General features: G+C 42.6%; 1 protein-coding gene across 2 annotated transcripts; it reads left to right on the top strand.

Moving 5' to 3' along the window:
- Positions 1-12,060: 12,060 nt before the first annotated feature.
- Positions 12,061-99,670, top strand: PLPP3 (phospholipid phosphatase 3). 2 transcript variants are annotated; one of them, XM_003921512.4, is made up of 6 exons: positions 12,062-12,810; positions 54,620-54,777; positions 68,148-68,425; positions 68,819-68,876; positions 81,708-81,884; positions 97,743-99,670. In XM_003921512.4, the coding sequence occupies exons 1-6, from the start codon at positions 12,672-12,674 to the stop codon at positions 97,866-97,868; spliced, it is 936 nt and encodes a 311-aa protein (XP_003921561.1). In that variant the 5' UTR covers positions 12,062-12,671; the 3' UTR covers positions 97,869-99,670. The 2 variants fall into 2 exon arrangements, with proteins under 2 accessions (XP_074236977.1, XP_003921561.1); XM_074380876.1 differs by lacking the exon at positions 81,708-81,884 and having other exon boundaries at positions 12,061-12,810.
- Positions 99,671-131,666: the final 31,996 nt, after the last annotated feature.

Here is a 131,666-nt window from a genome sequence, read left to right as displayed (position 1 = left end):
TGAGGAAGATAATGTTCTTCGTATTAGTTTCTAGGGCTGCTGTACCAAATTACCACAAATTAGGTAACTTACAACAACAGAAATATGTTCACTTACAGTTCTCAAGGCCAGCAGTCCAAAATCCAGCGGGGCTACATTCCTTCAGGGAGCTGCTGGAAAGGGCCCATTCCTTGCCTCTTTCAGCTTCCGGGGGTTGTATCAGCACTTCTTGATGCATTTCCTCAATCTCTGCCTCTGTCTTCACATGGTCTTCTCTGGGTGTCCATGTCTTCTCTTCAGTCTCTTACAAGGACATTTATCCTTGGATTTAGGGCCCATCTGAGTAATTCAGGATGATCTAAAGATCCTTAATGTAATTACATCTGCCAGGACTCCTTTTCAAACAAGGTCATAGTCACAGATTCTGGCCATTAGCATATAAACACATCATTTTGGGGGCTACCATTCAATCCACTACACTCAATAAAGGTGTTTTAGTTCTTGTTTGTCCATGTTATGAGCTTTCTCACGTTCTGCATCTTTTTTCTCCAAGTTGAAAAGTTGTCTTTTAGAAGTGTTTTTCCTTTTCTTTCTCTTTCTTTTTTCTCTCTACCTTCCTTCCTCCCTCTCTCTCTTTCTCTTTCTTGGAGTGTCTATACAAACATAAGTGAAGTAGATGACTGAGAATTATCTGAGATAGAGACATTCATACGGCCATAGCCATTAATGCAGGTCAAGAGCAAAATCATTTTGGCATGTTTGGGAACTGCAATGAGTAAGTAGGTTAAAATTTCAGAATAATTAGTTTTTTCTCTGTTGGCCAAACAGCAAATGGATAAATATAACCGATGTTCACAATTTGGAAAATTGAAAAAATTCTTCTATTTATCTCTTTTCCCATTCATATTATACGTAGTTAAGTTGCCATTCTTCTGCATACCTTCATGTATACTTTTTCTACTTTTTTACAGCTTAAGTCTTTGCTGCAGTATAACATATGTGCAATAGGTGCAAAAGCTTTTTGTTCAAATATTAATTTCAAACTGTTAATTTTTACATATCTGTATACCTATGTAACCATCACACAAATCAGACATTCAGAAGGCTTCTTCCCACTTAACAATCCCCTCCTCAAAGGTGACCACTGTTCTATCTAGTTCTATCACCATAGACAAGTTACCTGTGTTTGAACTTCTAAAGTGATATAGCATGCATTCTTGTGTGAATTTTTTTTTTTTGACATATGTCTGAAAGATGCATCCAAGCTCTTCTGTGTGGCTGTGGTTTATTTTTTCAGTACTGCATACTATTTCACTGTGTTTGACATATATTTATTCTAATTTGTGCTGTTTCCATTTGTGTGTTATCATGAATAAAGCTGCTATGGACCTTATTGTACAAGTCTTTTGGTAGACACGTGTCCTCATTTTTGCTAGGCATACCTCTAGGAGTGGAATTGTTGGGCCATCAAATAGACATCAAATAGACATAGTAGGATTTATCCAAGAGTTTTCCAAAGGAGCTATGGTTATTATCTCTCTGGTTGGCTCATATCCTCACTATTTGATATTGTCAAGCTTCTAACTTTCAGCCATTCTGATGAGTATATAGTGGTATGGAGTGGTATTTCATTGTGGTTTTAATTTGCATTTCCCTAATGACTAATGATGTTGAACATTTTGTCATTGTGTATTGGTCATTTGTATATCCTCTATTGTTAACTGCCTATTCAAGAATTTCGCCCCCCCTTTTTTAAAAAAAAGCAACAACAACACATTTTTGATTGTCTGTCTTTTTCTTATTGATTTGTAAGAGGTTTTTTTATATGCTTTGGATACATGTTCGTTTAGTGAATATATGTATTGTTCCAATTTGTGGCTTACCTTTTCATTTTCTTAATTTTATGTTTTAGGAATCAGCAAATTTTTTTTGTAAAGGGCCAAATAATAAATATTTTAGGTTTTTCAGGTCACGTGGTCTCTATTGCAACTCCTCAGCTATGCCATTGTAGTGCAAGAGCAGCTATAGACAATATGTTACTGAATAAACATGGCTGTATTCCACTCAAGCTTTATTTATGAACACTAAAATATGAATTTTATATACATTTCACATATCATGAAATATCATTCTTCTTTTGATTGTTTTTCAACCATGTAAAAATTTAATAATTATTCTTAGTGTACAGACTGTGCAAAGAGACTTGACAGGCTGGATTAAATTTATAGTCTGATATGGTTGGGCTGTGTCCTTACCCAAATCTCATCATGAATTGTAATTCCCATAACCCCCATGTGTCATGGGTTGGACCAGGTGGAAATAATTGAATCATGGAGGCAGTTTCCTCCAACCTGTTCTCATTATAGTGAGGTAGTTCTCACAAGGTCTGGTGGTTTTATAAGGAGTTTCACCAGGCCCCCACTTGATCTGTACTTCTCCTTACTGCCACCACGTGAAGAAGGATGTGTCTGCTTCCCCTTCAGCCATAATTGTAACTCTCCCGAGGCCTTCCCATCACTGTGGAACTGTGAGTCAATTAAACCTCTTTCCTTTATAAATTACTCAGTCTTGGGTATGTCCTTATAGCAGTGGGAGAACAGACTAATACAAAGTCCAGTTTGGCAGCTCTGGTTATAAACACAAATTTATGTAAACACAATTATTTATTATAAACACAAATTATGAATTTTAATGCATTTCAGTGTGTCAATCTCTTCTTTGTCATCAATTCTTTTTCATTCCTATTTAAGAAATGTTTGATAATATAATCATGAATATATTATCCTTCATCTTATTCTAGAAGTTTCATTTTATTATTCATGCTTATGTCTATGATCCATCTGGGATTAAGTTTTATGAATCATGTAAAATAGAGGTTTCACACATCTGTTTCCATGTACTTCAGTTATTATGCATCTTTTTCAACTTCGTTATGCAACTATGACTTATCAGTTCATTGAAGCTTTCCCTGATACCCTTACCTTGAGCTTGCAACTTTCCTCTAGTCATTCTTCCAACAACTACTGTTTGAAGTCTTATTATGTACCATGTTAGGCACATGGTGTGGTTTGTGCCTGAAGAAAATTACAGTTTTTTAAAGAAAACAATTAAACTTTACAATGAAATATGATAATATTGCAAGTATTTGTTCACATGTTTTTCTAAAAATTAGTTATTTGAAGAAAGAGGTCATAGCATTAATTTATATCTAGTACCTAGCATAAATCCTAGCATACAGAAAAGGTGATTATGAAATTTGATGAATGATTAAATGAGCAAATAGATACACATACATATACACTGAATAAATATACACATATGTATAGAGTTAATGTGTACACACACACACACACATATATATATATATATATATATATATATATACACGCATATCACACACACAAACAACCTTCCACTCTTTCCTCCCAGATGCACACGATTAAAGTACCACTTCAGAAACCACTAATCTTTCTCCTGTGCGCCTTAGAACAGGTGTTCCCAACCCCCAGGCCACAGATCAGTAATGGTGTGTAGCCTGTTAGGAACTGGGCTGCATAGCAGGGGGTGAGACACCAGCCAGCAAACAAAGCTTCATCTGTCTTTACGGCTGCTCCCGAGGGCTTGTATTACTCTCCGAGCTCTGCCTCCTGTCAGATCATCCATGGCATCAGATCCTTATAAGAGCACAAACCCTACAGTTTGAACTACGCTTGCAAGGAGGAGAATCTAATGCCTGATGATGGGACCATCTACTCACAGGAAAACAAGCTCAGGGTTCCCAATGCATAATAATAGAAATAAAGTACACAATTAATGTAATGTGTTTGAGTTATCCTGAAACCATCCCCCGGCCCCTTCCCTGGTCCATGAAAAAATTGACTTCCAGAAAACCAGTCCCTGGTGCCAAAAAGGTTGGGGACTGCTGCCTTAGACAAAGTTTATTCAGTATAGATTAAGGACTAACATCTTAGCCTTTTCACAAGATGGCACCGAAGATGAAGGAAGCTCTTGCCCTTCCTGAAGGTGATGCCAAAGCAAAGGCTTTGGCCACAAAAAAAAGAAGATCCATACGTCACCCTCTTTCTGGTAGCCCAAGGCGCTGTGGTTCTAGAAACAGCCCAAATGTCCTTGAATGAGTGGTCCCAGGGGAAACAAGCTTACTCAGTCTGCCTCATCAGTTCCACTGACCACTGAGTCAAGAAGATAGAAAACAATATCACAATCAAGATGGATTGATGCACAACATGATATGTATGCGCTCAAACAAGTATAATAGGGCCAGGCACAGTGGCTCATGCCTGTAATCCAGCACTCTTGGAGGCCGAGGAGGGCAGATCATGAGATCAGGAGATAGAGACCATCCTGGTTAACAGGACGGTGAAATACTGTCTCTACTAAAAATACAAAAAATTAGCCAGGTGTTGTGGCACGCACCTGTCATCCCAGCTACTCAGGAGAATCAGGTGGACGTTGCAGTGAACTGAGATTGTTCCACTGCACTCCAGCCTGGGCAACAGAGTGAGACTCTGTCTCAAAAAAAAAAAAAAAAAAAAAAGTATAATAAGATATTAATAGTGGATTCTAGAGAGTGGGCGTATGAATGCTCATGGTAAATTATTTTCAACTTTTCTGTATACTTGAAAGTCTTTGTAATAAATTATAAAGGGAGTAATGCGTAAACAGAAAAAAAGAAAACAATGACACACTTGGGTTAATTGTGGATGCAGAAGCCAAAACCAAGCACCACATCAAACTGGCTGTGAAGGAGGCTCTGTGACAATCACGTGGCCAAGGTCCTCACCCTGATCAGGCTGGTGGAGAGAAGAAGGCATATATTCAATTGCCTCCTGATTTACAACGCTTCGGATGTTACCAACAGAACTGGGATCATCTAAGCCGAGTCTGGCTAGCTAATTCTAAATATTCACCAGAAAAAAAATAATTTTAAAATAATAATAATAATAATAGTAATAATAGGCTGGGCACAGTGGCTTATGGCTGTAATCCCAGCACTTTGGGAGGCCAAGGCCGGCAGATCACCTGAGGTGGGGAGTTTGAGACCAGCCTCACCAATATGGAGAACCCCCATCTCTACTAAAAATACAATATTAGCCAGGCATGGTGGTGCCTGCCTGTAATCCCAGCTACTCGGGAGGCTGAGGCAGGAGAATAGCTTGAACCGGGGAGGTGGAGGTTACAGTGAGCTGAGTTCACGCCATTGCACTCCAGCCTGGGCAACAAGAGCAAAGCTCCATCTCAAAATAATAATAATAATGCTAATAATAATGATGATAAAGACTTGATGACTCTATCTCAGAATGCCTGGGTTCAAATCACCTGCCTAGGCTCTGTCACCTAGCAGTTAAACAGTTACTTAACTTTCCTGTGCCCCAGTAACCCCATCTGTAAAATGGAAAAAATCTTCCTCACAGGGTTGTTTGGAATTCCAAAGGAGTTAACACTTATAAAATAATTAACATGTAAAGGTTCATTGAGTACACGAATTTTTGTGTTTTATTCACTGCCTTATCCCTAGCATATAGAAGAGTGGTACATAGCAGATGCTCAATAAATTTCTATTGAATAAATAACCAATATGTGTGTAGTCAAAATCTACTAACGGTTGGCTATTATTTTATGTATGCTATAAAAGTTCTTTTCTTTCTTTCTTTCTTTCTTTTTTTTTTTTTTTGAGACAGAGTCTTGCTCTGTCGCCAGGCACCAGGCTTGAGTGCGGTGGCACAATCGAGGCTCACTGCAATCTCTCCTCCTGGGTTCGAGTAATTCTCCTGCCTCAGCCTCTCAAGTAGCTGGGACTACAGGTGCACACCACCACGCCCAGCTAATTTTTGTATTTTTTGGTAGAGATGAGGTTTCACCATGTTGCCCAGGATGGTCTCGATCTCTTCACCTTGTGATCCGCCCGCCTCGGCCTCCCAAAGTGCTGGGATTACAGGCGTGAGCTACCAAGCCTGGCCTATAAAAATTCTTAATTCTCGTTTCAGTCATTCCCCATCCCCCAATTACTGCTATTTTTCACTTTGGGAGCCATGGCATTTTCCTGTGTTGACACAAGGTGGCAGCATGAGTCTCCTTTTAAGTTATCAGCCAAGCTCCAGTTTGACAAGTTTTGGAGATTCTCTGAATCATCTTTATTTGCAAGTTCCTCCATCCATTCTAGATTCTTTTTTTTTTTTTTTTTTTTTTTTTTAAATGAACAACATTCTCTGTTTGAATTGCCATAAGATTAGCTCTTAACTGCTCTAATTTCTAGCTAAAAGAAGATTACTACTTGTAAAAAGATAAAAAATGTTGACATGACTCCAAGACTGCTTTTTCAGTACCGCTACAATTGTGTGTTCTTAAAGCTCCCTTTTTGTAACAAAAAACTGCTTGACAGATTATGAAACTAAATGTGTTTCAATAACACAAGGTGCAACAATATTGTTCCCTTCCAAGCCTGTAAGAAATTAAAAACAAAATACAACTTCCTCTCTGTCTCTTTACTAAAGATATGAAGCTAATTCTTCAGTCCCTCTTTACTCTGTGAATTCACTGTTGAACAGCAGAAATTTCTGAGCACCTTGAGTGCGAGACCTTGTGGGATAAGGAAAAGAATCGTAGTTTAGAAATTAAGAGACCTGGATTCTATTGGTTCTTGAGAAATCTCCTCACTTCCAACTTTAATCAAATCTCCTATCTTTCCAAGATTCAGTTTCCTTATTTCTAAAACAAGGATAATAATCTCCACCTTACCTATTCGAAAATGAGATCAGTGAATGTAAATAGCATTATAAACTATAAGAAGTATAACTGTATCATAAAATTATAAACTGTAAAGCATTATACACTTAACCCTGCATGACCTAATGGCAGAATCATTTTCATTTTACCTATGGGGAAAACCAGTTCTATCCAGTTAAATGAGCTTGCCTCAGTTTTCTCATCTGTAAAATGGGACTAATGATAGCAACTCCACCTACTTCAGTGAGTTGTAAGGATAAAATAAGATAATAGATGTTAAAGTGCTTTTAAAATGCAAATACTCTCACTTGTACTCTCACAAAATTATTAGCTTAAGCAGATGGCTTTTCTTGGATTTCACAAACAATTCTGAAGAAAACAATGTATAAGTAAATCATTTAAGAAAATAAATATTTTGAGTTATTACTTTCTGAAACCTCAAGAAATTGCATATTTTTGGCCGGGCGCGATGGCTCAAGCCTGTAATCCCAGCACTTTGGGAGGCCGAGGCGGTTGGATCACGAGGTCAAGAGATCGAGACCATCCTGGTCAACATGGTGAAACCCTGTCTCTACTAAAAATACAAAAAATTAGCTGGGCATGGCGGCGCGTGCCTGTAATCCCAGCTGCTCAGGAGGCTGAGGCAGGAGAATTGCCTGAACCCAGGAGGCGGAGGTTGCGGTGAGCCGAGATGGCGCCATTGCACTCCAGCCTGGGTAACAAGAGCGAAACTCCGTCTCAAAAACAAACAAACAAACAAACAAAAAGAAATTGCATATTTTTAAAAGATAGGAGTCGAGAGGCTGAAGATGTTATTTTATTTAGGGAAGGGTGACTACAATTAAATGGTATATTCAAGGTGATACTTACAGCTGTATTTAAATGAGATATTTTGTGGAAATAAAGTGTTCATTGAAAATACTACCATTCAACTTGGCCAGATATAGTGGTTCACGCCTGTAATCCCAGCTCTTCGGGAGGTCAAGGTGGGCAAACTGCTTGAGGCCAGGAGTTCAAGATCAGCCTGTGCAACATAGTGAAACCCCATCTTTACTAAAAATACAAAAATTAGCCAGGTGTGCTGGCCATGCTTGTAATTCCGGCTACTCAGGTGGCTGAGGCACAAGTATCGCTTGAACCCAGGAGGGTTGCCTTGAGCCCAGACTGCACCACTGCATTCCAGCCTAGATGACAGAACAAGACTCTGTCTCAAAGAAAAAACAAAATTAACATTCAAATAATATTTATTGATTGCCTATTGTGTACCAGGCATTTTCAAATGTATTATTTCATTTCATAATTTTTAATCTGCCTCAGAACTAGAGAAAAATGTCAGCCCCATTTAAAAGTTTCGGAAACTGAGGTTCAGGGAGGTTACGCAGCTTGCCTCCGGCCAAACAGCAGAACCAAGATTTTCCGACCTCCAAACCCCTGCCCCTTCCTGCCTTTTCTCAGGAGTATTACTGTAGATATCTCTATTCAGTCCTCTGGAAGCACTCGTGATATCAAATCCAACACTTGCAGCAGAAAGCTAGTAATTTTTGTTTGGTAAAAACCAGAGGTGGAATGTATGTATAACAGTTCGGAAGAATCTGGATAAAGAGACGCTTCTTAGCCAAAACATCTATGTCTTCTTAAGTTAATTTTAATGGCTTAAGAAACGTGGACTGTTATGTTTTGACTATACAATTTTATATAAAGGGACTCAGCAACTTTTCTTTCTTTCTTTTTTTTTTCTTAAGATGGTGTTTCACCATGTTGGTCAGGCTGATCTTGAACTCCCGACCTCAGGTGATCGCCCGCCTTGGCATCCCAAAGTGCTGAGATTACAGGCCTGAGCCACAACACCCAGCCTTCAGCTACTTTTCTCTTAAATATTTTCAGAACCAATTCATACCTTTTCAAAAATAAAAATTATTAATTATTAAATGTTAGGAGTCAAAAGGAGAGAGGAAGAAAATTATGAGGGAACGAGAGATCTTAGAAATGAAGATCATTTAAATCTGTTGGGAGATATCAGTTATTTAAGAATGATGTGCTGTAGTTGCCACACATAATAAGTTATCTTAAAAAGGCATTTATCCCTGCTGATGTTATAGTGTTTATACAGACCAGTTTAATCACTGGATGTCTATTTTAATGTGTGAATTTTGGTAAGTTTGTTTGCCAGAAATTCTAATTACTTAATTACCTTGAAATGACACCATTCTAAATTATCAAGTCTGTTCTGCTGCATTTTATTTGGTGGCAAGATTATGCAAGTTTAGGGTTTAAGGCAGAGGCCTTCAAATTTATACGTCTGGTTAGGCTGCTTTATTTCCCATTATCTAAAGAATGATATTGACACATATTTTATTACTTGCTCAAATCAGTTTTATAATAACAAGTATTTGTAGCAGTCTCTTGAAGAGTTGTTGAAATATAATACCTGTTTGCATAGAACTACATAAATCAATTAACACTATGATCTTTCGGTTTAAATCAATTAACACTATGATCTTTTTAGCCCACAGAGCCTTATAAATGGAAATATAAACTCTTACTTAAACATTCATTTATTTTCTCTTTTATCTGCCTTTAAAATAACAGACATTTTGAGACAGTCTCCCTCTGTTGCTCAGACTGGAGTGCAGTGTTGTGATTTGGGCTCACTGCAATATCTGTCTTCCCAGTTCAAGTGATTCTCGTATCTCAGCCTCTGGGAGTAGCTGGGACTATGGGTCTGCGCCACCACACCCATATTTTTAGTAGAGGTGAGGTTTCACCATGTTGGCCAGGCTGGTCTCAGAGTCCTGGCCTGTCTCAGCCTCCCAAAGAGCTGGGATTACAGGCATGAGCCACCTCGCCCAGCCAGTCGGACCTTTAAAAATATGTTTATTCTTAAACTAATAAAAGTCATTTCACAGATAAGGAAAAGCAGACAGGAAAGATACAGGGAGGTACCTATACAATTCATATAGTCACTATGTCTTTCTTTGGCTTAGGATTTCACCACTATTTCTTGCAGTATCAGGGTCAAGGCTGTCCCCTCAAGGAGTTAACAATCTTCGAGGGATAAATTATGACTACTTGCAAGTAAGAAGAGCCACTATATTCCACTGCACATGACCCTGTCTTATTATTTCACTTTGCAAGCAGTTTCATTATTTGCAAAGCGAATTAATAAAATAGGGTTGTGTCCAGTATGGAACATAGTAGCCATCGGAATGGCACAGATGCTCAAGGTCTTTTAGTGTCAAAAGAGGGAAAGATCAGTGAGGCCTGAAGTTTCAGGAAAGCTTGTTTTTACGTTGGGATTCCGAAAGCATGGTTTGGTGACTAAGAATTTCGAGGTTGATTATAATTACAAAGAGGGTTGAACAGGCAAAGACCCTGGAATCCTGAATTCTTAGAATGTCAATAATTATGACATGGGCCTTGCTTTGTTTCTGCTCTTTTAACATTTCAAGAGAAAGTGTTTCTCAATAAAAAGCTATCTCAAGAATCGGTCTTCTGAACTACCCTGGCTTTTACCTGTGCTATTTGAATTCAGAGTGCTGTGTCTGATTTGGGATGCTTCAGCTCCAAAGTTGATTGGGAGAGCCCGATCTTCCTGCTTCCAGAAGATAGTGATGTTGACTTTCTTCATAAGCCCCACTTACTAAGCCATCCCAACTTGACTTAATTCAGTACACAGCAAATCCTGCGCTATATACTAAAGAGATGCCATGGTGCTGGTAACCTACACAGCTTGCTGGTTTTTACCATCTAACACCAAACCAGACTGAGATAAGTGTTACAAAAGAGTTACAAGCAAAGTGTTGACAGTGAAGTTAATTCTGTGCAGGAGTCAAGAAAGGACTCAGAGAGGAGGTGACATTTCAGAGGATATTAAAGCAAAGTAAGCATTTCTCTAACTAGAGGAGGAAAGGGTATGCATTACAGGCGGAGTGTGTAGGAGAGGAGGGGTGTGGGGTGTGGCGTGTGAAAGGATTCTACCAAAAAGGGCAAGTGGTTGATGGTGGCTGTATATAGTTATCAAGACCCAAACAAGTCAGTGTAAGAAAGAACATGATTCATGTGATGTATCAAAAACCTACAACTATTTGCATTTCTGGATGCACATAAAGAGGTATCTGGAAAAAAAAATCCATTTATTGTCCACTGTGCCCAGCTCCATTCCAGGCACTATAGAAGATACAAGGGAAGGCCCTTGCCCTGGAAATGTTTATTCTCTATCTGGAAGAAAGATTAACTCACATACAATAATTAAAAATAAGATGCCAGCCTCTAAGGAAAAGTGTTAGATTGTCTGAAACTCAAGCAGGGAGCATTTTGGCTGCCCTGGAATTCTCCATAGTAGTCAAGTACTCTTGGGGCCAGCAGGGGGGTTGGATGGCCTGGGACTTCTTCACCCAGAAAAAAGGTGATGGCTAACCCTCACGGTGCACTTTCTATGTACTGGGCACTGTTCCAGGAGCTTACACAGATTAACGAATTAAGTTTTCACAGCCACCCTATATGGGAAGGAGCAGTGATTATCTCTATTTGTATATGGGGAAACTGAGGCACAGAGTCACAGGACTCCAATCCAGGAGAAGTGGTCCCACAATTGTGCAGTCTTTTTCATTTTAGTATTCTCAAAATCTAGTACAGTACTGGGTGTTAAGATCTTAAACAAACATACAAACAAAAAACCAGTTTCCCTTGAAAATTATATTTTCAGAGGTCGGGAGCCGTGGCTCACTCCTGTAATCCCAGAACTTTGGGAGGCCGAGGCGGGCGGATCACGAGGTCAAGAGATCAAGACCATCCTGGCCAACATGGTGAAACCTCGTCTCTACTAAAATACAAAAACTAGCTGGGCGTGGTGGCACGCCTGTAGTCCCAGCGACTCAGGAGGCTGAGGCAGGAGAATCGCTTGAACCCGGGAGGCGGAGGTTGTAGTGAGCCGAGATCGCACCACAGCACTCCAGCCTGGAGGCGGAGTGAGACTCTGCAAAAAAAAAAAAAAAAAAAAAAAAAAAAAAAAAAAAAAAAAATTCAGGATAATATAATTCAAATCACAATAAAGACCTGAAAGGCTCAGTTTGTAAGGGAGAAAAAATGCATTTTAGCTGTACAGACTTAACTTTTGCTTGACCCAAGGCCAGCAAGAAAATGTTTCTTTTTATTTATATAGTTTTTTCCTTTTGTGACAATTTGGTGTTTCTGAACGCTAGGGGCTCCCGGATTCTCTGGTTTGAGAGTAACTTTTCCTTTTAGGACTTTTTTTTTTTTTTTTTTTTTTGAAGGGGGTGGGGGAAAATGTGGCCTTATTTATCCTACGTCTTAGGCAGCTTAAGGAAGGGGCTGTGCTTTCTGAATCCCATCCGAGCCAAGTAAGGAGGTCCCTCTCTCTCTCTCCCCACCCCACGTCTTCTCTTTTTAAAGGACCTCGTGAAATAAAAGTGCAGAAAACAAACCCAGGCGATCACAGCAGCAGCCGCCGCGGCAGCAGCACCAACAGCAGGAGGAGCAGGAGGATCGGGAGGAGGAGAAGGAGGAGAAGGAGGAGGAGGAGGAGGAAAAGTTGGAGTTAGGGCAGGCGCTCCGGAGTTGCTGGACTCAGCGCAGCTCCCATTCATTAAGGAACCAGCTGCGGAGGAAGGTGGCCGAGCGCCCGCGCTGCCCACTCGCTCGCTCGCGCACTCAGACGCGCGCCCCAAGCAGCGCAGCTCTGCAGAACTTTCTGCTCGGGATCTGGTCTTCCCCTTGGACTTTCGAACAATTTAGGGTTGAGAGGAAAGCAGAGGCGCGCGGGAGGAGCAGAAAACACCACCTTCTGCAGTTGGAGGCAGGCAGCCAGGGCTGCACTCTCGCCGCCGCGCCCGGAGCCGGGGCCGACCCGCCACTCTCCGCAGCAGCCTCGGGCGCCTGGGTGTGTGGCTGCTGTTGCGGGACGCGAGGCTCGCGCCGCAGCCAGCGCCATGCAAAACTACAAGTACGACAAGGCGATCGTCCCGGAGAGCAAGAACGGCGGCAGCCCGGCGCTCAACAACAACCCGAGGAGGAGCGGCAGCAAGAGGGTGCTGCTCATCTGCCTCGACCTCTTCTGCCTCTTCATGGGTGAGCCCAGCTTCGCTGTCCCTCGGCCCCTCGGCCCTCGGCCCTCGGCCCTCGGCGCGCGTCCCAGCCCAGCCCGGGGCCGCGCCGCGCTGTCAGCTCCGCTGGGCCCCCGCAGCCTTCCTGGGGAGCCTTCGCGCCGCCTGTGCCCGAGGCCCCCGCCCTCCCCGATCCCACCGACTTCCAGGCCTGTACTTGAGTGGGTCTGGGCGAGCTTATGCGTTCGCGGGCAACTGTAAACCAGCTCCATAAAAGTCATCTCCAGGCTGGAAGCCCGGGCGGAAACCCGAGGAAGGTGTGGGTTCGTCCTTCTAGCGTAGGGGAAGTTGGTTGCGCCGTGCTCTGGAGCCAGCTTATAGCTTGTCGCCCTCCATCCGAGTGAAATGGATCGCCCGGAGAGCCCGGCTCCTGCCGGGAGCCGAGCTGCCTTCCAGCGGCTCTATGTAAACATCCAACTCTTCCGCCTTTGCTGCCCAGGCTCGCCAGACGGGCAAGCTGGCCTTGTCACTTGCTTCCCTCGTGGAGGTGCTCTCCCTGGGCTTGGTGCTAGGCACGGCTTCAGCAATCACTTGAGTGCCTACTGTGTGCCAGGTGGTAGGCTGTTTCACGGGCATCAATTTTAGCTCGCCCACCCCCTGACTCGGTGCAGCCGGGGTGAGGAACCCCATTTCCCTGATGGGCACACCGAGACACTGGGAAAGCCAGTGCGATCTTGTTTGGGGACCACACATTTAATTGCACTCCCACAAAGTTGAGGCGATGGTCCACTTCTGTTTTCCAGAGTCGTTGAAGCCACAGCTGAAACAGCGGTGGGAGTTAAAGAAGCTGGAGTGGGAGGGCGAGGAGGATTTACGAACTCGGTAGGGGAGGGAGAAAGCGCTTCGCCCGAATGAACAGGACTTCCAAGGTTGGAGTCAGCTTAGGATTTTTTTTTTAAGCGAATCATGGTGTAATGGAAAGCGCACAGTACTTGTCATCAGAACACTGCCACTCTGGCCACTTGCTGGGTGTGCCACCTAATTGCCTCAGGGGCCTCAGTTTCCTCAGCAGTTGAATGAGTGGGTTGAAGTAGATGCTCTCCAAGGCCCCTTCCTGCATTAAGAACTCGGATTTGGTCCAGGAGCTGTTCTGCCAGCTCCGCTAACTGAAGAAACATCTGTGTTCCCAATTCAGTTCCCTTAAAAATAGAACTCCTGCACGGAGACTTAAGTCCCCTTTGAACTGGATTTGCCCACGCAGATTTTGCAGACCAGAGACTTCTTAGACTGGAGTTATACCTCCCTGGTGTTCATGACTCTTTCTGTAGCACTGTCTCTACTGTGCAGTGTCCTCTTGACGGTCCATAGCAAAGAAAGATAGGATTCTTAGAGATTAAAAATCAATAAGAATTGCTCCTTTCAGATAAGGAGAGACAACTGAAGGTCTAATTGTGCTCTGTGGAAGGGAAGAAAGGTCACTACAGGTGGCACATCCCATTTGCACGTCTCTCAGTATTAATTCCACAGTAAGATGCTATGTAAAGGAATTGTCACTGGGGGGCCTACCTTCCTGAAAGCAGTTGGCTTATTATCATGCTCAGTGGGACAGATTCGTACTTAAAAGTCTTGTAACCAAGCTATTGAATTTTTAAAAGACCTTCCCTGGTCCTAGGGAAGTACAAGGAAGCACTAAACACATGGAAGCTGTTTGCTGTAAACTTGCCTGGAAGTCCCAGTGTTTACTCTGTGTTTTGTTGGTGGCAGGGTCTTTCTAGACTTTCTAGACTGCCTGTGCAGGGTACCCTCCTACCTCCTACTTTGTGATTAAGAAAGCAGAGCCAGAACATGCTTGACAGCCTTTGTACAATTTCCTTTCCACCCTTGTGATTTCAGAAGGCAGTCCCAAGAGATGGTGTCTTATGAAAGTGTAAAGGAAAGAGATGTAAAGGAATTTGCAAGAAGACACACCCATCAGCTATAGTTTAGCCAGGGATGTAAAAACCCAGGATACTCTGTTGTACATTGAAGGTGTAAATAAGGGGTGTGTGTGTATGTGTGTGTGTATGCATGTGTGTGCACATGCATGTTTCAGTTCTTCATTTGCGCCAACTATCCTGTCTCCCCAAAGCTATTATTCTAAGCTGTTTATTATATTTATTCGCTGCCAGTCTTATGGTTGAACAAAATGGTTTTGTTTATCTCAGAAAAGCAATATGCTGTCAGGACCATGTATTTTATTATAGAGGCACATAGCTACTTGTTTTAAGGGGTACCTTGACATTAAAACCATGGCAACAGTCATTTTCAAAGTGACTTATTGATCAGTGTCTCCCCTGAGCATAGGCCAGATTACAATATCACTAATTAAATGTCTCTCAAACACCTTTATTAGAAAAATTTTTTTGTAGGAGAAATATTTAGGTGAGGTATTTATGCACGAGAACTCTATTTGGCTTCCAAAAGAAAAATTAATAGCATGACATGTGATTTTAATATTCCATGCACCACAGTCCTAAAAAAATATTTTCTACTTTTTGCCTAAGACCGTCAGTATGATTTAATTTTTGTATAGTTTATTGATCATATGGTCTGGATTACAGGGCACTAATATATTTAGAAGAGAGAGTTTTCTGTTTATTCTCCCAGAGGAATATATACCAAGCTTCATCTAGTATCTGGAAAAAATAAAAGCTGACGTGCTGTCAGTGTTATATAAGTGGAAATATGCAAGTAGTCGAACTTGTTTCACATACCTTTTTAGGATGTTACATTCTTGGTAAAAGAAAAACAAAGGTCCACTCTTGTTTGAAACCAAGAGTCTGGTGTTAAATAACACCAGTGGGAGTTTACCTTTCACTGGACAGCTGTTTTTGCCAATTAATTGCTTTTAAATACAGTTAAGATCTTTGGTGATAGTTTTTCTCAAATTGATTTTGTTTTCCTTTCAATTAAATAATGTTTATCACGTCCTGGTTTTTGTGCATTGATTGTGGTATGTGGGGTTATGGGAGAGGGACAGACGATTCCCAGGTAAGAAGGGAGAAATAACTATTGTCTTTCTAAGCTCTGTTAGTCCCTTTTTAATATAAATTCATGCAGGCGCTCTTTAATGCAACCCTCATGAATAGATTATCTCCATTTTATAAACCAGAAAACCATGTCTCAGAACAGGGAAGAATAGATTAACACTGAAGTCGATTTGAGTTGATCCCCAGTTCTCAGTTTAGCATGAGTGGGGTCCTTTCCCCACCTGAAAAATCTTGAAATTCAAGTTCTCATCAGAAAATTCTGAAGCTCAGTTTGCAGACAGTTCTGCCTCTCTGGATTTCCCAGTTACCCATTTGCACCAAAGCAGATAAATAAAGTTGGTCCCAGTGTTCTGGTCAGTGATACAGAATGTAGGTGGTTAGCAACCATGCTATTTAATTTGGTTGCTCCACCACGTTTTGGGATGTTTTTTGACTTCCAATTAAATGGTTGAGGTATAATTCTAGAACTGGTTCTACATATGGGATACATAGAGTCATCATTTATTATTATTTACTTTTTTTTTTTTTTTTTGAGACGGAGTTTCGCTCTTGTTACCCAGGCTGGAGTGCAATGGCGCGATCTCGGCTCACCGCAACCCCCGCCTCCTGGGTTCAGGCAATTCTCCTGCCTCAGCCTCCTAAGTAGCTGGGATTACAGGCACGCGCCACCACGCCCAGCTAGTTTTTTTGTATTTTTAGTAGAGACGGGGTTTCACATGTTGACCAGGATGGTCTCGATCTCTTGACCTCATGATCCACCCGCCTCGGCCTCCCAAAGTGCTGGGATTACAGGCTTGAGCCACCGCGCCCGGCCCCTTATTATTTACTTTTAATAGTGAGAGAGGGGCAGCATGATATAGTGAAAAGAGACACTTTCAGAAGTCAGAAGCTTCAGGTTCCAGGTTGGCCAGTGCCACTATCTAGTTGCAGTGTATGGATGAATTGGTTTTCTGTTGGCCTCAGTTTTTTTCCATCTGCAAAATGACTGATTGTGTGGGATTGTGTCTAATGTTGCCATTAAACATGCAGTGACCAATTTCTAGTAGAGGCTTGACACTGGAGACTTGACATATGCTGAATGTCTACCTTATGCATCTGCTCTTCCAAGCTCTTCATTACATATTGGCTCTGTGAATCATCACAACTAGAGATGGGAATTATAGTCTTGTACTGCCACAGCACTGTACAGCTTTGGAGAAATTAATTTGAGTTTGTTGAGTCTCAGTTTCTTTACTATTGCAAAAAAGGGAAGGAACTAGATCATCTTTCAGAGTCCTTCTAGCGCTAACAATTTTATAAGTCTGGGCTAGCAGATATTGTGATGTGGAAACCTACTCACTGCCTCTCTTGGACTATTTATCATTAATTGAATTGTGATATATTTATGACCAAACAATTAATGTTCAGATTTAGCTTGATTTGGTGTTAATTCTTCAGACAAGGTAAGCACTGCCTTTACTAAGGTTAAGGCAATAGATTGAGAAACCGACTAGATTTTCCTTGGCTGGATGTGTCCTCTCACCTGCATCTTGAAATTTACGTATTTTCATTAATAACTGGTGAACTGCCTAGCCAACCATCCTAAAGAAGAGGGCCTTGATTGGGTGCAGTGACTCACTCCTATAATCCCAGCACTTTGGGAGGCAGAGGCTGGAGGATTGCTTGAGCTCAGGAGTTCGAGATCAGCTTGGGCAGTATACTGAGACCTTGTCTCTACAAAAAAATAAAACATTAACTGGGTGTGGTGTTGCAACCCTGTAGCTGTAGCCTAGCTTCTTGGGAGGCTGAGGAAGGAGGATACCTTGAGACTAGGAATTGGAGGCTGCGGCGAGCCATGATTGTGTCACTGCACTCCAGCCTGGGATCATTTAGTAGGTAAGCCCTGTTAACTTTTCTAGTATGGTTAAAAACTTCTATTTCTTCACTGTCCAAAATGGCTAGGGTTTTTTCCTGTTTTTTCTTTCTTCTTCTTCTTAGCTCTTTTCTCTATCTTCCTGAACTTTCTTTTATACTTAAGAGATATACCATGTGGGTAGCTAGCTGTCTTTGTGGGAGACTGCTAAGTCAGAATTGATGGCTTTTTCTGCTCTTTATTCTTGATTACCTGTCAGTTTCAGATTCCTCCTTTACCTTTCCTGTGCAGTTGTTTGGGCTAAGAAGCCCAGTTGGTCACAGCATGGTGTTAATGAGACCATAGTCAAGGGCTTCTTCCCTGGGTAGGCAGTTATATTTATGGGGAACCCTGTGCTGTGTGTCAGTTCAATCCAGTACACATTATTTGAGGTGTAATACTTTTTTGGGGGTGTTGCCTACTTTGCCAGTATTTCATAAACTCGCCTAACATGGGGCCTATCTGGTATGAAATACACGTTCTCGAACTCTTCTCCAGGATATTCAGATTCAGCTGGCTTTGAGCCAGGACCTGGGATTCCGTATTTCATAAAGACTGCTAGTGATTCTTATCATGCCAGTTTTAGAATCACTATGTTGGTTAACAGCTGATGTCTTAAGGGCAATTTAATTATGTAATGGGCTTTCGTCCCTGCACTGAATGTTCTGGCAGTTTCTGCGTTGTGAGATTGTGAGGTTGTCTGTATTTTTGTTTGTTTGTGACTGGTGCACCTGTCTTTTTCAGTTAAGATAATCAAGTTTGCTAGAATTCTTTCAAACGGAAAATTACTTCTGAGCGCAGACCTGAAAGTGTCCTGTGACTTTCAGTGCGAAGACTTAGTGTTATTTCTAATGCCGTATTTATGTATTTTCTTTTTTAAACTGAATTCTATGTAGTTGAAGTTGCCAACCATGTGACCCCCTTTGGATAAATAAGGTGTTAATTCTAAATACTTCCTTTTGAGATACTGAAGTTTGTGCATGAGTACAAGGTAAAGCAGGAATAAATTAGATTCCTAAAGAGAGAATTTAAAAGATAAAATAAGCTTGGCAAAGTAGTGTGGAAACAATACAAACTTTGGATTTCCCCAAATTTGTGTTTCAATCCTGACCTAAAGCTAACAGCCACCTTTTGCCACGGTGTGATTTGGGCAAAAATTATTTAACTTCCTCCAGGCTTCAGTTTCCTTATCTGTCAAATAAGCAAACCTGGTAACACCTGTCTGTTGTGAATCTCAGGTGAGATAATTAATCTGAAAGCACTCTGAAAAGTTCAAAAGCACATATATTGTTGATATTGTTCTTCATGTAAAAGTAGAATTTTCACTTTCTTTCCAGTTTTCTTACTCCTCAGTGGTTCTATAAAATCATCTTTTTATTTATTGGCAGCAAAGTTGCCTGAACTATATCAAGGAAAAGATCCTGAGAAGAATCCCAACACAAAAAACCTAGCAGAATGGACACAAATGTTTTCCATTAGCTAAAGACAAGCAGTGGCAGGTTTCCTGACCCTCTCTGGGAATGTCAAAGTGCAGGAACCTCAGTAGGCTTTGGTGGTTGCATTCTCCGCCTTTGAAAGGGAGAAGGCCATATCATCTTGAGCGAAAGACAATATGCCTTAGGAAGGGTGGGAGAGAATTTAGAAAAATGGCCTGTTTTAAGGTCAACTCTTACTTCGTGTCATTCAACAGCCCAGAGGAAAACCTAGCTAAAAAGAACAGCAAGGCCAGGCACTGGGGCTCAGCCTGTAATCCTAGCACTCTGAGAGGCTGAGGTGGGTGGATCACCTGAGGTTAGGAGTTTGAGACCAGCCTGGCCAATGTGGTAAAACCCTGTCTGTACTAAAAATACAAAAATTAGCTGGGCATGGTGGCATGTGCCTGTGATCTCAGCTACTCCAGAGGCTGAGACAGGAGAATTGCTGGAACCCAGTTAGCAAAGGCTGCAGTGAGCCAAGATCCTGCCATTGTACTCTAGGCCTGGATGACAGAGCGAGACTCTGTCTCAAAAAAGAACAGCAATGATTGGGAATTATCAAAACTCTCGCCATCTAGGGGACCCTAATTTATGTGCTAAGGAAGGAAGGTACTATGCTAGGCTACCATATTTATTATACAGGCCAATCATGTGGTATTGAGACTGGATGCATTTTATAGATGAGGGACCTGTAGCTCAGAGATGTTAAGTAACTTGCACAAGGGTACCTAACTAGAAAGCGGTAACCAGCTTTTCCAGAACACGTGCCAGTTTACCTTGCTGCCCCACTTTTCAATGCAATTAATTCAGTCAAGTCACTCTTTTTCATTTCTTTCCATTTCATTAATTTCAGAGTCTTAACTCCAGGATATTATTGGGCAGTAGACAGAGTAATACATAAATAATTGCAAAACAGCTTAAAGCATGATGAATAAGCTTCTCTGTAGAAATAATAAAGAAAATACCATTGGAGCAATTCCTCATTGCCTAGATTCATGGAATCTTTAGAATTTGGAAGTACCTTGGAAAAAATATCAAGGTAATTTTTTAATTTCAGGTAGAAAAATAGGCCATTTTGAGCTGGTGGAAGGGTAAGAGGTATGAGGGGAATAGCACAGGCTTTGGAGTCAGAATGGAGTCTGCTCACTATTATTAGCCATAGAACCTTAGGCAAGTTTACTTAATCTCTGTGAGGCCTCAGTTTCCTCATTTGTGACATGAGGTTCTGTATGCACTGTGATGTGGTGGGGACATGCCTGGTACAATGTCTGGCTCATAGAGACACTCAAGAGGTGGTCGCTTCTGTCATTATTGTCACCACGTCCTGGTCAGTGCCCTTGGCTCACAAATGGGAACTGGAGGCCTTGGCTGGCTAGTAATTGTCTAGTGATAGTGAAAGAGCAGGACCTAGAACCAAGGTCTTGCCTTTCTACCATTCTGCTTTTCGGATGCGTAATTGTTGGTTTGAAATTTGATATTATTCGTGAAATAGGGTTCTCCGGAGAGCTCTATTCTCTCTCTCCTGCCTGCGTCGGTAGAAAAAGGAACAAGCCAAACAGGTTTAACTTTTAATCCAAATCAGTGGATGTTAGCTGAGTGAGGCCAAAAATACATAGGGCAAATGTGAAGGACTAGGCAGTGTTTTGATACAATACTTTTCTTCAAACCGGTATTTATTTGTGAAAGTGCTTATTACCAAGATCACTGCTGAATGATTTGAGCTGGGACAGGTGCCTTTTTCAAATGATGATGTATCTCAGGGGAGAAGAAAGAGAATCCATGTTTTTGAAGTTTTTGCTTTTTATTCTATTTGTATATTTTTGCTTTTTAAAACCCTTGCAACAAACTCACATGTGACTGAGGATGAAACAGTCTCAGATTAAACAGGTTTGTCAATGTCATACATTAATTGTCAGTGCCAATGTTCAAAAGAAGGCTAGGTCAGGTTCTTGAACAGCCTTGTGAAACTATTCTTCCCTTAAGTCTGGCTTAAATGATAAATTATGATCTGCACTAAAATTCCCAAATTTAAAACAAACCGAACAAAACAACACACATAAGACTCTTTTGGAAACCTTTGAAAGGAACTTGATTTCTGTGTGCTTTGAAAGTACGTATTGCAATTAGGGTATTGGTGGTACGTGTGTTTTTGAGGTTTGTCACAAATTAACAAAATTATATGCCTAAAGAGTTTTTCAGAGAAATGCAAATCAGTGTAAGCGCCTTGTCGTAATAAGCAGTGTGCTTTGGTTCCTGTTTATGTATCCCTAAAACACGTAATACACATGATTACACTGACACGAAGGAGGCCATTCTCATTGATGGTTTCTTTATATCTGGCCCCCAAATTAGTGTGTGGTATCAGTCAGTATAATTTCTAGAGAGCCTATTTAATTAAGTCTGTTTGTACCTGTCTTTCACATATAAGGCTTGTCTTCTGCAGATGAGCACCTACTATGTGCCAGGCTGCAGAGTTTCCATGGCCTTAAGGCATTCCCAGGTTGGTGGAAGGGAAACAAACTTTTGCCTAATGACAAATACTGTGTAAGTGATGACTTTGGAGCCGTAAGGGAGGGCCTACTCTAGCGGCACAATGAAGGGTAGTGAAGCTTGCCTGAAGATGTGGAGCTGGGTCTTGCAAAATAAGTAATAGCTTACAGGCCAGGAAGGGGGAGAAGGGATAGCAGCAGCAGAGTGAAGCACAGGTGCTGAGACTTGGAAGCAGGGACCCATTTGGGAAGGGTGAGTAGCTGGAGGCTGAAATGTAAATATTACGTGTTTGTGTTGTAGGGCGTGGAGAAGGGAGGCTGTTGGAGATGAGGCTGGAGAGATAGGTTAGAGCTAGATTATGAAAGGGGACGGGGTATGGCAGGCAGCTAAGGAATTTGAGCTTTATCTTGGCAAACCAGGAGAACAAATGGAGTTTTCTTTTTCTTTTTCTTTTGGAAGATTTCATAGAGAAACCTACCACCTAGGAGTAAAATTGCTGGGTCCTATGGTAACTCCACGTTTACCTTTTTGAGGGGGTGCCAAACTGTTTTTTATAGCGGCTGCACCATTTTAGAAATATCTAAAGGCAGCCAGGCGCCTGTAATCCCAGCACTTTGGGAGGCGGAGGCAGGAGGGTCATAAGGTTAGGAGTTTGAGACCAGCCCGACCAACATAGTGAAACCCCATCTCTACTAAAAATACCAAAAATTATCCAAGTGTGGTGTCAGGTGCCTGTAGTCCCAGCTACTCAGGAGGCTGAAGCAGGATAATCACTTGAACCTGGGAGGCAGAGGTTGCAGTGAGCAGAGATTGCGCCATTGCACTGAGTGACAGACAGTGCAAGACTCCACCTCAAAAAAAAAAAAAAAAAAAAAATCTAAAGCTAGTTAAAATATGTAAGAAAAATACAAGAGTTTTATAAAAGATCTTTGGAGGGAACATATTCATGAAAAGATTGGAGGGGGGAATTAATCTATTCTTATTCAGGTTTGGGACAGATGACTGCATCTGAGAGTAGGGAAACTGGAGGCAGAGGAGAAAAAGACAAGTGGGGTGGGAAGTCCAAAATGAGCCAAGGGTACTGCGGAGGGAGCAGAGAGGGCTGGGGAAGAAGGCCATGACAGGTACTTCCTGAACTCCAGTTCTGAACTGTGGTGAGGCCAGTCCTTCCAGAAACACTTTAAATGCAGGATTTATGGGAGATTGACAAAATCCAGATAAGATTAGTAAATGCTTCTTTATGTGCATAGCCTAATTGTGAAGATGAGGCTGTGAGTTATATTCTTTTGCTGTTGTTCTGGAATTTTTTTTTTTTTTTTTTTGATCTAAGACGACGTTTCACCATGTTGGTCAGGCTGGTCTCAAACTCCCGACCTCAGGTGATCCACCTGCCTTGGCCTCCAAAGTGCTTGGATTACAGACATGAGCCACCACATCTGGCCTGTTCTGGAATTTTTAAATTTTTCTAATGCCCTTTAAAATAAGTGGGCTATAAATCCTCTAGGTTTAGAGAAAGGATTTTTCCTGGGTTGCGATGGTATTTTTTTTTAAAGATCTTTGAGATATTCACATACCATGTAATTCATATATTTAAAGCACATGATTCATTGGCTTTTAGTATCTTCACAGTTAGGTAACCATCATCACAACCAATTTTAGAACATTCGTTACTGCAAAAAGAAACAATACCCACTAGCGATCACTCCCCATTTTTCCTCCACCTTCCCACATCTTATAGCAATCACAAATTAAATTTCTTTCTCCATAGATTTGCCTGTTCTGAATATTTCATATAAATATAATCACATAATATGTGGTCTTTTGTGACTGTCTTCTTCTGCCTGGCTTACTGTTTTTAAGGTTCATTCATATTGTAGCATGTATCCTTACTTCATTTCTTTTTATTGTCAAATAATATTCCGTTATATAGATGTACCACATTTCATTTATGCCTTCATCACTTGATAAACATTTGGGTGATTGCCACTTTTTAGCCATTATGAATAGTGCTGCTGTGAATATCCATGTAAATGTTTTCAGTTCTCTTGGGACTGTATACTTAGGAGTGGAATTCCTGGATCATATAGTAACTGTATGTTTACCTTTTCCAGGAACTGCCAATCTATTTTCCATAGTGGCTGCACTGTTTTAGAAATATCTTAAAATTAATACAAATATGTAAGGGAAACAACACCAACATTTTCCTGAAGATTTGGAATTCACATATTCATAAAACCACTATAGCGTCACTTTGTTTTAAGAGGGATTTTTCACAAAGAAACACATTTTTAATCAGGTTAGTGGTGCCACTGGGTTTAGGACAAGTGAGCAGAGAACAGTAAGCTGACTGGGAAATAGATGCTGGGTGATCAGCTAGACCTGCTCATCCAATGAGCAGCACTTCCACAAAGCAGGCTGTGACATACAGACTCTTGTCTCAGCAGAACGAAGAAGGGATCTTCAGAGTACCTCAAAAACGGTTAAAAGTGCAAACAGTAAAACCTATATATCCCTAGGATCTGCTTTACAATTTTTTTTTTTTTTTTTGAGATGGAGTCTAGCTCTGTCACCCAGGCTAGAATGCACTGGCGTGATCTCAGCTCATTGCAACCTCTGACTTCCGGATTCAAGTGATTCTTCTGCCTCAGCCTCCTGAGTAGCTGGGATTACAGGCACTGTACAGGCCCAGCTAATTTTTGTATTTTTAGTAGAGATGGGGTTTCACTGTGTTGACCAGGCCGATCTTGAAGTCCTGACCTCATGATCTGCCTGCCTCGGCCTACCAAAGTGCTGGAATTACAAGCGTGAGCCGCTGCGCCTGGCTGTGCTTTACAATATTTTAAAGGCATGAAATAGAAACCCATCTATTCTGTTTCTGATATGGCTGACTTTTCACTCCTCTACCCCCTCTGGATATGTGGCTGTGTATCTATAGTTGTCATCTTAGGAACTAGAATTACCATGTATCTTTTAGACTCATGAGCTGGATGCCAACAAATGTAAGAAATATAAGACACAAATGCAAATCTTAAATCATTAGTTGAGCTACAAATGCACTAAAAAATCAAGCTGTAAGGGTGTGAAAATTAAACCTCAACTATCATAAAAGGATGAGGAAAAAGAATCCACATGTATTATTAGGTGCTTCACATGATATCTCACTTAAACCTTTTAATAACAGAATAAGGAATATGCTTAAAACCTGATTTTGCAGCTCAAAGAAGGTAAATGATTTGCCCAAGTTTTTACAGCTGATGTGTATTGGGGCTGGAATTTGGACTTAATCTTGACTAAATGGTGACCATTGCTGACATTTATTGAGTGCTAGCTAGGTACCTCTCACCAGGTTAAGCAGTGTGTTCACATTCTCTTATTTAATCCTCCCAATGAGCCTATGAAGTATTTGTTACTGTTGTCTCCGTTTTACAGAATTGAGGTAAGAGAGGTGAAAAATAACTGACCAAACGTGGTGCAGTGAGCTTGAGAGGTGGAGTCAGACGTCTGCCTGGTGAGGTCATTCTTTACTACTAGACCCCACTGCCTGTGTTCTCCACGTGTTTCTGAAGCCCACGCTTTTCTCCACTACTCCATGCTGGCTTTCACATTGTTGACCCCTGAAGCGTTCCCCAAAATGAGCTGGACTGGTGATTCCTACCCTGAGTTCTCCGGACCTGTGAAGATCTATTAGGTCAATCATGGGGTCAACCCCTGAAGCCTCCCCCAAAATGAGTTGGACTGGTGATTCCTACCCTGGGTTCTCTGGACCTGTGAAGATCTATTAGGTCAATCATGGGGTCAACCCCTGAAGCCTCCCCCAAAATGAGTTGGACTGGTGATTCCTACCCTGGGTTCTCTGGACCTGTGAAGGTCTGTTAGGTCAATCATGGGGCATCTTCCGTTGTTTTCAGTACTTCAAAAATATCTAGGCATACTGAACTTTCACCAGTGATTAGCTTGTCAAGTGTAACTCACAGCATCAGCCTCTGGCTAGACTAGTCAAAGTATCAGCATGCTGTGTTTGTGATGTGAATGACAGCTGTGAGTTTACTCTGGTCTTGTTTATTTCTGCTAATCATGAGATGAGACTGGCACTTTTTGTGCTTTGATTAGCAAAAATAAAGATGTGATGTGAAATATATTTCCCTTGGTAAGTACAGATGTCTTCTAGATGTGTCACAGAGGGCGAAGAATTAACCATGAGGGATCTTTGTTGGCGAAAAGGCTGGACACCCTAGAATGGACTATCGGCTCCGAATTTTGAGGCAAGGAAGACCACTGGGTCCTGGATTCTATAGAAGGCTTTCTAAAGAAAAAGGATGGGCTTTAGCTAGGCCTTTTGTCATTCACATCCGGCAGTGGTAATGGGTCACTCTGTTAGTGACTCTTTTTGTACCTTTGGCTTGAGCTACTGTTTTTGTGGTTTGGGGTAACCTTTGGGTCACATTGAAAGAATTTGAGTTTCTCTGGTTAGTGGCTGCGGATGCAGCTCCTTCGTTAAATGCAGTACATGGAACTCTACTAGCAGCCTCTTCCCCACAAATGACCCACATTGTTGTAAAGTTAGCAACCACCAACAGGAAGTGGCAGAATGCATCGCAGCCACACAGCAGATTTCATTAGACACTCTCCCAAAGAAGCTGTTCGGGTCAGTTTGGCCCGTGTAGGATTCTAGAGAAGAATGGCCTAATCCATTATTTCTCATCGTGACATTTGCCTTGCTGTCACCTTGGCCTTAATGGATGTTTTGATTAGAAGCACAGTGCCTTCCCTGGAAGCAACTGCACATATGATCAGAGAGAGGAACTTCCAGCAAGCTGAGATTTCGAAGATATTTCCAAAGCTGTTGCCAACTTACTGGAGAATCTTTTGTTTAGTGGGTTTGTCATTTAATCTGTCTGGAGAGTAGCAGCTCCAGTGACACCACAGGAGGGATGGTAGGCGCCACTCACCTTTGTGATGGATTACTTTGAAAGGTCAGCTGTGTAGATGCTATATAAAAGCAGAATTCCTAGGGACTGGCTGGAAAAAACTTCTTGAGTCGAAACATTCAAAATATAGGGGTTTCAATCTGAGGGAAATTATTGAATCAAATCTGTCTTGATTGTAGGTTTAATTTTCCTAAGGGAAATTAAATTTCCTAAGGGAAATGGAGTTGAGGGACCTTTAAGTATAATTTTGCCATAAATGTGTTATTTGCAGTGGTGCTTGCCCTAGCTTTGAAATCCAAGGATTTAATCAATAATCCTTTTTACTGAACAATTCTACCAAATGATAATGTTTGCATCTGAGAGTTTGAATTTATATATTATTTCTTGTCCTTTTTTTTGAGACGGAGTTTTGCTCTTGTTCACCAGGCTGAAGTGCAATGGTGTGATCTCAGCTCACTGCACTGCAACCTCTGCCTCCCAGGTTAAAGCAATTCTCCTGCCTCAGCCTCCCAAGTAGCTGGGATAACAGGCATGTGCCACCACACTCATCTAATTTTTTATTTTTATTTTGTATTTTTAATAGAGACAGGTTTCTTCATGTTGGTCAGGCTGGTCCTGAACTCCCGACCTCAAGTGATCTGTCTGTTTCTGCCTCCCAAAGTCCTGGGATTGCAGGCGTGAGCCACCATGCCTGACCTGAATTTATATATTCTTCCTTGCCTCAATTAATTTTTCTCCTGGTAGATCTCCAGTTACCTAGCCCCTCAAAGTAAGCAAAACATCAATACCACCACATGCAAAACATCATTGTTCACATGTCCGCTGGAAAAAAGCTGAGAAACAAACATTTTGAGCACTGACAGTATAGTCAGGCACATTCACGAATCTCCTCAAATCGTACAAGCCTGAAGGGGAGCTATTCTTCAATCTGATTTGATAGATGAGACAATCGTACAGAGCGATTGAGGGGCTTGCTCAGGATCTTGGTCCTAGAAAATGGAGCTTGTGGGGTATGAACCAACCCACACCTATGCTCTTTCCTCCAAGAATCAAGATTGCCATTTGACTTTTCACTCTTAGTTTCAAGAATGAGCGTATGAAGAAAACAAGTCAGAAATTTAAAAATGAAATTATCACACCTTGTAAAGTGCTCAGATTTGCCTTCAAGTTTAAAGTCTTTTGCCCACTTCAGTATTTCCTCTTTCTTTTTAAATCCCTGGAAGATAGAAGTAAACTCCAAACCTTGACACTGGAAGGGAGAGGCATGAACTTTACTGAATACTTAATATGTGTCAGGCAGTGAGTTACGGGCTTTTGATATATTATTAACTTGCTTGAATTTCACAACAACACTATGAAGGAGGAGGTTGAAGTTCATTTTGTTTTCTTCAGAACTTGGTGAGCGATGTCTATAGCAATCCTCATTGATGGGTTGGTGACACTCTATTAATAATTCAGCTAATCGGTAGCAGAGGTCATTTACTAGGGTTTTAGGGAAAATGCTTTTCTAGAATCTACTTTGAGTGGTCACTTGGGCCATGCATCCACTTTTACTGAAAATATATCAGTGAGAATCTCAGTTCCAGTTCTGTAGAGTCTTGGAAGAAAAGGTCAGAAGCCACAGTAGGAGAATAGTTGGCCAGTTTTCTACAGAAATGGAGCATCTTTTCTGCAGAGGGATAGCAATATCAGATTGTATTGTTAATTCTTCTTATCAGTGTTCTCCAAAGGAGTTAAAAAGCCAGGGAAATAAAACATTTTGAGTGAAGGAGCCTGCACTTTGGAAAATGCTCCCTCCGTGTATTTCCCAGGCTATTGTAGGGCCCCTATTCAGCTGGGATTTCAATGGTGGTGTGATTAGCATGAAAGCAAGTGTATAAAGTAGGTCTTTTCTCCTTTTCCGAAAAGAAGTTTTGTGGCATTTCTTTTTCTGAAAGAGTTGGCATGAAGCTTTGACAAACACAGACCCATGGAAAAGTTCAATAGGACTTAGAGCGGGTCCGTTTCGTACAGATCCTTCACACTTAGAATGCACAGCAGCAAAGCAGCGGGCAAGAGGCCCCTCAGACCATAGGAGTCATAGCAAGGGCTCTTCCTCCACTGTGGACTAAGGATGAATAGGTCCAAAGCATATCCTAGGCTGGGGATCATTTTCTCTGTTACCATAAAATGACAGATAAGCACATACCTGGAAGTCTGCTGCCTATCTTATCTTTCTCCCGGTATTTGTGGAGATAAATACAAAGTGCTAAGGGAAAGTCTAAGAAATAGAAGAGGTGGAACCTGCCCTAAGGAGGCAGGTGACAAGATCAGAAGAAGGATGCACAGATGGAAAAAACATGGCCGGGTGTCTTGAGCTGATAATTAAATGAGAGTTTAAAAATACAGAGTCTAAGAGACAGCTTGATGCTGATCTGGGCTCCAGTCCCAGCTTCGCTCTATTAACTGAGTGACCTTGGGCCAAAGTCTCTTACTTTACGAATGATAAAATGGGGATGATGATTTGTTCCCTGCCTACCTCACAGAGCTGTTGAGGCCAAATGGTACGGTATTCCACAGGTATGGAAGAACACTTTACAGCTGCAAACTCATGCTTGTATAACGAATATGATTTTTTGTCTGTTTCTGGACATGCCGTCTGTCCTCCATCCTTCCCAATTCGACTCCATTTTAGGCACATGCGATCATTCACCCAGATCCGAAAAGACGTCTTTACAGATTTTATTTCTAGGGTGATAGTCTCTCCTCCTCCATGTATTCTTTATGCAGTGAGTCTACATGGTCATTTGCTACAACTGCAATCCCGATCACGTAGGCCTGTCTCTTCAGAACGGGACTGTCTGCTCTCTTGTTGACTGCGGAATCCATTTCTCAGTGCATTTGGCACCCTTCAGAATCTAACCCCACCAAGCGTTTCCATTTCGTGCTTCTCATCCCCTCTATCCCATCCTCCCCTCACCCCGTCTCACCCTTCTCCACTCCGGGGCTATTCCAAGTGCTTTTCTAACATGTCATTCTTTCTCTTTGCCTGGTGTATGCTACTCACCTCTCGAGAGTCTCTTCAAATCCTGCCTGCCTCCTCCCTGGGAAATTTCCTGATCTCCTCTGGACAGATTTAGTACTTCTTTGGGTTTCCATAGCCCTTTGTGTTGACCTATAATGTAAAAATTTTTGGTTATAGTTTTTTATGGTGCTGTCTGAATAGATGTTGAACTCCGTATATGTAATAGGTGCTGAAAAATTTTTATCGAAAAAAGTATATAAAGATATTTCAGAAAATATATACAAGAAGTAAGAAAAATAAAAATTTTGTTGCCTATGACAACATAATCCTGAGGTAGCCACTGATACAGTTTATCTTTTCTATAAATAGCTGAATTATTATTAAGTATAATTATAAAGCTAAACACTGGGTGCTTAAGGCCTGCCTCCTGTCAGTCAGTGTGATGAAACGGAAAAACCCTTTACTTGCTAGAGTTTGTAGCCGTCAATAATAAAGTATTAACTAACCTGAGAGAATTGGGAATGTGTAACTAACTTAAAAGAACAGCTAGGTATTTTATGTTCAATTTTGCATTTATGTAGTATTTTGAACTTGGTTAACAAACAACATTTGTGCTGACCATGATAGCTTCTATTAAAATTTTTTTTTTTTTAAATACAGCTAGGGCTGTATTTAGAAGGCGTGACTTTTTCATCCTCCTCTCTTGCCTTAAAGAGGGCTCTGAACAGGAAGAGGGAAACTTCTGAAGGGAAAACATAGGCAAGCTGGGAGACAGGAAATCTGAGTTTATGTCTTAACTTTGTTACTAACTGCTATGGTCTGAACGTCTGTGTTCCTCCAAAGTTCATATCCTGAAATCTAAGGACCAAGGTGATAGAAGGAGGGGGCTTTAAGAGGTGATTAGGTCATGAAGGCAGAGTGCTCATGAATGGGAATAGTGCCCTTATAAAATAGGCCTGAGGGGGCTTTTTAGCCCTTCTGCCCTTCCGTCATGTGAGAACATAGCTAGAAGGTGCCATCTTTGAAAGAGAAAGCAAGCCCTCACCAGACACTGAATCTACTGGCATCTTGATCTTGGACTTCCCAGCCTCCAGAACTGTGAGAAATAAGTTTCCGTTGTTTATAAATTACAGTCAGATGTTTTGTGTTAGCATGAACAGACTAAAACATGACTTTACTGTATCACCTTGTCCACATAACTCTCTCTCTGTAACTTCGTTGCCTTATCTGTGAAATGTGACAGTGAAATCTTCTAACCTGAAAAATTATTTAGTTTTCTTGTGTAGCTGGGCACTTCCCCTGAAATCTCTGTTCCTTAGAATAAGTTGAAACCAAAAGGGAGAAAGGGAATGATTTTCTCTTTAAACGTTTTCTGTTTGACCTTTTGTTACTTTAGATGTATTTGGTCTCATTGCTTTTGGCTACTGGAAAACCCTTTAAAAATAATCCCATGGTATGCAGGTTTGTATATTCACCTTTTTAGATATTTATCTGGATCAGTCTTTCTTCTCACAGTTGTGAAAGGGCTGATACTAAAATACCAAAATATCTGATTCAGAAGAGAAAATAACTAGGAGTGCCTAATGTGTTCTTGATGTTTCACATGTTTTATTGAAACCCTGCCATAATGCCATGGAATGGGTATATTACTCCAGTTTCACAAGTGATAAAACTGGGGCATAGAGGTATTAGAAATTAACCCCAGATCTGTTCTTATTTTAAAACTCAGGTTTTATAGTCATTTAATCAACGCTTCCACTTTCATCCTCATCTAGAGGGTACAATCCCTCTAGACCATCTTTTGTTGGTTAATATCAAACCTTCGCTTATTACTTTCCGTGATGGTGAGTGTATTCCATGGAGGCAGTTCTAATTGTTCAAAAGGCTGTGTTGATCTAAAATCAACCTTCCCATAATTTTAACCCAGCATCAACTACGTTTGGTACAGTTTTGGTAATTAGTAGCATTAATAATAATATCTATCAATTTTATAATTGAAAGTACCTGAATAAATGATGGTGATGAGTCATTTCAACAAATATGCATTGAACAGCTTTAATGCACTGGGTACTGTGCAGGGTGTTGAGGTCTAATGATGAATGATGAGTGGTTTCAGTCCTTGAATCTTCTGGAGTAGATGTGTGGGCAGGTGCAGTTCTAGAAATACAATGTATACACTGTACAGAGGTAGCCAAGTTGAAGGGATTATTAACCCTTTGTTTGAGGGGCTCTGGGGGAAGGCTTCTGAAAGTGGTAACATCACCATTGTTTGGACGGGCAAATTAGGAAAATGATTTTAGGCCGCATTGTCAAGGAAGGGACTGCACTGAAGAATTCCCTTTAGCAGAGTGGTTTCTTTGCCTCAGCTCTGCCCAGTACCAATGACCATCATTTAGAATAATCTTAGAATACAGGATATGGAGGGGCCAAGCATCAAAAGTTTTCCCTTCCTCATCCCCGTTTTCCAGATGAGAAAACTAGGCTCGGACAAATGAACTGTCTTAGAAGATGGGTAAAATCTAGAGAAAACAAAACTCTTGCTTTGTGCAGGTTCAAGTTTAAATCCAGTAAATATCATAATTTAAAGCATCCCTTTATACAGTGTATTTGGTTATTTTGCAAATCAGATGTTAGCCCCATGTGTGAGTAATCTACAAAGTCATTTAAATCTTGACATAACATTCCAAAGCACAGTAATATATTCTTAGTGTTTTTAAAAAAATTCAAGGCTGGATGTGCTGGCTCGCACCTGTAATACCAGCATCTTGGGAGGCTGAGGTGGGAGGATCTCTTGAGCTCAGGAGTTCAAGACCAGCTTGGGCACCATAGTAAGACCTAGTCTCTTTAAAAAAAAAAAATAATCATATGATTATATTAAAAGGGACTAACCCCTCGCTTACTGTTCCTCCAAATTCCACTCCCCAGAGGCATCTACCATTAACAGTTTTTGGTTCCTGCCATCCTTATTTTGAATGCACAGGTCTTCTCATTGACATCCACCTTTATCCATACAGGTCTCCTTGGTTCCTGGAAACAACACACAGAAATCTGTATTCTGGCCTTTGTTCATGCTCCTTCCTCTGCTAAAGCATTCTCTGCCTATACAAAGAGGATCCATTCTTTAAGCTGGGTTCTGCTCACGCTAGCTCTCACTACTCCAACCTGAGGTTGTCACCTCCTAATCTCAAGCCACTCCATCTCTGGCACTGATTAGTGACCTTAAACAAGTCACTTGCACTCTGGTGGTTTACACTTTCTTCCTTAGATAATGAGGCAGTTGAATTAAATGATCTTTCAGAACTGCAGAGGCATCAAGTATAAAAGACTCTAGGACAGTGCCCGATCTTCAGAGATCTTGACTGTGTTGAATTCACCCTGTCACAAGGTGCAAATAGGAGGAAAGATGAAGAGATTTACCACCACGAGTAACCACAATTTTAACCCAGAATCAAAGCTTTTAAAGTTTAGGAGACAGTGGAACATAGTGGAAAGCCGGTATGTCTTAGGGCCAGACAATTCTGTGTTCCAGGCAGCCCCATCACTTGCTAGCTTATAACCTGCGGCAAGCGTTGTCGTAAACTTCAGTTTCCTCACCTGTAAAATAATAATTTTACTTTACAGGTATAATCATTTCTACTTTACAGGGTGTCTGAAGATGCAAAAAACAAAAAACAAAAAACTCACAAACAGTAGGCGCTTTGACATGAATATATCGTGACCCTTAGGTGTTTAGAAACTTACCTGTCATAAATAATTGACAAGCTTTGGAACAAATAAATGCATAAGAGAGTGCTACCTGGATTTATAAAATATGTAAGTACGAAACACGACTTAGACATAGTTTATCTGATCTTTGAAAAGTTCCCTTGGAGTCCTGCCAGAGAATCATACGGCAGCTGTACAGATGGAGCTACCTTTCCATTTGTGCTTGCTTTTCATTTGTGTGTTTTCCAATTGGGAAGGAGATGCTGGAAGTTTGTCTTTAATGTATTCCAGTATTGGGAGATTGAGCAGAGCATATTAACCAATATCATTTAAAGTTGATTAAAACTATCATCTTAATTAAGTACAAGAGAACAAGAAGTTCTCAGTCTTCTGGTAGCAATGAAAGACCAAAGAGTCAATTCGAAGTTGTTTTTGCAACTCTTAAAATAATACTCCCTCTCCTCCCTCCCATGAAAAGAGTTTCTTAGCTATAGACATGCCCTCACATTGAGGTTTCTGAAAGCTGTTAAGGACCACAAACCTGCTGGCAAAGGCTTCTGCTGCCAAGGCATCGGAGTTCTCAAAGCAAGGGGGTTCAAGCTTAGGATACGCTGATTTGGAAAGAGAGCCCAAACAAAGGGCCTTTTGAGGCAGGAAACTGGCCTTTGGCTGCAGCACAGAGCAATATGGGGTTGGAAAAGCGCCCTGGGGACTTGCAGAGAAGAAGGACTATGAGATCGATGGAGGAAGTATAAGGTTTCTCTATACAGTGAGGATTTAGATTTCAAAACCCTCGAAAGTTGGTTTCAGAAGCTATCTTTCCTCTCAGCTTCACCAGAATGTCTATAAAATGTGGGCTTGACAACATTATATGTCTTTGAGCAGAAAAGGGAAATGATCCATGGAGGTACATACACATTACCATTCTAGTAAAGATGTCTGATCTGAAGGCCAGTGGTTTTCTTACAAGACCCAAGGCAACTGCATTCATTAGTTCATTCATTCACCCACTTAATCATACATTTATCAATTGCCTACTATATGCCAGGTTGATATAGCTATGAATTTAAAAGATAGGAGTCTATCAGTTCTGATTCAGCTCAAAGAACTCAAAATCTAGTTGACCAAAACTGGAAGACTGAAGTGAAGGAGACAATCAATCTTTCTTTTTCTTTCTTTCTTTCTTTCTTTCTTTCTTTCTTTCTTTCTTTCTTTTTCTTTCTTTCTCTTTTTCTTTCTTTCTTTCTCTTTCTTTCTTTCTTTCTTTCTTTCTCTTTTTCTTTCTTTTTTCTCTCCTTCTCTCTCTCTTTCTTTCTCTTTCTCTCTCTTTCTCTCTTCTCTCTCTTTCTCTCTCTCTCCCTTTCCCTCTCCCTCTCCCTCTCCTCTCCTTTTTTCTTTCTTCTCTCATTTTCTTGGCCAGTCTTGTCTCAAACTCGTGACCTCAAGCAATCTATCCACCTCAGCCTCCTACAGTGCTGGGATTACAGGCATGAGCCACTGCACCTGCCTGCCCAGTGACAGTCCTTCTTGATAAATACTTCACACTGCATTCACCGATACATGACCCTCCCTGAACCACCCAAACCAGTTTTTAAATCCGACCTTCCCTGAAGTGAGACTGTTTTTTTTCTTTTGAGACAGGGTCTCAAAAACCCAAGTCACTTTTGACATTAACATGAAAATTTTGCTTTTTTTCTAAAGGTAAATTCATTTATCATTATTGATGCTTTAAACTATACAACCTAAGATTTGGAAAAGACAGGGAACATCACCCATAATCTACCACAAATACTATTGTCATTTTGTCATGTTTCTTTTTACTTGTGTTTATTTTCTTTCAGGTATTTAGGTATATATACATATGATCTTCTGTGTGGCTAATAGTCTTCATAATTAGTTTTATCATTATTTGATCAATGACCCTTTAACATCATTCAGAATTAAGTATTCGTGTTTCTTTGTGTAATCTCACCTCTATGTGTATCTCTGTGACTAAATTTCCCCATTTTATAGGGACACCAGTCCTACAGGGTCAGCTCCCACTCTAATGACCTCACTTTAACTTGGTTATCTCTATAAAGACCCTATCCCCAAAACTCTGTCTCTAAATTAGTTCATACTCTAAGGTGACCTTCAACACTTCAACATGAATTTGGTGGGAGAGGGCACAATTTACCCCGTTAAACCTCTTCTCTCTAACCCTCAAATTATAAGTGAGGAAATTGAGGCCCAAGCCAAGTAGCTTATTAGAATTTAGGCCTGACTCTAAAATGGTACTTTTTTTTTTTTTTTTAAATCACATCCTGTTTCCTATTCATGAATAGAAAATACTGTGAACCAGGGGAAAAAAATGTCTTCCTTGATCTGAATTTGATTAGTGTGAGACAATGTTTGATGGTTATTAACTGCTAAATTTAACCAAGTTTGGTCAGTTGAAGCCTGCATCATCATATTATTTAAAAACCAGGTTAAGCACACACACTAGACTTAGCTAAAATGTTTTACTGAACTTAAAGTATTTGGCTCACATCCATAATCCCAGTGATTTGGGAAGCTGAGGCGGGAGGATTGCTTGAGTTTAGGAGTTCAAGACCAGGCTTGGCAACATAGCGAGACCTTGTTTCTGCAAAAAAATTTAAAAATTAGCCAAGCATGGTTGCTCTTGTTAAGCATGTTGCACAAATTGTTCCATTCAGGGACACAGTGACCTAGAAGCTAAATGGCATGCTAATAATTCACTGGTAATTGGACCACATTCCATAGTAAAAGTAGTCAATATCGGATACTTATCACCAATTTTTCTCTTGCTTCTTCATGTTTGTTTTTTTTTTTTTAGATTTTTTTTTTTTTAGTGTTTGGCCTTCCTTCTCCTGCGTAAGTGATTATGGCAAATTGCACACACACCCCAACAGGCACTAAGGAAGGCCAGAACCACCAGTATTACAATAACCAGCTAATGTAGCCAGCCAGCCCGTGGTCCTTAGGGCATCCATGTGCACAGGACAGACAAAAGCCCTCATGGAAATTGCTGAGCAGGAGGGATTGGACAGGGCCTGCTCAGCTGCTTCCATGACAGAAGAGTGGAAATGGCAACAACATTGGTTTGAGCCCTAACTGAGACTGGAGCCTGTGCATGGTGTCCCTCGGAGTTGTGCAGGGCATGGCCACCTCTGTCCCTTTCTACTAAGTATCATTTGGCAAATTATAACTCCTTTTCTTAATTTCCTCACATGAGTAAAAAACAGAGCATTTGAACTGTGATTGCCACATATCCCGCACTGCTCCTAAGCCCATGCTTTGTTCATTGTAGGTGCTTCATAAATATTTATTGGGAACAAAAATGAATGAAGGGAGAGTGAAAAATACTGTGGAACAGAGATAGGGTTGACTATGAGTGTGAAGTGAACTTGGGGAGTTCCAAGACACATTTTATTTAAACCAGTGTGGAGTGCTAAGAAAATCCCCAGTTATTTTTCTGTAGCTGGAAATAATGAAACATTGAAAAGACATTGGTATTTTTAAAACTCTACATAGGCTGTTGCCCCTGCCTGCTTTAAAGGGAGGGAAATACTTTCACACTGAGACAAAGAGCTACCCTAGTCATCTTTCTTTATTCTAATGTATTTTGTAGAGAAGATCATGAATAATAACAATCCCTTTTTTTTTTTACTTTAAGTTCTGGGGCACATTCACAGATCTTGCAGGATTGTTGCATAGGTATACACATGCCATGGTGCTTTGCTGCCTCCATCCCCCTGTCAACTATATTAGGTATTTCTCCTAATGCTATCTCTCCCCAATCTCCCCTGCTATCCCATCCCTAGCCCCCTAACCTACTAGACCTCCACTGTTGGTGGGAGTATAAATTAGTTCAACCATTGTGGAATAACAGTACTTCCCATGGATTGAGTACACTTTATGTAAGGCACTATATTTCTAAACTTCACAGTAACTGGTTAAAAGTGGGTCTAGCCTGTTTTAGAGATGTCCTAGAGAGGTTAACAGTCTGCTCAATGTCACAGGGCTTAAAACAAAAAAATAGGCAGAATCTAAACTCTCTTTTTTCTTTTTGAGATGGAGTCTCACTCTGTCACCCAGGTTGGAGTGCAGTGGCACAATTTTGGCTCACTGTAACCTCTGCCTCCTAGGTTCAAGCAGTTCTCTGCCTCAGCCTCCCGTGTAGCTGGGATTACAGGTGCCTGCCACCACGACTGGCTAATTTTTGTATTTCACCATGTCGGCCAGGCTGGTCTTAAATTCCCGCCTCAGCTTCCTAAAGTGCTGGGATTACAGGTATGAGCGCCTGGCATAAGCTTTAAGCTTTAAACACAAATCGATTTGACCCCAAAGCCTGTGCTTTTTCTGCTATCCATATTCTCAATCACCCACTCAAGTCTCATAAAAAAAAAAAAAAAAAAAAAAAAAAAAAGCCAAAGGCTTGGTGACTTTCATAATATGTGGTCAACATGTGAAATAAATAATGGATCTCTTTATGGGCCAAGACAATACTTGTCTCTTTCCTTCTTACAGAAGGCACACCATTCCGTATTCATAAGCGTAACATTTACTGAGCATTTTTTTTGTGTGCCCCGCATTGTATGAACCATCTTCGCACACTCTATTTTATTCCTCCCACATCGCCGTGAAAGGTTAATCGACTTGTTTTAGGTTAAAATTAGGACCCAAGAATATCTGACTCCAAAATCCACATGCACAGCAGTATGTGTGCTACTGTTTGCCATTCTACATCAATTGCTCTCCTCTTGCTATTTAGTTTGAATTTATCTTAGGTATGCTCCTGAATCTATGTGTTAGGATAACCTGAAGGAGTCTATGTAGGGCAACTCCAGTAATGAGTTTCAGAGAGGTGTTTGAAGGAAAGAGGGAACCAGCCCCAGAAGCTCTTGGAGAGCAGGCAGTATTTATTTACCTGGGGTGGTGTCATGGCTGTGAGAGGCCTTAATGTCTCTCATTCAGGGTGGATGGGATGTGTCTAAAAGTGAAGAAGGCTTTTCCTTGGGAAGGCGGTTGGTCACACTTGGGTTAGCAGGAGCTGGCTAACTAAAGCTCCTGTACCCCAGCTTATCTTCCACATAGCTGGCTAGCAGGGTGAACTTTCTAAAACACAGCCTGGCCGTGCCACTCCCTTCCCCAGACATGGTCATATTTTGAATCTCTGCTGGGAAACCCACCAATGTGGAGAGGATAAATATTAAACATTGGCCCTGCTGGCTAGGAAATCTGTCTTGTTTGAAAGCCACACACAAGAATCTTATTTTTAGGGCGGATTAGAGGTCATTTAGGCCAACATTTCTTAGAGAATGCTCTGAAGAACCCAAGTCCTTCTGGGTTGCACATCTCCCTGGTAAAACTTAACAACAAACTCTGATGAAGGCCCTAGGGTGAAATGTCCATGTTGAATTTGCTTTGGGACATGACCAGCCTGTCCAACCTCTTCTCTTTAATAGAAGCTCAGCAAAGAAAAGGGACTTTCTTCCTTCACAGAAGAATCCCACTTGAGCTCCTGAGACCCCCCAGCCCAGGACTTTTTCTGCTGTACAGAGGGCCTCCCCATTTTACGCCCCTCTTTCAGTTTTTGTCTTTAGGCAGTCCTGAGGCACATATTTTCTCTTGTATCTTGAAGCCGTATGTTTCCCAGGCTTTTCTCCTCTTCTAAGATAGGCTGCTGATGTTTAGCTTCTGAAATCATCCTGTTTCTTTCTTAAAGTTGTTCTGGTAAAGATATTGGAAAGCTAAGTTCTCAACTAGGCTGATGAGAGAGGGAGAGGAGAGCTGCAGGTTTGAGTCCTCACAGGGTCCCTGTAGAGGAAAGATCAGTTTTTCTCTTAGAACCAGGAATTCTCTGAAGGCAGAAACCCTACTTTACTCATCTCAGTATTAGCCACCCCTAACGCACAATAAGGTTCTCAGTAAACACTGTATAGTTGGTGTGGTTTAAAATTGTGTTGACTTGGTATATGCATATGTAAATTGCATGCTATGTAAATTATATGTCAGTTTTTAAAAAGCCCTTTTATTTAAAAATGAAATTGATTTTAAGTTTCAGAGTAATGATTCCCAAATCACCTTGGGATAAAATCACTTGGTCTTATTAAAAATTCGATTTTTCATGCCCTTCCCCTGAAATTCTGGTCAAGTAGGTCTGGGCAGGGCCTGGAATCTATTTTTGGAATCTATTTTTCTTTCTTTTTTTCTATTTCTCTGGTTTTTGTTTTTGTTTTTGTTTTTTCGTAAGTCCCTCTGATGGTGAATGGCTAAATCTGAAAATTACTGTCTGGAGGATAAGCTTGTTCAATCCCCAGTTTTACATTTTGGAGGCAGACATGAAAATATACCCTAGCCTTCAGGTCTGGAACCTTAAAACAAACAAACAAAAACCAGCGTGCATAGGAATATAGAAAGAACATAACCGGAAGAGTCAGCCAGTAATACCTTGTGTCAGATGCGAGGGGCTATGGAGAGAAATGATTTGCAAGCCTAATTAGACCTGCTCCCCAGTTCTCAAACCTGCAGCTCTAAGCCTTCTGCTAATTGGCAGTCCCTTAATAGATTAGGACTTGGCATCAAGTTTGCATGTTATTATAAACCACACACAGAAAAACCCAGTGGCTGAGGAACTCCTGCCAAACCCTGGCCTGGGTTTTGTGAGGCTTTTGAAGTGCACTGGTCTTTCAGTATTTTGTATAGTCAGTGCACTGAAAGGCATCAGACCATTTCTTTGGATAGGATTTGTGAAGGGTAAGTTTGTTGAATAATTAATTCCCCAAGACCCATTCTGTCATCTTGATGGACAAGCAGGAGCTCACATATGCTCTTTGCTCTCAGCACTACTTGGAGTATGATGAGAGAGATTGCTTCTCACGGATCCTGTCCCATTCCCAGGCATCTTCTCCTTCCTCTTCCTGCTTTGAGTGGGGAGGGGAGGAGGAAACGCGTGTGCACCTGTTTCAAGGCAGACTGCTTACCACACCATCTCTTCTGCCATCCTCATGTCAGCCCTTCTAGACGGCAGAACATGTCTTGAAGATAAGCAAACTGAGGCCCTGAGAATTCACTAATCTGGTGTCACACTGCCACAACTTGGCAGAGGTGGGAGGAAGGGACTTGTAGCTAGGTCTGCTAATTGCATACCACCACCAAACCAAACCAAACCCAGAAGGCCATTTTTGATCTTTCTGGTGTTCAATTCATTAGCATGGGCTGTGAAATACTTTCCCGCAATTCACATTGTGCACAGGGATACCTGTGGATAATATATATACTGTAAGTGCTTCCCTCCCCCTCGCATTATATTATAGAGTTCCCATTCTGAGGTGAGGCTACCCATGACACAGGGCAACATTGTGCAGTGGGGTGGAGAGAGAGGCTGGAGAGTGGGGCTTTGCCAGAGTGCGCAAAGGCCTCTGGGATCCCAAAGCCACGGTCAAGTATTCTTCGGGCCTTTGAGCAATTCCAGGGTCTTGCTCTCCCCTCTTGTCCTTCCAATTAGATTCCAGTTGGGGATTCTTCCACTTCTTTTCAAGGCCACTACCACAAAGGGGGAGCTGTCATAGAAGCTGATATTTCCATGAAAACCTTCCATTTCTCAGAAAAACATACCAGGCAGCTCTCATGGCAATACCATGGTGAAGGGGAATAATGTTATTTGGCATTTCGCCCTTTAAAAAAAGTGTATGTTTGGGGGTGGGTGGGAGGAGGGGGATGGGCAGAGAGAACAGTGGGGGCTTTGTAATTTACTCCAATAGAGGGGTCAGGTGGGCAGGGTTACAAGGGGAGGAGGGGCCTAGAGAAGGCCTGAACCCCCCTTGGGCTTCGCAGCCCTCTTCCTCCCCTCTGCCTGATTCACACGTTTTGAGAGGTTGTAAAGGGGAAGCTGGGGAGTTTTTATGTTTTGATTTGGAAGAGGGACTCTAGACATTCTGTCCCTCTGAGAGAAGCTGGCTCCTTGCTGCTTTGCAAGGATTAAGGGCCTGGCTTCCAGAACCACTGAAGAAACATCCCGGGAACTACCCTTTTCTCTCAACAGCTGAAAAATGCATTACCCAGCAGTGGCTTCCTGGAGAGTTCTGGCAAATGAGCCTCCCTCTGGAACAATAGGGTTCCTATAGCAAACCACCGAGGAGTTGTTTACTGTAGCCAGTTCTCCCAGTGTATCCGAATGCCTTACATTTTGTTATTCCCATTCTGGTGGGGGAAGGAGCAAACGAGCGTGGCCCCAGAATACCTGGATTTCTGTCTACAGGAAGCAGCTGCCCAGTCGGTGAGAGGCTCCCCTCCTTAGCTCCAGTCAAAAGCACCTAAAGAAAGAATATGTAATGGCTTCACAGTTCCATGGAAAGTGAGCTGGACCCAGCGTTCCTTTCTGGCCTACTTCTCTGTGGCCTTATCACTAGCCTTCATTGCCAGTCTTTGTAAAATCAAGCTCATACCTCTTACCTGGAACGGATTATTGGGCAGGCTAAAGGAGGTGCAGCAACGAAGTGATCAGGAAAGTGTCTAGAGGTAGCTAATGTCAATTCCCACCGCCCATTTTTGCTGATGCCTACTACTTCCACAGAGCCAAGGGCTACCAAACATTCGTTCCATTTTTATCTGAAGGTCTGCAGATTTGGGGTGTTTTCTGGAGCTGTTCTTTGTAAATGAGTGTCTTTGAAGTCCAGATGTCTCTGCTCAGCCAGTCTGCCTTCACAAACCTAAAAGAAAGTGGAGGGCTCCTCAGCTACCCCAGCTGGGGTAAAGGTAGGTGGTGAAGCCCCTCCGTCATGTCAAAATGCCATGGAAATGAAACCTTCTTGCTTACAAAATACTCTATACTCCTTGGATAAAGATGAAAACTCTTAAAGTTAGAAAGGTCCACAAGACACCTGGGAAAACCACCCCTTTCATTTTGCACATGTAGAAAATGAATCCCAGAGAGCAGACGAGGAAGTGTGATCCTGTGATCACACTGGTAGTTGGTGGCAGAACTAAGACTGATGGTAATACCATAAGTTATCATTTAACTCCCAAACTGGCTTGTGCAATCTTATTGATATCAGACGTCTCTTCATTGAACCAGTAACTGGTGTCGACTTACTTTCTCTGCCAGGATATTGACGGAGCTGACCCAGCTGGGACCACCTGAGCCTTCCGTTACTCAGTAGGCAAAAGGAGCAACCAGTCTACCTTTACAGAGTAAAATTCTACTCTGCCACACAGAGTAGAGTGACTCCAGTGGATTTCAATTTATTTCATTTTACAATACTTCTAGTGATGATTAAAGTAGAAGCCTTTTTTCCCAAGTAAGAAAGTTCTTCTGGATTTAACACCGTTAACATTTTTAACTGCCAGTTCACTTCCTTCCTAGCAAGCATCTTTTCAGCATCTATTTTAGGAACTAGATGGGCTCCCTCAAAGTACTTTTCTAATTTTTTAAAGGTTGGGAGATAACTGTTGAACAAAGCAGCAGTTTTCTTAAATTCTTGGGAAGAAAACCTTTTCAGTTCTGGCTTTTCTTTTTTTTTTTGTTGGGGGCGGTATAGCCTGGAATTGGCTATACCAATTGGCATTCAAATGACATGGCATTCAAATGACAGCAAGGAGTATTTGAAATTCATTTATAGGATTAGTCAGTAAATAGGTATTGCATGCCAGCTGGCTGCAGGGTCACATGCCAAGGGCGTCCTCCGTGCTCTCGCTTCAGTAATGCCTCTGTGGAAGTTCTTGTCACATGCTTATGGGTGGTTGTTCCCAGAGTATGAATTTTTAGGGGGGCAGAAACCACATCTGATTAACTTCTGTAGCTCATAATTCTCTCAGCGAGGAGTTTCCCCCTTCAAAGGAGGCATTTTCTCCCTCACTTTCTTGCCACCCCTTGCCCTTTGGAAAACTCAGTGGGCCATGGAGAAGCCTTAGATGTCTGGGAGAAGAAGTTTGAGTTGTAAGTTGTACTTCAATTGGGTGTTTTGTAATTCTAGTCACTCCCTGGATATTTCTAAAATGAAAACGTAGCCTGTAAGGACAACACATAGAGAGGAAATCAACTACAAATTAAAAAGTGATTAGTGAGTGTTTAGGCAGAAGGTCAAAGGGATTAGTTTGGACTTCAAACTTTTCGGCTTTCAAGGTTTGTATTCAGTTACAAAATTACATCCCTGAATTATTTGTGCAGGTGGCAGCTGTCAGATTTGAAGAAAGTTTCTGTGTTTTACAAAAGGAATATTGACAGGGCTGGGAATGAGGAGTATGCTCCCAGGGTGAGGGTTGTCTTATCCACAGCACCCTGGAATGGCTCCAGTCTTGCTCAATGCTAGTGACAGTCCTCCTCTGAGTTGACACAGCCCTATCCACGTTAGTCCAACCACCTTAGTGAGGAAACCAGTCAAGCTGGTTGATTGGCATCATGTAAACAGCTTGATAATAGATTTTCGGGACTGGGAGGGAAGAGAATGAACCTTTGTTAAATACCTGCCATCTGATATTTCATCCTCACGGCTTTTCAAAGTGGGTATTGGCATCCTCTTTTTATAGTTGAGGCTCAGAGAAGTTAAGCGACTTGCTGAAGATCACATAGAGTGTAAGTGGCAAAACTGGATTTCAAACCCAGGTCTGAGTTGCTTTCTTGAGATCTGTGTTCCTCCTCTTATTTGGATCTGTCTTTAAGGCAGAAATTCCCAAGAGGATCCTAGCAAATGAATTAGGGGTATGCTGAAATGAATCCCTTAGCTCTTGGGCAGCTGGGTGGGGTGGGGCATGGCAGCTGAATCACTGAGCAGCAGTCTCCCCAGCTTGCCTGCCCTATAGAGTATTTTCTAATAGTGTCACTGTGTGAAAAAGGGTGGAAACTGAAGATAAGTTTCTTATTCTTAGCCATCCGGCCTCACCACCCATCTGAGGCTTGAAGCTGGTTAAGTTCCCTGTAAATAATTCCTGATGGAATTGTGTACTCTTTATTAGGTTATGTGATACTGTGCTGTTTTGGGTGATTGCATTATGAAACAGGATTTGGGATGTGGGAGAGATTAGGTTAAAATTTAGAAAGTAGGGAGAAAACGATCCACAAATCCTAGAGTATATTTGGTAGGGGGCCAGGTCTTGCAGATTTTGGGTTGTTTCCTATACATTTATTAGTACGCATTTGTTGAACTCCCACTATGCGCCAGGAATCCTTCCTTGTATCAGGGACACAGAGATGAATAACATGAATCCCTTTCTGAGGATCTTAGCTAGTGCAGAAGATTTATAGGAAAGGAAAAATTACAATGTTAGATGGTGGGATCCCTCATCCTTCCCATCTATTAAATGAAAATAAATGACATTAAGATCTCTTATAGTTCTAAACTTTTATCAAGATATTACTGATATGTGCCTAACTCCATTTTGAGTAAGATTTATGATACCCACAAATATCGGATGGGCTTTAATTTTTAACTCCCTTCTCACCTTGCTTTTATTCTTTAGAATTAGTGAGCTTCTATCAGAAGATTGCTTTTGTTTTGATTTTAGATATCGATTGCTTTTGAAAACAGAACTCTTGATAATCCCATCTGGTATCACATAGAGGGGTATAAGTTGTGCCCACTTGTGTCTTCTGAAGCATAACCATGCAATTTATTAAGATAAGCTGTTTACCTGGCCACTAAGGTAGTTGCTTGTTTCGGCCTAACCACCAGCCTCATGGCGTCAACTGGCTAAGACCTTTGTAGTTCAGAAAGGCTTTCTTTCAAATCCCTGTTCCTTTTACTGTGTGACCTTTTGCAAGTTACTTAGCTTTTAAGCATCCGTTTTCCCATAACTAAAATGCAAAAATGAACTACCTTGCCCTGGTAACTTGACATGATCTTTGGGTTTATGATGGAAACATAGATAAGAGGCTCAATCTTGAGTTAACATGAAGACATACACATAAATGCACACACACACACACATAACTGTATACACACCTATATACATGTCTAATGTGGCCGTTACTATGGGAGACATTATGAAATCAAGAGTTATTTCTGTTTTCATAGGTTTATCCAAGCAAGGACTCTTACTCTACAGCAAGGATAAAGTCAAACGTTTACAGACCTGGGCAATTAATGTAAATGGCTAAACTGGACCAGTTAGAAGAAAATTGACAGTGCGAGCTCACTGAGAATGGCAACCCACAGCCAACCTTCGGGTCAGGGAGACAGTAGGGAGTGGTGGTTTCTGGAGAACGTGTATGCTGCCTGAAGAAGACACCAGCCACTGTTATTATTGCCTGCATTGCCACACACTGTAGAGCTAGTTTAAGAAGCTGGGACTCTGGATGTTATCTACTTGTTATTAAATGTTAACAACCAATTTAAAACATTTTAAACCCTGGGTGGGCCAAACAGAACATCTCTACAGGCCAAATTTGGCCGTGGGCTGCCAGCTTGTGACCTTTGGCCTAGATCGTGGGCCATGTAGCTTGGTGGTGTACCTGGAGTGCCCTTGGTTGCCATCAGCATGATTTTTTTTTTTTTTTTTTTTTTTTAGCAGGGCCTCCAGTAATGCTCACCTCTGAGCTTCTGGCACTGCATCTGGCTCCAGCCTTGCCTTTTGACTACCTTGAACTTTGGCCCTCCCTGGTGTTTGATGTCCTGCCAGTCCACATGTTTATTCTGCCACGTGGACGGGGTGTTTTGTGTACACCTGGGTAGCATGGCTTGGATGGGAGGAGTGCACATGCTGACAAATGAATGTTTCGCTGCTGTAAAAATGAATGTTTTTTTCTTCACCCTTACTATAGACTCGCTGCCCATATAGCCTCATGTGATCTTTTGAGAATATATGGCAGGGTTCCCACTATGATACTTCTTCCCTGTGTCAGGGTGCCGAGTCTTGCTAACCACTGTCAAAGCCGCATTTGTCTACCCAGTCCCAAGAAGTCCCTGCGATTATAGGACTTCATGAGTATGCTTTTCCCTGGAGATTAGATGGCATATGGGAAGTAGCTGGTGGGCCCATGGCTACCGGCATGAGCTTTGGACAGAAATTTGGTCACATCTTACCCCCATATAAAAGCTGTTGGTGGCTCCCTGTCACATATAAGAGCAAGAACTAACATATTTTATAAACTATGTCTTATTCCTTCTAATCAACTCTGTGTATTGGGAATTCATATACCAAGTCTTATTGTACAGTGATAAAAATAAAGTTCAGAGAGTTAAAGTGGTTTGCCCAAGGTCGTGCAGCAAGCATGATAGTTGATAGAAGTGGGATATGAAATCTTGTCTGCCTGCCTCATGATTAAATTGGAAAAAAGAAAGAAGCAATTAATCCTGTTACAGCAGGTTACATGGCTAAGTAAATCCTGTGTAGGAGAGATATTTAAGTCTTGAAGGATAAACAGGAGTTTGCCAGTGGTTTTTTTTAATTCAGATGTTAAAGACATTACTTCATGGAGTTGTTAGGAAGATCAAATGTGATGATTTATGTAAGAGCTCAGAAATACTTTGCATGAAATGGGACTTACTGCTGTGTCTTAACTCTGGGCTGCCATGTTGCAAATGAACGCCTTTGGGTCATAAGAGAGACTTATGAGGCAGAGAGAGAGTGGCTGGATCTGTATGGTTCCATTTTAACATCTAAAGAGGGACCTTGGTTTCTGCCCTTGTCCAAGGCCAGCATACACTTTCAAGAGCTTCGTAGCTGACTTTCTAGGTGGCTAATATGTGCATAGACATAGTTCATGTGTACTTAGCGATAAAGGCTAACTGGTCCCATCTCGAATTCTAGAGTCAGACAGTTCTATTACATATCCTGTTTATGCCTCTAATCCGCAGAGTGGATACTGAGATAAATTGCAATCTCCCTGACCCTGGGTCTTCTTGTGTATATCCTAATAATTAATTTAGAAAATTGTTTTGAGAATTAAATCAATTGATGTATCCAAAGCTCCTGGCACATAGTGGGTGCCCAATAAATGTATATTTACTCTCATTCTTACTTAAAGAAGGATCAAAAGGAAGGAGGTCTTGGGAAGTGACTCAGCTTTACCTGGGATAGAAGGATTATGAGTCCTGTTGGCTCTGGTAGTTGTGTTTTACTAGAAATAAAACACCTCATTTGCGAAATATATAATGATGACAAAAGAGGTTTGGAGCTTTTCCAATTAAAGATATGAACCATGAGTTGCTGGTCAGTTTGTTTTATTTGCAGATGAATGTGGCAACCCTTTAAAAATCCAACTGAAAAGGCCAAAACAGCCGGAGCTGGGGGTTTTAAGGAGCCTGATATTAATTATTTTTAAAATAAACTGTTTTCACTATGAGCACCTTCAAATAAGAAAGGACATCCAAAGGTCTTTCTAACACCCATGGTTAAACTAAAACAGGTTTCTCTTTGTGATGGAAACTGAGACTTTCATTAAGGCAGGGAACTCAAAAGCACTGCAGAATCTTGCTCACCTTTGTTTTCCCCAGCAGCAAACACAGTACCAGATACCTAGGAAAGAGCCATACTTGTTTGTTGAATTGGACCTTGTTGGGATCAGGAAACCCAAGCACTAGGCCTAGATCTGCCACTGGTTTCTTCATTTCTACCATATAGTTGCTTTTGGTTCCAATCGTCTTCTTTTTGTAAAGAGAGGGCCTGAACTTTCCAATACTGAAGAATGAGCAATTGCCCAGGAAGACCTCTAGACCCAGAATATTGCATGTTCATACCAGCCAACATCAAGTGTTTTTCATGGCAGTCTGTTTCAAAGGTAGAAAAATGCCTTCATAGTAAACTTAGTTTTGTCTCATCTGGATTGTGTCCAGTCTAAAAATCTGGACAAATATCGTAAACCAAAGAAAGTTTGCACACTTCTAAGACCAGTAGCAATTAATTACTTTAAAAAGAAGCCCTGTCACTTACAAGCAACACAAATATTTGTATTTTGAACCTCTAAGTAATAGTTGTGTTGACCATTCTGGCCTTAAGTGATTTAAAAAAATCAGTGAGTAATATTTTAACAGGGAATATGTTTGTAAAGAAAGGGAGGGTCAGGTCATAGAGTAAAAAACTACGAGCCAAAAGACAGACAGACGTGGGTTCAAAACCCAGTGACCAATTTACTCACTTGCCGACTATGGACAAGTTATAAAACTTCTGGCCTCAGTTCTCTGTTGGGCATAAATGAAAATAATAACCCACAACTTTTCATAACTATTGTGGAGATTAAATTAATTAATTCCTAAACTGTAAGCTTCTTCAAGGTCCAGGGTCTTCGGCCTGTGTTTTGAATAGTTGGTCGAAATTGGGACCATTGCTAACGCTGCATTTTAGGTGAACTGACGAACATTTCTGATCCTCAGTTTTTCCTTTGTAAGATGGGTCGACCAGTACCTACTCATAACCCTATACTGTAGGTAAGATGTATAAACATTTTGTCACAGAGTTCTTTTTTTTGAGACAAGCTCTGGCTCTATCACCCAGGCTGGAGTGCAGTGGTGCAATCTGGGCTCACTGAAACCTCCATCTTCCAGGCTGAAGTCATCCTCTTACTTCATCCTCCTGTGTAGCAGAACTACAGGCATGCACCATCACACTTGGCTATTTTTTGTTTTTTTGGTAGAGATGGAATTTCAGCCAAGGCTGGTCTCGAACTTATGAGGTCAAGTAATGCACCCACCTTGGCCTCCCAAAGGGCTAGGATTACAGAAATGAGCCACCACAGCTGGCCTTGTTACAGAGTTCTAATAGCTGCCCAATTTGAGCAATTATGTTATATTAGATGCCTACTTTTGTGCAACCAGTATTATTTTGTGGTTAGATGTGTAGGCTTTCTGCAGATGTTCGTTTAATTATTATTCTGGCAGATCCTGGACTTCACTTATTTTATAATGACTGCAGATCGGTTTGAGTGGAAAATTGAACAATTCTGGAAAAGGACATGAAAGACTTGGTATGTAGGAGACACCCTTCCTGGTGCTCTGATTTCGGTCAGGCAAAACTGCAAAGATTCCTTCTTCACCTTTCCCCTCATTCTCTTCTTACCCTCACCAAGGGCTTTCTAAAAAGCACTTTGTGAGAAGGAGGCTGTGTTTAATTTTGTGCAAAGGTGAACTGTGCCTGCAAGGAGAAGGGCTTTGGGGCCAGGTCACTTGGGTAACACTTCCCACATGAGTTTATCAATGGGTGGGCCGTGAAAACTTAGTCTGTGTTTTTCTACCCTCCACCCCCAAACCACCCAAACTGCCCCAGTGTTAGTTTTTCAAAGCCAGAGAAGTTTCAAAGGTCTGAACGCAACACAGGGGCCTTTCTTCATGCTTTGATTTTATGCCCATTAAGTGTTTGTCAGTGAGTTCGTATTTCGCCTCCTCTGCAACCTACACATCCCAAGAAATCCCCAGAGGTATAGGAAGTTAATTGATCCTTGATTAAAGGAAGGAGAAATGCTTGGGTCTGGGTCTGGGTCTGCACTCGCCAGATTTTTGTTTAGGGGGGTCATGCTTTGTAAAAGTTTCGTAATGCTCCTTTTATTACAGATAAATTTAAACTCCAGGCTATTGCCTTTGGAGTTTGATGAAATTAGTTACCTAGCACATGTGCGATACACAGAGAATGTTCCATGAACATGAGCCAGTGTCGCTGCCTTGATTGTTCTGAACAGCGTCTTTTTCATCCAAGGCCATGAGACTTGCTGAGCTCCGATTCATTTACTAATACTCACAGATGATTCCTTCTCTGCAGAATGATTCACTGACTTTATAGAAAGGACCCAAGATCAAGAGTCAGATCATTTGAAACCTGCTCAGTTCCATAACTTACTTGTAGAGTGACTGGTAAGTCACTTTAATCTCTTTGAACCTTAGGGTGGCTTAATGTATTAGTTTTTATGACTGTTTATCCGATTAGCCTTTGGGCCACTCGAAGGCTGAAACTTGGCCTCCTTCATTTCAGTAGCCCAGTGCCTAGATCATGATAGGCAGCCAGGTTTGTCAGTCTGCAATAGTTTATGTGGGAATCCTCAAGACAGTTTGGGCACATAATAACTGTTTAGTAAATGTTACCTATTATTATTATTCTCTGGGCTATTTCCCCTTTCTTCCCTTCATTCCCTTCATCTCTTTCAGCTCTGTAGCAAACTTCAAAATTGTATTTCTTTAGTAGCCGTAAGTTTTGTGACTGGCAGTATTAAAATCCCTAAACTACACTGATTTTTTTTTATGACTGTATTTAGCCCGTGGACTCTGGAAACCCTTCTATTCACATAAGGGTTAACGGAATTCTCCTACCCTCTGTTGGACACCTTAAATGACTCTAGCCAAATGGTCTTTGTGTCCCTGGTGTACTCTATGCCTATGTCAGTCATCACATTCGAAATAATTCAGTGTTCTTGCTTTTTTGACTGTCTTACAACACTGTGAACTTCTCGCAGGTACTATAATATATTCACTTCCAGAATCTCAGTATCTAGCACTGGGAAATTTCTCGAAATGAAGTGATAAGGGACTATAGCGGTTAGTAATAAAGATGGTGACGGTATTGGAAATAAAGTTTGTTGGAGAAGAACTGCCTTTTTGTGTCCTGGAAGAGCAAGGCACAGTGTTATGCCTCTTAAGGACTAACTGCCTAGCTGGGGGGGTTGTTTATGCTTTTCCCATCAACTGAAGGAAATCTGTGATTACTTTCTTCCTGGATTAAAATCGAGATTTGACTGGCATCACCCTCAATAATACCACAAGTTTTTAGGGGAGACAAAAAAGCCATTGGGTTTTGTAAATGCCATCTCCATGCCTTTCAAGAAAATAAACAGAATATATTCAGCTCCAACTTCTTGTCTGTTTGTGGTCTTCATCCACATAATCAGAGCCGGAAACCCTCCCCAAGTCATAGGCAAAGAAAGAGGAAAAAGGATTTGGACTGTTCTCAGTTTAAAAGATGGCAAAGGACTGACCAGACAGATTTTTCTTCACTTGCCTTCTGTGTGAGGCTTTTTTTCCCTTCTCTTTTTAACATTCATTGAGTGTTCACATTGTGCTCCGGATTCTCTGCTGACATTACTCAATGCTGTTGCCTTGACTTTCTCCTGGACTGATTTTGATGATATGTGTCTTCCCCCACTGGATTGTAAGCTTCTTGAGGGCAGGGTCTGGGTCATCTTTGTATTCCTTGTAATTTAATATATCTAGTTAAGACTCAATACATACGTGCGAATGAATGAATGAATGCTTTAATTTATTATATAATCCCAACCATCCTGAAGTTAGATTTCATTCTTCCCATTAAACGGATAAGAAAATGAGTTTTGGAGATGTGAAATAACTTACTTAAGTAACAGGGAGCAGCGTCAAGATCATTAACCCAGTTCTGTCTAATTCCAAAGCTCTTTTATATGTGTTTTATTGTCCATAGAAACATATGTTTTACAGGCCTATCATGTGAACACTATTAAAAATAGAAGCTGGAGGCCTAAGAGTGGAGTGCAAATGTAAGGAACTTGGGGTCTGTTCCCTTCCTGAGTTTATTAGCAACACTTTGGCTCCTAGGCACCAGAGAGACTGCAGCTCAACTTTTAAATCTCAGTATGTGGAACTTTAAAAGCAGACTATTAATAATATCATACTGCTGGCTTCTCAGCTACTTTTCATAGCCAACTTGGTTGCTTTTCAAAATGTTTAGGCAGTGGCATGAAGATGGTTTGGGACCATATGAGATCTGTCCCAGGCCCGTCACCCCTAAAGATTGTTTCTAAGCCAGAACGTTTATCCACTGCCTTTCCCTGCCCCCTCTCTCGATTGTAGAGACAAAGTTTTAAAACCTAATGGCTATTGCCTGTCAGAGCCCCTCTGTGTTTACTTTGAGAAGGTCAGGCACAATACTGCGGTGTGTTGCTGTTCTTTCTTTTCAAAGCACCAGTATGAATTTGATAAAGTAAATTGTTGTTCTAGCAGGAAGCAGTTATGGGTCACAAAATAAATAGCCATAGAATTCAAATAAATTCAAAGAATAAAACCAAATAAATCCATGTGTGTATGCACAGTGATACATAAATACACTTTTTAGAAAGTGAGCATTTTTATCACTGCTGGTCTGGACCAAAGTAATTGAAAAATTGCGGAGTTCATGTTATTTTTTATTTTTATTTTTTTTTAAGAAGTAGTCTGGGGCTTCAAGCAATATGACATGAATTTAATTCTTTTTGAAAAACATTAAAAAGTGGGATTTTATCTTTTAAACAACTGTTTATCTTGGGATTTTTCAGCTAATGAAATTCACATTTGGACGAAATCAATTTGCAAAGTTAAATTAGGGATTTAAGCGTTTGGAGGTGGACTCAGCTACCCTGAATGAGCTCAGCATTCTCTCTGAGTCTCTGTTCCCTCCACTTGAAGATGGGTGACAGTGCTCAAGCAACGCTTCAATGCAAAAATGGATATACAGTAACTAACACATTGTGAGTGTGCATTCAATAATGGCTGCTATTATCCATTGTGTGTGTGTGTTTTACAGTCCAGAAATCTTTTATTTATTTATTTATTATTTTTAACACCGACTATGCCCTGAATTCACAGGGAATAGGTTCCAGCAGCTCAGGCTCCTTCCCATTGGTTCTTACAAAGTGCGCTTCTCCGGTGGAGCAGGTTGGCGCTTCAGTTGAACGCAGGTTCCTTTCTCTTTGGCGTCTTTCTTTTTCTGATCATTTTCCTTCATGTGTTTCAGGAAGCTATCTCAACTCTTGGAGTGCTTAATGTGCTCAATACGCACATTAAGTCTCTTAGCAAGAGCCTTGCCCTTAACTTGTTTGTTTACAGCAGTGCCAATAGCATACTGAGGAACACTGTAGACTCTTCCAGTTTCGCCATAGTAACACTTGTGGGCATTCTTTTTTGAACAGTACCCATTCCCTTAGTTGTCTGCAATATCACCTTTCTCGTAGAATCGCATATACCTGGCCAAAGAAACTACTCCATGATTTCTAAAAGGCCTAGAGAACATCTATCGGGTACCTCTCCTGTTTCTCTTTGTGTTCATCATTTTGGCGAATTAAGCTGGAAGGCCACTGTGTTTTTTTGTCATCTTCCCTAGTTCCAAAATTGGAGGAGAGCTAGTCCTTTGACCTTGCAAAGTGGCATTGGAGCTTGATATTGCAGCTGGGTAGTTTGGGAGGAAGAGGTATTTTGGTCTAAAAGAATAGCATGAACCCACCGTCGCTGTGTGCTGGTTTCTTGGAGGCTTACGGAAAAGGAGTAGCAGAACACGAAGCTGGAGAAATGCCCAGGTCGTGGGAACACCTAAGGTCATATTTAGAGACTTTATTTCACCCTGTGTCATGGGGAGCCATGGAAGAGGCTTTAGCAAGGCTGTGGCATGCTCATGGTCCAAGCTCCTCAGGAAACAAACTGGCGGCTATATATAGGAGGCAGTGGGGGCCGTGAGACTGATTAGGAGGCTCTTGTAACATCCAAACAAGAGTTATCATGGGCCTTTGCTTTCTGAGTCAAGGTTTTGAGGGACTTTTCTTGGCAGGTGGTGGGATCCATTTGCCAGTTGTCAGGATCTGAGCTGACCACTGATAACCAGCAGCAGCGGCAGGAGCCACTTGATGCTCCTGGGTGCCCTGGGCCCCCTATCCAGGTCTGCAGGCAGCAGGGCCAAGCTCAGCCCTGCTCACTCTTATTGGTAGCTCTCTGAACAATGAAAGAAAAGTCTGGAAAATGACATTCATGAAACGGCTACTATGCGCCAGGCACTGTGCTAGAGGCTGTGTGTGCGTTGATCTCCTCTAGTGATCACCGCAACTCATTTTACTGTGGGAAAAAACCGGGGCCCAGGAAGATGGAGTGGGAACCGGGGTTCACATCACTAGGAAGTGGTGCATCTGGGTTTCACATCCAGGTTTTTTGACTCCAAGGCCTTCACTACCCCAGGCAGCACAGCCTTTGTGAACTTCTCAAAGGGGAAATAGTTAAGCCGAAGAAATGAAAGCCCTCAGAGGCATAAAGGGGTATCATTCAATTTGGGGCCACGTTAGTAAATGTTACGATTCGGGCTTTAATTTTTAGCAGGGTATTGTAGAACAGTGGGAAACCCCCTGCTCTGTCTCTTTCACTGCCTACCTCTGAGCTCTTGGGCAAGAGGAGAGGATAATGCCTCTCTCCTCACAGGGGTGTGGGAAGGAGGAAGGGGGTGTGTATGGCAAAAGCTCTCTATAGGCTGTCGATCTCTACACATGGAAGGAATGATTATTACTCTTAGTGTTATTTGGGGTGGTCTTTGCTTGGGGTTCCTCTTTGGCCTTCTTGCACTGATGGTTCCCCCTTTCCTTTTTTTTTTTTTTCCTGGTATATGCTGTGGTTCCACCTGGACCAGCGGGCCTCCCCTTCCTCATTATCGAGACAAGCACCATCAAGCCTTACCACCGAGGGTTTTACTGCAATGATGAGAGCATCAAGTACCCACTGAAAACTGGCGAGACAATAAATGACGCTGTGCTCTGTGCCGTGGGGATCGTCATTGCCATCCTCGCGGTAAGTGTCTGGACTCTGCTACGGCGGATCCTGTCTGACTTCTTCCTGTATTGCCATATTATAGAATGTTGGAGCCAACAGAGACTTATGCCAAGTAGAAGCCAACTTTCTCTGGCCTGTATTTAGCCAAGAAGGAAAGTATTAGTGCTATTGTGGATGTATTTCACCATTATACAATTGAGAGAGTTAAATGACATGCCCGAAGTCTACAGCTACAAAAAATTTGGGTTCAGCCTGTGCCTGGCTGATTTCAAAGTCCCCTTTCCAACTCTCAGACTTACAGTTCAGGATGGCTAATCTGTCTAGATCAGGCGTCCCCAAACTACGGCCCGCGGGCCGCATGCGGCCCCCTGAGGCCATTTATCCGCCACACCCCGCCCCCCCCCGCCCCCCCGCCCCCCCGCCCACCACACTTCAGGAAGGGGCACCTCTTTCATTGGTGGTCAGTGAGAGGAGCACAGTATGTGACGGCCCTCCAACAGTCTGAGGGACAGTGAACTGGCCCGCTGTGTAAAAAGTTTGGGGACGCCTGGTCTAGATGAACTGCTCAGGGGATAGGCAGTTAGCTTATCTTGCCTACTCTGGATCAAATGTAAGCTGCTGATGTCACATGTACCACATTTCATGTAGTTTTCTTTTGACTTGCCCACTCTGGAGGTTGGCTGTAAACTTTGAGACCCCTCTTTGTTTTTTAATAACATCGTAAACCAGGCACACAATCAACAGCTTGAATTTGGGGAGGGGGAAGGGAGGCTAGTAGAATTCTTTCCAACCTTTAAAAGAAAAACAGTCCATTTGGCAACTGTAGTAGTTTCCTAAAGGTGGACTAAGGATCTTTGTGTTCAGAAACTGAAAAATGAAAGGTCTAGTTTTCCTATGTGCTCCAAATTGACAGTTGTGGGCTTGAGTTCTCTAGGAAGAATGGCTTTCCCTGAAAAAGGTGTTTGTCATGGCAGGCAAATAAATTGCACAGTATCACGTACTGAGGTTTGAACAGGTGTTTTTGAAAGTTGGAGGATCAGTTCATTGAATGCTTCAAAGGAACCCACTATACCCAAGAGTGCAGTGAGATAAGAAAAGCACAGGGACAGGAATGTCACACGCTGTCACTCTCTGTGGCATTATTCCCAGCTTGCCTAGTGGGCTGCTCCAAGGTACAGGGCAGTGGAAAGACACCCTTGTGAGAGTCTCTCCTAGCTATGTGAATTAGGTAGGTCATTGATTTCTCTAACCTTCATTTTCCTCATCTGTAAAATGAGATTGCTGTTTGGATTCCCTCAGGGATCGCTGTAGGAATCAAATGAATGCCGTAATGCCTCGAATTGCACTTCGCAACAGTGGGATCACTGGACCATGCAGAGTCTTTTAGTTGGGAGTGGTTCTGGTTTTCTGACCTGGCCCCAGGATGGGCAAAGGAAAATGCTAAAGTAGCTTCTTTGGAGTTTATATGTCTCCTCCCATCCTTCCTTCCTCAAGCAAAGCTTCAGGTCAGCAGCTCTTCGCTTGCTGCTTGCCAAGGCCAATCGCTTTCTCCTTAAGGGATGCCAGCATTTTTCAGAAAAATGTGCTTTTGGGAACTTCTTGCCCCTTTCCTTGTGTCACGTTGACATTTTAATTATTGTGCTTTCTGACCTCCCAGGTTTTCTTGAGACAGTCATGTGCTGTGGCTTTGTTATGCAATGAGCAACTATATTGCATCCCCAACCCATACAATGGCAGCAGAATGGGTTAGATGGTGCTTTCCTATAGCTCCAGAGAAACGTAAGCAAAGAAAGTACTGCAATAATTGTTATCTCTTGTCCAGTGCTACTGTGTATGAGAGAGATACATGAACAATGTGGACGCATTTCACCCTTGAAGAAACCCCAAGAGCTAGGTATTCTTACGGTTTTCAGTTTAGCACAGGGTTAAAGACACGTGCCCTGGTTCAGACCTGAACCCCTCTGCTGTGGACCATGTGGCAAATGAACCTCATGGTGTCTCAGGAAATCAGGAAATACATCTGTTACACGGAGATAGTATGTCTACTTACTGAGGTTTTGAGAAGTAAATGAGCTAATGTATATGAAGTAACTCAATGCCTGATAACTATGGTATGCCCAGTAAATATTAGCCATTTTTATTTTAAGGGAGTAAACAGAGTCAAAAAATGGTGAAGTGACAGCCAGACATTATATGTGACAAAAATATAGTCAGGAAAGGAACCCCAGCCTTAGCTACACCTCTCCCACTCTTTTCTTGTAGTTATTTAATTAGAACCCAGGTCTCTTGACTCATACGCCTTTTTGCAATAGGACTTTTTTTCCTCTTGGTCCAACTACTGTTGCAGTTCAGCTGGAGGCACATGTGAATTGGGGGCTCCTAATGAAGCCAACTAGCCCGCTTACCTGTCCTAACTACCAAGGGTACTCACAGAAAAAGGTCAAAACAAAGACTTCAGAGGCGGAGGGAATAAATTACTTTCTTATGCTCAGTTCTGGAAAAGCTGGAGAATTTACATTTAACAACAGCAATGATGACGATGACACATGTCCCACTTTCTCAGCTGGCCCCATCCAGAACCCAGTTCTGATGAGAGGACAGGAGTGACAGTCATGGAGTGTGGAGGGCCCCAGAGTTGAAAGTTGACCCATCATCCTGCTGCTTGCTATCTTGAACCTTCTCCTGCTGAATGTCAGGTTTGTTTAAAACAGCAAGAGAGGCCGTGACTGATTTGGATGCCCCTGCTTCCATTCGGATGATCCCCGCAACAAAGGAATGGAACGGCAGCAGAGTAGACCAGTGTGGTTTAGGGATGCAAATCATCGGGTGTTATGGAGAAAGCAGACACCTTTCAATGGCAAGAGATATGGAAAAACCTAGTCATGTTGACCTCTTTTTCAGATGTATCTCAGATTCTGGAATTATAGCATAATAGGAATTCGTTCCAAATCCACAAAGCAACAGTTCCTATCCCTGCCTTGCAAAGGCTTAATGGCTCTAGCAGCAATGAGACTAGGAGCAAACAGTAAAATATCATCTCCTATCTCTCAGTTTCGTCTTGCACTCTATCACAAAGAGTATCATGGGCAAAGACTGAAAATTGGAGGCAATGCTAAGTATTCATTTTCAATATACATGGGTTCAGTGCTTGCTTCGCTCAGACCCTAAAAGGGGTTTATACAGATTTTTAATATCTAGGAATTGGGCCAGGTGCAGTGGCTCATGCCTGTAATCCCAGCACTTTAGCACTTTGGGAGGCTGAGGTGGGCGGATCATGAGGTCAGGAGTTTGAGACCAGTCTGGCCAAAACCCCATCTCTACTAAAAATACAAAAATTAGCTGGCACTTGCAGTCCCAGCTACTCTGGAGGCTGAGGCAGAAGAGTCACTTGAACCTGAGAGGCAAAGTTTGCAGTGAGCTGAGATTGTGCCACTGCACTACAGCCTGGGTGACAAAGCGAGATTTCATCTCAAAAAAAAAAAAAAAAAAAATCTAGGAATTGATGCCTGGTTGAGTCATGGGCGAATCCCCTTCTCTCCCTAGCCATAAAACTGCTACCCTGCTTGAATTTGACTTCTGTAACAATATTCCTAGCAAGAGAAAAAATCAAACTTTGGCATCATTTGACTTAGGTTCGTGTCCCAGCTTCCTGGCTTCCTCATTCTGTGATTTGCCCTTCACCCACAGAAGAGGCATTGAACCCCTTGGAGCTACACTTTCCCTTTCTATAAATTGGTAACAACAGTTCACCAATGCTATAGGCTTGTTTTGGTTGTCAAATCACGTGATAGGATGTATGTGATGAGAATGAATCATCTTCTGCAGTGTCATACAGTTTACAGTGTGGCTTTTATGTGCATGCTCTTCTTTGTGTGTGGTAGAAGAAGAGAATCTTGGGAGGTAGATTCTTACAGTTAAGTCAACTGGGGTTCAAGGATATCAAGTGACTCTCTCATAACTAAGTAGTGGCATGGCCCTACTTCAGAGACCCTGAGTCCTCTGAATCCTCTGCTGTCTTCTGCAGCCTACCTTCCTTCCACAATTACTTATCAAGTACCTCTGATGTGTCAGGTCCTGGGGACACAGTGGCGAACCTCAGCCCAGCCAGCTGCTTGTGTCTCTTGTCATAAAACTTAGCAACTGCCCCATCTCGAGCAGGCAAATAACACCTTTAATACGTACTGTCTTAAGCTGGGCATGGTGGCTCATGCCTGTAATCCAGCACTCAGGGAGGCCGAGGTGGGTGGATCACTTAAGGTCAGGAGTCCGAGACCTGCCTGGTCAAGATGATGAAAACCCATTTCTACTAAAAATATAAAAATTAGCTGAGTGTGGTGGTATGCACCTGTAGTCCCAGCTACTTGGGAGGCTGAGGCAGAAGAATCGCTTGAATCCAGGAGGTGGATGTTGCAGTGAGCCAAGATCGCACCACTGCACTCCAGCCTAGGTGACAGGGTGAGACTCTGTCTCAAAAAAAAAAAAAAAAAGCTATACAATAGGTTGCTGAAGACAGAGGCCAGGTCTTTTCCTCTGGGCACATGGTAGGTACTCTCTCCAGGAAGCATTCCTCAGCTGTCTCCTCCCCGACCTTCCAAAGGTCAGAGAGAACTCTGGGTCCACCTCTGTGGCTGTAGTCACTGTCTGATTGCCATGTCTGTCTACTTGTCTATTTCTTGGCTACCCTGTTAGCTGCACAGGGGAGAGTTAGATCCAACTTGATTTGGTATTGCTAATGTGAGACATAGACCTTAGTGCTCAATATATGTTTGTGAAAATCACTGAAGAGGCCATAACCTGGGGGCAGAAAACCAAAAGCATTAAGCCAAAAGACATCAGAGGATTCATGGAGCAGAGAAAAATGTCCTGTTTTCTTCTTTAAAGTCTCAACTATGCACCAGGAGGCACATGGGAACACTCTCTGTACCACATGCAAATTTCTTGCTGGAGAGACAAGAAGAAGAGCTTAGTACCTGCAAGACTTGTTTATTCAGTATCAGGCTTCAGTTTGCCCACATCTGGACTTCATTAGTTCCTCCCCACCCCTCCATCTCCCTTTATCTACAAGAGCCCTGCCAAGAAAACAAGGTTCCCCAACATTGCCTCCTCATTAAAGGCTAGTCGAGTTTTCAACTCTGAAAAAAGTGCAGTTGTGCTGGCCCAGTGGTGCGTTAGTGGGAGACCCAGTCCCCCAGTTTACAATCCTCTACATCTGTGCAATTACCAAGACCACCAACAGAGAGAGGCCACATTAATCCTTCAACTGTGTTGTCCTCTGATCAGACGGCTACAGAGTTCTTTTGAGACCTTCTTATCCCTGGGGGAACAGGGAGGGGGAATCTATTTGTGATTTAACAAACACAGGCATGGAGATTGCACTAAATTATCATTTGTTCCCTTTCTGCACTCACTCTCATGTCCTGGAAGAAGTGAGAACAGCAGGAATTCTTCCTTAGTTAGGTATAGCTCTTAGGGATTCATGACTATTTGAAAAATGTATCTCATACGAAGGTGATGATATTCTCCATTTGAAGTGATAACGCTTAGGAGGTCGAGAAATACTTTCTGTAAGGGGCAGGGCGTGTTGGGGATGGGGTGGGGAATCAAATAACATTTATGAGCTATTTAATGGACCAGAAACTCATGTCTTATCTTAAATCCTCTTCAACAGCTATGTGAGATTGGTATTATTTACTGCATTTGACAAATGAGGGAGGACATTGAGGCTTATAAGGGTGAAGTGACTAGCCTGAGGTTACTCTGCTTAGTCAATGGGGGATCAGGAATTAAAACCTAGGTCTGTTTGGCTTTCAAGCCTAAGTGCTTTCACAGACGCTAATGAAGGCCTGCTCTGGCCTGTGCTGTGGAGCGTGCTCTTTATTTAGTTAGCTATAAAAGCTTTTAGTTACTGGGCTTGGAGAGCTAAATGTTTGGAAGAAGACAAAACATCTAGACCACTGGGCAGATGACTGCCTAAGATTGACAGTGTGCATCAGTGGTTTGTATGATGGTGATCACATGCTGTGTGTAGGAAGGTGCTGGGTGATACCTCCCCTACGACAAGCAGGCTTTTGTGATAGGCACCTTGGCCTATAAGGTGATGCGTAAGATACAAATCTTGCTCTTGGATCTTAATGTTCCAAAGGGAATTCAAGGCAAGTACAAGACTGACTACAGGATTAGACCCTCAAGGAAAAGAAAGCATTAATCTGAGAATAAGAAGAGAGTCAGGGCAGTACACAGAGTACGGAGGGGGATACTAGGGAGGGGAGAGCTTCCAGGACAAAACGTATCAAATGCTGCAGATTGTCGGAGATCTAAAGAGTTCAGAGGAAGAGCACTAAAGGCTGAGGCTTATGCCAGGGCTTCGGCATCATTGTCATTCGCAGAGCGCTCATGCCATATAATTTTCACAACAACCCTGCTTTTGCCTTTGTCATCATCTTCATTTTTATAGATGAAGTCAGAGAGCTCAGTTGTACAAGACTCTTAAGTCAGAGCCAAACTCTAACCCTGTGCACTAGTTGGCACTTCAGCTCTACTTTAAGGGATGAGTGAGATTTTCATCCGAGAGACTGACCCTCTAGGCAGAAGGAGTTGCTTCAGCAATTTTAGAGACTTCAAAACAATGAAGTGTTTTCAGGAAAGGTGGAGCAGACCTGTTTGGCTGGATGAATGGAATATAAGGTAGTAGACGAGGCTACAGTAGGAAAAGAAGACTGTAGAAAGATCGTGAAGATCCCTAAATGCTGAGGAGTTTTTACTCCAGTTAATTGGCTAGAGGTGGATGAGAGTATTTTAAGTGAGCTTGGTCAATTCTCTAACCAAGGTAAGGATGAGGCCTGAACCACGGTGGTGGCAATGCAAGGGATAGAGAGAAAAAGATAGATGTGAGAGACCTTGCCAAAGTTGGATGGACAATGGGATAAGGGAGAGGAAAGAGTCTAAGAAGGAAGAGAAGTGATGTTTGGGACAGGAGTGGGAATGGGTGTGACCTTAGGACTTGGTTAATTCGACATGCTAATAACATCTCCAGTTGGGAGAGTTAGCAGAAGATTGGAGTTGGGTCAATTAGGGGAAAGGGGTAAGATAAAGCTAGAGAGAGAGATGCCCTTTGAAGGTCATCTTCATAGGGGTAATAATTGAAGCTATTGAAGCAGCTGAGATCACAGCAGAAAGCCAGGAACACAATCCAAGAAAAGATCCACATTTATTGGGTAGAAGCCAGATGTAGAACCACTAGGAGAAGGAGAAATAAATTTAGAAATAGGAACAAAAAGCATGGTGGTGTGATATTAAGGAAGGCTAGGAAATTCAGGGTTAAAAAAGAGTAAGAGGTTGCAGTAGGCAATGCTGCAGAAATAACAGCCGGGAGAGTCTTGCATGGACTGGCAGAGATGGGTATTCAGGAGGCCCATGGCTCTAAGCCCTGACTTTTGGGAAAATAATGATGCTTTATGCCTCAGATACTCTTCTTCATGAGACTTGTGGGCACAGGGCAGCCACTGTAAATAGCTTCTGTAGCCCATCTCTGGCCTCTTTACTGTCTTTATTTTAGATATTGGAGTTTTGATTTACCCGTAAAACCCAGAAATTACACTGGTGTCTTCATTACCTCTATGTCTTCATTACCTTTCCCAGACGGTGAGGCACTGATCTCCTGAAAAAGGCTGAAGATGAGAACCAAGTGAAAGAAGAATCAGAGATTAAATTTCCAATCAACTAGTTCTAGTTAACTGCACTTTATTGCCGTAGATGGAGCAATCAGCTCCAGAAAAAATACAGCCATACATCTGTCTACATCATTAGAAACAAGACCCAGATACATTACATTTTTCCTTCCCTTGGGACTGAGAACGAAAGTGAGAAATGTGATTCTCCCTTTATGATTCTCCATCATCAACAGTTTGTTGAATTAATCTTTTCTGGGCAGAAAGAAGTTTACTAACTTAGGTAACTGAGATGTAGAAGAATAACTTGACCCTCTGTGGTTAGCAGGAACTGAGAGGTGCAGGTGCCTTTCAAGATGACAGGCCCTTATTGGGTGTTCTGTGAACATCTGTCTCTCTGGAGACATACATGCTACTGCCTAGTAGGACTTCTAAGAGAAAGCGAGCTTGATGCTATTGGGGACAGCACAGGAATTAGAACGGGGAAGCCCCAGCTTCAGGGATAGTCTTCTTGCTGTCTCATTTTTATCAAGTGATTCACTGCCCTTTCAGGGCTTCAGCATACTCATTCATGTAAGTGTTGGTAATAATTTAGTAATTCCTAGGGTGTTGTGAGAAGCAAACAGTAAAGTGGATGTGAAAGTGCTTTGTAAGCTTTAAGTACTAAACAAATATTACTATGTAAGCAGATCAGAGTATAGGAGTTTGTCCTTCATACCCAGAGATGGGAGATGAGTTCTCGGTCTCTGAAAGAGAGATTGTTAGGATGCTGTGCAAAAATATTACTTTTCTTGGGATTATTTATAAATAGAATGGAATGTTAAAAATAACACAAAACAGTAGAGTAGGGTTGTCCCCTTCTGCTTTGGGTTTAGACTTTGCTTCTGTATTGATCTGCTGAAAAAGAGATACTAGGCTGGGCACGGTGGCTCACGCCTGTAATCCCAGCACTTTGGGAGGTGGAGGCTGGTGGATCACCTGAGGTCAGGAGTTCAGGACCAACCTGGCCAACATGGTGAAACCCCATCTCTATATATTAAAAAAAGAAAAGAAAAGAAAAGAAAAAAAGTGTAAAAAAAAAAAAGGCATGCTAGATAAAATTATCAAAAACAATGTCATCCATACACACATTTTCTGATCCTACCCTGGGGGGGGTAGTGCTTCTAAACTCTTCAGTTAGGTATGGTATTGTCCAAGGAGCTCTTGGAAGAGACGTTCTCTACAAAACATGTTTTCGTGGTTGTGTTTTGTTTTTTGTTTTCCCCTTCTCCAATGGAGGGAGAAAAAAGTTAACGTTTGGAGGTCTCTCCGGCTAGGTGCCAGGTGATTGACATATCACCTTATCTAATTCCCTGACAATCCTGCCAGGTAGATATTATTAACCTTATTTTATAGATGAGGACACTGTAAGCCCAGAGAGGTAAAGTCACATGCCTAAGGCAATAGGCAAGATTCAGGTTTTTCTGGTTACACATTGTTGCTTCTTTCACCACCTCATGCTCTATCGTTTTCCAAAAGTCTGTCTTAATTTTTCTTCATATTTCCTCTCCATAACAGTTAAATATTTGTGAATGTGTGGACAGTTGAGCTCTTTTTCAGCAGAAAAGACAGGAAGAGGAGCTGTCTTGGAGCTGGAGCCAACCTCTGCAAACTGCAGCCGAAGGACTGATCCCTTTCTGTCCCCTTGTAGCTTAATTGCCATGCTTTTCCATTTTATTAGTTTCCAGATTCTGTGCCAAGTGCTTTAAAAGGCAGGTAGGGGAGAATTCTCTGCTTGCCTGGCAGCCTGCCATCACCCCCAGAATCTGTTGCTTGCTGTTTCAGAAAGGAATCAACATTGAAGGCATTTTCTCAGCAGTACAATTTACATATCAGAACCTTGCTGACTGAGGCAGAAATGAGGGCTCTGGGGGCAGGAGTCTGGGAGTGGGGACAGACCCTTTGTAGGGGGAGGGGGAGGGGATAATTTATTTTATTACCCAGGAATAAAAACACTGTGAGTAATGAATAAAGTCCGAAAGCAGTAAATCTAGGACTCTAGAGTTAGGTGCGTAACGTGTCGGAGGACAATTTAAGCCTTCGCCTCGTCTGTAGAGGTGAGGTATTCAGGCTCCCTTTCACAGCCCAAATTTCATTAAATAGACTTTTAAGGGTTAGGATTACAAGAAGCCAAGTCCGGCTGGTTCATAATGATGATTTATGGCTGTGTTGTTGACTCCCCGACCCTTCTGTACAAGGGGATGGAGAAAATACATAATTTGTTGCTCATTAACTCCAAAATCTGTCAAGGCTGCCCCAGAAGCCATGTGGTCCTGGAGTCATGTGTCTGCTAAATGGCTTCAGCCTGGCTCTCTCCTTAAAAACCTGCAATTGCTCTTCTACAGTGGAAATTGGTTTTAGTAATGATAGAAATAATAAAATTATCTCACTGTAGTCTGCTGTGGGTCTTTGAACTTAAGAGTCAGAATACCTGGGCTCTACTCTCAACTCTGTCACTTACGAGCCTCAAATCCTTCAGAAAAGTCACTGTCTCCCAGAGCCTTCGTATCTCCATCCGTGAAATGGGAGATCTTCTTCACAGATAAGATTAAATGAAATTACAGTACAAAATAAATATAAGAGATGGCTGCTGTTGACATGGTTATTAAGAATTTGAGGTACCGCAAAATGTCCTTTTCATTCCCTTGTCTTCTCATGAGTGAAGGAAACATCTTACTTTGCAATTTACTTTCTTAAGAGGGTGGCCAGGCGCGGTGGCTCACGGCTGTAATCCCAGCACTTTGGGAGGCCGAGGTGGGCAGATCGCGAGGTCAAGAGATCGAGACCATCCTGGCCAACATAGTGAAATCCTGTCTTTACTAAAATATAAAAATTAGCTGGGCATGGTAGCGCACATCTGTAGTCCCAGCTACTCTGAAGGCCAAGGCAGGAGAATTGCTTGAACCTGGGAGGTGGAGGTTGCAGTGAGCCGAGATCGCGCCACTGCACTCCAGCCCGGCACCTGGCGACAGAGCAAGACTCTGTCTCAAAAAAAAAAAAAAAAAAAAGTATGGCACTAAAAATGGAAGTTTTAGAATTATGGGATATTTGAGCTGAACAGAATCCTTAAATTGTAATGAAACCCCTTCTCCCTAACGTGACTAGAGCAGAAAGGTGACTCATCTGAGATTAATCAGTAAATTCATGCAAGAGATGCTAATTTGCAGTGGAAACTCACATGTTCTCAGCATTAAACAGGAAATTGTGTTGACTGATCCTCAGGCCACGCCTGCTTAGAAACAGTTCCTTAATCTGTAGCAGTGGCTGGTTTAGGGAACGGGGGAGCAATCCGAGGTCAGAGATTTTGCCTGGGGCCTTGGTTCTGCTCCCTGCTTGTGGTGTCATCTCTGAGCAAGTAACTTGCCTCTGCTGTTGTTTATTACCTGTGCTTGGTTAGCAGGCTAGTAGTAGATGATGGACATAGCCCAGGAGAGTTGAGAAAAATGTCATTGCAGTTATGAAGTAATACATCAGAGTCTAGCGCCCTCATTTTGCAAATGGAGAAACCAATTTATCCCAAATTCACTAAACAAGTAGGGACTTGAACCTGAGCTACTTGACTCCTAGTTCAGTGCTCTTCCCCTGCATATAAAGTCTCATATAATTTATAAATAAGGAAGAATAAAAAGGAGTAAGAGAACATGATTGCGATAATAAACATCTGGAACTTGTTTGCCTGTGAGGTTACATAGGGTAAATGTATAAACAGGTTCAAAAGGGGAATTAGATCATGAATGGTAGGAAAGAATGCTGGGCAGGGAGTCAGTGCACCTGGGTTTAATCTTTAGATGTGAGCTAATTTGGACCTAAGTTTCTTCTAAATATAATAGTCTCTTTCATTAATGAATTGCCATGCTTCTCAGAGTTTAATCTCTGCAACGTGTTATCAAAGGGTTCTTGGTAACGTTTAGGGGATATTTCCAATTTTGCAATAAGGCAACTATGACGACTACCGTTCTGCTCCCTTTCATTCATTTGTTCCTTCAATTGATAGTCTTTGAGCATCTAGGCAGGGTCACATACTAGTTTTGCTCTCTCAGGAAATGGCTATGCCAAGATGCTGGCTAGAGTGGCCTTTGACTATGTTCATCTAATACGGAATTGTACTCAGTATTATCTGGGAAAACAAAATGTAGCTCTTACATATAAAGCATTTATAAACACAGAGTTCACTGTGTCAACATTGGCAGTGATAGGAGCTGTTCTTACTGCTGCACCTGTTTGTCCCTGAGCCCAGCTGGTGTTTCCTTCCTACATGGTCATCCTTCCCCAGACTTTGGAGTCCTCAAGGACGTTGATCAGACTTCATGTCTTCCTCCCCTACAAAAGAATAATGGGAGCCTTTGCAAAGGAGTGTCTGGATATGCCAGCCTATTGCTTCCCTTGTGGTTGTGCACATGCTCTCTGCCCTCTGAAAGGGCAAGTGTAGCTCATCATCCTGTCCTGGGAGGAAGTGTGAAGAGTCTTTTGTGGTGAGTGATAAGCTGGCCATCACTGTCTCTGGGCTGTGGTTACAACCAGGAAGTAGCTGTGGCTAGACTGTAGAGTTAAGACAAAGGCAGCAGCGTATGTGATTGTACACATCATAGCTGTTTACTTTACAACGCATCAGCTGTTACTCATTCTTGATATAAATGATGTCAAGATAGCTATCTTAAGCACCAGGATTTCATGACATAAAGAATATAAAAGCAATGTCTGGTATATAGTAGGTAACCAGTACTTGGTGGATTGTTTTTAGTAGTGATAAATCTCCTCTAAGCATCATATCATAGATACAGTATGAAAATCAAGAATGATTTGAGAAGGATCGTCAGGATCAGAGAAGACAGCACAGGCTGACTAGAGGAAATTCACAAACACTGAAGGGCATCGTACTGCAAGTTTCTTAGTTTATAGACTGGTGTTCCATTCACCACACTATGCTTTTACAAAGCAAAATAAAAGCACTACTTTCTACGATCCAGGTCATTTCCCATTAATGTTATCCTATTTGAACCAACAACTAACTACAAAGGTGAACACCCTTCTTTTATGGAGCGGGAGGCTGAAGCTTGGAGGGTGTAGATTATTGCTGAAGGACACCAGATTGGCGACAGAATCTGGATTCCCCAGGACCTAACTGTGGTGTATTCATCTCTTCATACAGAAACTCTCCCCATGGCCAATGTCAGCATGAGGCTGAGGCCCTTACTAGGGTCAGGTCATTGTCGGTGATCTTTTACCCCCAATCCCAGAATCCTGAGATTTGCTCAGACCCTGTGACATCATAGTTATGCTTAACCTTGTCCTTGATTCTTCATTTAGTATTTCTTTTATATGGTTAAGTTCTTATTTGTCTCTCCCTTAAAATATATATATATATATATATATATATATATATATATATATATACACACACACACACACACACACCCACACACATATAGACATATAAATGTATTTGGTTGTATATTTTTACAAAGGTATTATATGGTCACGTTGGGCTTAAAAAACCCAACTATGTTAGCACTTTGATCTTTCCTTCTGTTCATATTTGTGTCTGTATATTTCATAAATAGAAAATTAGGACACTCCTTTGCAAATACTGAATGTTCTCCTATATCATTAAATATCCTTTACAGCATCAGTGTTGATGATGAGTCTTGATACTACCTAATTCCCCTATTGGATTCCTTTTAGATCATCACAGGGGAATTCTACCGGATCTATTACCTGAAGAAGTCTCGGTCGACGATTCAGAACCCCTACGTGGCAGCACTCTATAAGCAAGTGGGCTGCTTTCTCTTTGGCTGTGCCATCAGCCAGTCTTTCACAGACATTGCCAAAGTGTCCATAGGGCGCCTGCGTCCTCACTTCCTGAGTGTCTGCAACCCTGATTTCAGCCAGATCAACTGCTCTGAAGGCTACATTCAGAACTACAGATGCAGAGGGGATGACAGCAAAGTCCAGGAAGCCAGGTGAGACACCACCTCCCCATGGCCAGAGCATGGGCCCCTTTGATACAGTGCAGTTCAGTGAGCACTTCCTAGCCGGGCTCTGGTTTAGATGGGTGAATAAAGCATAGTTCCTACTCTTGAGGAACTCACGGTCAGATGATTGAGATGGATATGTAAATCCATACTTCTGATAATAGCACTGGTAAGTCCATTCATTCATTCTTTTGTTTATTCATGAATTCATGGGTGCCTGCTGTGCTCCAGGCATGGGTCCAAAACACTACCAGGGATGCAAAAATGAACATGGAATAGTGCCTTTTCTAAAGGTTACAGTCTAGGGAGGGAAGACAGACAGACAAGTGTGTATCAGGAATGTGAATATGGCCCTCTCATGGCCCTCTCTTGCTCTTGCAGGAAGTCCTTCTTCTCTGGCCATGCCTCCTTCTCCATGTACACCATGCTGTATTTGGTGGTAAGTACCCACCCTTTGATTTGAACAGTGCTCAGCCCCAGCTTCAATCCCTTCTGATATGATAGCCCTCAAAAGAGTTAGGGGCATGACATCACTGTGAAATCCTTGAAAAAGAGGTTAGTTAGAAAAGCTGGGTGTGAATCTAAGCTCTGCCACCGCCTTAGCAGAAGTTATTTCACTTTCCAGTTTTTCCCCCCATTTTTCAAATAAAAATAGTATTTGCCATAGCTGCTTGATAAGCAGGAAGGATGCATTTTGAAATTTTAAAGTGATAAAGCCACTTGTGCTAGGTTGGTGCAAGAGTAGTTGAGGTTTTTGCCATTACAGAAACCCCTGGATTACATTACTTCAATGGCAAAAACCACAGTTAATCTTGCACCAACCTACATATAACATTTTAGGGTGCCAGCACCGTTTTTGGAAAATCTATTGTGGCAAAAGATTGGTAAGTAAGGCTTAGAGAATTAAAGGGAACTGCCAAAATTTACTTAAACACCAGGACTGTTGCTCAAGCCCAACGTTCACCATGTCAGTTCTTCATATTATACTGAAGGAAGGGCTTTAAGGATTATCATTACCTAAGTATTTAGAATAATTTTGAGTTTTGCAAAATACTTCTGCTCCGTGAGAATGCGTGACTTCATAACAGCACTGTGAAGCACACAATCCATGCCCCATTTCTCAAATCCACAGACCAAGGACCAGAGAGGAAAAGTTGCATGTTTAAGTTCCTTCAACCAGTGGTGGAACCATGATTTGATTCCCATGTTGCTCTTCTCATGGCCGTGTCTGCTCTGATTTCCTGCAGGCTGTCGGGCAATGCAGGTGAAGTGCCCTGTTTGCCTCCAGCTGCCGTACAGACAGAGGGCTGGTCTGTTTTTCTTTGTCAGTTACACGTGGGCTTCCCTGCCTTTCCTCTCCCCTTGAATGAGGTCCGTGTGTGCCAAGGCACTTCCTGCTTTCAGCCGCTTTGGTGGAGTTCAGAGTGAGAAGGTGCTGAGAGGTCAGACATAGCTCAGAGGAGCACAAACTGTTTGGAAAAAGAATATTTTTATTTCAACTTATTTAAAAAGCATAATTAGGAATTGGGAAAAACAACAGAGAGGTTGTTTTATTTTTGTTTTTTGTTTTTTTTTCCTGCAATCCTTTCCAAGTGTAGAGGCCTCTAAAGTAAGCCAACATTGGCTTCCCATTACCAAGGATACAGAGCTGAAAGATGGGCCCCAACCTATGACAATATTTAACATGAGTTTTACATGTTCATGAATAGCACTTCCCTTCATTCTTCATCTTTTTGTTTTTGTTTTGCTCTTAGAAAGGAAAATTCAGCAAAGATACTAGGTTCCTGCTCCATGTGTATATTTTACCCAGGGGCTGGAAACAATTTTAAAAATGTAATCTCAGTGTTTTTATAAAAGTGCTTAGAGAAACCGGGTATGTGTTCATTTTTTTCATGTCTCTTCATTTTATTCCAAGAGAAAAATACTGGATTGTTTTGAAGCCAGCATTGTGCACTGTGGCCTTGACAGCTGTATAACAGGTGAAGATTCTGACACACTTTGGGTGCCTGCTCTGTGCCTGGCACCATGTCTACTTACTCTATGACATTTGGTTCTTAGTGACCTGATGAGGTGTAGTTTTGATTATCCTCTCCAACTTGAATCTAAGACGTTTAGTAACAAAAGTTCCACTGTCAGGAAGAGACAGAAAAGTTATTTGCATTTTGGGAGGCCGAGGCAGGCAGATCATGAGGTCAAGAGATTGAGACCATCCTGGCCAACATGGCGAAACCCCATCTCTACTAAAAATACAAAAACATTAGCTGGATGTGGTGGCATGCACCTATAGTCCCAGCTACCTGGGAGGCTGAGGCAGGAGAATTGCTTGAACCCAGGAGGCGGAGGTTGCAGTGAGCCAAGATCGTGCCACTGCACTCCAGCCTGGCGCCTGGCAACAGAGCAAGACTCTGTCTCAAAAAAAAAAAAAAAAAAAAAAAAGAAAAAGAAAAAAAGAAAAGAAAAGAAAAGAAAAGAAAAGGTATTTGCAGGCCAGACTTTAGCATCGTTGTGTGTTCTTTTTGTTGTACTACGCTACAAAAACAAACAAAAACCAGACCTCTTCAGGATGAACTTAAGGAGTATTACCTCTTAACCCTAACTTAAATTTTGCCTGAAGGAGACCGTCTCTCTCCTTTGCTTTGATGGTTGAGATATCCCCTCCCTTCTGCCCCCAACTCCAATTACCTCCTTACCAGCTGGAGATCTCTATGGGGATGATGGGTGAGAAGTATATTTTGATTGAAGGTTTATTTGCATCACTCAGAGGGAGGAAAAAGTTGTAGTGCTTCCATGTTGCCGGAAGAGGGAAGGAGGAGGAAAGGGAGAGGGGAAAGGGAGAGGGGAAAGGAAGAGAGAGGGAGGGAGGAGAGCCTCCTTTGGCTGGGCACGGTGGCTCATGCCTGCAATCTCAGCACTTTTGGAGGCCAGGGTGAGAGGATCCCTGAGGCCAGGAGTTCGAGAGGAGCCTGGACAACATAGGGAGACCTTGTGTCTAAAAAAGAAGAGAAGGCGAGCCTCCTTAATCCATCAATCCATCCTCTCCTTAGCATATCATTATATCCCCCACCTCCCACCCCACTGTGCATATACACTCTTCAGAACTCTAGTACAAACACACATTCAACACTTACAACTCACACATGCAAGGTATATGTACACAGCTCTATTTTTAGCTCTAAGATTATCTTGCCCTAAAACAACCTGTGAAGATAAGGGCCAAAAAATGTGTACAGCACTCTTTGCCAGGGCATATGCTTATGTGATACTACAGAGAAATCTCAGCTCTTGTAACATTTGGTCTGCAAAGCTTTCTTCTTCTTCCTCCTCTGCTGCTTCTTCTCCTTCTCCTTCTCCTTCTTGTTCTTCTTCTTTGACAATGTCTCACTCTGTCACCCAGGATGGAGCACAGTGGATCTTGGCTCACTGCAACCTCTGCTTCCTGGACTCAGGTGATCCTTCCACCTCAGCCACCTGAGTAGCTGGGACCACAGGCACATGCCACCACACCCAGCTACTTTTTGTATTTTTTTGTAGAGATGAGGTTTTGCCATATTGGCCAGGCTGGTTTTGAACTCGTGGGGTCAAGTAATCCACCCACCTTGGCCTCCCAAAGTGCTGGGACTACAGGTGTGAGCCTCTGTGCTCGGCTGATTTACAAACTTTTCTTTTTTGAGACAGAGTCTTGCTCTGTTGTTCAGGCTTGAGTGCAGTGGTGCGATCTCGGTTCACTGCAACCTCCGCCTCCCAGGTTTAAGTGATTCTCCTCCCTCAGACTCCTGAGTAGCTGGGATTACAGTAACGTGCTACCATACCCAGCAAATTTTTGTATTTTTATTTTTATTTTTTATTTAAATATATATATATATATATATATATATATAGAGAGAGAGAGAGAGAGAGAGAGAGACAGAGACAGAGTCTCACTCTGTCACCAGGTGCCAGGCTGGAGTGCAGTGGCACAATCTTGGCTCACTGCAACCTCCACCTCCCGGGTTCAGGCAATTCTCCTGCCTCAGCCTACTGAGTAACTGGGACTGCAGGTGCACGCCACCCCAGCCCAGCTAATTTTTATAGTTTTAGTAGAGAAGGGTTTTCACCATGTTGGTCAGGATGGTCTTGATCTCTTGACCTCATGATCTGCCCACCTCGGCCTCCCAATATATTTTTAATAGAGATGATGTTTCACCATGTTAGCCAGGCTGGCCTCGAACTCCTGACCTCAGGTGATCCACCCACCTCAGCCTCCAAAAGTGCTGGGATTACAGGCATGAGCCACCATGCCCAGCCAAATTTTTGTATTTTTAATAGAGATGGGGCTTCACCATGTTGGTCAGGCTGGTCTCAAACTCCTGACCTCAGATGATCCACCTGCCTTGGCCTCCCAAAGTGTTGGGATTACAGGCATGAGCCACCGTGCTCGGGTGATTTGCAAAACTTTCTAAAGGAAGTTGAAAGGACACCATTTCGGGCCACAAGAGAAGGTGGGAGACGCTGCAGTCAGTCCAAGAAGCCCTTAGACCCTCCCCCAGGGCTTTTATATTGGGCTTCAGGAAGTGCTGGAGTTAGGGAAATAGACTGGCCTCCCGGGTGCACCCCATGCTGTTTTTTTATTCATGCAGCCTGGATTCATGGCTTCCCTGGGGTGTTGGGGAGAATCACATTTGAGCCAGCCTGGTTTAGCATTGACAGCTTTTGTTTTTGGAATCAAGCAGATGTGGAATCAAATTTGGCTGCATCATGACTAGCTATGAAACCATGAGCGAGTTACATAACTTTAGAGCCTTAGTGTACTCCTCTGTAAAGTGGAGGTGATCATGTCTGTTTTGCAGAGTTATTGCCACTTTCCCTCTCTGAACTCCACTTTCCCCATCTGTCAGATGAAAGAATGGGATGAGATGGCCTATTTATCTCTCAGTCACTATGGCTCTATTTGAAAGAAGTTTGAACCTAAAAAGGAAGATGGGAAGCTATTGAAACAAACTTATGCCACATTACCGTCAAGTTCAGGGAATGTCAGACCGGAAGCACCAGCGTCTCCACTCCAGGCCTTTCAGCAGCAGCCACTTCCAGAACCTCCATAGCTTTAAGAGCACTTCATGTGAGGTCAATGAGTAAATTTTGCCAAATGATGAGCTTGGAAAAACCATGCCTCAAACACCAAATTATCTCTGGGCACAGAAGCTTAAGGGTGAGGTTAAGGCTTGTTAGAGATTAATGCAAGTTCTAATTTTAAAAAAACACACAAACCCACAGCATATATAAGCATAAACTATGTTTTATACCTCTGAGCCCTGACCTGAACCCCAGAGAACCACATCTGGATTGACCCTGAACCTCCTTGCTCAGAGGTTGAGGATGACATGCTATCTGGGTAAAATGCCAACACGAGGGCAGACGCCAATTCATGCAGCACCCCTAGTGTCTCCTCTGTTGGGCTGGGCGCTCTGCTACCTTTTGGGGATATTGAGGTGAATAAGACCTGGGCCCCACCCTTAGGGAACTCACCTGTGCATCCAACATTCAGCTTTTGGTATATACTTAGTGAGGGACTATTATGCGCCAAGCACTATGCTAGGAGTGGGAATGGGGAGATGGTTACATCCTTGCATAATGTAGTCTAGAGAAGCAGTAGACAATGTCCTGCTTTGGTACATTGGCTGGTACATAATAGTCTGGTACATTGTCCAGCAGGGACAAGGGGATGTGTAGGTTATATTATGGACTCTCAGAATTGTGGCCCCTGTGCTAACCTGGAGCAGGGGGTGGCAGGAGAGGTAGTCACATGAAGAAAGAGGAGACTGGAAGAACGATGTGTATGAAGGTGAAAAGGAGGATGGTGATTTGGAGAATTGCAGGTATTCAGTTCAGTACAGCTGGGATGGCTGGTAGGAACCAGGGAACTGAGGGCACACTTGAGAGTGGAAAATACCTTTGGGATCATCAGTCGCAGCTCCTCATTTTGCGGGTTGGATTAGGCAGCACTTTGTGTTAAGGCCTTTCCTTAGCTGCTGTTCTCCCCTGTCTCCTGGAATTCTGCACCTTGTCCCCTCACCTTCTTTAGGTCCCGTTCCAGAAGGCTTTCCTGACTCCCCTGTTTAAAATGACAGACCCCTCCTCTGATACTATTCTCCCTATTCCCCTTTGCAGCCTTACTTCTCACCGTCTGACATACTATATATTTACATGCTTGTTTGTTTCTTCTAACTAAATTATAAATTCTGGCTGGGTACAATGGTTCATGCCTGTAATCCCAGCACTTTGGGAGGCTAAAGCAGGAAGATCGCATGAGCCCAGGAGTTCAGGATCAGCCTGGGCAACATAGTGAGAACCCATCTCTAAAAAAAATGATTGTAAATTCTTGGGGGAGAGATTTTTTTGGTCTCTTAGATTCTCTGCTATGTCCTGTTTCCCAAAACAATGCGTGACACCTGGTAACTGTATAATGAATATCTGAAGAATGAATGGATGAATGTCAGTTCTTCTGACACTCTTGGGCCATCCTCCTTTCCATTCCAATCAGAAATGTCCTTGTCTCCTCATCACGGACTTGATAGATTGCTAAGGGCCTGTGTAGTGTAGGGAACGTCTTGGCCGAACTCTTTCTCTATTAATTCCTACTGTGCTGTCCCACGAGAACTGTTTGTGTGTCAGAGCACAGCCAAGGAAATGGGGAAGTGGCTGTGCTCTGACACCGCTTTCTCTGGGCCGTGCTTGTTAGTCATTGAGGTTTTCTTCTGCATGTTTGGTGCCCTGGAACCCGGGATCTGGTATGCCCACGAGGTGTACCCACAGATCCTGGGAGTGGCCGTGGAAACTCCTGGCGGGAGCAAGATTGTTGTTTCCAAAGGGAATAAACCACGGCACCAGACGTTTTTCCTTTTTCTCCCTATAACATTCATTTACCTTACCACACATCCATCTGTTTCTGAGTACCTGTTCTGTGACAGACCCTGTGTGAGCGCCTGGGGACACCAAAAGAGCTCATAATTGTGTGTGGAAAGCCAGAGAAGTAAATAGTGGCGAAACAGCTGATTGCGTTCTCTGCTTAGGGGTGGACGAGGGGATGGAAGCGGCTCTCACCTCTGCTATGAGGTATACTGAGTCAGCTCCTAGACTCCCTTGAGCTTCAGATCAGGTGAGAGATTCTTCTACTCTAACTCTCAGAAAAGCTGTATATTTGTGTTTTGAATGTAGGGGTTGAGGAAGTATGTGCAAGTGAATTAGAGGAGCCTGAAGTTCCAAATGTCCCCTGGAGGTTGTCCTTTGGTGTAATGCCCTCAAACTGCTGATTGTCTCCAAAGACCGAGGTCCAGTATAAAAAGACGAAGACTTTCGGTGAGGCAGTGATTTCCTACAGAAGCCAGGTGGTTCTGTGATCAGAGCACAGACTCAGAAAGAGGAAAATATACTCAATGTACATCCTATCTTTCAGTTACCTTCAGCAAGTACCATGGCCTCTTTTAGCCTTGATTTCTGCATCTGTAGAATGAACCCAGTGGTATCCACCTAACATGATTATTGTGAAAATTGGAGGTAATGTAACTTAAAGCACCTGGCCTGGGCTCTGGAACAGTGCTCATCAAGATGGAAGTTTTCTTTCCTCCCTCTGACAGCGACAGGAGACAAGATTTGATTTTCTTCTAAAGGAGGAGAAAAGTCAATAGAAAATTATTTTGTCCTGAAAGTAAAGAACATTCCAGAAAGAAATTCTAGTTCTACGCTATGTTTGCAAGCCACCCACCAGGCACATGAACCAGAGCCCAGTGAGAGCCATAGAGGAGATTGGAGAAGGGAGTTCCTCACTGGGTGTCAGTGGTCCGGACTGGCTTCCAGGAAGAGGGTAGGCAGGGACCTAAGGAAGGACAAAAGCCTCCCTTTCACTCTTAGCAGAGCTGTCCCAAGAGCAATGGAAATGAAGTGAGAGGACAGTACAGACCCGTTCCACCAGTATGCAAATCATGTAATGAAACACACATGACTCAGCAAGAACGAGAGTGTGACTCAGCCACTCATCTGACTCTGCTGGTTCAGACCAGAGGAGCGACCCCAAATTCAGTCCGTCCTTTCTAAGGAGGCTTTGTTGGGATTCCACAAGATCCTGGTTCTGAAGCTAGGACAAGGAAGGAGAAGAGAAGTCCACTGACAGAGTGAGTTCTACATGCCGGGGCTTACATACATAATTTAGGGATAGGGAAAACAGACATACACCTTTCTTTTTATAATATCCACAATCAGCAGTTTGGTTTTTTTTTTTTTTTTTTTATCAACTGAAAGCAAAATCTTAGTACAAGAAAAGGTCTTTAAGATTATGTGCTGTTTTAGTGAATGGACTTTTTAATATCTGTGTCTTTCACGGAGTCTTGAATAGATGCTTCTAACATTTAAAAAACTAAACAAATCTTCTTACGCTATATATGAGAAGAAAGAAATTCACAGAAGCAGAGTGACTTATCCAGGGCCATACAGCTTGTATGTAGGAGAGAGAAGATTCCAATCTAGTTGCTCTGGCTGCAAATCATTTTCTGCAGTGTCATATTGGTGCTTGGAAAGCAGTTTCAGAGGGCTGATTCTCTAGCCCAGAAGCCTTCACGCAGATGGAGGGGTGAACACAGAATGTCAGCAATAGACTAGAGGAGGTCAAGTTGATTTAGGCTTTCAGGTTTTGTCCAGCTCTGCTTACCCTTTCAGGGCACCTAGGACCTTACTAAATCCCCATAGGCATTCTGATCTGGGAAGGTATGTTTCGGTCCAGAATAGGGGGATGGCATCATCTATCAGCAGGGTTTGACTTCCTTTCTTCAATAAATTTTACCTGTCTCCTGTGGAGTGGGAATGAATGGAGTCTCCAGAGTTAACTTGTCCCCGGCTCCAGAATGTACTCACTGATCCTAGTGAGGCCCAAACCTCTGGCCTGGGGTGGCTCGTGTGAACTGGGCTCTACCCTGGCAAAATCCAACCCATTTAGCAGCAGTGAAATTGGAGTGGGATGGAGAAGGTCATTGGATCCTTTCATCAATCTCAAAGCCTGTTGCCACCAGCTTACTTCTCATATCAGATGTAGCCACTGGATGAAAGGTCATTGTGCAATCTCATTTTCAACTCCTCTTTGTTGTTTTGGTGAAATTGAAATTGCCATATTTCAGGTTGCTTTTCAGAAATCGAGGTTACCCTTTTGCCCTGGTGAATGATATTTATTCAATGTCATTCAGGTTACCCTTTTGCCCTGGTGAGTGACATTGAGTAAATATCATTCACCAGGGCAAAAGGGTAACCCGTATTTCTGAAAAGTGTCCTGAGTGCCCATCCTGTGCCAGACAGGTTCCTTTCCATGTTGTCTCCTTTGATCCTGGCAACCCAGAGAAGGATATACTATTCTACCTATTTTACAGATGAGGAGACTGAGGCTTATAGATGTCAACTGACCACATGCTTAGTAAGTGACAGAGCCAGGGTTGGAATCAGAGCTATTGTACCCCAAAATACACTTTACTATTGCACTGATTTCCCCAAAAACCCCAGCAGCAGACACCAGGATCAGTCCTGACCTCAAGGCATTCCTTCATAACTGTGTTAGTTACTGATGGTTATCAGGGAACAAGCTCCCATCTGCTTACTGTGATTCCATGTCTGACTGCTTCCCAAAGGCGTTCTTGTCCCTTGGCCCCCTACTCCTTTCTCATTCATAAGCACTCCCTTCCTTTCTGGAGCTATTGTGATGACTGGTCTTTTCCTCTCTTCTTGTATTAAGCTCCGACCTTAAGTATCTGAATCAGTGGAAGGCGAGATGTGGGCCTTGTCCGGTTGGGAAACACGCCCTTCCTCTGCCCCACCCTTGGTTTCCAAGGCCTGTGACCTCAGCCTGCATGCAGGGTCGGGGGAATGGTTGGAGGACTTGTGACAAGCATTTTCTGAGGACCTCCAGATTTTTCAGCAAGGGAAGTTAGAAAATCTTGCCGCTCCAAATTAAGAAATATGCTTAAACAATAAAATCACCTATTTATTGAGTAGCATTTCATGCCATCCTCTACGTTATCAACCAAACTGGACCATAGCCTCTAAAAAGAGTGGTTGCTACACTTAGTTTATATGTGAGAAAATGGAGGCTCAGGGAGGTTTTCCTGATTAAAATCTGCGCTCTGGCCAGGCACGGTGGCTCCCACTTGTAATCCCAGCACAGGCCGAGGCAGGTGGATCATGAGGTCAGGAGTTCAAGACCAGCCTGGCCAAATGGTGAAACCCTGTCTCTACTAAAACAACAAAAATTAGCTAGGTGTGGTGGCAGGTGCCTATAATCCCGGCTACTCAGGAGGCTGAGGCAGAAGAATCACTTGAACTCAGGTGGCAGAGGTTACAGTGAGCTGAGATCGTACTATTGCACTCCAGCCTGGGCAACAGAGTAAGACTGTCTCAAAAAATAAAATAATAAAATAAAATCTGTGTCCTATTATGCACCCCACCCTTGTCCACTGCCAAGAATAGCTGAAGGAAGGTCAAACATTCTGAGCACACTGCAAGTGGATGATTCCTTGTTCCTTGAATTTGCCATTGTCCTGAAGACTTGTGTTGAGTTAGAGCTAGATCAACACCTTCTTCATCCCCATTTCTAAAAGGAAGCGTCTTTTCATTCACGATTATCGAGTCCACTGATAGGTCATTAAGGGAGAAGTCTTTGGCCTATAGCTCTGACTCACTAACTTCGGTATTGCCTGTAGTGACCCAGTCTTGCCTAGAGCTCTTCAAAAGCACCAAGAGTGTGGCACTCAGTGCTCTGCATGAAATAATTTAATTTTCACCATCGCTTACAGTAAGATTTTCCAATTGTGATTCAAATTGGTAGGTGTTTTCTGAAAATAGCGATTAAAGATCAAATAAGTATTCTTTCCTGCAGGACTTCTCAGAGGCTTTAGTAATCTTATAAGCATGATAAGGGACAAAAATAAGGATTTAGTATAGAACATTCATCTGCCTTTCTTGAGGAAGCCCTTAATATTCAGTGAAATATGGTTTGGGAAAGACCGGCCTGCTGAGTCAAGTCTGGGTTGCTTAGTTTGACCGAAAGCCCTCTGTGTACTAGGCCCTCCTTGTCCCTGTAGCCCTATTTCTCATCACTGCGCACCCCACTTCCCCAGCGCCCTCTTCTCCAGCTTTACTAAACTATTTCAAGTTTTGGGGAACTTCTATGGCAGGCCTCTGAGCCACCCCTCTGCCTGGAATATATATCCTCACTCCTGTCCTCTTAAATGTCAGCAAATACTCATTTACCTTTAGGATTTAGGTCAAGTCCCCTTCGAATTATTAATTGATCCTGGCCCCTAACTTCTTTCATAGCTCCTATTAAGCACATCAGTAATTTGTTTTCTTGTATTCCTCGATGTCTGCTCTATACATCAGGATTTTTAACTTCTCATTTTTCTTTGTCTTCAGTGCTTTTCATAGTGCCTAGCTTCTTTCTTTTTTTAAAAAAAAAAATTTAATTTAACTCTCTAGATCTTTTTAGGATATCTCTGGCAATCCAATAATATTTACATATCAACTTCTGAATTTAAAAGTTGAGTATTCTTCTAAGAAAAGTTCTCGCTTTCTGTCTCTTCAAATTGTCCTTTCCCTCCTTTATTCCATAAAGGCTCTGTGCGATTTTCTTTTACATTTTTAACTGATCATCATTTATAAATGAGAAAACCATTTTTTTTTTATCACTTGCTTAGCAGGCAACAATCTCAGTGCAATCTTTTATCAGTATTCTTATTTTTTCCTCTTACGTTTTTCCAACAATACAGTTATATAATTTCAAAATGATTACAAGGTTGTCTGCTGTCTTCCACGCCTGCTTACTTGAAATAGTTTTCCACATAGTTGAGGATGTGATTCTGGGATCTTCCACTGTTGTGTCTCCTCAGGACTGGCCACTGGCTTGCTCTTTCCTCGCCAACAAGGGAAGCTGTCCATTTGTCCCAGGACGGACAAACTCATGTCTTCAGCACTGCCGCAGGTCTATCTTTAGGCCATCAGCATCCTCCCCTGCCCTTTCTCCCCTTCTCCTGCTTTGATTTGTAGTCGGAAGTTCCTCTTGTCCATTTGCCTCTTCCCCCTCATTTCCCAAGTTCCCACAGGAACCTGGAAATAGGTTGTGCCCAGAGGTTAGAACGGAAACTGCAGCAAGATAACTGACGGGACAATACCCAGTTGACGTCATTTCAACTACTTTGCTTCAGCTAGAGGTGGTTTTTTTTTCTTTAATCTTCCATTTTTCTTCAGGTTACTCTTCTGCTCCACCCTGTCTAGTGTCTGTCAACCTCTATTTGAAAGTTCCCTGGCATTGTCTTGTTGGTTTATGTGTTTCCTTATAGTCTAATGCAATATCCATAGTTCTAAGTGGTGACTTAGAAACATGTCCTTTGATAGTGTTGCTTTCTTCTGAAGCAGAAGCATCTCACTGGGGATGTAATAACTTCCCCTTATCACTGCATATTTCATTTCCATGCTGAGACCAGGTAGTGTAGGGATTACATAGCCATAATCCCCAGGGAAAAACACAAATGTGTTAAGTAAGCTGTCATCAATTGTAAAAAAAAAAAAAAGAAAAAAGAAAAAAAAGAAAGAAAGAAACCTTTGCTAGCTCTGGTTACTGTTCTTTAATGATTAGTTTCAGTCAAGAAGAAGATAAAGTTCCTACTATGTAGCAGTGTGCTAAGCCATTTCTGTATATTATTTTACCGAGCTTTCCCTAGTTTATCTCCCTAGGTAAACTCCATTTTTCCTGTTTTTTAGTGTGAGAACTAAGGCTTAACATTTATTTATTTATTTATTTATTTATTTATGCAGAGTCTCACTCTGTTGCCCAGACTGAAGTGCAGTGGCATAGTCTGGCCTCACTGCAACCTCTGCCTCCTGGGTTCAAGTGATTCTCCTGCCTCCACCTCCTGATTAGCTGAGATTACAGGCATGCACCACCACACCCAGATAATTTTTGTATTTTTAGTAGAGATGGGGTTTCACTACGTTGGCCAGGCTGGTCTCAAACTCCTGACCTCAGGTGATCTGCCCTCCTCAGCCTCCCAAAGTGCTGGGATTACAGGCATGAGCCACCGTGCCTAGCCAGGCTCAGGATTTAAACAACTGGCTTGAGGTCATGTCCAAATTGTTCTATCTACAACATGTCACCCAAGATCCAGATGGTTCCAGTTCATAGAAATGTAGTGTGTGTCCCCTGAGGTTATAACGCATGTGAATGGGGAGCCGCTTCATTTCTTTTCCTTTTGTCTCCTTTCTCCAGCTATACCTGCAGGCCCGCTTCACTTGGCGAGGAGCCCGCCTGCTCCGGCCCCTCCTGCAGTTCACTTTGATCATGATGGCCTTCTACACAGGACTGTCCCGCGTATCAGACCACAAGCACCATCCCAGTGATGTGCTGGCAGGATTTGCACAAGGAGCCCTGGTGGCTTGCTGCATAGTAAGTAGCGTCTTGTCCTTAGTGTGCAAGTGGAACCCTGGACTGTTGCTTGTTAAATGTTTCCAGCTCAGTGACTAAAGCTAGAGAGCCCTCTTTCCTGTTCTCTGCTTGGTGTCTGAAGAGAAACCCAGCTTTAGGACTCCTTCAGTAAAATGAGAATGATTCCTGCTTCTTCCCAGCCTGTGAATCTTGATCCAATAGAGTCTGTAAACCTTCTCTATAAATACAGAGGGTTTGGGCTCATAGAATGTTGCAGCTGGAAGACAGCTGAGGTATTGTCCAGCTTGCTCATGTTATAGCTGAGGACATTTAGAGAAGAAACTTACCCAAGGTCATGTGTCAGAAGGTCATGTTTAGTGTCATGCTAAGTCTGTTGACCCAGTAGCAAGATCCAAGTCTCCTGACTTGAGCACTCACATGCTTCTCGGGTGGACACTCAGAACGCAGTGGGACTTCTCAGCTTCTTGCAAAATGCCTCCCCTTCCCTCTGTGACATTTTGGGTGACTCAGACAGACCGTAAAGTCGGTGTTGATTGGAGAAGAGGAGGTTTTCTGAAGGCTAAGCCCTCCCCCAGCCTCAGAGCTTTGTGCATCAAGTCACAGACTTCCTAGGGACAACGTGGGATGGACCACATACTGATTTGCCCCAAATGAGTGGATTACCTTTTCACATACTTCATCTCTGGCTCCAAGGGAAGGTAGGATAAGTCATTCCACTTCTCTGAGCCTCCATCTGTAGGTGCTGCTTTTCCTGCCTGCTAAGTGTTTTGAGGGGCTTATTCAGCAAACGTGACTGAGCACCTACTTTGATATTGAGCCTTCCTGGGCCCTACTGAGGGGACCTCACCCCAGTCCAGCAGGAATCCCAGAATACAATAATGGCTGGACCTGTAAGCACCACACTTGTAAGGTGTATTATTGTATTATCCTTGCTCACTCACAGTAAGGATTATGAACAATAGAGAGATCTAAACCAGCTTCTTATTCTTTCCTGGTTTCCGAGGCTGGCTGCAGGCTCCTGTCTCCCTGTGCAACCTCTCCCCCACGGCTCTGTAACAGCACTTAATACTCTAGATTGAAATTGTCCATGGGTGTCTTCCTTTACACTGGTAAGTTCTTGAGGGCAGAGGACCATATGTAATATAATATTATGTTACTCTTCCTGTCTTACCAAGGTCGCTCAAAGATCCCAGCTCAGACTAAGTAAACGTGTGCTTAACAAGCAAAAACCCAGAATCAGTGAGTTGATCTAACCTTTCTTGAGAACACTGTAGAGAGTATTATCTTGAAGGTATAGGGATGAATAAGGCTCAGCCCTCCCAAGGAAATCCCATTCTAGCTCCTTTCACAGCCAGGCCCAAGCACACACAGGAGTTCAGTGCTATGGGGGCTGTTATAGTGACATGTGCAGAGGGCTTCCACAGGCAGGGAAGCACCTGGCTCCATGTGCAAGGGTTAAGAAGAGGGAGAAGCAGTTGGAGCGTTCAGAGCGAGCACTACGAAGAACACAGCGTGTGAACTGCCTGCCAGCCTTTGACATAGGAATCCCAGCCTACTGGACAGGCTGTTTCAATGTCTTTCTTCCTTGCTTTCTTTTTCTTCTTTCTTTTTAAAAGTAAAGGCCAGGGTGTGGTGGCTAGTGTCTGATCTCAGCACTTTGGGAGGCCGAGGAGGGTGGATCACAAGGTCAGGAGTTTGAGATAAGCCTAGCCTGGCCAATATGGTGAAACCCCGTCTCTACTGAAAACTACAAAACTTAGCTGGGCATGGTTGTGCAGGCCTGTAGCCCCAGCTACTTGGGAAGCTGAGGCAGGAGAACCGCTTGAGCCAGGGAAGCAGAGGTTGCAGTGAGCCAAGATCGCACCACTGCACTCTAGCCTGGCAACAAAGTAAGACTCCGTCTCAAACAAAAAACAAAAAACAAAAAATGCCAGAAGGGAGAGAAACTGGGGGAGCAAACCGTTAATGAGAGGAGCTGTCACTGACCCACTTGTTCTCTGGTGCCTGGGCCTTTAATGTGCGGTGACAGTGGGGGATGGGTGTTTGCACTGAAGGTAACCCTTTGCTGACCGTGCCCGTCTGGGCTTTGCTCTCAGCAGTAGGGCAGCCTGCGGGAGTCTGCTGTGTGGTTCCTTCTTGGCGCCACTGCCCTAATTAGAGTCCCCTGCACCCCCAGTTGAAAAAATTAAAAGGTGAGGATATCCTTACTAGCCCTCCTCTCTTTTATATCCTAAAACACAGGCCATGAGCAATTAGAGTGTTCTGGAGGACTGTGGCTTATTTTCAAGAAGTAAAATGAGGGTTCTGGCATGTGTCCTGTTTGGCTCTCACTGATTGTAGCACAGGATAGAAATCTGATCCTAGTGTTTACAAAGCACCTACTCTGTGCTAATACTGTTCTGATACTTTACCGATTGTCTTCTTTGGGCCACATGAAGCCATGGTACTACAGCCATTTTACAGAGGTAACTAAAGTCATCCAGGGTCAAAGAGCTCACAGACAGCTGCCCCATGATTCTCATGGACCCACAGCTTTCCCTCTGCACTCTGCAAGGAGACGGGAGTTCCTGAAGCTGAAGGCCCTGCAGTTAACCTGAACCAGAAGCTGCACAGTTAGCTGCTTAAAGATTGTCATTTGATTGCGTCGCAGGGTCCTTCCTAACCCTTTGGGTGGATACAGTTATTGCTTTGAGTTTGAAAGCCTGTTTGACAATGTAAAGATGGTTAGGAAAGGGGTGATAAATATCTTTCCCTGCCTTTTGCCCACTCACCTGTGAACATGCAAGAACAGGAACTCAATCTTAGTTATCATTTTTCTCCAAATGCCTAACACCCAGCCTCGTGTTCAGTGGGACCCGATGGTCCAGACTGGCTTGGAATCGCAGCACTGAGAGATTCATTTCACCAAAGCTATCTAAGAGGCTGGGGCAGGGAAGTGCCTGGAAGCTGTGGCCATTCAGCATAAACGTTTGGGAATGCTCAGCTGGGAGAAAAGAAGGTAGTGTCTTTTCTAGTTGTAAGCTCCCAGGATTCTGCTGTCCTGGGTCTGATTGTGAGGGAGACTGAAGCAGAGCTTGGGACCCTGGATTGAGCAGAGATGGGTAGATCTGTGAGGAGGTGTAGGGAACCAGAGACCGTGTGATGAAGGCACCAGGTGCTCGGGAGAGGGTACTGTGAGGGGGATGATGGGCAGCTGCCTCATAGGTTTTGCAGCTTTATCAGGGTTGTGCAATGTAGCTGTTACGTGCTCGGCAGGAGTCTGTATACTCTGCTCTGCTTGTGCCACATTACAGAACTTTTTCCCATGAACCAGGGCTGCTGTCCCAGTGAATCCCAGGAAGGACCAAGTTCTTTTCTAATTCATGACTACGGCTGTAATGAATGGTTTTTGAAAGAGAGACATCACCTGAGGTTAGGAGGATGGAGAAAGGAGCAGCACGCGTGGCGCAAAAGACATTGCATGATCTGCAAAGAAAACACAGAATCCGCTCTTCCACTCTGCCAGATAACCTCCTGAGCCAAGCCTCTGTGGACTCCCTGTTAACTGACTGTAATCGTGGCTAACGTTTACTGAGAGCCCAGGCACTCAGAAGGTAGCAGAGCTGGAGTTGACCCCAGACAGCCTGACACGGAGCTGGCACTCCAAGACCCAGGCTTCGGCAGGCCTCCTCTCTTCTCTCCACCCCCATCACCTCCTGGCATGTCAAACATTTCATTATTTTCCAGCACCTGAGTTTCTATTTTAGATAGCTGTCCCCTTTGATGGAACACAGTTCCAGTTTCACCTCTGGAAACCTTCTGTGTTAGTTGCCTCTGGCTGCTGTAACAAATTACCGCAAATTTAGTGGCTTAATGTATTTATTTTCTTACAGTTCTGGAAGTTGGAAGTTGGAAATGGGTCTCACTGAACTAAAAACAAGGTGTTGGCAGGGCTGCGTTCCATCTAGAGGATCGAAGGGGAGATTTGTTTCCTTGCTTTTTCTAGCTTTCCGGAGCTGCCTGAGTTCTTTGGCTCATGGCCCCGTTTTCCACTGTCAAAACCAGCAGCATGGAATCTTCACTTCTCTCTCTCTCTCTCTTTCTCTCTCTTTCACATTCACACACAGACACATAGACACACACACACACACACACACACACACACACACACACACACACACACTTTCTCTGGCCTCTGTATCCATTTTCACATCTTCTTCTTGACTTTGATCCTCTTGCCGCCTCCTTTTAAGGATGCTGAGAGCACCTTGATAACCCTGGATGATCTCTCCATCTCAAGATCTTAATCTCATTTTGTCATGTAGCATCATTAACTGCTTCTGGGACTTAGGATGTGGGCATCTTTGGGGGACATTGTTCAGCTTCCCACAACTTCCCCGGTCCATGAAGACACTATTGTCTCACTTCCTTCCAGTCCCCCATGGCCCTTTGTACTTTCTTCCTGCCCTGGCTTCAGGCCTGATCTATTCACTGCCTGCACATATGTCTGTCTCTTCAGCTAGATTGTGGGTGCCATAGTAGCAGAATCCATGGCTTAATCTGATTATTTATCCTCACTGCCCGGTACAGTGGCTGCCACAATAGGTGCTTGATCAACGTTGGGTAAATGGTGAATGATGAATTAGCTTGTGGCTTCAGGCCAGATACCTCCCTTCTGGGCCTAGTCTCCTCACCTGTGAGTTGCATCTAGACGTCTTGTAGCTCCATGATCTCTTTGCACAGACATTCTATGGCACAGCTGACTTTGTAGTAACTGACAGAGGTACATAGAGCATTACCCTAGAATGTTGGTTTCATTACTGCAGAGCCTTGGGCAACAGGCATGACAGCCAAGCACTCTTACCTAGGTCTATTGAGGTTAGATCCTGTCACAGCAGGCAGACTTGTCTAGACAAAAATCACACACCAAATGGAAGTAAGTCTGGTTTCCTCCTCCATTGCTTACTAACTGAATGCTTTCCAGAAAGGGAAGACAATGGAAACCAGCACAGCCAGAAAACCTACACAGTGTCATGGACTCAGCACAAAGACACAAGCACTTAGGGTCACATAGGCCTGCCTGCCCACCTTCGGAGATCTGGATAGAGTTACACAGGACAAAGGAGACAGCCACAGCCCAGATAGACCACGAGGTGCATGGGCAGACCCAGTCGCACCCAGATACGCAGACATCCATTCTGTCTGTCTCGCCAGAATTCAGAACCACAGACACACAAACAGACGAATAAAAAAACACGGGCTCATATTAACTTTCCCAGCCCCCTCCCGCCTACACACTTGCTAAGTCACCCCTACCAGAGATGTGAACTCTGCAGTTGAACTCACCCAGGTACTAGGATGAAGGAACAGACACTGGTTCATTTCCTGTCTGGTGACAACTTGCATATCTGGTCACCTCCTCCCTGACCCTCTAACAGATGGCAAATTAGAGGCCCCTGGGAGGGGTCAGGGGAGGGCCCGGCTGCCATTGCTGTGGGTTCTGCAGAGGAAGCAGCTGCTCATGAATTTCATAAATACACAGCAGAGCCTTTCCTGGTTTTCCTCTTCCCGGGGGTGTGGCTCCACTCACTCTATGCTGCTATCTTCCTCCAGATGTAGGGAAGGGCGAGGGCATTCTTTGTCTCTGCCCCAGTGAAGTGACCTTGGGAAAAGACACCAGCAAGAATGCCAGTGTGAAGAAGAGTTCACCAATGACTGCCCATGCAAAAGGAAACTGCAGGCCAGGGAGAGGGCAGGACACACCCAAGGACACCCGGTAGCAGAGTAGGAACCAAGTCCCCAGTTTATAGATTCCATCTAAAGGGCTAAACAGTCAATTCTAAGCATGCTTGGCCATGAATTTGCAAGATTTCTTCCTTCTCTAACAGGAGAGAGTCCCATCTATTCCCTTCTGATTTATGCCGGTGCAGCCTGGGCACAGGGGAATGGATGAAATGAGCTTCCAGACCTCTTCTGGCCCTGCAAAAGCCTAGCTCTTTGCCCAGCAGGCCCTGAGGGTAATGTGACCTTGCCACTGCTGGCCCCTGCTCTTACACAGGCAGAAACGTGGATGTGGGAGAGAAGGAAGCAAATAAATAAACTTCGGCCGCCAATAGATAATGACAGTATCTTTGTAGTATTCTACCACTGTCCAAAGTACAGTTGACCTTGAACAACATGGGTGCTAGAGGGTCCGACCTCCAGCACAATAAAAAGTCCAAGTGTAACTTTGGACTCCCTCACCTCAAAACTTAAAACTACTAACAGTTGTTAGTTGACTGGAAGTCTTTTGATAGTATAAACAGTCAATTAACATGTATTTTATATGTTTTATGTATCATATACAGTATTCTTACAATAAAGTAAGCTAGAGAAAAGAAAATTTATCAAGAAAATTATAAGGAAAAGGAAATATATTTACTGTGAATTCAGTGGAAGTGATCACCATAAAAGCCTTCATCCCACTTGTTTCCATGTTGAGGAGGCTCATGAGGAGGGGAAAGAGGAGGGGTTGGTCTTGCTGTCTCAGGACTGGCAGAGGCAGAAGAAAATTTGTGTGTAAGTGGAGCCATGCAGTTTAAGCCCATGTTATTCAAGGATCAACTGTACTTTTAGAGCTTCCTTTCTTACTCCCCTGCTAAGATGGATGGGCTGACGAAGCAGAGGCTCAGAGAGGGAAGTTTTATTCCTGCCACTTGCTAGGTAGGCTGTTAGGGTAAGTCACTTCACCTCTCCGCCACCTTTTCCAATCCTGTGAGGTGGGGATGATTAATCCCCACCTGATTTTTGTATTGAGGATTCAATCAATATGTTGTATGTGCCAAGCACATACAACATATTGATTGTGATTTGTGCATTAAGTACTATACTTTCTTTAAAGATTCAGAGCTAAAAGAAGTTGGTCCTTAAGGAGCTTATATAGTGCAGTAGCTTTCCAAGACTTGACCACCATCTATAATAAGAAATGTATTTTATATCATAATCCAAGAGGTACTCATACATAACTAAAACAAATATTTCATAAAATAAGACTTGCCCTTACTGTGTGAGACATTCTAATATTTTCTATTAACCTTCAAAAATGCTGGTGGCGACCACACAGTTAGTTGATTTTGTGACTTGCTAATGGCTTGAGAATGATTTAGTAGGAACAGACACGTAAACAGACAAGTATGAGAGAAAGGCATGGCTCTTGGGATGGGATACCCTACTGAGGACGTTGGGGTTACAAGAGAAGGGGTGATTAATTCTTCCTGAGGGCATTGGAAGACTAGAACAAATTTTTAGAGTAGGTAATTCTTTTAAAATGAGTGGCCATTTGCTATAGATACAAAAGATAAAAAAGGGAATTCCATGCAGAAGGAATGACACAAAGACATGGAGATGGGTGAGAACTTGATACATTTTGTGACCCTAGCAATGCAGAACAATGGAACTTGTGGGATAATAGGCAGAGGTGACCTCAATGAATAGTAGCCCCCTCCTCCCTTTCAGCTTCAAAATTGGATGGTTTCTGGGAATGGGACCCCCTGCCTTTGTCAAGCCTCGGTGATCCTTGGGTACCACATTCATAAGCTCCAGCTCCTACTGGATCTAGCACCCCATAGACAAAGCTGTCATTCCCTTGGGTCCTCCTTAAAATAGTCATAGGCTCCCTAATAGCCTATGAATATTTTTCTGGAAGGTTCCTTGGCACAGATTCCAGTTCTCCATCAGAATTGCCCACAACTTTCTTTAAAGAAAGAGGGGGAGTGGGTGGGCGGGTCTTGCTATATTGCCCAGGCTGGCCTCAAACTCTTGGGCGCAAGCCATCCTCCCACCTCAGCTTCCTGACTAGCCGGGACCACAGGCACACAGCAGCATGTTCCGCAAAATTGCTCTCAACTTTCTTTGCTCCTCTAAACCTTCTTTGTTCGTTTTGTGGGACTAATTTCTTTCACATTCCTTAGTAGCAGTGATGATCCTTAATTGTGATAACCGAGGTAGGATTTGAATAATTCTTCATAAGGCTGGATACGTGGTGGCTTATGCCTGTAATCCCAGTGCTTCAGGAGGCCGAGGTGGGCGGATCTCTTGACGTCAGGAGTTCAAGACCAGGCAGACCAAAATCCCATCTCTACTAAAAAAAATACAAAAATTGGCCAGGTGCAGTGGCACATGCCTGTAATCCCAGCTAATCGAAGGCTGAGGCACTAGAATGCTCGAACTCGGGAGGTGGAGATTGCAGTGCGTGGAGATTGTGCACGGAACTCCAGCCTGAGTGACAGAGCGAGACTGCTCAAAATAAATAAATGAAGTAGTCCTTCATAGATACAAAGTGTTTTTCATATCTTCTGTGTAAGCCTTACAGAAATCATGGGGAGGTGGATTTTTATTTTTTCTTTTTTTCCTTTTTTTTAAAAAAAATGTTATTATTTTTCTTTCATTATCTTTTTACTTTTTTAAAATAGAGACGAGGTTTCTCCATGTTGGTCAGGCTGGTCTTGAACTCCTGACTTCAGGTGATCCACCTGCCTTGGCCTCCCAAAGTGTTGGGATTACAGGCGTGAGCCACCACACCCAGCCCTGGTGGATTTTAAAAATAACATTTGCACACAAATACAAGGCAGACACACCATCTGCAAGTGTAAAACCTTTTTATCTTGTATAAATTCAAGACAAGTGTGACAGCTTGGGTCACACAGCAGTAGAGATTTGGAGACTATATTTTGTCTGACTCCCAATGTCACACTCTTTTCCATCTCATCATTTTCCCTCTCAGATATACTAGGAAGTCACTCAACAGAAGTGCTCACACACTCCCAGTGCAAAAAGCCGCTAAAAGCCCTTTTTCTGAGGTCAAAAAATAATTATTGCAATTGGGTAATTCTGTCTAATCAAAATGCAAGGCTGCCAAAGATGGGTTTTCTTTAGACAGCACTTACTGTACTTAGGACCTGAGGGTGAGCCAGGTCCCAGGGCTTTCTCCTCCAAAGAAAGTGATTCCTTCCTTAATCCATGAGATGGTTCAGTATGGTAGACCAGAAAGCTAAAAGGAAATCCCAAGGCCAAAGCACATGGGAATGCATGCCAAAGAAGCAACAGCCATCTTCTTTATGCTCACGCGCTGGAGGGACCAACTCTATTGAGAGCTACAATTTCTGGGCTCTGAACACAGAAATGACTCAACCCAATCCATGCCCTTTTGAGTAGCTCAGTCTAGAAGGGGAAATATGACACAGCATTTAAAGCATCACGTCTCAAAGCCTATGGCCTAATGCTAAGACGGAAGGTTATTAAAAGTTCAATCTGGGTACTAAAGAGAGAAGATAAGTGTGGTTTGAGGAAGGTAATGTGCCCAGTGTACAGACAAGAAAGCCAATCTTAAAAAGATTACAGATTGTCAGCCAGGCGCGGTGGCTCACACCTGTAATCCCAGCACTTTGGGAGGCCAGGGTAGGCTGATCATGAGGTCAGGGGTTTGAGACCAGCCTGACCAACATGGTGAAACCCTGTCTCTATTAAAAATACAAAAATTAGTTGGGACTGTTGGTGCATGCCTGTAATCCCAGCTACTCTGGAGGCTGAGGCAGGAGAATCGCTTGAACCTGGGAGGCGGAGGTTGTAGTGATCTGAGATCGTGCCACTGCACTCCATCCTGGGGGACAGAGCAAGACTCCATCTCAAAAAAAAAAACGATGACAGATTGTCTAAGACACACACTCGTGCAATGGCAGATCTAGGATTTGAACCCATGGTTCATCTCCACAGAATGTCCGCTAATGGATTTCTTAACTGTAGTCTGCATAACAAATAACTGTAGTGTTTGCTAAAATGCAGGTTCCAAGCAACACTCTCAGTAGGTCTTGGATGGCCCCAGGAATCTGCTATTTCTGGAAGCTCCCAGGTGATTCTGAAACAGATGGTTTGAGGACACCTTAAGAAATACCAGAAGAGATGACCCTGTTTTCTTGTGGTTCTAAGATTCTAAAATTATTTTGCTTTCATAGTTAATCTACCCTCTGCCAGCATTTTAGCTCAATGCGTTATATAAGGATGGGATTCCTGTTTTCAAGGAGTTCACTTACATCAAGGACTCCAGGAATAGTTAAAGGGTAATTTGTTGTCATAATCTACCCTTGACAAAATTAACAAAATGACCCTCAAAATTTGCTGGTTCAGCCATTCCTAGCAATGAAAGTAGGAACCTGACTATCTACCCAACCTCTCGTATCTGGTTCTTGGTAACCTCTAGGCAGGCAGCACCCCAGCAGGGCTGAACTGTGTGTGCTCCATGGGAGGCTGGCATTTCCAGAGTGTGAATGCTGGCAGTAAGACATTGAAAGCATCTTCCTCTCTGAATATGCCAACTCTTGGGCAAAGATAGCCCTAGAAATTGTAGGACTTGGAAAGCAGATTCCGTTTGCCCTATGGAAAACTCCCATCAGCATATGGTCTCTACATCCAGCTAGAATGTGTCAGATTTCATGTTTTCATTCATTTTCTCAACCACTCTTCAGCCCTCCTTTTTTTTCTTTTTCTGGTTTGTTTTTTCTTGTCTCCTCATCACAGTGAAGGGGGTTCTTACAGCTTAGAGTTGCCTTGTTTGTGTGTACTCTTGCTCTTGAAGGAAGGGGCTACATTGTCCACAGTGCTTGGGTAAATTAAATCATCTTCCACTCTGGGATCACGGAACAGTTTACTCCTTTGACTCAGGAGGAGGTCAGAATCACTTCCTTGTAGATAAAGCCATAGAAACAGAAAGCAGATTGATGGTTACCAGGGACTGGGGAGAGGAGGGAATGGGACATGACTAGTTTGTGGAATTTTATTTTGGGTTAATGAAATGTCTTGGAATTCGATAAAAGTGATGGTCACACAACACTATAAAGTACTAAATGCCACTGGGGGGAAAATCACTCCCCCAGTACAATGTCAGAGGCAGAGGAAAGAAGAGTTTTATATATATATATATATATATTTCCTAGCATAGTTACCCAAATTTTAAGACTTTTTATAGGAATAAGTGCCAAGATTTCTAGAGCTGAAAAAAGAACTAGAAAGAAAAACATTGTCTCCTCTGCATGCATACCCACCCCAAACATACACGCCACCCCTGACACCTGCATTCCTATCCTCAGCATTTCCAAAGCCATCTCGTTTTGTTTGTCGTTACTGCGTAGGCATTGTTCAGGCCTCATCCTCTCTCAGACTCTGCAGTCCCCGCCTCCACACTCATTGCATCCTTTCTGACTCCATCTCCCCATTAGTTACCAACATGACCTTAATGCAAGTCTTTCCAACGTGTCGCTTCCTCACTTGAGCCTTGACAGTGATTCCTAGAGCCAAAAGGATGAGATCCGAACTGCTTAACGTGTCTCAGGAGGCTTTTCAATAGCTAGTCCTCTCCTCTCCAGCCTCTTTGACGGCTCCACGTCAGGTATACTGAGCGTCCTGCAGCTCCTGGATGTGCTGTGCTCCCTTTCTCCTGTGCCTTTGCACACGCCATTCCCTTTGCCTATAACAACATCCTAGCATTCACTGCCTGGTTAACTCCTCCTCATCCTTCAAAGCTAAGATCAAATAGACATCCTTTGGGAGAAGCCTTCTAAGGCTTGCTTCCACTCCCCTTCAGTCTGGGTTAAATGCCATGTCCTCTTTGCTTCTTCAACACCTGGCTTCCCTCCATCCTAATCCTTAATATGCTGTATTGTGGTCATCTGTTAACCCGGCTCTCTAACTCATTGGCCTATAAACTCCTGGACGGTAAAAGACTGTCTTATGTATATTCATCTTCGTATTTTGGGGGTTTAACAAACAGCGGGAGTCCAGTAAGTATTTATTGATTGCATTCATTCATTTTCGAAAAAAATAGATAATTTATAAAGTTCAAAGATTTGGAGAGATGGAATTGAAAACAAATGTTCTGCGCATTATAACTTAGATCTCTTCTTGGTGCTTAGGGTACAGTTTTTCTTGTTTGCTGAGACTGTATTTATTGTCTAATGTGTCCTTTTGCACAGCAGAGATCTGTGGAGTAGGCTTGTGGGCTGGGAGTGGGTTTATTCCATAGACCTAAGACAGCTACTTAATTTATATAGACCCTTCCCAGCCTGGGCCTCTGGGTTTTCTTTCTGGGTGGAGATCATCTTTTGTAGGAAATGGAACTGCTCCAAGCCAAGAAGCTTTTACTTTAACTAGCTCTTTTTGTGCTCTGCTATTCAAATATTAGGAAGATTGAGCCCTGTTTCAGTCTTGACAGTATTATGTTTCATGAGCCCCCCAAAAAGTGTTTGTGTAACCTCAAGTCATGCTGAAAGTAAAATACGGCTTAAATTGGGATTCTGCTGGACCGGACTCAACTTTTCACCTCCCCACTTGGCTCTGTGCAGGGTGTATTTGAGAATGTTGTTCCCCATCAAGTCTGTAGGAGTTGTATTGTCAATAAGGTCCAAGGCCAGAGTGCTTGCTTTCTAGTAAGCAGAGAGAATTTTTGAAATTCAACGACAAACATTTATTAAGCCCTTGTTGTGTATAAGGCTTAAAGCTAAGTGCTTGGGGTGATTCAGGGTGATTAGGGATAGGGTTCCAGAAGCCTCCCATCTAGGAAGAAAGGCCGATAAGCAAAGTTTTGGACACATGGGAGAGCATGGCTTTCTCTGGGCCCAGTAATTACTCTGGTATCCAGATCATTAGAGAATGGAACGCCTTTTATTGAACTATGTAGCAGTCACAGGCTTAGATCTTCTCAAGTTCATTGTTGTCTTTATATTCATATGATTCCTCTCTTGCAGTTAGGAAATGGAAACCCTAACTGACTATGAGCTCAGAAAATTAGATTGGGAGATAAGCCAGTAGACTGAGGTGGTAGATTGTTCAAGATCTTGAAGGGGAATGGGTGTTTTCTGTGGATGGGGGAGCTTTCCCCTGCTATATTTGTCCCTGGCAGATGGGATGGATTCTGGGAGAAAGATTTTTAAGAAATTAGGCCTGTATGATTTATTTTCATGAATCTAGCTGCTAAGCTGGAATAAGTGAAGTTAAAAGTAGTGATGGGCCGAGGAGGACAGATCATGAGGTCAAGAATTTGAGGCTAAGGAGGGCGGATCACTAGGTCAAGAGTTTGAGACCAGTCTAGCCAGCATGGTGGAACCCTGTCTCTACTAAAAATACGAAAAGTAGCCTGATGTGGTGGCACACGCCTGTAATCCTGGCTACTCAGGAGGCTGAGGCAGGGGAATTGCTTAAACCCGGTTGGCAGAGGTTGCAGTGAGCTGAGATCGTGCTACTGCACTCCAGCCTGGGCAACACAGTGAGACTCCATCTCAAAAAAAAAAAGGTAAAAAAGTAGTTATGGGAGGATTTATCAAAACCTCTTCCTCCCAGACAAAGTGAAGGATAAAGGAGAGGATAATTTTGAACTAGAGACGAGGACATTGCTGTCTGCACATCTCAGATGATAACACCCATTTTAGTACAAAAAGAAGTAAGTCCACTAGGGGAGATAAGGGAAAATGTGGGGCTGGGGTGGAGAAGGGTTGAAAAGTTTAATTATCTTCACATTGAGCTTTAATCGAGCCTGTTTCCTTATACTGAGGGCACTTGAAAACATTTTCCCAAACCAACTACAGAGAATTTTCTGGCAGGGGAGCCTAGAGCCTGCTGGCAGGCTGTGCACAGAGCTTCTTTCCTGATTCTCAAGTTTGACTCTGACTGGAAGACAAATCTTTTGGTACCACAGTTCTCACCTCCTGACAAAAGAAAGGGAGAAGAGACTTAATTTTTTCCCTTGCAAAGTGGTATATCTAATAGCCCTCAAACTGTGAATGTATTAAGATGTTACGCTTCTTTTTTTTTTTTTTTTTTTTTTTTTTTTTTTTGGGACAAGTTTCTCACTTTGTCACCAGGCTGGAGTGCAGTGGTACAGTCTCGGCTCACTGCATCCTCCATCTCCCTGGTTCAAGCCTGCCTCAGCCTTCTGAGTATCTGATGTTACAGGCACGCATCACGATGCTCAGTTAGGTTTTGTATTTTTAATAGAGACAGGGTTTTACCATGTTGGCCAGGAAGGTCTCGATCTCTCGACCTTGTGATCTACCCGCCTTGCTGTCCCAAAGTGCTGGGATTACAGGCATGAGCCACCGCGTCCAGCCTGATTTTACACTTCTTAGCTAGTATTTCATTTTCTTGTAGTAGCATAGAAATAGCCTAGCTTTATTTTTTTTAACAACAAAATAATACTTATTAAATGTTTTGGTAGGTAATATATGTCATGGGTACAAAATCAAAAGGTACAACAAGTTTTACAGTGACCAGTAAACGTCTGTTTCACCTTTGCCTTCTAGCCACCCGGTTCTCCTCTCTTGAGGTAACCAGCGTTACCAATTTCTTGCTGTGATTTTTATAGCACTGTCGTGATGGCTTTGTTGCTACAGAAGGGACATTGTGAAAATCAGTTTAACAAATAATTCAGCTCCCTACTGTGGAGAACCCGGATTGCTAGAGCCTTAGTTTTGACAAATCTCATTAAGAATTTCATTTTCTTGCCTGTAATGTGGCCAGAGTGAAGCCACGATGCCGTCATTAGTAATGAGCACATTACCGTCCACAGGACAAAGACCCTTCAATTCAGAAAGCTGTTGGACATAGGAACTTTGATAGTATTTTAGGCCCTATTTTGAAACCCAGCCATGTTTCCTATCAAATTACATGACTGATAGCTGCCGCTTATGGTTACTTAGTAAAAACTCCTGTTACTAAATGGCTCAAATGGATGTCTGTGTATTCATTTTGCCATCTAATACAAAGCATAAATTTTTCTTACTCCAGTAGCTCATCAAGTCCTTGAATCTTTCAGCATAAGCTCATTGAGGCAGGAACTATGCCTGAGCTATCCTTACAGCTTTGCAAGTGACGTTCAACAAATGTTTCTCAAGTATTCTAAGAAAGACTCAGTGAGGTCACATCCCCATGAGGAAAAAGAACGCTGGGAATACGTGATAGGAGATTTTTCATTAACCTTTCCTCCAGGTTAGCTGCTGACATTTTTGGCAAGGAGAACCTAGTTTCTTGACCCCCATCAAAGAGTTGATATCACTGGGTTTTCCAGAAAAATAGTTGCCATTGCCTGACTTCTACTGCCGCTGATAGGAGTTCATGTTGGCTGATCTTTTTTGGTTACACCCTGGATTCCTTTGTGAGAAAAGGGAAAGTAGTGTGAATTAATGGCTGTAACTAATTATGATCTGCTTCCTTTGTTTAGGAACTTATCTTTCATTGCTATTTGTTTGCCTTGAGAAATAGGGAAGTGTGAGTTGCAGATGTGGGCACTGGACCTGAGAGTCCTTAGAAGTGGATTCTACTGGGCTGGACGCAATGTATCCCGCCTGTAATCCCAGCACTTTGGGAGGCTGAGGCGGGTGGATCACCTGAGGTCGGGAGTTAGAGACTAGCCAGACCAACATGGAGAAACCCCATCTCTACTAAAAATTCAAAATTAGCTGGGCATGGTGGCACGTGCCTGTAATCCCGACTACTCAGGAGGTTGAGGCAGGAGAATGGCTTGAACCCGGGAGGCGGAGGTTGCGGTGAGCCGAGATCGCACCATTGCACTCCAGCCTGGGCAACAAGAGTGAAACTCCGTCTCAAAAAAAAAAAAAGTGGATTCTGCTGAACAGGTGTTGTGCAACCTGGGGCATGTCACTGCCTTTTCCCAGGCCTCAGTTTCCCTATCTGTGTAATAAGACTTGATGATACGATCTCTATTGTCCTTCCCTATTCAAAGAGTTATGATCTGGGGCCGCTTTTCCTAAAGTCTGTGCTCCTCTGACCTTCCTTTTCCCACTGTACCCAGACTCCACACGTCAGTTAATGACTTTAATCTCTGTTTTGTGCTTCTAGGTTTTCTTCGTGTCTGACCTCTTCAAAACTAAGACGACGCTATCCCTGCCTGCCCCTACTATCCGGAAGGAAATCCTTTCACCTGTGGACATCATTGACAGGAACAATCACCACAACATGGTGTAGGTGCTGCCCACCCCTTGAGCTGTTTCTGTAAAATGACTGCTGACGGCAAGTTCTTGCTGCTCTCCAATCTCATCAGACAGTAGAATGTAGGGAAAAACTTTTGCCCGACTGATTTTTAAAAAGAAAAAAAAAAAAATGTTTTACTTTGTGGCCTTCCAAAATAGGTAGTGTTCACCTATGTGGAAACACAGCAAACTAACACCAAGTGCCGGAGTCCTGAATGTGGAATTGGTTCAAGTGTTCATGTTCTAGTGAACACGGCTTGTTCAGGAACAAACACTAAAATGATTGGAGTAGAGGCTGCTGGTCACCTTTGTGACCGGAGGAATCCCAGGCCTGTGAGAAAAGCAAAAATTCACATTGTAGCACAGAATGCCAGAAATAGCACTGAATTGAGAAAATAGCCATTGCAGGGCTGCCCTCTTGAGTCTCTCTGTTCATCCCATTCTATTCTGTACTGTGACTTTAGTTCAGGAAGTTTTGTTTTGTTGTTTAAATAGAAGGAAAGAGCAAGTTTGCTCAGTCAAGTGATCAGATCCTGAATCCAGATTCCCAGTCCTAAGACCTTATCACCTTCCCTGCCCATAGGCCGACAACCATAGTTCCTCACATTAGTGATTAGCGGACTCTTTGTGGACGAGTGAATTTCACAAATAGCACAATTTCAGAAGAAATCGAGGGCACGGGCCCTCACTTTTCTTCTTTCGACGCATCATCCTGTGACGTTGAAATGTCAATTGCAGGATGCTGATGTTGTGCGCATCAATCACCGGGCACTTGCACACTCTTAGAAACAGTTCGACTTCGGTTGCTGCCTTGAAATCCTTGCTGCGGGCCCACCGGGATTTCCTGTGAGGGCCCAGGGATGAGCAAGGCATGGTCTGCCACCAGCTGATGGAAAGCAGCCTTCTGTACAACAGATGGGAGAGTGAAGGGGGCAGAATGAAAACCGATCCAACCTTTTGGCTGTTGCAAATCAGAAGGAGCCAGAGAAGCAGGCGGTCTCACGCCTGAGGGGCTACCCTTCAGGATGACAGAGCTGAGGGTCTTTGTAGGAGTTGCTCTTGCTAAGCTGTGTAAAGCACTATTGTCTTGGGGTTGATCCCTAGGGCAGTTCTTGGTAGGTTCTGCTGGGCAGAACATATGGGTTAAATCTCGGTAGAGAGTTTTCCTCATCCTCTATCCATAAGTGTCCTTCCATGCATGGTCCCACTCTAGGTGGTAGACAGGGACCCCTTCTACTGAACCTTTGAGGAAAGGAGGAAGGAAGAAATGCGTTAATAGATCTTGGATGCAGACCTTTTCAAAGGGTTACATGTAACCATATGGATCAACCACGTGCACATCCTGTAGTAATACAGAATCCGTCCTTTCATTTCAACTTATAGCAAGCTATGATTTTTATATATAAATATTATATAAATAATGTATAAAGCATTAAAAGTTAACTATGTAAAATATTATTTCTGAAACAATTTTAGCTATATCCACTATGATTATAAACTGTGTCTCGACCTGTGTTATTTACATTAGCTGCTTTAAAAAGCATTGAGTTAATTTTTTTAAAAATATCAACTAAAGTATCATAGTTCTGTGGTAGACATTGTTTTATAATGAAAGAAATAACTGCAACTAGAGAAAACTGTATAAAAACATTAAATTGTCAGTATTTTTGTAAGGTTCCATTTTGTAAAGAGAATAATATTCAAAGACTTTTGTAGCATACAAAGTGAAGACTTGTATCTGCGAAACTATACTTGTATTAAATGTGCTTTTTAAATAAAAGCTCGTAACACAACTAATTAAGGATTACAAGCCTGGAGTGTTTGAGAGATGTCTGTCTCAGGTGTGTGGGAAGGAGGAGGAAGAATCGAGGGCTGGCCTCTTTGAGTGGGCTTGCCTCATCTCAGGGCACCAACTCCTGATTTTTTTCAGTGGGGAATGTGGTGGTCATAGGGTAGATACGGATGTCTGCCCTGCTTTTTTGTCTCCGAAAGCCTGTTTGCAGAATCAGGCCCTGGCTCTACTCTCATCTCAGTCTCTTCTAAAGAGTTTTTGTATTCTAAAGGGGATTTTTCCATCAAGGAGGTAGGAGCTGTGGGAACCCCAAAGGCAGATAAGCAGTCTTCACGCTAGATAAGGTGTGCTGCGGGAGCTTACTGATGGAATCCTGTACGCAGTTCACATCAAAGGAAGGCACGTGCACCGCTGAGAATGGCATGAGGCTCCTGCTTCCCTTCCTTGTGTTTCTTCTGCAACCTGGAAGAAAAGGAGAAGCTAGAAATTCACATTTATCAAACACCTGTGTGACAGGGATTTCTGCCTATTTGTTTTCTGCCTGATCTTCACAGCAGTTCTTATTTTGAGAAATAAGGAATACTAAGGAATGCAAACATGAAACAATTTGTCTAAGATCCTAGAGCAGTCAATTGTAGGATAGATCTTACATTAATTTGCTATGGTGGCTACAACAAATTATCACAAACTTGAAACAACGTAGATAGATATATAGTCTACAATCTTGGAGACTAGTGGAGACGCTGTTTCCTTGCCTTTTCAATCTTTAGAGGTCACCCACTTGCCCTGGCTTGTGGCCCTCTTCCTCCAAGTTCAAAGCCAGAAACACTGGGCTGAGTCCTCCCTCTGCTAGCTCTTTGGCTCTCCTCTTCTACCTCCCCTTTCACATGTAAGGGCCCTCCCTGGTGATTACATGGGCCTGCTCATAATCTAGGGTAATCAGCCTATGTTAAAGTCAGCTCACTGCAAACTTAATTCAATCTGCTGCCTTAATTCCTCTTTGCTATGGAACATATATTCACAAATGCCAGGGATTTAAGACGTGGACCTATTTGGAGAACCATTGTTTGGAGTACCATAGTTCACCCTTTGGCCCTCAAAAGATTTACATCCATCCCCCATGCAAAAGAGATCACCCTATCCCCAGATTCCCTAAAGACCTGGCATGCAAAAGAGATCACCCTATCCCCAGATTCCCTAAAGACCTGGCATATGGCAGCATCAAGTCAAAATCCTAAATCTTAATGACTTAAAAATCCCAAATCTCATTATCTAAACTAACCCATCCAAATTAGGTAAAGAGGGGGCTCCACGTTTAATCCACCCTGGAATACAGTTTTTCTCTCTGAACCTGTGAAACTTAAGCTATCTGCTTCCTAAATTCAGTGGTGGGACAGGCATAGGATAATAATTACAGGTGTTCCTATTTAAAAAAGGGAGGAAAATAGAAGGAAAAAAAGAAGTCATCAATCCCAAACAACTTCAAAATCCAGCCAGGGACAAGGCATGATGGCTCACTCATACCTGTAATCCCAGCACTTTGGGAGGCCGAGGCAGGCAGATCACTTGAGGTCACGAGTTCAAGACCAGTCTGGCCAAGATGGTAAAACCATGCCTGAACTAAAAATACAAAAAAATTAGCTGGGTGTGGTGGTGCACACCTGTAATCCCAGCTACTCTGGAGGCTGAAGCAGGATAATCACTTGAAGCCAGGAAGCAAAGGTTGCAGTGAGCCAAGATCATACCACTGTACTCCAGCCTGGTCAATGGAGCAAGCCTCTCTTAAAAAAAAAAAAAAAAAAAAAATTCCAGCCAGGGAAGCTCCATTTGGCTTCAAGGATTGGAAACAGACCCAAGTATGCCTCCTTTCTTACCACCAAGGTCAGCCTGCTCTTTGTTGCTACGCAAATCAACTCCCTCCAGCCCCTAGAATAGCTCAGCAATTTCATGCATTTTTTTCTGTAACCGGTGATGTCTCTTTGGGCCCCAAAATGTAGCCAGGAAGATCTTTAAGGACAGAGTCCAAATTTTCACTTCAGATCTGAAGAACCAATGTCCAGAGGGACAGAACAACTCTTATTGGTGGGGGTGGGAGAGGGAAGGTACCCGGGGAGTGGAGGGACTGCTGAGATCAGAACCCAGGCCTTATGATCCTAGTCCCCAAGTCTTTCCATTTTACCTTCCAACCGTACTTGACAAACTAACCTCCAGAAGTAGCCCCGTTTCATGGGGACCTAAGGAAACAGTGGAACTGCTTGCTGTTGTGAGGAGCAGTATGATGTGGAGAAGGAAACAAGCACCTGGGGACTCAGACCCAGACTGCAGTCTTGGCTTTGCCACTTACTGGCTAGGTGATGTGACTTTGGATAAGTTTCTTAACCTCTCTGAGCCTTGGGTTACTGCGCAGTAAAGATGAGATCCTTTGTTCATGGCATTCTGTGAGCCTTGACTTACTTCTTTTTTTTTTTTTTTTTTTTTTTTTTGAGACGGAGTTTCACTCTTGTTACCCAGGCTGGAGTGCAATGGCACGATCTCGGCTCACTGCAACCTCTGCCTCCTGGGTTCAGGCAATTCTCCTGCCTCAGCCTCCTGAGTAGCTGGGATTACAGGCATGCGCCACGATGCCCAGCTAATTTTTTGTATTTTTAGTAGAGACGGGGTTTCACCATGTTGACCAGGATGGTATCGATCTCTTGACCTCGTGATCCACCCGCCTCGGCCTCCCAAAGTGCTGGGATTACAGGCTTGAACCACCGTGCCCGGCTGACTTACTTCTTTAATTGTTTTTTGTGGACTAACATTTGTATCCCTAGGGAGCTTGGTAGAGATACAGACCTAGGAGACCCCTGCCCCACCCCAACCTACAGAATCAGACTCTTCCTTTGGGCAAGATCCCTAGGTGACTCACATGCACAGTAAAGTTTGAGAAATACACCCATTCTTTGCTCCTTAAACTTGCAGACTCTGTTCAGGTGTGCTGCCCACCAGCCACACTCCTTCAGGGCTTGGCTCAGAGCATGCTGGGTGCAGACATCAGTAACCTCTTAGCTTAATGTACCAAAATTGCATATATAAAGGTCTGTATCAAGACTGTCAGATTCTCATGGGTAAAAGCAAGTCTTATCCTCTGCAAATCCTGCATTTCTGCCTGGCACTGAATAGTTCCCGGCAATTTTGAACCAATTAATCATCATCCCGGTCAAAAAGTCACATGACTGTTGGTAACCATCCAATTAAACAGGCCACAGGGTATAGAGAATTGAAAAACATTGACCCTGTTAGGAATTAATGAGGACTTAAATTTTCTCTGAGGTAGAGATAGAAGAAAAAAAAACCAACAACAACAAAAAAAAGAAAAACTTTTAACAGCTCTAAATCTGCACTAGATTTCTGCCAGTTAGAATGAACCCATACGTTTATTCATTTACTCTAAAATATTTCCAAAGAACTTTTTATGTGCAAAATCCTGACCTAGGTACTTTCATGCGGTCTGCTTCATTTAAATGTTCAAAAACAACTGTTAAAGTAGATATGATTGGGGGGAAATAGAGAAGTTGGTTGATAAAGTACAAAAATACAATTGATAGAAGGAATAAGTTCTAATATTGCATAGTATATTAGAGAAATTGTAGTTAACAATAATTTATTGTACATTTCAAAATAACTAGAAGAGAAGAATTGCAATTTTCCCAGCATAAAGAAAAGATAAATGTTTCGGGTGATAGGTATTCCCATTACCCTAATTTGATCATTGTACATCACATACATGTATCAAGGATCACTTGTACTCCAAATATTTGTACAACTATGATATATCAATAAAGAAATAAAAAAGAGGCTGGGCATGGTGGTTCAAGCCTACAGTCCCAGCACTTTGTGGTGGCCGAGGCTCACCTGAGGTCCGGAGTTCAAGACCAGCCTGATTAACATGGAAAATCCCTATCTCTACTAAAAATACAAAAATTAGGCAGGTGTTGTAGCACATGCCTATAATCCCAGCTACTCGGGAGGCTGAGGCAGGAGAATCACTTGAACCCAAGAGGTGGAGGTTGTGGTAAGCTGAGATTGTGCCATTGCACTCCAGCCTGGGCAACAAGAGCAAAACTCCGTCCCCCCCCACCAAAAAAAAAAAAAAAAAAAAGAAAGAAAGAAAGAAAAAATACAGCTATGAATAGTCTCGTTTTACTGAGTGAGAAACTGAAGCTGTTAAGCATCTTGTTTTAGTTCACACATCTAATACGGGATAGACCTGGGATTCTGATCTAAACGACTTCAGTTATCCGTTGACTAATATTTATTAATCACTTCCTGTGTACCAGACACTGGTAAACACTGGAAGTAGAACAGTAGATAAAATGGAATGCCAGCTTCAAGGAGCTTATGGTCTAAAGGGGAATACAAGCAGTGAGATTACAAATATGTGAAGTAAGAACTGGTTTGAGTGTTCTAAAGAAAGGAGGCAGGAGAAGCCATGAGAGCTCTCAGCAGGAGGACCTGCTATTGTGAAGGACTTCCCTGAGACCCAGCTAGGGCTAACGCCTGGTTATAGCACTGACTCAACAAAACCTGACTCAACAAAATGAAGGAAAAGAGCCTGGCCTTTCATGAGCCTAGAGCCTAGAATGTGGGTCTAGTAAATAAGGAGTAAAGAATCACAGTAGTGTGATGGGGAGGAGAGGGCTTTATGAAGCACTATGGCATGGAAGAGGTCAGAAAGACCTCAAAGTTCTTCATGGTGGATCTGCTCCCTACCCTGTGTAAGCACCCCTTCTAGAAAATCTGACTCTGACAAGAAATGTGAGATTTGTTTGTTTTTGTTTGTTTTTGCATAAACCCCTCTAATATGGTTTGGCTCTGTCCTCACCCAAATCTCATCTTGAATTCCCATGTGTTGTGAGAGAAAGCCAGTGGGACGTGACTGAATTATGGGGGCGGGTCTTTCCTGCACAGTTCTCGTGATAGTGAGTGTCACAAGATCAGATGGTTTTATAAAGGGGAGTTTCCCTGCACAAGCACTCTTCTCTTGTCTGCTGCCATGTGAGATGTACCTTTCACCCTCCGCCTTGATTGTGAGGCCTCCACAGACATGTGGAACTGTAAGTCTCATAAGCCTCTTTCTTTTGTAAATTGTTCAGTCTCAGGTAGGTCTTTATCAGCAGTGTGAAAATGAGCTAATACAGTAAATTGGCTCCAGTAGAGTGGGGTGCTGCTGATCTTCCAGGTCTTTCTCTTTTTTTTTTGAGGTGGAGTCTCACTCTGATGTTCAGGCTGGAGTGCAGTGGCACAATCTCAGCTCACTGTAACCTCTGCATCCCAGGTTCAAGCAATTCTTCTGCCTCAGCCTCCTGAATAGCTGGGATTACAGGCATGGATGACTACACCTGGCTAATTTTTTTTGTTTTAGTAGAGATGGGGTTTCACCATGTTGGCCAGGCTGGTCTCGAACTCCTAACCTCAGGTGATCCACCACCTCAGCCTTTCCAGGTCTTCTAAAAGAAGACAGCAAATAAGTGAATTATCAGAGATAAGTATTAGTATCTGGGAGGCTTTGGTAGTATTATTTTGATTCCCAAACTGTGTAAATAACGAGAAAAAGGGAGACAATCTATTTTTAAAACTTCTTAACAGGATATACAAGTAAGAGATAAACATATAAAAGCATGCTCAACTTTCTAGCCATGGGGAAATGCACTTTAAAATTACAATGAAATATCATTGCATACCTATGACATTCTTGCCTAAATTTAAAAAACAGAAAATGAAAAACAGCCATAGTGCCAAGTGTTGGTGTAGATGTGAAACAATTGGAACTCTCATTCACTGCTGGTGGATATGTACATTTCTACAATCACTTTGAAAAACCTTGCCAGTATCTACTAAAGCCAAAAATACACATACCCTCTTCGCCAGAAACTTCACTCCTAAAATATATACCCAACAGAAGGAAATATGTGTGCTCAAGATATGTACAAGAATGCTCATGACAGCACTATCCAAAACTGGAACAAATCCAAGTCCCCATCCACAATTGAGCACCAATTAAATAATGGAATTAAATGTTCACATGAAGAATACCATTTAGCAATAAAAACCAACAAACTCTTAGTATACACAACAATAGGAATGATTTACCCCCCCCAAAAAAACTGAATAAATGAAACCTGACACAAAACAATCCATACTATAGGGGCTCATTTTAATAAAGTTCAAAACAGGCAAAACTCTTCAATGGTGGTAGAACTCTGATTGGTGGTTACCTTTGGAGCTGCACGTTGACTGGGAGAAGACTTGATCTGGGTGGTGGTCACTGTGTGAAAATGTATGAAGCTGCATACTTATGATTTATGTGCTTGTCTTTTTGTATGTTGTACTTCACTTTAAAGGAGAAATGAGGGAAGCTTGTATAAACAAAATGTTTAAACGCCAAAAGAAAAAGGAGACTGACAGTATATTGGCAATATTACCTCTTAAATAGCTTTCAAATCCATCCCTGACCACTAACTTATGCCAGGCCTCATTAACTCTTTCTTAACCTATTGCAAACAGCCTCCTTACTTGGTCTTCCTGCCTCCATTTACCCTCTGCTAAGACCTCCTCCACTCACAGGCTGGGGGACCTTTCCAAAGGACAAATCTAACCATATCACTCACTTGCTTAGGGAATAAAATGCTTAGCATGGAATTTATTCTTATTTTTAAATTTTATTTATTTTGAAAATATACTATAATAAAGAGAATAACATGAGATCCCTGTGCCTACCATTCAGCTATAGCAAATTAACATTGCACCCTATTTTTCTTGATCAAATGTTGTTGCTGTTATACAATAAACCATGAGGATACCATTTAAGCCCAGTCCCTCTGTTCCACACAGTCCCTCCCCTAGCTAACCACTATCCTGAATTTTGGTATGTGTATGTGTCTTTTAAATTCAGGTTTTCTTACTTGATCCAAAATATGTATGCATCCACGTGCAATATAAAGAACTAATTGTGAGTTATAAATGCTTATCTACGTAAATATTATTAAAGAAGTATGCATTTTTACAACATATTCTGATTATTCTATGTTGTTTTTGCAGTGTATATGAGGTGGCACGCAGATCTGGTGTGGTTCATTTTAGCCACTATGTGGTGTCATTATATATGAATAAATCATAATTTACTCATTCATTATAATATTGATGGGCGTTAAGATTGTTTCCAGTTTTTCACCATTACAAACAATGAAGTAACAGAGACCCTGTGTTTTCTCCTTATCCAAGTCAGAGAGTCTTAGTCTCAATAGACTTACAAATGGAATCACTCTATGGTAGAATACATACATCTTGACTTTAATAAATACTGCCATAAATATTTATTAATAAATATTAATAAATATTTAATAAATACTGCTCTTGACTTTAATAAATACTGCCATAAATATTTATTAATCAATATTAATAAATATTTAATAAATACTGCTCTTGACTTTAATAAATACTGCCATAAATATTTATTAATCAATATTAATAAATATTTAATAAATACTGCTCTTCAAAGCAGTTGTATCAAATCTGTAGTTTTAGCAGCAGCATCTGAGATTGACAACAATTGATTTCCATCTTCAACTATTTGAAGGTATGACAGTTATTGATATACTTTTAAATTCAAACAGTCTGATAAGGATGAATAAGAAAAATCTCTTTGGGTTTTAATTTTCATTTTTGACACTAAATAGGTTGCAGTTGTATGGTTTATAATTTTGTGTCGTGAGCTTCTCTATAGCAGGGCTTGTGTTTTTTCTGGGAATCCCATACAGCCTGATCTCTAGAAAGCACTTTTGTGTTTGCTCTTGTCAGGAAGGAGACACAGGGGCCAGGCAAATCTAATCATGCCATTCTCTTTCAAAACACTCTACAGAAAATTTTCAAAAAATAGTTCAAACAGCTTGGATAGATACATAACACTGAATGATTTGGCCTCTACTTCTCCAACTTCAGCTTCAAGGTATTGCTTAGGTTTTTATTGCTGTTGTTGTTGTTTTGAGAAAGAGTCTTACTCTATAGCCCAGGCTGGAGTGCAGCAGTGCAACCTGGGCTTACTACAAAGTCTTCCTACCAGGTTCATGGATTCTCATGCCTCAGCCTCCTGAGTAGCTGAGATGACAAGCACGTTCCACCACGTTCCACCATGCCTAGCTAATTTTTGTATTTTTTGTATTTTTAGTAGAGACAGGATCTTACTATGTTGGCCAGGCTGGTCTGGAACTCTCAGCCTCAAGTGATCTGCCCACCAGGCATGAGCCACTGCACTCGGCCTTACTTTGGTTTGATACTCCCCTTTTCTTTCTGATATATAAAATGTCTTTTGCTCTGGTCCTATATTAATAAGAAGAGAAAGTTGTTTTTCTATTTTTTTTAAGTTATTTTGTTTTGTTTTGTTTTCTGGAGAAGGTAGCACTGGATTAGCTAAGTCTGCCATGTTATTAGATATGGAACTTCAGGCCAGGCACTATGGCTCATACCTATAATCATAGCACTTTGGAAGGCAGAGGTGGGAGGATCACCTGAGGTCAGGAGTTCAAGACCAGCCTGGCCAACATGGTAACACCCCATCTGTACTAAAAATACAAAAATTAGCCAGTGTGGTACACACCTGTAATGCTAGCTACTCAGGAGGCTGAGGCAGGAGAATCACTTGAACTCCAGAGGTGGTGGTTGCAGGGAGTGGATATTGCACCATCATACTCCACTGGGCAACAGAGCAAAACTCTGTCTCAAAAACAAAGATTTGGAATTTCAGAACGAGATTCCTTTTATGATCTGGAATTTGCCTATCTCTCTACCACTATTTCTTTCAACACACCTTTCCTTGAGCCCAGGCCGAAATTCCAAATCTAATAACATGGCAGACTTAGCTAATGCAGAGCTACCTTCTCCAGAATACGAGTCTCCTCCTTTCCTTTTGTCCCCTAAAATCCAGCCATGCTGAACTACTTGGAGTTTTCCCAAACTCATACCACTTTGCTTTGGCATATGTATTACCTCTTCCTAGTCCTCTTCAAGGATCAGATCCACCTCCACCTTCACTGGGAAAACTGAGCTCTGAATTAGATTAGATGGCTTTGCTGGCCTTCTACTTCTTTCTTGCTCTGTAATTGGCTGTCTATTTACCTACCTACCTATCTATCCATCATCTATCATCTCATCTATTGACTGTGAACCCCTTGAGGGAAACGACAAAGTCTTTTTTTCCCAACTTTTATTTTAAATTCAGATGTACCTGTGCATGTTTGTTATCTGGATATATTGCATGATGCTGAGGTTTAAGGTACAAACGATCCCATCACTCAGATAATGAGCAGAGTACCCAATAGTTTGTTTTTCAAATCTTGCCCTCTTCTTTCCCTGCTCACTCTAGTTGTCCTCAATGCCTATTGTTGCCATCCTCATGTTCATGAGTACTCAATGCTTAGCTCCCACATGTAAGTGAGATGTGGCATTTAGTTTCCTATTCTTGCATTAGTAACTTAGGATAGTGACCTCCAGCTGCATCTATGTTGCTGCAAAGAAGATGATCACATTTTTTAATGGCTGCATACTACTCCATGGTGTATTTGTGTCACATTTTCTTTATCCAGTCCACCATTGATGGGCATCTGGGTTGATTCCATGTCTTTGCTCTTGTGAATAGTGCTACAACAAACATGTGAACGCATGTGTCTTTTTGGTAGAAAGATTTGTTTTCTTTTGGATATATGCTCAGTATTGGGATTGCTGGGCTGAATAGTAGCTCTGTTTTTAAGTTCTTTGAGAAATCTCCAGGCTGCTTTCCACAGTGGCTGCACTAATTTACATTCCTACCCACAGTGTATAAGTGCTCCGTTTTCTCCACAGCATTGCCAACATCTGTTATGGTTTTTTTTTTTTTTTTTTTTACTTTTTAATAATAGCCATTCTGACTGGTATAAGACAGTTATCTCACTGTAGTTTTGACTTACATTTCTCTGATGATTAGTGATGCTGAACATTTTCTTATATGTTTGTTGGTCACCTGTGTGTCTTCTTTTGAGAAGTGTCTGTTTATGTCCATTTTTTAATGGGGTTATTTGTTTTTTCTTGTTAAGTCGTTTAAGTTCCTTGTATATTCTGGACATAAGGCCTTTGTCAGACGCATAGTTCAGAAGTATTTTCTCCTATTCTGTGGACTGTCTCCTTTTGATCATTTCTTTTTGTTGTGCAGCAATTCTATATTTTAATTAGGTCCAGCTTGTTAATTTTTGTTTTTGTTACGATTGCTTCTGAAGACTTTGTCATCAATTCTCTCCGAAGGCCAATGTCCAGAGGTGCTTCTTAGATTTTCTTCCACGATTCCTATAGTTTAGGGTCTTACATTTAAATCTTTAATGCATCTTGGGTATGGTGAAAGGTCCAGTTTCATTCTTCTACATATGGCTAACCAGCTATCCCAGCACCCCTCACTGAATAAGAAGTCCTTTCTCCATTGCTTATTTTTGTCAACTTTGTTGATCAGTTGACTGTATGTGTGTGACTTTATTTCTGGTCAGTGACAATGCCTTCTCCTTCATTTTTTCCTTAGGCTAGAACATAGTAGCTGGCACAGAGTAGGCACTTGTTAAATATTTTTTGATTGAATAGATGACTATAGAGTCTCTCTTTTTTATATGCAGAAGTGTATGTGTGCATTATGTTATTTATATGTGAGAATGTGTATATGCATTTGTATATGATTGGATATCCATGCAACTTTGTGTGTCTGTGTGTGTGTGTGCGTGTAAGTATACATGTATATGTATATGTTCACTCTGCTTCTCCTGAGTGGCTGACACAAACTATTAGGTGGCATTTGTGGAGATGCTGTATGCAATGTTTGTGGTGAAAGTGGAGAAGGAAAATAAAGGATAATTACCACTTTGGTGGCCAAACCGTGGGATATGTGGTCTAAACAGCTCTCATTCAGAAACTCTTGCTATGAAAGGGGCTTGTTAGGGAGGTTGGGGAGGGTGACAGAATTTTTTGTATGCAAGTAAACACCACACTGCTCTTGGGTTCACAAGGTTGGGAGGATGGGGTGGAATGAGTTTTGACACAAATGGACTGCCTTGGCGGACAATGGTTCCCAAAGACCCGATCTCTTCAAATCCAATTAACGTTTATGTGCCGTGTTTTCCCTTTTCATTTTCTCTTTAATCCTTTGAGGCCAGTTCCTGCTGCACACAGGGGTCTCCTTCTATCCCATTAAGTCTCTGCTTTCTATTTTTGTGGAGTTTTCCCTCTTATTCTCTGGCACGTGTAAGAAAACAGAAACTTACGGCTGGGATTCTCTTTCTGCTTGATTCATGGGATGCTGTCTGGAGTCCACCTTTATTGGCAGAGGGGTTTCATGATCACGATGATATGTCTGCTTAGTTGGAAGACCAACATGAATCAAGACATCAGAGGAGATGAGTGGTGATCCTCCAAGAAGACAAGCTCTTGAAGTCATCATCAGTGACCGCAAAGGAAATTAAGGAAAACCAAGGTCAGAGTTAAAAGAGTACAATCGGTGTTTGTTTATTTATTTATCATTCATTCAATAAAAATTCACTGGATCCGACATTAAAAATTAGACATAATTCCTTCCCTTAAGAAATTTGGAGTCTAACCAGCAAGATTGACATATGGACAAAAAGAAAGACAAAGGTAAGCCTAGGATGCTATGAAAAACCCAGATAAGATGAATCTAAAATACAGGAAGATCAGAGAGGAAGCAAATGGCACTGATAAAGTGAGATAAACTTGATTTTAAATCTCCTCTTTACCACTTAACTACATAAGCCACCTACTAATTAAGCATCCATTTCTTCAGTTGTACATGGGACATCATAATACGTAAGCAGAATGCTGGTGATGATTAAATAAAGTGATTTTTTTAAGCATAGAAATTAACTCAGTGTAAGCATTTAAATGGAGGCTATTTTATTATATATTTTATATTGATGATGCTTAATGCTAAATTTTGAAGTAACAAGTAGAAATTGGCTAGATAAAGCAAATGAAGCCAGCTATTCCAGACAAAGAACAAAACATCAACCAAAGGTCTGACACATTCATGAGCTGTTATGCAGTTTGAGGTGGTTGAGGTAAAGGGCTCATGTGCAGAAGTGGTAGAAGCTGAAGTCGGAGTAAATAGAAGACAAATCACACAGGATATCTACGTAAGAAGTCTGAATTATTTTCTGAAATCTATATTTAGAGATTTAGAAAAGAGAATAACATGTTTAGATTTGCATTTTTAAGAAGTTACTTTGAGGCAACTTAGCAAACTTACTAAGAACCTTCTATAATTTGATCTAATAATTTTACTTCTAGGAATTTATCATAAAGAAATAATCAGAGATTAAGAAAAAAATTATGTGCAAGAATTGAAACATTTTGTAATAATGAAATTGCAAACAATGTAAATGTTAAATAATTGGGAAATGATCAAATGAATTATGAGATTGTCAATTGATGTAATATTTTAAAGAATTCAAATGTATTCAACAACATTTAAAGGTATAGAAAAGCATTCCTAATAAAATGTCAACAAAAAAATTCAAAGCTTCAATACAATGACTCAGTTTGAGTTTAAAAGAGAGAAAGAAAGAAAAAGAAATATCTATATGCACAGCCAAACTATTAGAAGAAACAGTACAAAAATTTTTTTAAGCCTGTATTTACTTCTGTATAGTGGAATTATTGGTGATTTCTACTTTTTTCAAGTTTTTCTGCATTTTCCATATTAGAATTAATGTGTAGCTTTTACAAATTAATAAAATGTATTTTAAAATGATAACCCTGGTACGTATTCTGCGGAATAGATTGAAGAATGGTTTACATAGGAGAGACAGAAAAAAATGAACAATTAGATGACTATTGCAATAATTCAGGGGAGAAGTGACAAAATTTTTAGCCAAGGCACACCCAGAAAGTATGGAGAAGGACATATGGATTCTGGAATAGAGTTGAAAAGACTTCACCACCTATTGGATACAGGTGGAAAAAGAACAAATCAAACATGTTGCCCACGTTTCTGTCTTGTCTTTCTCCTAGACTTGGTGGAGTTTGTACAATCTCAGAGAGAAAAAGGAAAAGGGCAGTTTGAAGGAGAAAGTGGTAGAGATCATTTCTGTTTTGGGTATGTTGAACTTGAGGTATTTCTGGGATCTTAAGGTGCACAAGTCCGGTAAAGAGTTAGATAAATTGGTCTGAAATTCATTATTCATACATTCATTCAAATACATTTATTGAGCATCTACTACGTGCCAGACAAATGCAAATTCAGAGTTGGGTTTGGACACACAGCAATGCACAAAACAGAATAACACTTGCATTCCAGTTTGGAGCTGGAAATGTCAGCTCACAATAGACATCTAGGGTGGAGATAGGCTTTTAGAAGTCAGCAACTCAGAGATGGTACAGGGAGAAGGCCTTGAGAGGTGGATGAAACAGATGGCCCAGTTGGGGAGTGTAAAATGAGAAGAGTGGGTTTAGTTTGGAACAAGTTCAGACAGACTATTTCTTTTCCATAGCTCAAAGGAGTGAACTGCTTTGCTAAATATCAGCAAACCCCTTAACTATGATAACTACTTTCTGATTATACTCACTTCCCACCCTAGCTACCCCTTCTGTGAGAGGTGAGCAAATCACTGTCTCTCTTCTAGACTTGGTTGCCACATTTCTAAACTAAGAATACAGTAACTTTAACTGCTTCAATATGATTTTCCTGCCTCGGCCTCTGCACTCTCTGTATCTTCTGCCTAGCATGCTCTTCCCTTCCTTGGTTCCTTCTTGTCATTCATATCTCTTCTCAACTAACATTTCTGCAGAAAAGACTTTCCTGATCTTCCCTGTATAAAGCAGGAAGAACCCAAACCCCTAAGACTCCAGAGCCCTATTTTAATCATGTTTCTTTCTGCTATTTCTCTTAATGTTATTTTTACTTATTAGTTATTCTTTTATTTATTTATTTTTATTATTTTTACTTATTATTATAATTACTTAATATTTTTACTTATTATACCCCAACTAGTATGCGTTATAAGAGTACTAGTTGGATCAAGCTTGTTTTGTTCTTTGTTTTTAGTTCTGTCTCTTAGAATAGAGCCTGACACATAGTAAGAAAGAAATAATTTGAGGATTATTTTAAATTTGAATTTTGCATTACTTGAATAATTTTAAACAAATGAATAAGACCAGCTTTAGGAGTAAACATTAAAAAACAATTATAGAGCATTTCTAGGTGCAAAGCACCTTGTTAAAGACTGATGATACAGAACGAAGTCACAGTTATTTCTCATTTGCAAACAGCTTTACATCTCATGAGAGATACAGACACATATGCAGCCCTTATAAGGGGGCCCTTGTCAGGAAGTACATTGGTGCAGGGAAGGATCCGAAGATGTGTTTGTATTCAAGGAGTCTGGAACTAGGTAGTCTTGGGATTCTAAATTGGAATACTGGGATTCGGGATTAAGGAGCAAACTTGATTTTCTGACCCACAGGCTCGAGTGATGAATTAAAAGATAGAATAAGAGAGTGGATCTCCTTTTAAATCTTTGCTGGATTGTGAGCTTTTTATCTTTCTTGTTCATATTGTCCATCCAGAAATGTGTATACACAAACATAGTAGGTACTCAATAAATATTTGTTGAATAAACAAAAGCCTCATTTCAGAGTGAAATAAAATTCATACTTGGCATATACATATAATGGAGTATCATTCAGCCACACAAAGGATATAAATTTTGACACGTTACTCCATGGATGAACTTTGAAGACATATGTTTAGGAAAGCAAGCCAGTCACCAGAAAGACAAATACTATACGATTTTCCTTATATGAGATGTCTAGAACAGCCAAACTCATAGAAACAGAAAGTAGAATGGTGGTTGCCAAGGGCTGGGGAAAAGAGGGAATGGAAAGTTGTCATTTAATGGGATTAGGGTTTGAATTCTGCAAGATAAAAAATCCCAGAGATGGGTTGCACAACAAAGTGAATATGCTTAACACTACCCAACTGCACACTTAAAAATGTTTAAGATGGTAAATTTTATGTTTTACTATGCTTAATAATAATAATGATAAAATTCAGAGTGTGTGACTGATGATTTAGCTGCACCTGGATCTTATACGTAAATTTATATTGAACAGTTTTAGATGCAACTTTCAAATGTGTGTTAGAGTATACAATTTTTCTTTTCTTTCTTTCTTTCTTTTTTTTTTTTTTTTTTTTCTAAGATGGAGTCTTGCTCTGTTGCCCAGGCTGGAGTGCAGTGGTGTGATCTCGGCTCACTGCAACCTCTGCCTCCCAGGTTCAAGCGATTCTCCTGCCTTGGCCTTCCGAGTAGCTGGGATTATAGGTGCCTGCCACCATGTCCAGTGAATTTCTGTATTTTTAGTAAAGCCGGGGTTTCATCTTGTTGGCCAGACTGGTCTCGAACTCCTGATCTTGTCATTCACCCATCGTGGCCTCCCAAAATGCTGGGATTACAGGCGTGACCCACTGTGCCCCGCCAGAGTACACAATTTTTCAAAATTCTCTTCTGCAGGTAGGTGAACCAAACAAGTTTGAAGCCCCTTAACATACACAATTGTTGAAGAGCTGTCCGGTAAATGGGAGCTGAGAAATGGGTAAGTAGCCGGAGGAAGACAGGGAGCCAAAAGAGACTCTTGTTTCTGGTTTGCTTTTGCTTCCAGGATGGAGGAGAATGATCCAGACAGAGGACAAGTGATGGTACAAGAGAGACGAATTCTGGGAGGCTTGTCAGAGCTGTGAGAGCTTGGGCATGAAATGCAAGTGGAGGTTCAGCCTATGGCAGGGCAAGACTGCTTTCAGGTGAAATCACAGGTTGGAGGGTAGGCAGGATGGCCACCAAACAAGCCATGCTGCAAATCAGGTGGGTGCCTGGGGAGAGCTTGGAGTTCTGGCCTGCCTGCACCTATTTCCTCAGTAAAATAGCAACAAGGGCAGCGGCAGTGAGGAATGATGGAGAGCAGGGGTTGGGAGCTGAGAAAAGAGAAAATGTAAAGTATTTGTTTAGAAGAGTGGAAGAGAATCCACTGGGAAAATGTAGGGATGTGAGGCGGCACTAACCACCCACCAACTTGGGATTGGTGTCAAGAATTTATTAGGAAGAGTCAGCAAGGTTATGTGCCTTGCCGGGCAGACGCAAGTGAGGGTGGACAAGAATTAAATTTAACCAGCTTGGGGTTTGGCAGGTGCATACACCTATGGGTGCGAGTGGCAAGGGAGTTTAGACCAAATAATTAAAATGACCGAACATGGATTTTATGCTGAGGAAGCAGAGAAGCGAAGTCACAGGGATGGGTGGGGGAGCGGGGGCGGGGGGGGCAGTGAAAATGTCGGTAGAATCAACGGATTGCTGAGTCCCTATGGGTCGTCGAATGCTGCAGTTGGAGTGTTGACTTTTATTTTGTAGATTTCAGCATATGTGTATATACTGAAATTATATATTACATACTATATGTATGCTATATATGTTATCATATAGTACATGTGTTATGTGCATGTATACACACATATTCCCAGATAAACTTAAACTTAACCTGGTCATATATACACTATACATATAAAATATGTATATACACATATGTATGTATACACACACAGACATGTATATACAAATATATACGTATGTATATATCAAAATATATGCACATATTTTTAATTTCATATACATTTCCCCTCCCCTCCAAGAGCCCTTTCTGACCCCCGACTTCCCTCTTTAGCAGCCCCCCAGTGGTCCGTGGGTGGAACATCTCCCTGCGTTTCGGAGGACTTCAGCGCACGTGGTTTCTTCCCCGGCCGCCGCGGGCCCACTCCGTGAGTTTCCTCCCAGGTTTGGCCTGTGGCCCTCCTGCCGGGGCTCCGCGGGGGCTGCGGGTCCCGGCCGTCCTCTCATCCTGGAGGAGAGAAAGCGGAGTTAGGAAGCCCGCGCGCTCGGGCGGGGCCTGGACCCCGGGCCCGGGGAGGCTCAGAGGCCCCCGGAGGTGGGCGCGCCTCGGGCCGCGACTCGGCCTGCGAGGTCTGGACGGCCGGCGTGGCGGCTGCCAGGAGGGGCTCATTGTTCCGCCGGCCGCTTGGATTCTTTCTCTGCTTTTCATCCCAGGCCGGGACGGTTTAGATTCTTTAGAATGTAAATACGGGCTGCTTTTGTGCTGTGCGTTTGTCTGGGAGCCGTGCGTTTGTTTGGGGTGAGATCACGGCAAAGGGGTTTTGTTTGGCTTTCTAAATTCTTCCTGGGCAGAGCAAAAGAAGCCGGAGGAGCGCTGGGCGCAGAAGGCCTCCGCGGCGGGGAGGCGGGGCAGGCACCGGCCCAGTGGCTTCTGCTGGCCTGGTTGGGAAAGGAACCGGGTCAGAAGGGGTTGGACATTAACTCCTTGTGGCCTGGCGGATGGGGAGGTGGGGGTTTCCAAGCTGCTCCCCAGAACATGCAGCCCGCTAACACTTTATATTTCGTGCTTCCTTTTTGCCACACCCTGGGGACATTTCCGAAGCCAAAGGTGATGCCCAGCCCTGTCACGTGGCTGCGTGACTGCATCTAGGTGTCCTCTGCCAGCAGTGGTATTCGGGCACTTCATCCTCGGGACCCTGTGTTGTAGATGTCACTGTCTCCATTGTGTCAATGAGGCAATTGAGACTTAAAACTTGAAGTTGTGATAACCTAATGAGTCTCCCTAAATGTTTCTGTATGCCAGTAACCCTCACTGACCTGGTGAATACGATTCTTGAGAGGGTTCAAAATTAATTAAGTTCATCTGACTTGTCTTCACCACTAGCTAGGGTGTCTCTGAGGACTTGACTTCCAGAAGGAATATTTGGAAGGAAGATTTCCACTATGGAAGAAAGCTCTGGATAAATTTCGGGAGGTTTAGGGGGCTCAAGCCAGCTCTGCCACTTACTGGCTGTTTGACTCTGGAGAAGTCAGTTCACTTCTCTAGGCCTCACTCATCATTCATTCATTCATTCATTCACTCTGTCATTCTGTAAACATTCCTTGATCCCCTCCTGTGGGCCTGGCATGGTACTGATGTCTGAGAACTTCTAACCAGACAGCCCCTGTTGTGGAAGAGCTCACCATCTTGAGAGGAAAACACACAGTCCAGAGATTGTGAGTGGACTCCAGAGTATTCTGGGGTATGAATGAAGATCTCCAGAGGAACTTGTCAACAGGACCACAGTTAGCTCTGATGGAGCCTTTGTGAAAATTTGAAAAAGGCATTCCTTTTTATGGGTGACTGTCGCTCCATGGCAGGATGCCCACGTTGGCAAGCAGAGCACAAGTGGAGATTTTTTGCCCTTAGTTGTCCTCAAGGCTGGTTGCTGTTGCCTGGTGAGGCATCTGTAGTCCAGAATGTCAAGACTGAGACATAAAGGTCCAATAGAGGCTAAGGTGAAGGAGCCCACTTCAGCCTGAGGGGAAAACGTGCAAAAACTGCAGGCTTGGGGAAGAGCTTCTCATACCTGGGCACCTGCATGAGGTTCAATGTGATTACAGTCAGTGGGGTATGGGAAAAGGGAAGACAGATGAGATTAGGAAGATTGATGGGGGCCATTCATTACTCATTCTTTTTTTTTTTTTTTTTTTGAGACAGAGTCTTGCTCTGTCGCCAGGTGCCAAGCTGGAGTGCAATGGCGCCATCTCGTCTCACTGCAACCTCCGCTTCCTGGGTTCAAGCAATTCTTCTGTCTCAGCCTCCTAGGTAGCTGGTACTATAGGCGCACGCCACCACGCCCAGCTAACTTTTTTGTATTTTTAGTAGAGACGGGGTTTCACCGTGTTGGCCAGGATGGTCTCGATCTCTTGACCTCATGATCTGCCCGCCTCGGCCTCCTGAAGTGCTGGGATTACAGGCTTGAGCCACCGCGCCCGGCCTCATTACTCATTCGTTAAATAAACATGTATTGAACATCATTCCAAGTTGAGTGTTGCAAACACTGGGAAATAACAGTGGACAAAATAGATAAAATCTTCTGCCCTTGAAAGTCTCACATTCTGATGAGATCATGGTGGGCCTCCAGCTATAAGAAGGGCATATTAATTTCTGTCCAGTATTCCTTCTAACATTGTAGGAGTCCCCAAATGAGATAATGTGTGCAAAAACCCTTTAACAACTGGGAACATCTGGATTATTCCTATGAATAATCACTTTTAACTTTAATCTGAGTGACTGACACTAATGCCTATGAATTTGGAAGCCTGTTCTTGACACCAGACTCTTCCTTCTGGGAAGAAGACACCTTGGGTCATGATGCTACAGGAACTGTCTAGGTTAGCTGAGATGGCTGGCTGGTCCCTGACTTCCTGGGCCTGTTTGGGAATTTACCAGCTCATCCTCAGGGTATGGTACCTGATGTGGTTAAAGGCTGTTTCTCTTCTGAGTGAAATACGGATGGAGATGAGACAGTCATTGAAAGATTATAAGCAAAAGGGAAGCCCTCTCAGGCCAGGCGCAGTGGCTTACACCTGTAATCCCAGCACTTTGGGAGGCCGAAGCGGGTGGATCACAAGGTCAGGAGTTCGAGACCAGCCTGGCCAACATGGTGAAACCCCATCTCTACTAAAAATACACACACACACACACAAGTTAGCCAGATGTGGTGGCAGGCACCTGTAATCCCAGCTACTTGAGAGGCTGAGGCAGGAAAACTGCTTGAACCCGGGAGGCGGAGGTTGCAGCAAGCTGAGACCGCACCATGGCACTCCAGCCTAGGTGATAGAGTGAGACTCTGTCTCATAAAAAGAAAAAAAAAGCCCTCTCTATGGGGTAAAAGTGAGTTGAGGGACTCCAAGAAACCTTGTTGGGTTGTTTCTAGGTTAGGTGCTTGCTCAGTAGCTCTGATTGAGGTGAAAGGCTGGTTCCTAGGCAGGGGTCTTGGCCTCCCCTTCCTGTGAAACTTTGCGCAAACCACTTCCCCTTTCTAGACTCTAGCTCCTTCCTCTATTAACCAGGAGGTTGGACATACTTGAACAGAACCCTGTGAACGCTCCGGTAAAACCCTAGTATATAAACCAGATGAAAGCAGCGGTGCTGTGGTTGCGGCGAGGATGGGGACCCAGGGTTCTGCTTCTTCCACTTCCACCTTGTCCTGCCTCCTGCTCGCAGGACTTCTGCCTCCACCAGATATTGCCCTGGAGTCACTGAGGAATTTGTTTTAAAACAATTGGATTAGATCATTTTTTTTTTTTCCCTCTAACCCAGTTCCTTGGGCCTCCAGGCTCAGGGTAGGAGTGAGGGGAATTTAAACGTTCTGCAGTAATTTTTACAATGTTGTGTTTACATTGAAATGATTATTCAAACCCCTTCTCATTCAATATAAAACAATCTGAATTATTTAGAGGACTCTCCCCCTTGATTTCCATGTATAGACATGAGGTTTCGGCAGTCCTATTTGAGTTTGTATTTATGGCTCCGGCAGCACCATGAAAACATCTGGAGTATTAGCATTTAACTTTCCATGTGGTGGGTTTCCCAAATTGTGGAGTCGGGGAAATTTTTTTTTTCTTTAAAAGGAATGAATTTGTTAGGAGACAATGGCATAAATAAGATAGGAATTTATTTGTCTCTCGAATATAAAGTCGAGGTAGGTGGTCCAGGGCCAGAACGATGACTCCACAATCATCAAGACCCCTGCTCCTTCCCTCATGTTGCTGAGTCGTGCCCAACACTTGACTTCCATCTTGTGACCCAGAACTGCAGCCCCAGCGCCTGCCATCAAGTCTGCATGCCATCCAGCAGGACGGAGGAACGAGAGAGAGCCTACTGTTTCCTTTCAGGGACAGAAGTTGCACAAATCACTTCTTTTCACATCCTATAATTTGGTCATATGGCCACACCTAGCTGCAAGAGATTTCTTTAGCTGAAAAGTCTTGCAACCAACTAAAAACTCTATCAGTATGTAAAAGAAGAGAACAGATAAAGGGGGCAAATCGAAATCTCTCCCCCAAGGTCTATCTACTTCTCAAGCTTGAGAAACACTTATTCCTAGTCTTTTCCAGGTATGAAATTCTGTCATGTGAATAGAATCAAGGGCTTAGCCGGGCGTGGTGGCTCAAGCCTGTAATCCCAGCACTTTGGGAGGCAGAGGCGGGTGGATCACGAGGTCGAGAGATCGAGACCATCCTGGTCAACATGGTGAAACCCCGTCTCTACTAAAAATACAAAAAATTAGCTGGGCATGGTGGCACGTGCCTGTAATCCCAGCTACTCAGAAGGCTGAGGCAGGAGAATTGCCTGAACCCAGGAGGCGGAGGTTACAGTGAGCCGAGATCGCGCCATTGCACTCCAGCCTGGGTAACAAGAGTGAAACGCCATTTCAAAAAAAAAAAAAAAAAAAAAAAAAAGAATCAAGGGCTTAAAGCTGAAAGGAATCTCAAGAGGTTAGCTAATGCAGTCTCCTTCACCAAGTGGTGAATATATTACAGACCCATTCTGCAGAAAACTGGGGCTCCAGAGAGGTACGGTGACTTGCCTAGGGTTAACTCAGTCAATAAATAGCAAAGAGAGTCTGGGTGTGGTGGCTTACGCCTGTAATCCCAGCACTTTGGGAAGCCAAGGCGGGGGCGGATCACCTGAGGTCAGGAGTTTGAGACCAGCCTGACCAACATAGAAAAACTCTGTCCCTACTAAAAACATAAAAATTAGCTGGGCACGGTGGTGCATGCCTGTAATCTCAGCTACTCGGGGGGCTGAGGCAGAAGAATCGCTTGAACCCAGGAGGTGGAGGTTGCAGTGAGCCAAGATCGCACCATTGCACTCCAGCCTGGGTAACAAGAGCAAAACTCTGTTTCAAAATAAATAAATAAATCAATAAATAAATAAATAGCAAAGAGAGAGGTGAATCTTGTGTGGATAATCACAGGAGGGGTGGAATTCTTTGGGCATCTGGAAGGGCACTTATCTCTGTTCTTTTATTCCCATTCTCGTGAGGTCCTGGCTACTGCTTTTTGGACTATACTTTACAATTATGCCATCATTTAGGGAATAAACTGGACTCTGCCCTGGCGATTAGGATATTCTGAAAGGAGCACAAGCTTTGGAATCAGACGTAGCTGGCTTTGAATTCTGGTTCTGCCTCTTATCTGTGTGGCCTGTGCAAGGCATTTCTTCTGTTGGCTTCAGTTTTCTCACATTTAAAAGGAAGGTAATATCCACCTTGTAGGTTTCTTCTTTCCGTTTGTTTTTCTACCTTCTCTTCCTTTCCCTGCTTCCTTCCCTTCAACCCTCCTGGCCCTCCTATTTCCATCCTCTCCATCCTCCCTACCTCCGCCCACACCTCTCCTCCTCTTTCCTCTCTCCTCCTTTTCTTTCATTCGTGGAATATCTGCGAAGGGGCCTGGCATGGAACTGAGTACACAGAAGTGTAAACCAAAGTTACTTTCCTTCCTTTCTTCCTCCCCCTTTTCTTCCATCTCTTCCTTTCAGTGTCGTGTGGTTTTGTTTTGTTTTTTCTACCACAGGACCTAGAAGACTTAATACATTTAGCAGGTGTTATGCCTTAGAGTTTCTTCGTAATATTTGGTGCCCATAAATAGTTTGCCCCGACTGGTGACCTGCTACTTTCTTTTAGTACTTTTGCTTATTTTTTAATCAGACAAGAGCTCCAGTAGTTTGTGGGTTTCCCCCTCCGACTGTCTCATCACTAGACTCTGACGTGGCTAATTTCCCCTTTTCTCTACTTGACTTCTGAACTCTTTAGCATATTTATATAAACAGCATGCATACTGTGGGTTTTCCCAGCTTGTCTTCAGCTACAGTTTTTCTGCGAGCTTGTGGAGGACAGGGAATGTACATCTGTCTGTCCGTGTAGCTTAGCTCAGGATCTGAGTGAGAAGAGGTGCTCAGTAATGTGTGCTGACCGCATATATGCACATGATACTGCAGAGAAATTGGTCAGGGGAGGATGTATCTGGAGAAGTTATCCATTCCCACCTTCACATTTCATAGATGAGGAACCTGAAGCCTGGAGGAACCTGGAGATTAACTGCCTTTGAGCAAGGATCTTCTGTTAAACTTCTTTATGTTCATTACAGTACCTGTTAAGGACAGAGAAAGAAAGAATGCGTGGAAGCAAGGGAAAAGAAAGGAATAGAAAGAAGGAGGAAGGAAGAAAGGAAAATGTGAGACACTAACTATTATTAAGTACTAAAAGTAACCGTACTTAATCAAATGCTATTTCATTTCCTCTTGATAACACACATGTGAGATAATATTGCATCTTTTGAAGGATGAAATTGAGTCTCTGGAAGTGAAGTCACTTGTCTGAGTTCACGCAAAGCATACGAAACAGAATGAGAAACGAACAAGTTCTGGAAGCGGAGGCAAGCTCTTTTTGAATCATGAGTTAGTCACTGGCAAAATCAAGTGTGAGGATTATATAAACTGAATAGAAAGCTAAATATTCCTTTTTAAACAACATTTTTTCAGTTTTATTTTTATAGATTCAGGGGTACATGTGCAGGTTTGTTATATGGATATATTGTGTAGTATCACCCAAAGAGTGAACAGTGCCCAGCGGGTAATTTTTCAACCCTCACTTCCTCTGACGCGTCCCCGTTTTGGAGCCCTTGGTGTCTGTTATTCTTCTCTATATGTTCATGTGTACCGATTGCTTAGCTCTCACTTGTAAGTGAGAACATGCAGTATTTGGTGTTCTGTTTCTGAGTTATTTCTCTTAGGATAATTGCCTCTAGCTCCAACCCTGTTGCTGCAAGACATGATTTCATTCTTTTTTATGGTGGTGTAGTATTCCATGGTGTATAAGAAGCATATGTATACATATTTTTTGAGACAGAGTCTTGCTCTGTCACCCAGGGTAGAGTGCAGTGGCGTGATCTCAGCTCACTGCAACCTCCACCTTCCAAGTTCAAGTGATTCTCCTGCCTTAGCCTCCCGAGTAGCTAGGATTACAGGTGTGCGCTACCAAGCCTGGTTAATTTTTGCATTTTTATTAGAGACAGGATTTCGCCACATTGGCCAGGCTGGTCTTGAACTCCTGGCCTCAAGCGATCCACCCACATCAACCTCTCAAAGTGCTGGGATTACCGATGTGAGCCATCGTGCCTGGCCATTTTTTTTTTTTTTTTTTTTATCAACTCAGTTGCTGACAGACACTTAGGTTGATTCTATGACTTTACTTTTGTGAATAGTGCTGCAATAAACATACATGTACGGTGTCTTTTTAAATACAACTATTTTTTCCCCTTTGGGTAAATACCTAGTAGTAGGATTGCTGGGTCAAATGGTAGTTTTATTTTTAGTTCTTTGAGAAATCTCCATACTGTTTTTCCTAGATGTTGCATTCCCTTTTTTCCACGTGTATGGGCATTCCCTTTTTTCCACGTCCACATCAACATCTGTTGTTTTTCGACTTTTTAATCATAGCCATTCTGACTGGTGTAAGAATAAACAACAATAATCACAAAGTTATATGACCTCAAGAAAGGTAGTCGCTGTCTCTGAGCCTCGGTTTCCTCTTCAGTAGTGAAAAATGGACCCTAAGTGCCAAGGTCCCTCTCAGCTCTCAAGTGCTGGGGATTCAGTCTAACTCTCCCTGAATTCTTCAGCCATCGTGTGAGCCATTTAAAAATGATAGATTCTTCCAGGAGGAGCGATGTCTCTTTAACTAGAATCGTCAAGGTCAGGCCAAGCAAACTTATTTGGGGTTTTTGATGGGATCTCTCTTAATTGATTGGGGTGAAGAGTTCAGAGCTAAGTTGGAGGATTGGCTTCTCAGCTCGGTGCTGGCAGAGGCTGGGGCCTGACATGATTTGAGGTTGTCTGATGACAGCCATGCTCTTAAACAGCTGACGGGAGAGGCTTTCGTCCAGAACCCAGCAGCACTTTCCACTCCCTGGAGAATAAGAAGGGAGCTGCTAAACAATGAATAAATATGCTGTCTTGGTCACCAGTGAAGCGATGTCAAATTTCTGGGGCTTTCCTATCTTTTGCTCAGCCTACTGCCTGAAGGGTTTTCAGTGTTCCTTGTGTGTGTACGTGTGTATTGTTCCTTGGTCTGTTTTTCTCTTTCTTTCTTTTTTATTAACTTTTTTTTTTTTTAATTCTTGGTTTAAAAACATTTAGGATCATATGAAATTTTGAATTACTTTGCTTTCCAGAGTCTACGGAGTGGTTTTTATCGATACCAGGCACCATTCTTTCAGATATTAGGAAGTACTATATTCTTTCAATCAATAAACATTCATTGAACACCCAACTATTTCTAGCTATTATTCTGGACAGCAGGCATTCAGCAATGACCAAGGCAAAGTCTCTTTCTTCATGGGGTTTAGACTGTGGTGGGAAGCACAGATAATAAGTGAGTAAACAAATATTTAGTAAGTTTTCAGGTTACCTAAATATGTCTTCAGTGCAAAACAACCTTAACACTGCAGGTATTATAAGTTCATTTTCATACATGTAGAAATACCAAGGTGGAGATAGTGAACTTATCTGCCCAAAGGGAGATGAGAAACTGGATTTAAATCCAGTCTTTCTAGTGCATATTGGGGCTGTTGAGGCTTTTTATTGTGATACGTCTTTACTGAGCCCAGAGGCAGATGAATTATGAAGTACTAAGGCTTAAACTCCAGGTGCTTCACTTGCTTGGGCTTTTTGTAAATTCATTTTATACCTAATTTTTAATATTTTTCCTAATGGGGACCTACCACATTTTGTGGGGCTGGGAGAGTGGGTCTCACAAAATCTAGATGTGTCCTCACTGAGCTACAAATTCAAAAATATTCCAGGTTCCCTCAGAAGCCAGTGGAAGAGATAAATATGAAAACAATCTTTTTTTTTTTTTTGAGATGGAGTCTTGCTTTGTTGCCCAGGCTGGAGTGCAGTGGTGCAATCTCAGCTCACTGCAGCCTCTGCTTCCACCTCCTGTCAAGCGATTCTAGTGCCTCAGCCTCCTGAGTAGCTGGGATTACAGGTACCTGCCCCTGTGCCCAGCTAATTTTTGTATTTTTAGTAGAGACAGGGTTTTACCATGTTGGCCAGGCTGGTCTCCAAATGCTAACCTCAAGTGATCCATCTGCCTCAGCCTCCCAAAGTGCTGGGATTACAGAGGTGAGGCACCGCCCCAGGCTGAAAACAAATAATCTTAATACATAAAAATAAAAGCTATGATAGAGATGTCACAGGCTTAATTATTCTCCCCCCCCCCCCAATTCATATGTTAACACCCTAACACTTAATGTGACTGCATTTGGAGATAAGGCTGTTAGGGAAATAGTTAAGGTTAAATGAGGTCACATTTAACCTTAATTATAACCCTAATTTAATAGCATTCTTAAAAGGAAGAGACACTAAAGACACACAAAAAAGGAAGTCCCTGTGAGAACATAGGGAGGAGGTGACTGCAAGCCAGGAAGAGAGTCCTTCCCAGGAACTGAATTTGCTGGCACCATGATCATGAACTTTTAGCCTCCAGAACTGCAAAGGTAGAATACATTTCTGTTGTTTAAACCACCCAGTTTGTGGTATTTTGTTATGGCAGTCCAAGCAGAGCGATACAAAGCAGGTGGATTTGAGGATGGGGGAAGCATTTCTGGTAGGGAAAGGAGCCTCAGCAAAGGTAGGGAGACTTGAGAGGACATAATATATTTGTGGAACCATAAATCATAATAGTGTATTTTTGTGGAGGATGAAGGCAGAGCAGGAACGGCTGGAAGGTGAGTGGTGACAAGCAGGCAGGGAAAAGTCACAAGAGACATGGCATGCCAGGCTGAAGAGTTTGGGTTTTATCTGATAGGTGTGGGGCGTACCTGATTTGCCTTTAAGCAGAGGAAGAATCAGAATCCTTATGGTGGCAGAAGGGGTCTGGATGAGAGGAAGGAGATAATTATATGATTAATGTCATAGCTCAGGTGAGAAAGTGTGTGGCCCTGAAGTGGTCAGTAGGGATGGAGATAGGGATATGTTTTGGAACTGGAATGAGAGCAAAGGAAAGAGAAGGGGAAGTGCTAGAAGGACACATGGGTTGCCTGTTTGGATACCTGGGGGGGATAGTGCTTGGAATATTTTGACCTATGTCTAAAATGATTTAAATGTATTCATGGATTTCATTTACTTTTGAGAACAAGAGCTTGGATTTCTCATATTTCAAAGAACTATGAGGTGGAGGTTTGCTGTTGTCCTAGATTTGGTCAACTGCGTGCTCTGCTGTTCGAGAGCCAGCAAAGTAGAAACAGGATGACCAGGAGGTGTGGGAGATCTGCTGGCAGGCTTTCCAGCAAGATTACACTTAATAGGATGCTGGTTTTGCCTCCTCTTTTTTTTTTTTTTTTTTTTTTTCATTCAATAAACCCAAAACTTGTGTGAAGGAGGTTACAATGTCTTGGAGAGAGTTGAGGTCAATCAAACTTGGGAACTACTTGGCTTGAGGCAAAGAACCAAGTTCTTTGACCCTAATCTTGACTCAACTTGCTGTATGCCTTTGGGTGAATCATATACTCTCTCTGGCCTCAGTCTCTTCTCACAAATGAACCACTTGGGTTAAATGATCTTTAGTTTCCCTTTTAGTGCTAATATTCCATGTCAATGTTTAACTAACTTTTATAAAAAAATGTACAGAGTTTACATGTCTGGGGAAGATTAAGGTCTCATTTCCAAAGACAATGCCTAATTCATTGCTGAAATGACAAGCTTTAACTCCAAGTCCCGTTTTATCTCAGTCTGGACTCACAGATTCATCGAAGACACTAGAGAGGAGTGGATATTTGGAAACCATCCAGTCCAGCCTCTTTATTCTACACTTAAAGAGAGTGAGAAATGTGAAAAGCATTATCCAAGGTCATACAGCTAGTTAATATCAGAGCCAGGAATCAAACCCAGTTCTCCTGACTAGGGCCACTAGGGGTACATGGCCACCAGGTTATGCCCTGCATGACACCATACTCTCCCATATGACTGGTGCTCCCCTGGAGGTGTGTAAGGTATGGGCCCTGCTCTTGACCCTTGTTTTAGCACTGCTCTCACTCCACCTGTCTAATTGTGTAAAGTGTCTCCTCCACCCACTGGGTACCTGGCATCCTCCTTCTTCCTTTGTACCTTCCTGGTGAAATTCTATTGATCCTTCAAAACTCAGTACAAATGTTACCTCCATGATAACCCTTTCTTCCTTTGGTACCTGCCTCTATGTCTGTATATACTTAACATGTCACAAAGGTATTGGTTTTCTATCTCTCCAAAGTTGACCCAATAAAGGTGTTAGCCATGTCTTATTTATCTTTTTACTTCTAGCATCCTGCCCAGGTACTTACTTAATGGCCTCAGAATTAAGGAACACAACAGATAAGTGATGGAATGAACATAAAGTGAGGTCCTGGAAAATATCGAACCAAACAGAAAAGGCCTAAGAAGCCACATCCCATGAGGTGTAAGTAAGACCAGGGTTTCCCTCTCATCTGGTTATTTCTTGGACCTACAGGTCATCACCCTCATTAAGGACAGCCCCCTTAAGCTGTAAGCAGGAAATGCCTTGGTATCAGGCCCAATGGCCCATATTGAACACATAATCCCTTGGCCCGTGACTCACCAATGGATTCCAGAAGGCGCGGTGTGGGTGGCCTTCCTCTATCAATCAATAGTTGAGTATCCTAGCCTGTGATTGGAGCTCTTTCTTGCCACCCAAACTTATAGGTCTCTCAGATGCAGCCTGTATGGAGACCTCTGGCCATCAGTCCTGCTCAATTTCTAACCACCCACCAGGAGACGCAGGGAAGCGTCCATAAAAACTAGCTTTTATGACCACTGACACCCCCTTGAGCATGGTCATTATGATTATTTAACATTTATGAGACACCCTTGGTGCAGTGGGGGCAAGGGAAAAGCAGTTTGGCAGCCTCAACACAAGCGGATGTTTCTATATAACCCCCGAAGGTGCTCCCTCCCACCCACATTAGTTCATTTGCAACTACATTCAGGAACTCACAGAGGCCAGGGCAAAAGCCACTTAATGCATCTTGTATAATATTAACTCAGGGATTTCCAAGGAACCTCAGTTAACCAAGAACCAACAGAAAAGCACTGTCGATGAATCAGATTTTGAGTCGTGCACTTCTATTAATTTGTTCTCTGAGTGACTTTGGTGTGCAAAGTCTTTTATTCTTTCTTTCTCTCTCAGTAAAATATATAGGCTTCTGACTTTATGGCAGACCCTGTGTCTGGTCTTGGCATTGCGGAGACAAATAAGGCAAGCTGTGCCCCCAGAGAACTCAAATTTGTGGAGAAGATCGGCATGAAAACAAAACTGTATTATTACAGGTGATGCCTAAGAGCCAAGTTCATAGAAAAGTGGAGGTCTAGAGGAGGGGGGTGGTCAACTCACCACTGGGTGGGGGCAGGTTAGGAAGGATTTACAGGAGGAAAAGCTCAAATGGTGTTTCTAGATGATGACAATTTGGGGGTGTGTAGGTGTGGACCTTGCAGGCAGAGGGAATGACTAAGCAAAGGTAAGGGAGGGTGAATGGTGAATGGCCTGTTCAGGGAACCCTAAGCCATGCAGACAGGCTGGAACCCACAGTGCGAGGGGATGAGGTCTTGCCCATCACTGAAGAAGGGTGGCCATGACAGCTGCATTTGGAAACACTGGTCACTTTTTGGAATACGTTCCTCCCGTGGTTTGGAGTGCACTCCACTGGACGGAGCAGCTCTGATCTCTCTGGATGCTACCCCTCTGTGGTTTGCATGAGACTGTCTTTCTCTGCCCACTCTTTAATGCCAATGTTCCTCAGGGTTCCTTCCATGGTTTTTCTTACTCTAGACCCCTCTCTAGGAATTTTTCCACTGCAGTAATACCCCAAATGATATCTTTCATGCCGATGAACTCTATCCTGAACTCCAGATACACATCTGGAGTTATAGATCCAGCTAGTGGACATCTCTACCTTATAGGGGTGGCCATCTGCTCCCTAAACTTTCGTGCATTCTCTACTTCCCATGCTTATGAAAAGCATTCATGGCCAGGCATGGTGGCTCACACCTATAAACCCACCACTTTGGGAGGCCAAGGCGGATGGATCACCTGAGGTCAGGAGTTCGAGACCAGCCTGGCCAACATTGTGAAATCCCATCTCTACTGAAAATACAAAAAAAAAAAAAAAAAAAAAAAAAAATTAGCTGGGCCTGGTGGCAAGTGCCTGTAATCTCAGCTACTTGGGCAGCTGAGGCATGAGAATCGCTGGAACCTGGGAGGCAGAGGTTACAGAGAGCCTAGATCACACCATTGCATTCCAGCCTGGGCAACAAAGCGGGACTCCATCTCAAAAAAAAAAAAAAGAAAGAAAGAAAGAAAAGAAAAGCATTCATATCCAGCTACTCACTGTATCCTCAAACCTCAAGTTATCCTAGACTCTTCACTTTCCCTCATAAGTTACACCAAGTCTATCAACCATTCATTCACTTGCTTATTCAATGTTTATTTAATTTTTCCTTTTACCAGGACTTTGGATAGCAGCAGGTGATATAGTGATGAGTGAAACAGAGCCCTGGTCCTTGAGGAGCTCACAGTCAAATGGGAACAGATGCCCATGGACAGGTGGCTATTGCTCTTAGTGCACAGTGCAGCAATAGAGGACAGTGGGAAAAGACACCTACACCAACCAGGTGGGGTGGGGTGGGATGACAGAGGTCGAGCAAAGCTTCCTCAAGGAAGTGATGCTGTGCTGAGCCTCAAAGGATAAGTAGGAGCTGCGCAGAGCAACAGGGTGTGAGATGGTGAGAAAAGGGAGGCATTTCCAGGGAATGGAAATAGCATGAGGCAATGAATGGGGGTGATAAATGGTTTCTCTCCCATGGCTCAAACTTGCTTTTACCTACAAGCTCTATCCTGAACTCTATCCCATCTCTACTCTGCTTGCTTTTAACTACAAGCAAGTCAGAGCTGCAGGAGAGAAAAATGAAAGGCAAAAGTGGCTGGGAATGAGGAGAGGATAATTGAATGATGCAGGGCCTTGTGTTCGCTGATAAAGAGTTTGGACATATCCCATTGGAAATAGTGATCCAACAATTTGAGCAGAGACTTGTTTGACCAGGTTAATTGTTGCAGGAAGATCACGGTAACAGGTAAGGAAGGTTGGCAAGGGGAGCAGAGCTGGCTGCAATGAGAAGGCCGAGAGAGAGAGGATGAGGCCTGAACTAGGGAGATTACAGGAAGTGATATTAGGGAGTGATAGTGGGAAGACATTTCTCAAGTAGAGTCAATGCCTTTGCTCATCATTTGAATATGGGAATGACACAGAAGTAGACTAAAGATACTCAGTTTTTTTCTAGCTGAATGACAGGTGAAAATCAGTGTGGTTTACTGAAAACACAGGAATGGAAACAGGCTTAGCATGATGAGTGTCTTTAATTTTAAACCAGTTTTGAGATATTATACCCCAAAATGCTTTGTAAGCTTGAAAGGCATTTTTTCACACAGGGATGGGGCTGATTGTAGCTCCTGGATCTGACCTTGACCTCTGGGGGTTGAATCCGTACCCTTGAAGTGGGCACAAAGGCTCAGGGCAGACCGTAGATTGTTAAGCAACAGGGACAGATAGGTCTGATATCATAGACACTGTCAGACTGAGAGAGGCCTTTGGTACCTTTTCAGACCAGCTGTGCTGGGCCTTCTGCTCTCTGCTACTTCTGGCTAGGAACGCTGGGGTGTTTGGGATACACAGCAAATCTCCCTCTACACCAGAAGTGGGAGGAACCTCTTGAACTCTGCCCATCCGTGTCTTCATTCCCCTCCACTTCCACGTGTTTCTCATTAAATGGCTGATAGAAAGGGCTGCGGTTGTTGGTAGATTTAGCATCACTCTGTCCTCCTCCATCTCAAACCTCCAGAAGAGCTTATGGTCTTAAAGGAAAAGGGGCTTTGAAGAATAAAGTGCAGTTCTCAGAGAAAAGGAGATTTTTAGGACAACGTCTAGATTTTGGTTTCCTTTTCGTTCTCTTTTTGCCTCTTTA

This window comes from Saimiri boliviensis, chromosome 11, assembly GCF_048565385.1.
Source record: "Saimiri boliviensis isolate mSaiBol1 chromosome 11, mSaiBol1.pri, whole genome shotgun sequence".
NCBI lineage: Eukaryota > Metazoa > Chordata > Mammalia > Primates > Cebidae > Saimiri > Saimiri boliviensis.
Note: the sequence above shows the minus strand (reverse complement) of the source record. Positions and strands in the feature narration are given on the sequence as shown.

Bases quoted from the DNA above. Each gene is read 5' to 3' on its own strand.
- PLPP3 (XM_003921512.4), top strand. From the start codon at position 12,672: ATGCAAAACTACAAGTACGACAAGGCGATCGTCCCGGAGAGCAAGAAC. The intron at 12,811-54,619 runs GTGAGCCCAGCT...CACCTGGACCAG, and splicing joins CCTCTTCTGCCTCTTCATGG to CGGGCCTCCCCTTCCTCATT. The intron at 54,778-68,147 runs GTAAGTGTCTGG...GATTCCTTTTAG, and splicing joins TCGTCATTGCCATCCTCGCG to ATCATCACAGGGGAATTCTA.